The sequence below is a fragment of the Erpetoichthys calabaricus genome, chromosome 10, assembly GCF_900747795.2.
Source record: "Erpetoichthys calabaricus chromosome 10, fErpCal1.3, whole genome shotgun sequence".
Taxonomy (NCBI): domain Eukaryota; kingdom Metazoa; phylum Chordata; class Cladistia; order Polypteriformes; family Polypteridae; genus Erpetoichthys; species Erpetoichthys calabaricus.
This window is the reverse complement of record NC_041403.2, coordinates 125354072-125498250: the sequence shown is the minus strand read 5'-3', so window position 1 is coordinate 125498250 and position 144179 is coordinate 125354072. Positions and strand designations below refer to the sequence as shown.

Genomic DNA, 144179 nt, shown 5'->3' with positions numbered 1-144179 from the left:
GTCATTTTTGTTGGCCCCCAAATCAGACATGTTATGAGTGACAAGCGGTTTGAAGATCTGTTAGTTGGACCGGAAAAAATTGCCTGGAAAGCCTTCAAAGACGTTTTTGACAATTTTCTGGGCAATTACAGAGCCCCAAACTACATTCAGCTGGTAGACAAACTTCTCAAAGCATACAAGACAATGAAGTGCAACATGTCACTCAAGATTCATTTCCTCCACTCACACTTGGACTTCTTTCCCGCAAATCTCGGTGCTGTCAGTGACAAACACAGTGAAAGGTTTCACCAGGACATTGCTACGATGGAGAAACGATACCAGGGCAACTGGAATCCGTCAGTGCTTGCTGACTACTGTTGGACACTGCAATGTGATGCACCAGACAAAGTTACTTCTTCACAAATATGGTATGTATGCAAAATTGTGTCTAAAGTTAAGCGCTTTCTATAAATTTAAAAACATAGAGGGCCTTCCATAATGCTTGGCACAAAGATAAATTTTTCTTTGATTTATCTCTCTGCTCCACAGTTTAAAATTACAAATCAAACAATTCAGATATGATTAAAGTGTATTTTACAGATTTTTGCTTTGCCATCTTCAGCTCCTACTTGTTTCAGGGGCTTGTCCCCTTAAGTTTTCACTTCAGCATTTGGAAGGCATGCTGAATTAGATTTATATCAGGTGACAGAATTAACCATTGAAGAATGTTCAATTTTTTAGCTTTGTAAAACTTGCATATTGCCTTAGGAATATGTTTGGGATCATTATCTTGCTGTAGGATGAAGCGCCGTCCAGTTAGTCCGGAGCCATTCACTGGAACTTGAGAAGATAAGATGTTTCTATACGCCTCAGAATTCAGTATGTAACTGCCTTCAGTAACTACATCATCAGTGAAGAGAAGTGTGCCAGTACCTGAGGCAGTCATATACACTGTATGCCCAAGCCATAACACCCCCACCACCGTGTTTAACAGATGGGATGGTATGCTTTGGATCTTGGGCAGTTCCTTTTTGTCTCCACAGTTTGCTCTTGCATTCATTCTGATACAGGTTCATCTTTGTCTCACCTCTTCACAAGACCTTTTTCCAGAATTCTGCAGGTTCTTTTAAGTGCTTTTTCACAAACTGACCATCCTGTTTTTGTGGTTAACTAGTGGTGTTGCCTCTGTATTTCTGTTCATGAAGTCTTCTGCAGATAGTATTCTATGCCAAACACAGTCAGAAAGGTGTTTGAGGCTTTTTCTTTCCCATAGTGAGTATTCTTCTGTTATTAGCAGCTTCTTTGACTTTCATTGGCACAGCCCTTGTCTTCATGTTGAACAATGGCAACTGGAAACATCAAAGGGTAGAAGCAGGCCTAGGTATCCTATGAAACACACCTGAGACATTACAAACACCTGTGACACCAATTGTCCTAAACCTTATGGTACTCTGAAATGTGGGAACCATATATAAAAGTATGATTTCTACATAGGAGTGACTGAAATATATAAAAATACCCTTAAATGAAAGTCTGCAATGTGTACTTTAATGATGCTTGAATTTCTTGTTTTGTAATTTTAAACTGTGGAACAGAGGGGTAAAACAAGGAGAAGATTTATCTTTGTCCCAAACATTATCAAATGCTTTGTATATCGCCTGTCCTATCAATTTTTTATTAAAAGCCATTAGACACGGAGCACCACCAGAAAATAAAAGTTAGAAAACTCACCGAATATCTGCATTTCTCCATTTAAAAAACTTTTAAAAAGAGATTGTTATTTTCATTTCATTCATTTTTTATTTCTTGATATTTAACAGTAATACAGCTGTAGTGAATGAGTTATTCCCCCTCCCCCCCGGGGTGCGCTACACACCAGCCACTTCGTGTCTCTGCCTCTCGTGTTGTGAAGAGGGGGCCTGAATGCATGCTAAGGAGATGTGGTCGCTCCTCCGAAACTCCCTCTTAAACGGTGATACAATGGGAAACAAATAAATTTTTTTTACCTCCTCTATGCGCGATCAGCTGGCTTGCTGCTTGTGCTGTGCTGCGTGATCTGCATGTCGCGCTGCGTGTCGATCATTTAAAAGCCTGTACAGCAGCTGTCCTTTTGTCTCACTTCCTTGTCTCGCGGGACATTAAAGTGTCTCAGAGAAAATCACGTCTCGACCCAAGATTTTTTTTATTATAATAGAGAGATGTGAGAATGCCTCCCTCGAAGGCAACTGCTATCATATAGGTAAATAGAAAATGTATCCTTACTTCAAGAAAAATACTACCAGGATTATGCGAAAAAATGATTATTTCCTTATTCCTTTTGTTGTTTGAAACAAGCATCGGAAACACAGGCATGTTTTCTTATATCGAAAGGTTTGCCACTACAAATTGGACATATTTGGTCAATTTTTAAGTTTTTATTTTTCAGAGGTGCTCTGCCCATAGCTTCAATTCTAAAATGCTGAGGATGGCAAGTTCAGAGAAAACACTTAACTTTAGAACACAATTTCATGTGGTAAATGCATATATACATTTTTGCGAAGGAATAATTTTACCTTGAAAAATACCAAATTTGTGCTTAATGTGGACTAAAATGTGAGATATTATAAGCTGTGGAATTGCATTGTTGAAATTGGAAGTATGATCACTCAGTTTATTAATCATTAGTTTTACATTTGGTAATACATGCAATTAATGAATACAATCAACAAGATGCCCTCTAAGGGATGTCAAGCTAACTGTAGGATGAATGAGGGATCCCTGTTTAACTTTCCACTTATACTTATATATAAACGTCTACGCGTGGAAGTGTGTGTGTCTGTTCAGCCCGGAAGAGAGAGGTGGAGTCGAGCTAAGGGTTCCACTTCTGAGGATATGCAAGTGAGGCCAGCATATCGGCAAAGTCACTTGCTTATTTACAATTACAGAAGCGTGGCGAGCACATCGGCAAAACGGCATCCCTTTTCCTCCCACCGCTAATACACAAGTGAGGCGAGCACTTCAGCAAAACGAAACCTCCGAAGAAAGAAAGTTGCTTAGGCGCTAATGCACAAACGATGCAAGCACGTCGGCAAAACGAAACCTCCTAGGAAAGAGATGCCCAGAGTACTTCCTTTCAATTACCTGACATCTCTACATTTGAATTCTTTTTTTCTGATGATTTCAATAGTTTCTAGGACCCCGTGCTTTTTACAGCATGGGCTTACACAGCTAGTATATATATATATATATATATATATATATATATATATATATATATATATATATATATTGTAATAAAGGCACTATATAAGTGCCCAACCTGACACAGATTCACACTGGAGGCACATATAAAATAAAAAGACTTTTATTTTTCTTTACCTGTGGGGCATGTCTTCCCCGTAATCCCCACAGGCACAACACAGTCCCAAGTGTGCAAGCACCACCAAACACACCACACACTTTCTTCTCCTTTCCCTTCCACCACCACTCCTCCAAGGTTTGTCCTCCTCCTCCACTCTGGCCAATGAAAGGTGGTTACTGGCTCCTTTTATTGGGCACCCGGAAGTGCTCCAGGTGATTGATTGCCAACATCCGGCTGCACCTCTGAGTGTGGTGAAACTAGTGCCCAAAAGGGGCTAGCAGCTCCTGCTGCAGCACCCCCTGGCAGCGCCTGCGGAACCCAAAAGGGATTCACCAAACTCCAACTTCCATGGAGCCCTGCGGGAGTCCAAGGCACCGCTGCAACCCAGGGAGGCTGCCGCCTAGCGTCCAGGGGGAGATACTGGGTTTCCCATCCTTGCTCCCCAGGAACATATGCTGTAGGTGCGTCCCATAGATGAGGCTGAATCTCAGTACTTTAGCAAAACCAGCTTTATTCAACTCGAAACAGGTACAGGTTGGTTATTTATTGTAATGAGATCTACCATTCCAATATGAACAGATTCAGCAAACAGGCATGGTTAGGGCTAGGTCAGTGGCCAAGTTGTAATGCTCCCTGCATCACCCATCAGGCGACCGGTGCTTTGTGCGTGGCAGTGGTCAGCTTGTAGTTGCTTCTGTGGCACTGCATATCTGCGGTTGCCTCGGCGACAGACAAACAACCAACAACAGGATAACATGCCGAAGCACGACTGCCGCATCTGTGGAGGGCTGCTTGTCCGTCGCCAAGGCAACCACAGGATCACAGCACAGCAGCATAGCACCGCAGAAACAAACACAAGCTGATCGCATTTGTGCTATAAGCGCCTGTCTCTGATGGGTGATGCAAGGAACATTATAAATGCAGGGAACAGTATAACTTGGCCACTGACCTGGCCCTGATCCTGTCCATTTGCTGTGTATGTGTATGGGAGAGTGGTAGATTCTGCTGCAATAAATGACCATGCTGTTCTTGTTTCAAGTAGAATATAGCTGGTTTTGCTAAAGTACTGAGACACAGCCTCATGTTTTGGGGTGCAAGACAGTGATTCACGCATCATAATATATATAGAAAAGACAATAATAAACAACACAAAACATAAAATTACAAAGGCTTAGTTGATCTTTTTCACTTCCATAAAAAAATTACTTATGAGTTCTGATCTTTTAATTTATGGGTTCAATATGAATAAGTTCTGTAGCTAGTAATTAAGCTTCTTGTGTTGTACTGTACCATTCATTTGCTCACAGCTAGTCTCTGTTCTGGTTTACAGTCCCTAGACAGAGTACTCTGTAAGTGTGTTTGTGAGTGCCTACATGTGTAACATGCTGGTTTTCACTTTTGTACTTGATTTAGTGAGAAACTTATAACAGTGCTAGAACTTATCTTTCACAGGGTTATTACCTTTCCATTACAGTGACACCAATACATTAATTCATTCATCAGCTGACTTTGTCCTATCTATTAAATTACAATTAAATAGCACAGAGACATTCTCAGTACGGAGTTCTCAGTTCTCAGAAATAGAACTGCCGAGGGTTTGCAAAAATGGCGGCTTTAAGGGATCAGACAGGAAGTGATGTAAGGGAACTGGAAGTGATGTTCTTCTGATGTCAGTTTGTGTGCCATAAGTGATGTTCTTCTGGGAGCCAGAACTGGAAGTGAAGTCATCCGCTCTGAATCAGACAGGTTTTCTTTCGATTGGTCTGCAGAGATAACAGGAGAAGGTTTAGTGCACCCTGCCACCCCCCGGCCTGGCATGGAATTAACTTTGCTTGGTCCATACAACGTCCCCCTATTCACACGTGTGTGACAACATACACACTCTATATCAGGTTGTTGTGAAACCTGGGGAGTCCTGAAAGCATAGGTACCAAAAAGCACTTTCCAAAGTTACCCACTAGAGAGGGGAAACATCATCAAAAACCCCAGCTAGAAACCCAAAGGGCAGAGAGAAATCTTTATAAAATAAAAAGGTTTATTTTAACAAAAGGCTTGTCAAGCCCCAACGATCTGAAGAGCAGAAAGGAATTGCCTGAAAGGCAAGGTAATACACAGCAAAGTACCATTGCAAAATCCAGTAGCTTAGTCAAAACAGAGCAGAGGTTCAGAAAATTTATAATCATAGTCCCAAAATGAAATTAAGTGAGAAAGTTGAGAAACAAAGCACAGTTTCAAAATATCCTGGAAATCCACACAAGGAAAGCAAAAGGCGTAGTAAACACAAGAAAACACTCCACTTCATAGTGTAGGAACCATTGGAGGCCCTCCCTTAAATGGGATGAAGAGCCATTCCTGGAGGGCCATTCCTGGCGGTGATTGGCAGGTGGCCCCAGTCCTAGGGAAGCCACCAAAAAAACACAAGGGTCATGACCTGGACCACACCCCTTTCCCAACGCACACATTGAAAAAAGTACATTATTAACGAAAGAAACATCAATACAAATAAATGATACAAAATTAAACACAACAGACTTGAAAAACAACTGTGAACCACTGCAAGGGGAAAAATGCAGACTGAAACATGACAATAATGGTAGATATTTTGCATAACCATATGGAAATGCATACTGGCATTTCATCAACCTCATCTACTACATTTTATAGTTATTCTGTAATCGACTTTCCTTAAATAGGCATGCAAGATCTTTCAGCAGATATGAATATTAATACTGTCTCATTTGAGAGCACTGTCAGGAAAAATGTTGTTTTCATAAGAACAGGATAAACAAGTTTATTCAAGTTTAAAAGCTGTCTGATGGGTGCTCAAAATTTGGATTTGGGTAATACATTTCAGCAGGCTAAGGTTTTTATTAATACTGTAACACCATCAAGGACAATACAAAATAATCAAAATCTTCTAAGCCTTTGGTGAAAACCTAACAAAATTTCACCAATGAATTTCATGAAACTTCTTCAATCAAAATAGAACTTAGATTTGCTATTTTTTTTTAATGGATATCCTGCATATTATTATATTTTTTATGTATACTGATTACATTTTTTTCATGTGAGTATAGAAGAAGGGACCGTACAGAATTTAAGTAATTTTGAACCATTATTAGAACCACATTTTAGGTGACACAGGGATTCACCGATTATACCAGGTGGCACTTAAAAACAAAATTCCACTTTCTTCTGGCTCTTAAAATGTTTCATATTATGTCATTACATCCTTGCTTTTGCAAAATAATCTTCTGAATTAGCCAGTACATGACTTTCTTCATTTGTATAACATGAGTACACCATACAGTATAAATACTGGGTGGCGCAGGACATGAATAAACACATTACAAAATACATTTATTGATGAAATGTATTGTACAGGATATGTAATTAATGATGGGAATCAATATTCATTCAATATTCATTTTATGTTTTTAAGAAAACATCATGAAGCCGTTGTCCATTTCCTCATATACATTCTGACAGCCTGTTGTGGATAGATAGAATAATGCCGGAGATTTCCTCTTCAATCCTCCTTTTTAGTTCAGCAATGATTGCAGGATGTTTGGGGTACACTTGGCTTTTAAGATGTCCCCACAGGAAAAATAATCATAAACAGTGAGATCTGGGGATCTCAGAGGCCATGGAATGCCACCGTTGCTTGTCTTGATGCGCCTTCCAAACAATCGTCGAATAGCTACCATCGATTGTCGCAGTATGCAAAGTGGATCCACATGAGGGCCTTTTTTTTAAGGCTGAACCTGTTTCTTCGAAACTATGCACCCATGTTGTAATCGCATGAGCAGATGGGACACAATCATGACGTCTTAACTGGTGAAGGCGCCAAAATTCCTTTTGCGCACCAGCCACTCTATCACCATTCTTATAAAAGGCTTTCACAGCGAATGCTTGTTGCGCTCCACTCCACTGCTCCATTATAACTAATGGCAATGGGTTCTAGGTTGCATTGGTCCCAAACAACTGCTCCAGGGTCGCTAACACCTAGTTCCAATCCCACTTCCCTGCGCCACCCTGTATATACAAAAAAACTGACAGATGATGTAGGACAGACTGACATTATGTATGTTTTGCTATGGCTAGAACAAAGATCCTGGCTTGAAAGCCAGGGACAGATGTTCCTAATGCCAGCTAAAAAGATTCAGTTTGTTTGGCAGGGCCCCTCTTCAGAAGCTTATGTGATAATATGGTTGGTTACAGACCCAAGAAACCAATGGCAAGACCTCTATTCCTTCCTTTAAAAATCTTTGAAAGAACCTAACTTATTTCTTCCTTTTCTTCCTACGTCAAGCTCACTGCTCAGCCTGGATGTAACATATGTTGTATAGCAGAGACCCCAGTACTAACAGGGTGGCCGTAACAGAGTTGGAGCAATCACTTCTCCTCCAAGAAATTAACCAGGGTTGAATTGGAAAAAAAATTTAATACCGTCCATGACAAGAGTTGGACCAGGTTTTTCATTAGTCTAAACCTTGCTAAGATAGTAAGTGCTTGAGCAGAATCAGGCCTAGCATTCTCTATTTTACTAAAAATTGGGGTTACCTGATCACCAGTTTGTTACCAACTGAGGACACTTTGTGTGTAAATACCTCACAGAGAAAACACAGTACCGCCCACAACCAGAAGGTGTGATTGAGGCGAAGAAGTAGACAAGCGTTAACATTATACATATAGTATGTGAATTTCCCCTTGGGATTAATAAAGTATCTATCTATCTATCTATCTATCTATCTATCTATCTATCTATCTATCTATCTATCTATCTATCTATCTATCTATCTATCTATCTATCTATCTATCTATCTATCTATCTATCTATCTATCTATCTATCTATCTATCTATCTATCTATCTAAGCTCCTGAAACAGAACAAAGAAAGCAGGCTAAAGATTCTTCCATGTGTCTGGAGAAAGGCGAAAAGGAAAAGAATAAAGCATCGCTTACCTTAAACCAGTGGTTCTCAACCTGTGGGGCGGGCCCCCCTATGGGGGCGCGAAGTAACAAAAAGGGGGTGCGAAGATGTGAGAAAAAGAAAACAAGAATCGAAAATGTGAAAAATACATCTATTGAAACCAAAACAAATTAACTTAAACTACATTCTGATACTAGAAAAATAAATATAGAGTTAGATAAAAGTCGATAAAAGTTAAATAGGTATAATAAAATATGCATCTATGATATATCATTAATTAAAAAATAACAAATTGGTATTAGTGGGCTCCTTTCAAAAAAAAACGTTAGGGGGGCGCGATTAAAACTGTTATGAAAATTCGGGTCGCAAATACTTAAAGGTTGAGAAACGCTGCCTTAAACTATAAGTATAAATCCAGTGGTGTCTCATATTTCAAACTTAATTTGTTTCAGCAGGCCATTTGAACTCTGAATTGTTCAAAGTCGTCATTAATTTTCGACATTAGAAATAATGGAAAGTGAAGTAATCCATTCCCAAACTCTAAATAATATCCATTTAGATACACTTAAACAGTAAATACATGTAATTTAAGGTCAAAACACCACAGTTAAATGCCCTACATAATAAATTAAAACATGAAAAAAATAAATAAAATACATAAATTCTGTATTAAACTTAAAATTACATTTAATCTAACTTAGTGAGGAGTGGTGATGTCCAGTGTGACTGGTGGACAGAAAGAGAAAGGTTACTGCTTGGAAGGTGAGTCACCTTCCATAAACATGCCAAATAACTGTACTTCGTGGTAAGTTCCTTTTTCACACCAATTGTCGATACTACAGTACTACCTTCCTCTTAGGCTTCGTTGCTTTCATACTTTGCATTAGTTAATAGATAGGGGTTATATATACAGGGTATAACCAAACACACCAAAAATAAAGCAAAAAAGTGTAACACAAGACATGCTTTCACAGCGAGAGCAAGAGATGACTTGGGCACACAAAAGATAATGTTTATGCTTGCTGTGTAAGCACCATCTGTTGCTGCATGTTTTTCACTGTGCACCCAGTTCGAACGTAGAGGCATAATTTAAACACTGGATCAAATTTATCTCAAATTTAGCATTCAGACTGTGAGGTGTTCGAAGTTAGAATCGTTCGAAGTACGAGGCACCACTGTACTTTGATTTTATGAACTATTAAGGATAATTTCTGATTGCATGGGTGATGGGCGAATCGAGCAGTTGGTAGTACCAAGTGAACATAGAGAGAAAGTTTTAAAAATCGCTCACAGTCACATTTTGGGGGGTCAACTCGGCGCGGAAAAGATGAGGGAATGCATTACGAAACGCTTTTATTGGGTGAATATGGGCCAGGATGTGGAGTGCTTTTGTAAGGCCTGTCCTGAGTGTCAAATAGTTTCCACTCACAGACCCACCAGGGCACCCCTTGTACTGATGCCTATTTTAGATGTCCCCTTTGAGAGGGTGGGATTAGATATTGTTGGCCAGCTTCACAGGAGTAAAAGTGGCTTTCAGTATATATATGCTCGTGTTAATTGATTACGTCACAAGATACCTAGAAGTAGCAGTGCTGTGATGGGCGGATGCCTGAACTATTGCAAAACTACTCTCAGATATTTTCACACATATTTGTATCCCTCGTGAACTTCTCACTGATCAGAGCACACCCTTTATGTCATCATTTATTATCATGAAGCAGCTATGCAAAAGCTTCGAATTAAGCAGTTACGCTCCACGGTCTATCATCCGCAGATGAAAGGCCTGACTGAACGATTTATTAAAACCCTAAAACAGATGATTTGGCAGATAGCCCATGTTGATCCAACTTACACATCACAATATATTGACATGATAAAAGTTTGCAGTTAGAAACAATTTAAAAGCCAAAGAAAAATAAGTAATACATTTAAAATTGCTTACTTGAATGCTAGGAGTATCAAAAATAAAACAAGTTCAATTTGTATGTAGCTTAGTATAATATTAAATTAATGCAATAACAAAAACTGGCCATGTAGCACACATGAGGATGAGTGTATCATTGCTGGTTATATATTTCTTAGGAAAGAGAGGCAAAACAGAAGAGGTGGGAGGAGGGAATATTTATGTAAAACAGAATTTAAATATATGTCTTCTTCAGTTGGATGATGAGCAACAACTTAGTGAGGACGTCTGGATTCAACTGGGCTTGAACAGAATACAAAAGCAGGTGTTTTTGTAATCAGTGACTGTGCAATAGTGCAATATTAGTGCAATATTTCACCATGTCAATGAGAGAGGAATCCTACAAGATTTAGTATTTTGAAATAACCAGAATAGAATTCAGGGGGGTAGAGGTGATTGAACCACTCGGATCAAGTGACCATAATATAACACAATTCTCAGCATTTTGGCAGAGTGCATGTGCTGTTAAATCGTTAATTTTGAGCAAATGTAGCAACATCTACAAAAGGATAAACTGGGATAAGCCTTTAATGTTGGACATTGTTGGGGGGTGTGGGGCAGTTTTAAAAATGTTTTACGTAAGATACAGTAAAGGTTCATCCCAAAATTAAGAAGCAGTCAGAAACTTAAGGAAACTCTGTAGAAGGAAAAAAAGAGGAAAATCCAGCAGTAATAAGGATGTATTGTAAGACTAGTAACTCTAATAACAGTAACGATCTTCTAAAGATGTACTTAGTAATTTGGAAATTGTAGAAAGAAAAGTGTGGCTTAACTCTTTCAGGGCTGATGTTGACTTTTGTCGAAGTTCAGGGATAGAGGACGGTAATCAGCTGTAAACTGCGACCAAAACTCGCCCTTACGTTTTAGTTTGACCCTCTTTGTTTGGAGGAAAGTTACGTAGCTTTGTTGATTTGACCTCGATTCCCTGCACGTGCGTGAGTAGTGAAGAGCAAACAGCCTCTAAAATGGCATCAACATTTGGTGAGACTAAAGCGAATGTGTAAAGCAAAATACTCCATGGACGTTTTATGTATATATCGCTGAATCAGACTCTGACTTTTCGGACTCTGAGTATGATGAAAGTGACCTGGAGATGGATATCAAAAACGAAAGTGAGGTACCAGCATCGGCCTATCGGCCCCCAGCTGATCGTGGTGCTGAACACGTTTGTCTAGCTGATACAACTACAGCAGCTTTCAACTAGAAGGACCACCACTTATCATGACAAGAGGTACAAACCATATTGCGTCACACTGCGACTGCCACCGCCGCCCACCTGCTGTGTGAAGACAGAGAGGTAGCTGGCCTGCCGTGCATTCCTGCTGACCATCGATCCACCCCTGCACAGGCACAAACAGCAGCCATAGCACGTAGCAACAGATGTTTTATATTGATTTATGTGTGAAACCGGTGCATTGTTTTTTGGAAAATCTATTCAGCCCTCAAAGAGTTAAATTAAATAAGTGGAAATCTAACAAATCACTAACATTTATTTTCAGATACTTACAAAGATTAGTGAGTGCATATACTCTACAAACTCAAAAGAAACCACATAGTATAAAAGTTCCAGAGGACTGGCAGCTAGCAAATATTAACCCATTTTATAGAAATGATAAATCTAATTAACTGTAGGCCTGTAAACTTAACGTGCATCACAGGTAAAGTAGTGGAAGCTATTGTTAAGGATAAGATTGAGCAATATGTGGGAAGAACAGGTGTATTAGCAAACAGTCAACATGGGTTTGGACCGGAATGGTTATATTTCGCTAACATGCTTGAATTCTTTGAAAAAGCAGTGAAAGGATATGATTGTGGTAGTGCATATGATATTTTATCTTGATTTTCAGGAGGCATTGAAAGAATGAAAGGTTAGTGAGCAAACTAAATTAAGTAGGAATTCAGGGAACTGTGGGTATATGTGTTAAAAGTGGTGTCATTCAAGGGCAGTATTTGGAAACATACTTTTAAAAGTGGCTTAGTTACATTACTCATTACTTACAAAAACAGTGCATTATTTTTGCTTCGCTTTTTCTTTTTTTGTATGAAACATTGCACCTTTCAGAGTCCAGCAGTTGTAATTAAATCCTTAGCCTATAACAAAAACAACTACATTTATTTGTATAGCACATTTTCATAAAAATGATGTAGCTCAAAGTGCTTTATATAATAAAGAAAGAGAAAAAAAGACAAAATAATAAATTTTATTATTATTATTATTATTTTATTCTTTAATTAAGAATAAAAGAAAGGTCCGATGGCCAGGGATGACAGATAAAACAAAAAAAAAACTCCATAAATAAATAAATTCTGCAGGGGTTCCAGGCCATGAGACCACCCAGCCCCCTCTAGCCATTCTACCTAACATCAATGATCTCAATCAGTCCTCATGGTTTTCAGGCTTCATGTGGAAGAATTAGATTATGATAGTCATGTGGACCTGTGGCCTTCAATCCAACAATGTAGGGACTGCATGGTGCCTTGTTTAGGTGGTGGAGGCACAGATCATCACCACAGAAAACCAGAAAAACAACAGCAGAGAAAGTAGGGGTTAGTATGGATTTTGGTTCCATGAAAAAAATGATAATTAAATGCATATGCAGAATATCAGAGTTACACAAAAATGAAGCTATGAGAAAGCCATGTTAAAGTAATGGGGTTTTAGCAGTTTTTTAAAATGCTTCACCGTATTAGCCTGGCAAAAAAACAAAAACACAGCCAAATCTGATAATTTCCAAGTGTTTTATAAATACTGTATGTTTAGTCCTTCATGTACTGTGGAGTAAATAACATCAATCCCCTTCATCCATCCTTAGTGCGATACCCTGATAGAACCCTGGCTGCTGCATAAACCAATGACACTGTTTTAATGTATCTATAGCAAATAGCTGGATGGAAACTAAATTGACACTTTATTTATAGGTTTCTGATACCCAAAAACACACAACAGACTCTGTTCTGCTTGGGTGTGTGATTAAGCCCTGCAAAGGGCCGGTGCACCAGTCCACCACTTTTACTTCTTGCCTTACACACAGTGGTGCTGCAATAATCTCTGGCTCCCTGTGATTCTAATCTGGGTCAGTTAAATTTACCCCTCAGTACATGCAATATTAAATGAATATTTGTAAATTTTGTTCAGTTCTTTTCACTTGATTTCATACTACAGATATGCTTAACCTCTTCTTCACTAGCTGCCACTAGACAGTGGGAGCACACAAATGTGCAATGTTACCAAATAAACATAATGCTTCTGCAAAATAACAGCTAATAATTATTTTATTTTTTTGGAGTGTTGGGAATAAACTTCAGTATTAACACTGTAATGCATATCTGCCAGCTGGCAACAAGATGGTAGAGTTTGCAGATGATACCAAGCAAGTCACATAATCTCAGATCCATTGAATCATTACAGAAAGACTTGGACAGCATACAGGCTTGGGCAGATTTATGCCAGATAAAATGTAATGAAAGCAAATACAAGGTATTATATGTAGGAAGTAGAAATGTTAGATATGAATACACAATAGATGGTCTAAAAATCATAAGTACATCTTTTGAGAAGCATCTCCTACTGGACTCATCATCATCAAACATTTACAGAAACAATTAAACAGATTAACAGGATGTTTAATTATATGTGAAGATGTGAAGAGTACAACTCAAGACAGATTATGCTAAAGTTATGTAAAGTGCTGGTGAGGCCACATCTGGAGTCCTGTGTGCTGATTTGGTCTCCAGGCTGCAAAAAAAGACATAACAGCACTAGAGAAAGTAAAGAGAAGGAGGATGTAGGATATGAATTCTGAGGAAAATTTTAAAATTTTCTGTCTGTCTGTCTGTCTGTCTGTCTGTCTGTCTGTCTGTCTGTCTGTCTGTCTGTCTGTCTGTCTACATAGTGCCTTTTCTATATATCTATCTACCTACTATATAGTGAATTTTCTATTTTATGTTCTGAGATGCTGCAGATGACAGACAGATGGAAGACAGAAATTTTGAGTTAAGACTGTTACAGTAAAATTTTAAACCATCTTAACATTTTAAAAATTAGCAGTAAATTATTGGTTCACAGCCAACCTCTATTACTGAAATGTATTACAAACAAGTCAGAAAGAAAGCCAACTCAGTTTTGTCAAAACAGTAGCCATCCTCTTTTCTCTAAATTTCAGTTGCTGTCATCAGGCTACAGATTTTGATTTCCAAAGGTAAAGAGCAACAGGTTTAAGAACTCTCTAATTCCTAAAGCTATTAGCATTTTAAATTGTTACTTGCTGCTAAATATTAAACTTTGAATTACTGTTTTGTGTAATTATCCTTCCTTGTATTGATCTTGAGTGTGTGTTTATGCAATAACATTGGTTGTCAAATGTTGTGTCTTTGCTTGTCTATTGGCTCTGTGTAACTGAGATGTTGCAGATGACAGACAGATGGAAGACACACTACTAACTGTGGAGCCAGAGAGTGTTCTCAAGTTGATTAGCACATACAAGTGAGAATTTCATTACTCATGACAATAATAATACTACATGTCTGCATGCTAGCCTATGAAAATGACTCAGATTGTTATTGTCTATTAAGACTTTGGTTGTTGCTTTGCCATATTTTGTATTTAAAACATATTGTTATTATTGTGTTTTCAATTATTTGTACATTATTTTAGTGACATCATAGCAGTCTTGTTTTCTCTACCATTTTCATGTTGGTTCTGTCATTTTGCATATTGCTTCTGTGGAAGTTATTTATGACAACACTACCCATTAATAGCCATCTGGTGCTGATGTTTTGTAGTATGCGGAGTCAGGAAGGGCATCCAGTGTAAAATTTTGCCAAATCAATATGTGGACAACAATACAATTTCCATACCGGATCGGTCGAGCCCCAGGTTAACAACGACCGCCACCAGTACTGTTAGCCAACAGGGTGCTAGCGGAAATTGGACTACTGTTGGCTGAAGAAGAAAAAGGAGAAGAAGAGGGGGGAGACTTGTCCGGAGGCAGGAGGAGAGGAGGAAGGTAAAGAGAGTGGAACTGAGGGTAGGAACTTTGAATATTGCCAGTAAGATTGGTAAGGGGAGAGAGTTAGTCAATATGATGGAGAGGAGGAAGGTTGATATATTGTGCGTGCAAGAAACTAAATGGAAGGGGAGTAAGGCCAGATGGATCAGACGTGGATTCATATTGTTCTATCATGGTGTGGATGGGAGGAGAAATTATGGAGTAGAGGTTATTCTGAAGGAACAGTATGTCAAGAGTGTTTTGGCGGTGAAAAGAGTGTCAGACAGAGTAATGATTTTGAAGCTGGAAATTGGAGGTGTGATGATGACTGTTGTTAGTGCATATGCCCTGCAAGTTGGGTGTGCGATGGATGAGAAAGAAGATGTTTGGAGTGAGTTGGATGAAGTGATGAACAGTGTACCCAAGGGATAGAAAGTGGTGATTGGAGTAGATTTCAATGGACATGTTGGTGAAGGGAACAGAGGAGACGAGGAGGTGATGGGTAGGTATGGTGTCAAGGAGAGGAATGAAGAAGGTCAGAGGATAGTGGATTTTAAGTATTTTAAGAAGAGGGAGGAACATAGGGTGACGTACAAGAGTGGAGGAAGATGCACACTGTAGATTACATCCTATGCAGAAGAGTCAATCTGAAGGAGATTGAAGACTGCAAAGTAGTGGCAGGGAAAAGTGTAGTTAAGCAGCATAGGATGGTGGTCTGTAGGATGACATTAGAGATCAAGAAGAGGAAGAGAGTGAGGGCACAGCCAAGGATCAAATGGTGGAAGTTGAAAAATGAAGACTGCAAGGTTGAGTTTAGGGAGAAGGTGAGACAGGCACTGGGTGGTAGTGAAGAATTACCAAACAGTTGGGAAACAACCACAGATGTAGTAAGGATGTCAGCAAGAAGGGTGCTTGGCATGACATCTGGACAGAGGAAGAAGGAAAAGGAAACCTGGTGGTGGAATGGGGAAGTACAGGAGAGTATACAGAGGAAGAGGATGGCAAAGAAGAAGTGGGATAGTCAGAGAGATGCAGAAAGTAGACAAGACTACAAGGAGATAAGGCGCAAGGTGAAGAGAGAGGTGGTGAAGGCTAAAGAAAAAGCGTATGATGAGATGTATGAGAGGTTGGACACTAAAGAGGGAGAAAAGGACCTGTATCAATTGGCTAGACAGAGGGACCGAGCTGGGAAAGATGTGCAGCAGGTTAGGGTAATAAAAGATAAAGATGGAAACGTACTCACAAGCGAGGAGAGTATGTTGAGCAGATGGAAAGAGTACTTTGAGAAGCTTATAAATGAAGAGAACGAGAGAGAGAAGAGGTTGGATAATGTGAAGATAGTAAATCAGGAAGTGCAACGGATTAGCAAAGAGGAAGTAAGGACAACTATGAAGAGGATGAAGAATGGAAAAGCCGTTGGTCCAAATGACATACCTGTGGAAGCATGGAGGTGTTTAGGAGAGATGGAAGTGGAGTTTTTAAGCAGATTGTTAAATAGAATCTTGGAAAGTGAGAGGATGCCTGAGAAGTGGAGAAGAAGTGTACTGGTGCCGATATTTAAAAATAAGGGGGATCTGCAGGACTGTAGTAATTACAGGGGGATAAAATTGATGAGCCACAGCATGAAGTTATGGGAAAGAGTAGTGGAAGCTAGGTTAGGAAGTGAGGTGATGATTAGTGAGCAGCAGTATGGTTTCACGCCAAGAAAGAGCACCACAGATGTGATGTTTGCTCTGAGGGTGTTAATGAAGAAGTATAGAGAAGGCCAGAAGAAGTTGTATTGTGTCTTTGTGGACTTGGAGAAAGCATATGACAGGGTGCCTTGAGAGGAGCTGTGGTATTGTATGAGGAAGTATGTAAGAGTTGCACAGGATATGTACGAGGGAAGTGTGACTGTGGTGAGGTCTGCAGTAGGAGTGACGAATGCATTTAAGGTGGAGGTAGTATTACATCAAGGATTGGCTCTGAGTCCTTTCTTATTTGCAATGGTGATGGACAGGTTGACAGATGAGATTAGGCAGGAGTCCCCATGGACTATGATGTTTGCTGATGACATTGTGATCTGTAGCGATAGTAGGGAGCAGGTTGAGGAGACCCGGGAGAGGTGGAGATATGCTGTAGAGAGGAGAGGAATGAAGGTCAGTAGGAACAAGACAGAATACATGTGTGTAAATGAGAGGGAGGTCAGTGGAATGGTGAGGATGCAAGGAGTAGAGTTGGCAAAGGTGGATGAGTTTAAATACTTGGGATCAACAGTAGAGAGTAATGGGGATTGTGGAAGAGATGTGATAAAGAGAGTGCAGGCAGGGTGGAATGGGTGGAGAAGAGTGTCAGGAGTAATTTGTGACAGACAGATATCAGCAAGAGTGAAAGGGAAGATCTACAGGATGGTAGAGAGACCAGCTTTGTTATATGGGTTGGAGACGGTGGCACTGACTAGAAATCAGGAGACAGAGCTGGAGGTGGCAGAGTTAAAGATGATAAGATTTTCATTGGGTGTGACGAGGATGGATAGGATTAGAAATAAGCACATTAGAGGGTCAGCTCAAGTTGGACGGTTGGGAGACAAAGTCAGAGAGGCGAGATTGCGTTGGTTTGGACATGTGCAGAGGAGAAATGCTGAGTATATTGGGAGAAGGATGCTAAGGATAGAGCTGCCAAGCAGGAGAAAAAGAGGAAGGCCTGAGAGAGGGTTTATGGATGTGGTGAGAGAAGACATGCCAGTGATGGGTGTAACAGAACAAGATGCAGAGGACAGAAAGATATGGAAGAAGATGATCCGCTGTGGCGACCCCTAATGGGAGCAGCCGAAAGAAGAAGAAGCTTAGCAAGAAATCTGAATTTTTAATGTTAAAGTAATGAATAACAAGAAGACAGATACTCTGAACTTTGCAATTGTCTGCTCTTTTTGTTTTTGAGTGTTCTGGCTAAACATTTTACAACATTTCAATGTTATTTATATTCACAGATGTACTGGTCTGGACTGAAGCTTCAGACTGATTGTGTTGTGTTGGGCCGTAGTCACAAGAGTAATACTGGTTCACTAATCGGTACTTATTTGTTTTTTTTGCCTTAAGTAGAATCATGCTGAAACAGAAGGTCTGATGCACAAAAGATAACTAAGTGTTAAGAACATCAAAAAAATAAAGGCATCGACAAAGAGCTCAGGCCTAAGCAATTATAGATGCCAATGCATTCACTTGTAATGTATGTGGGTGAAAATTAAAGAACTGGAAGTGATGAGGTGGCTGGCTGTTGCTAGGTGATAAACCATATGACATAGCCAGGGCATGACTGTAAATGCTGGGTAGAGCTTGTCATTTCCTACAAAATGCCCATGGCAGAATAGGATGCAATTTGTGGGAATGATGTAACCTAGAAGACCAAGAAGCTAACAAAAATTAACTTAGCTAATTGTTTTATGCAATTGACTATAGACTGTTTCTTAAACAGAAGGCCTAAATGATTCTTAGATACTTGTCTTCATTATTAATCAAAACAGTCTTAATCTGCTGAATTTCTCCATGTCTTGGACTCACCCCTTGTCCACTCACCTCTCTCTCTCTCTTTCACTCTTTGTGTCTCTGCATGCTAGAAAGTTGTGAATTTTTAAACACCCAGTGCACACACAGCCTTGGAGGAACATGAAAGATTAGAAACGTGAGAGCACTTCTCTCTTTCCAGTAAACCAACGCTGCTTAAACAAACTGATTAAGTCAAGTTGGTTAGACCAGGGGCAGCACGAAGGCGCAGTGGTAGCGCTGCTGCCTCACAGTAAGGAGACCTGGGTTTGCATCCCGGGTCCTCCCTGCATGGAGTTTGCATGTTCTCCCCGTGTCTGCATGGGTTTCCTCAGGGTGCTCCGGGTTCCTCCCACAGTCCAAAGACATGCAGGTTAGGTGCATTGCATCCTAAATTGTCTGTAGTGTGTGCTTGGTGTGTGTGTGTGTGTGTGCCCTGCAGTGGGTTGGTGCCCTGCCCGGGGTTTGTTTCCTGCCTTGCGCTCTGTGTTGGCTGGGATTGGCTCCAGCAGACACCTGTGACCTGCAATTAGGATACAGTGGGTTGGATGATGGATGGATGGATAGTTAGACCAGGGTCCTTGTGAAAAAAAGGTATCCTTTAATAAATATAAATATTTCATAAATATGTTTAACTCACAATCTTTTGGAGCCAAAGACAATCACAGCAGCTTTGAGTGCAAGGCAGGAGCCAGAACCAATCCATCAAGGAGAATTTTCACAATGTTCTAGAAAAATCTGTGTCCTCTTAAACTTGGTGTTTTTGTGACCAAATGCAAACTGTCAGTCCAGAACTCATATAATATTCCCATTCCTGTATACATGCTGCCATGGAGAAAGGACAGGCATCTAAGCTGGGATGGAGGATGATTACTTGCTTGGCCAGGTGGCCATAATGGAAGGACAGCAGGAGTGGAAACTTAACCCAGCAAGAACACCTTACATTCTTCGTCCCAGCAGGGAGAGAAGTGTAATGGATGGACGGGGCGAATGTGGATGCCTGGAACAACTCATTCCCCAACATGGCAGGTGGCAGCGTTCCTCTGAACTGAACACAGTTAGGATACTCACATAGTGGCATAGAGTCCGGAAGTGTAGTCCTGTCAGGTTCCTTGGGTGCCACCAGGTGGCACTGCTGGGGAAGGACTGCCCTAGTTTCCACATGACCTGGAAGTGATGAGGATGACCAATGCCATGACACAAGAAGTAGTCCTGGGTCCGATTTAAAAGACGTCTGCAGTCAGGAGACAGCAGACAGCACTCACCAGGAGGGTGGAAGAAGAGAAAAGAATCTTATGATGGTGTGTTTATTAGCTGGGTTCATTCCTGGAAGTTGTTGGCAAAAAATTAAAATCTTTTATTTAAAACCGGAACAGTGGTGAGTGACATGTTGTTTGGGGCTTGGAGGCGCCCCTTGTGGGAGCACCTACTAAATCCAATTCAGTGTTGCAGGGGACTGGAGTCTTTTGAGAGCATCAGATGCAATTCAAGAAGTGTCACTGAATGGAGTGCCAGTGCATTGCTGCAGCTCTAGGTAGACTGCCGGTCTAATGCCCACATGGAGCCAGCATAGAACTACTGGGTCTCAAGGAGTAGAAGATAATCCCAGCATCACTAGTTGTCCAGTCTGACTGAACATGTTTGGAATACAGTATTAATCCTCGAAGGAAAAATGTATATTTGCATGACATTTAGAGGTTAGAGCATCAAGGACCATCAATAAAAAGATGTATTTGTTTTCTTACCTCCTTCCTTATCCAATATGGAAATCTATTGGATACCCCATTGCAACTAACTTTTTGAAAAGCTTATCTTACATTTAATAAAGTAATATTCATATCTAACTTGCTGCTCATCCACTACCTTAACTTGTACTGTAGACGTTTACTCAGTTTTAATGCATTTTCACCATTTGCTTAATAAGTACCTTTTTAAAGCTACCATATATACTCGAGTATAAGCCGACCCGAATATAAGCCGAGGTACCTAATTTTACCTACAAAAACTGGAAAAACTTATTGACTCGAGTATAAGCCTAGGGTGGGAAATGCAGCAGCTACTGGTAAGTTTCAATAATAAAAATAAATACCAATAAAATGACCATACATTAATTTAAATCTTTAAAAACAAGCCAGGTGCATTCTTTAACTGCCTTCTCGTCCTTATGCAGCCAGCCCTCGATCCCTCTTTCGTGCGGTGTGTGTGTGTGTGTTTGTCTCTCTCGTGCGGCACGCGTGGCATGCGTGTGTGTGTCTCCCTCTCTCACGGCGCGGGTGTGTGTGTCTCTTTCTCTCTCGCGCAGCGAGCGCGTGTGTGTGTGGCTGTCTGTCTCTCTCTCTCACGCTCTCTCTTGCTCACAGCTGTACCTGACTCGAATATAAGCCGAAGGTGACGTTTTTCAGCACATTTTGGGTGCTGAAAAACTCGGCTTATATTCGAGTATATACGGTAAATATAATAGGTTTTTTTTCTAATTTGCATTTTCAAAAGATTCGAAAACAACTCATAATATGACTAAAAGTTCAATAACTTCTGTTTTATTAATTCTGATTTTTACAGCATAACATATAAGACAGGCCTTCCATTGCATGCTTTGACATGCAGAGCTAAAAAGAGCCAGTTATTATTTCTGTCTCCTCTTCCAGTGTCCCACTGTTTAGAGGGCTTTTCCACTTTGCATATGGCTATGTCGTCCCAATTTAATTTGTGTTATGACATACAATAAAAATTAAAATGAATAAGTGATGCTATTAATAGTTTTTAACATACTAGCACCCCAATTCCAAAAAAATGGGACAGTATGGAAAATGCTAATTAAAAACAAAAAGGAGCAATGTATAAATTGTCTTCACCCTGTGCTATATTGAAAACACTACAACAACACATTATTTAATGTTTTACCTTGTAAATTTATTTGCTTTCTTGAACATCTGTCAAATCTGATGCCTGCAAAATGCTCCAAAAAGTCTGCACAGTCGAGTGTTTACCACTGTGTAACATCACCATTTCTTTTAATAACAATTATTAAGCATTTGGACATGAAATACACCAGTTAGTTAGGTTTAACAAGGAGAATTTTACCCCATTCATCCATTAGGCAAGTCTTCTGCTGCACAATTGTACTTCATTGCTGTGTTTTGCGCTTCATAATGCACCATGCATTCTCAATTAGACACAGGTCAGGACTGCAGTCAGGCCAATCTTGTACCCCAACTCTCTGCTTACACAGCCATGCACTTGTAATTTGGAAAGAATGCGGTTTGGTGTTGACCTGCTGAAAATGCAAGGACATGCCTGGAAAAGACGGCATCTGGATGGCAGCATATGTTAGTTCAATATTTATTAATTAACATTAATTGTGCCCTCACAGATGTTCGCTTTACCCACACTCATTGGCAAAGTGGTGGCTCTGAGGCTAAGGATGGTATCTGGATGGTTGCCAGTTCAAGTCCTGTTCCTGCCTGAAGTGATCTTACTTCATTGGGTCCTTGAGCATGGCCCTTAACCTGTAAATTGCTCCAGGGGAGCTGTGGACATGAGATTGAAAAGTGGATTGCAGTAGAGATAGCTGTTCTGTGGGCGCCGTACCAGTCTGTGATGGTGAAGCAGGAGCTGAGTCTAAAGAAAAAGCTAATTTTACCAGTCAATCTACATCCCTGTCCTCAACTATGGTTATCAGCAGAGGGTAATGACTGACAGAATGATCATGAGTTGTAGAAATGAGTTTTTTTTGCAGGGTGTCTGGACTGACACTCCATGATATAGTGGGGAGCTCAGCGATTCTGGAGAGCCTTAGAGTAGAGTCATTGCTCCTTCAGATGAAGAGTAGCCAGTTTAGGTGGTTTGGGCATGTTGTAATAATGTCTCCTGGGTGACTACCCCTAGAGCTGCTCTGGGCATGTCCCACTGAACAAGGCCCTGTGGCAGACACAGAACACACCAGAATGGAAGGATATTTCTCTTGGTTGGCTTGGAAACTCTTGGGAATTCTCCAGGTAGAACTGGAATCTGTAACTGGGAACAGGGACATCTGGGTTGACCTGCTTGTTCAGCTTCTACCATAACTCACCAAGAAATGAGATGAGATGCAAGAATTTGTCTTTGTACTGTTTTTGTTTGAATACAAGTCAAAGTAAATTTACAAATCACTCCGTTTTTAGTTTTATTTGCATTTTATGTACTATTCCAACTCTATGTTTTGGCTGAGGCGTTTATGCTTTTTCTCCAGGAATCTGGTTTCCCCCCGTCCCAAAGATGTGCAATTTAGGGTGTTTCAAAATTGCCTCCATGTGAATATGACTATAGAGAAGTGTATAATGAGCCCTAGAGATGGACTGATGCCTTTTCAGGATGAGGTCCTGCATTGAACATAAAGCTGCCATGATAGTCTGAGGATATTATATGATGCATGTAATCCCCATCTTATATCATATTTAAATTCCTTAAATGCATATGGCCACTGTAGGGGGAGTGTGATTTTTAAATTTCTATATTAACAAAGAAAATTAAGAGACTTTAGGAAGGCTCTTACTGTATTTTTCCTAATCTTTTTTTGAGGCTTGGGTTCCTACCTGTTAGAGATACATAAAGGCAGCTAAACTACATTTGTTTAAAAAAAGTGGATAAACACAATTCAACAGAAATAGGATATTTATTTACATATAAACATGCAAGCTGGGACACAAGACAGGGAAGCATGCGTTTATCTAGAAGTTTCTAGCTTACCCAAAAAGCAGAGGATTAGCATATTGATTTCACAAGCTTTTTCATGGAGCTGTGTCCCCTTGTGACTTTCATGTGACATCCCAGTCACAAGCCTACTAGTGCTCTCTTCCTCTAATGCAGCACTCTGAGAGAGAGCAGCTAAATACTATGAGAAAGAATCTCGTCCTTTCTGCTCTGGCTGCTGGAATTCAAAAGTGTTTATAAAAGTAAAACTTTACCTCACCAACTTTTAATTGATAATTTTTTACACAGAAACTGGAAACAAGAGAAAAGAATGCAGCAAAACTGTGTCAGGCTGTTTACCAGCCATTTAAAGTTCTCGTTTATGTTGGCACAGATAAAGCAGTGCAAAGACCCCAAGGTTTCAATACAACATCCACTATTGTGTAAACTGCTGTTGTCTTTGATTTTGGTTATGCTGAAGAACTTTACCTGTACTGCAGCACTTGTGTTCTCCTTACCAAGTGGATCTTACTTTGTCCTGATGTCTGCTTTGTTAGGATGAATCTCTGGTGGGCTAGTGGCTGAAAGTGTTTTTCAAGAAGACACTGCTGTCATGGTCCTGTTGGAACTCTGCCCCATGTTTCGCCTTTTCTTCTTTCATGTGCATTTCACATGGGAGGCAGCTTAAGGGCTCTAGTGAAAATAATTACTGACCGAGCCAGAGGTTGGCACTTCTTTCTGATCATTTCTCAATTTCAACCTCTGCAGACAAGGTGACTGATGGTCCTCCCATCACTGATATCACCTCTGGTGCCCATCAATCTGAACACACCATATCCTGCTGACTATGTTATTGTAAAATAATACAAGGAACACAGATAAAGAGTTGGGGTACACCCGTGCTGACACCATGTAATTTGAAAGGTTTAAGGAAAATAAACATATAATTAATTGTAGAGATGATTTTGCAGACACTAGTCCAAAACAGAACTGAAGCAGGTAGGTGGTTTTCCGGGTTGTGAAAATAGATGGCAAGAATGGGTGGATCCAGGAAGACAGACACCAGAGATGACATCAGTGATTGGTCTGTAGAGGGAGAAAGAGAGAAGGGATTAGAAACCGGTGCCAGCCCCTGGCTCTGCGAGTAACTACATTCACATGAGCCCTTAAGCTGCTTCCCATGCACATGAAGCCTGGAAACAACGAAGAATGAATTCTGCAGTTTGAGTCCTGGAATGAGTTCTGCAATTCTGCAGAATTTGGGTAGTCTTTTGGCCTTGGAACCCCTGCTGATTTGGTTTCTTTTTTCTCCAGCTTAAGTGGCATTTTTTTGTTTTTTGTCCTCCCAGTCATCTGATCTTATCACTCATCTTTTGAAACTTACAATATGATACTGAACAGAAGAATGGCACTCTTCTATTAATTATATAAGATTGTATGGATTTATTTATTTTTATTCATGTATTTATTTTTTCTTTTTTATATATTCATCAATATTCTTATCTAATCTTATTTGTTTTTTTTTCTTGTAACATTCTCTTTTACATTTTGTAAAGAATTAAAAGCTACATTGTTTGTTTGGAAATGTGCTATATAAATAAATGTTATTGTTATTTTTCAATTGTTAAATACAAATCTCACTAAGGAGGTTTTTAGAGTTTGAAAAGTTTTTTTTTTGGAGAAAAAATGAGTAGTATTGCTTCCTAAACCCTTCCGTATTTGCCTGTGTCTTTTTCTGCAGCTGTGTAAGGCACGTAATCGGCACCATCCATAAAATCTATTTTATTTATGACTCTTGTTCATATGACTGTGGAGCAGAACATCACTTTTAAAAAATAAAACATGCTACATATTTTCCACATGAAGACACACTAAAATGCACCAGTTTACACAATACTGGGTTTTGTCCACAGAAAAACTCAGTACACAAGAAGTTGTCACTGCCCGCCTGCCTACTGTTAACTCGGAACTACCTTATCCTTACTGAGGATATGCATGCTTCCCGACTTTTATTGCAATACTAAATAGTTACAAGCAGATGCATTTGGAATTAATGTATAAAAATGCTTCCAGACAGGAACTAGACATAGTTATTGTTGTGTGAGTGACATAAATTTTACCAGAAACCAAACAAAGTTTTTGTTCACATTTTTTGTGAAGTAAAACACTGAGTTTCACTGCAAATTCAATTTTTTGTTAATCACTAGTTTTCATTTTCAGACTTTGATCTGACCTTGTCTACATGTTTGCTTATAAAGTCTCAGAATTCTTGTCTTTGACAGGATGGAAACATATGAAAACATATCCAGACCTCTTCACTTCACTTCACTATGTGCAGCGCACTCCTGTCTTAGCCACAACCAGCCTCCGATAAACGGGCTTTGGGAATCCAACCCTATATCTTTCTCTCATTGTTTACCATGCATCAGACAGGTGCCTTAGTCATGAGGCTTAAATTAGTACCTTGGAGGCCATCACATTTCAGCCTTTTTCAGATGCCTTATGTCAGTAGTAATGGCAATAAGAATTTTATGTTTCTTTGTTACTCAAGATGCTGGCACCATTCACTGAAACCAACTTTAGCAAATCCAGTCATCAGACAAAGCATAGAAAGCACTTCTTTCATTGTTAACATTAGTACTTTTGGAAACTTTAATCTTGAACAATTAATGACTATAAATTTGTGTTTGCAGCCGGAGACATCAATCCATTAGGTGACATAGGCGACCATCTTGGGCAGCGTCACCCAAGGGGCACCATTAATGAATATTAAAGGTAGTCTACTGAGGGATGCCATTTATATTACTAAAGCAGATTGAGCTACAGAATTCCCCCTCGCCACGCTATGGAAACTGAGAGGCACCATGTTAGTAACTCAAGGGACACATGCTGTGGACACTGAGGGGAAGCCAAACCCCACCATATAACATTAGATACAATCAAGTCAAAACTTAATAAAACTAAATTCGAATCATCCCCCACCTATGGAAAGAGAGGAAAGCCTACAGCCAAAGTAACACAATTGAGAGTAGTAAAGAGAGAAAGGAGTATTTTCCCCCAATATACAGGAAATGCTTATTCTAAAATATTATTGATTAGGTCCTGCCAGGTTTTAAAAAAGTTTTGAGCAGATCCTCTAAGTGAGAATTAGATTTTTTTCCAATTTTAAATAGTATATAACATCAGTTACCCACTGACTTAGAATAGGAGAGCTAGGATTCTTCCAGTTGAGCAAGATACAGTAAGTCTACATGCCAATAGTGTAGTAAAGACAATTACAGTTTGTTTGTCCTTCTCCACTTTAAGCCCATCAGGAGTACCCCAAACACAGCTGTTAGTGGATTAGGACGGTTTGTGACACCAAGGCTAACTGATAGGCCTTTAAAAATTTTTATCCAGAAAGATGTTAAATTGGTGCATGTCCAAAACATGTGGCCTAGTGAAGCTGGCACTTGATTGCAACGTTTGCAGGTTGGATCTCGCAGTGGAATCATTTTGGACAATTTTAAGCGAGACAGATGTGCTCGATAAAATATTTTGAGATTGAATAATTGAATGCTTTGCACATATGGAGATAGACTGAATTCCGTGCGTGGCTGCCTTCCACTCCATTTCTGAAATATTGAGTAAGAGATCCTTTTCCCAATGTACTCTAGGATCTTTAAAAGGAAGGGACTTTAAAATGTTTTTAAATATTATAGAAATGCTGTCTCAGTCCCCAAGACTGATCAATATCTCTTCTGGAATTTAAATAGGTGAGACATGAGGAAAATTGGGCAGATTTCACTTAGCAAAGTTTCTAATTTGGAGATAGTGGAAAAATTGTGTTGATGGAAGACTAAATTTGGAGCGTAATTGCCCATAGGTTGCGAAGACATTATTTATATACAAATCTCTAAATGATTTAATCCCATTCATTTTCCAAACATTATAAACAGTGTAAGTTTGAGAGGGTGGAAAAAGGAGGTTATCATAGAGATAGGTACCACAGATAAAATATTCTCTAACTTAACGTGCTTCCTGAGTGAATGAAGGACAATTGGGTTGTTAGTATATTGACAATACCTTGTATTTACGGGTGTACAAAGCAAGAAATTCTACAGGATTTCATTTCTATTGCAGACCAAGCTAATGTGTGTTCATCTATTTGTGTCAATGTCCAGGTTTTTATAGCTTGTATGTTTGCCGTTCAGTAATAAAATTGAAACTTAGGTAGAGCCATGCTGCCTTCTGATTTAGGTCATTGTAGGGTCGCCTTTTGAATGCGTGGGTGTTTCGAATTCCATAGAAATGAAGTTATGATTAAATCCAACTTCTTAAAAAAAAGATTTGCTAATGTAAATGGGGATGTCTTGAAATAGGACCAGAAGCTTAGGGAGGCTACTCATCTTGACAAAGTTAATTCTCCCTGCTAATGTAAGATGGAGGGTAGACCAACTATGCACATCTTGTTTAATTTTCTCTATGCAAACAGCACAATTTTGTTGAAAAATAGTTGGAGTTGGTCTCTTCCGTTATGGGAGATGGACGTCTGAAGCAGAGCTCCGTTACCAGCGGCTTTATTTTTTCTCTTATTTCTTATTATCCCGAGGTATCCTGTATTTACCCAACCCGAGGAGTTTCTACTACAGTATATAAACATGAGCAACAAGAAAGGGGGTCAGAAAGAAACGGAAAAGAAATCTAAAGCTACATCCAAGTCTAGACAGGCATTAAACCTTTCAGAGACTGACCTGGAACAGACAGGCGAAAGCACAGACTTCCCAGGACCCCGCTCCACTGCGTCATCTCCTGTCGAGAGCGAAACTGGGAGGGAAGGTGTAAGTGATGCAGGTCACGATAGCTCACTGATTCCAGAAGATCACTTGAAACTGGAAATGGCCTTGCAGTCCGTGCTTTCATCTACTCCTCGTGAGCCGGAAGCATCAGCTGTAATAGGGTTTGCCACTTCATCTGCGGAGCACGAAAGCCGAAACAATCTGTCCGAACTGAAGGTAATGATCGCAACAATGGCCATGGCCATAAATGAGCTCAAGAAAGACATTCAGAAAAATATAAAGAAAGAAATAAATGGCTTGCTCAAGACAAGCGAGAAGACAAATGAGAAGCTGCGGTTGGAGCTGCAAGAGCTGCGGCTAGAGATGCATGACCTGCGGCAGGATAATAAAGAATAAAGAAAACGTGTATATATTCGCTTTGATGCAGCCTTTAAAGGTATGCTGGGAAAAACTGAGGAACACATTCAGGAAAATACGTCTAAACTGAGAGCACTTGCCAATCAGCTGGAAGACGTGAAGCAGATATTCACGACTCAAATTGAAACAGCCGAACATTTGGCATCAACCTCTGATGGAAAAGCAACAGCTGCGAATTCCGAATGCAAAAAACTCAGAGACAGACTTGCTGCTCTGGAAGATGGATGCAGAAGGAATAATATTAGAATCAAAGGTCTACCTGAGGATCGTGAAAGTCCAAACCTAGTGAAATTCATTGCAGAACTAGTAACAAATTATAACTATCATGTTACTTATGTTTTAGTGCTAATGACTAACAACAGAGATGCAGTCTGTACAGTTAATCAGCAGCTCTAGTCAGGATATGCTAAACTGAAGTAGTGAGTCTTCAGCTGGGATTTAAAAGCTGAGACCGATGGGTCATCTCTTACAGTAGCAGGCAGACCATTCCACAGTTTAGGGGCCCTGTAACTAAAAGCTCAACCTCCCAATGTTATTTTATTAAAACTTGGAATCATAAGAAAACCAGCATCTTGAGATCTTAATGTACGTTCTGATTTGTAAGTCATGATAAGTTCAGACAAGTAAGCCGGACCTTGGCCATTTAATGCTTTATATTTTAAAAGGAGGACTTTGAAATCAGCCCTAAACTTAACTGGGAGCCAGTGTAAGGATTTAAGAACTGGAATTATGTGTTCGTACTTTCTTGATCTTGTAATAATTCTTGCAGCAGCATTTTGGATTAACTGGAGGCTATATAAAGAATAGTTTGAACATCCAGTGAACACCGCATTGCAGTAGTCAATCCTACTAGAAATAATGCATGAATTAATTTCTCAGAATCCTGTTTATTTAGAAAGCGCCTTAATTTCCCAACATTTTTAAGATGGAACAAACATGATTTGGACAACTTTGTAATATGTGCTTTAAATGACATGCTAGAGTCAAATATAACTCCTAGATTGTGGGCTGATTCAGTAAAATTAATGGTGATTCCAACTGAGTTAAATGATGACAAAATATTGTTGTGATCAGCATCATTCCCTCCAACAATTAATATCTCTGTTTTATCTGTGTTTAAAGACAAGAAGTTCTCATCCATCCACTCCTTTAATTCACTAACACAACTAATTAAAGACAACATCGGAGAAACGTCATTTGATCTAAGTGAAAAGTATAACTGGGTGTCATCTGCATACGAATGAAAATTAACATTATGTTTCCTAATGATAGATCCCATTGGAAGCATGTAAAGTGAAAACAGTAAAGGTCCCAATACTGAGCCCTGCGGGACACCATATCTCACTTCTGTGTATAATGATGGAGTGCTGTCAGCACACTTCTGTACATATTGGAATCAATTTGATAAATAAGAACTAAACCAAGCGAGCACAGTGTCTGTAAGCCCAATGTCATTTTCTAGCCTGTGCAGTAAAATAGAATGGTCAATGGTGTCAAATGCTGCGCTTAAGTCTAACAACATAATTACAGTGGAGTTTCCTTCATCAGAGGATATCAGAATGTCGTTTACAACCCGCATTAGTGCCGTTTCTGTACTATGACCAGTGCGGAAACCAGACTGGAATGTCTCAAATAAATTGTAATGCGTAAGGTGTGACTGAAGCTGATTGGCGACTACTTTTTCTAGTATTTTAGAGAGAAAGGGTAAATTTGAAATAGGCCTATAATTATTTAGTATGTGTGGGTTTAGGTCTGACTTTTTAAGTAATGGTTTAATGACTGATACTTTTAGTGCATCAGGTACTGTACCATGCAATAATGAACTACTGATAATGTTTAGAATAGGCGCTGCAAGAACATCCATTGCACTTTTTACTAGTTTTGTTTATCTAGGGAACAAGTAATGGGTTTCATTTTAGAAATTAAAGTTAAAACTTCCTGATCTGTTACAGGATTAAAATTACTAAAGTGCTGAATGCAATGTGAGGCAGGGTCTGCTAAGCTAGTATGCGGTTTGCACTGTGATGCTGACATCTGGGATCTTATATTGTTAATTTTCTCATTGAAGAAGTTCATAAAGTCTGTACTGCAAATATCTGTTGGTATTTTGCACTGTAGGTCTGAATTCCCATTTGTTAATTTAGCAACTGTTCTAAACAGTACCCAAGGATTTTTATTATTGCTATCTATTTTTGTAGAATAGTATTCTGAGCAAGCTTTAAAGAGAGCTTTTTAGTATTTTATAACACTCTCTGTCCATGCAGTTTGAAAGACATGTAACTTTGTTGTTTTCCACCTGCACTCCAGTTTTCGACACTCAAATTTAAGAGCTCGAGTTTTTTCATTAAACCAGTGAGAGTTTCTATGTGATATGATCACTTTTGTTTTAAGGGGAGTCACTGCATCCAAAGCATCTCTCAAGGTCACATTATAATGTGATGTTAGCTTCATACCCTTGGTTTATTGTTATTGTTACTATTGCATTAGGGTTTACTATGCTTATCCTTGGCCATTTTTTTAACAGCATTCCCTGGGTTTACTATCTTAATATTTCAAGACTGTTGAAGCTTATATTTTAAGCTTATAATATTTAGACTTTATCGGCAATAGATATCTCTATTTTTAATTCCTCAAATGCCGCTGCTGGGGGGCTTGTTTTGTTTTGGACGTGCTCTGTCTCTAGGTATGTCAGAGGACTGGGACTTTGTGAAGTGGGGTCCAGCCTCATGTGGAGAGGCAAAATGGATGGGTGGGGGGATAAGGGGGAGAGAAAGAGAACAAGCTATATCTAATCTAACCTTTTAATTCTTGTAATTATAATTACCAACGTAACAATAGGCTGCATGACAATAACTCCTGGAAAAATTGGAAATTATGGTCAAAGCAGTCTTACTTCCAGTTAAGACTACAAAATGACATCAAAAATTCAGAATCAATGTCTCCATGATGGGACAATTAGCATTGTGAGCTGGAATGTTAAAGGCCTGAATCATGAATTAAAGAGAAAGAAAGTATTCTCTCACCTAACAGGTTTAAACGCTAAAATAGTATTTTTACAGGAGACTCACTTATTAAGTAAGGATCAGTTCTGCCTGCAAAAAGACTGGATTGGCCAAATGTTCCATTCCAGCTTTACAATGAAAACAAGAGGTGTGGGAATTCTTATACATAGAACAGTCTCATTTTTAGCATCTGATCCTGAAGGGAGGTATGTGATTGTCATGGGCAACTTCTTTAACTGTAAAGTGATTTTGATAAATGTTTATGCACCAAATGTAGAATTCATGCAAAATGTATTTACATCCATTCCCAATGTGAACGCTCATAAAATTATAATGGCTGGGGACTTTAATTGTGTTTTAAATCCACTCTTAGATACAGTAAGTCTCCTGTTACAGGGGTGATGACATCTAACACTGCAAAGACAATTACACAGTTTTTAACTAACCACAACTTATCAGACCCCTGGAGGTTTCTAAACGCAAACTCAAGAACATATTCCTTCTACTCACCAGTGCATCATTGCTTCTCAAAAATTGATTATTTCTTTATAGATAATTAGTCAACCCTCGGCCACATAATTATTTATTGATGGGTGAACACTTCCTGAAAGACACAGTTGTCCAAATGGGGTGGGTTTGATGATACGACTGTGAGTGAATGAAAAGATTGAACTCTGGAGAGAGCAACATACAATTGTCCATGACTGAAAACTAGTTTTGGCAGATACAGGCATATCTTTTTGAAAGGTTGGCCCTATGCCTTATTAATTGTCAATGCAAAGGCCAATCTAACAGGAAACTGTCTGCGTGTAAAAGTAAAAGGCAAATTTGAATCTGATGGGGTCAGGGATATCTGGGGAATAAGGACAGTTTGTGTGATAGCAGCTGCGATAGTCTTACACTCCAGTACATTGCAGTGAATGCTGGTAACAGAAAGTCTAGTGCCATTACAGAGACCTTTTGCTGGCAGGAGGTTTCTGAGAAGCATGATGACTGAACCAATTTTAATTTTGAGTTTATGAGGAGGCATGCCAGTGGGAGTAAGACTATTAAGAAATTCTTCGGGGAGTGAAAGTTGATCTGCAGGATCGTCTGTGACGATGGAGTCAACGCTGGTGAAAGTCACTTCATTGGTAGGGATAAGTTTCAGCACTTGTTCATTAAGGTGTAGCGAGTCTTCGTTGGTGACGCTTAATATAGCTCGTGTGCTGAGTTATTCCAGAGAATAAGGACAGTTTGTGAGGTAGCAGCTGCGATAGCCTTACACTCCAGTACATTGTGGTGAATGCTGGTAACAGTCAGGCGGGCGGGCAAGACAACAAAAACACTATGCTCTTAGTATTGTATGAATCAGGATTTTGTAGACAAAGGTTTTCCCTGTTCCTGCAGGACCATCTAAGAAGAAGCATGTTTGTCGCGGATGGGAATCGCTGTATGCAGCGTGTATAACAGTTTGCGAGGGTGGACGTGGTTGTGCATATCCCATGATGCAGGAGGAGGGTTAGAGTTGGCAAGCAGGGCTCTGTCGTGCATATCCCATGGTCTTAGAGTTGGTGGGCGGGGCTCTGTGAGTTGGCGGGTGTGGCTCTGTCGTGCGTATCCCATGGTCTCTGTCTTGGGTGCCATGATCGACTGCTTAGTGAATTATATATATAAATAATTTCTTGCCTATGATTAAATCTTGCAAGTATGACTCTTATTGTTATTTCTGACCATGCCTCTTTGATCTTGGAACTAAAATCATTATGCCCCACATACTCATCTCGTCTTAACCCACTTTTATTATCAGATGAGAACTGTACAGAGTTTTTTTATCAAAACAAATCAGTATTTTTCTAGAGACAAATACATCCTCAGAGGTCTCTGCAGGAATACTCTGGGAAACCCTGAAGGCCTTCTTAAGAGGACAGATTATTTCATATCTTTCCCACAGAAATAAATTAGAAACCAAGAAGGTATCATAGCTAACCATCAAAATTACTAGAATAGATCAAGAACATGCCACGTGTCCAAGTGAGGCTTTTCAAAGGAAAAGGCAGGCTCTGCATTCAGAGCTCAACCTCTTAACAACTAAAGAAACTGAACAATTCATTTTTAAATCAAGACATCATTACTATGAACACGGAGAGAAAGCTAATAATCTCTTAGCTCAACAAATCCACAAGCAAGAAGTTCACAATGGAATCACCAACACGAACGGAGATAAAATCATTGACCATAAAAATATAATGCACACATTTAGAGACTACTATAAATCCTTATATTCTACTGAGTTTAAAGAAGACAACATACAATCTTATATATTTCTGGATGCATTACAGATACCACAAATAGATACTCTTTGTGCAGAGGAATTGGATAAACCTCTGGTGTTATCAGAATTACTAGATGCTATAAAGTCACTTCGGAGTGGGAAAGCAGTAGGCCCTGATGGCTACCCTGTCGAATTTTATAAGAAACTAGCAAAATACCCGCGCTTCACAGCGGAGAAGTAGTGTGTTAAAGAGGTTATGTAAACATATATATACATATACATATCTACATATACACATATCTACATATACATATATATACATATATATATACATATACAGCAGCTGCCAAAATATGTAGCTTTCTTATTAATTTTTCAACATTGTGTAAAATAACTTTATAAAGTAACATAAAAGGTTTAAATACTGGTTATCCTTTTACACTAAAATATTACTAAAGAGACACAAAAAAAGTAAAATGCATATGTTGTTTTTCTTTAAGGAGATTAAATATTACTGAAGAAAGAAAAAAAAAAATAAAACAGCTAAATGGGGCTATGCATACGAACTTAAAAAGTTTAAATTAAACAGAAATATATACCTTTATTTTTACTTCCTTAACTTGTGGAGGGTGTATCCTGTAGCAAAGCCGTAACTTTTTTCGTGAAAGCCCGTTTCAGTCAATAAGTCTTAAAAAGAGGTGTAAAGATATTGACAATGAGCTACGCAAACCCACCAAGACATGGAATCGTTTAAATCAAGGCGCAAGTCGAAAAACACCATCCCATACTATTTGTTAACGATTAACACATTTCTATATGTATTGTAAGCATACAATACAACTGATAATATGTTGCGCTTATTTATCTGGTGTACCGACATTTTTGCTTGTTTAACGGCTGAAATCCAACGTGGTTTGTGCCCTTCAGAATGAAAACAGTTTGCATTTATCTTTTTAATAAAAGGCGAGCTTTTAAGCCTGAGAAATCACCCCGTAAATGCACACGTTTAATTGCACATGTGTTAATATGTATGCTTACACAGTATTAAAAGACACTCAACAATTAACGTCATTTACCTTCGTTCCCGCGTTTGATAAAAGGCGAGCTTTTAAGCCTGAGAAATCATCCTGTAAATGCACACGTTTAATTGCACGTGTTAATATGTATGCTTACACAGTATTAAAAGACACTCAACAAGTAACGTCATTTACCTTCGTTCCCGCGTTTGACTCGTGCTGTAAATCTCTTCCTTGTTTTCAGTTCACGTGATTACGTAGGAGGCGTGATGACGCGATACGTGACTCCACCTCCTCCATTAGAGTATATGGACAAAAAACAGGTTCCAGTTATGACCATTATGCGTAGAATTTCGAAATGAAACCTGCCTAACTTTTGTAAGTAAGCTGTAAGGAATGAGCCTGCCAAATTTCAGCCTTCTACCTACACGGGAAGTTGGAGAATTAGTGATGAGTGAGTGAGTGAGTGAGTGAGTGAGTGAGTGAGTGAGTGAGTGAGTCAGTCAGTCAGTCAGTCAGTCAGTCAGTCAGTCAGTCAGTGAGGGCTTTGCCTTTTATTAGTATAGATTCTCCACTCAGCTAGCTCCCCTCTTATTAGCAACATTTACAGAAGCTAGAGACAATCAAATTATACCTCAAACTTTTCAAGAATTAATCACTATCTTTCCTAATCAAAATAAGGACTTATTACAATGTGCATCATACAGACCAATTTCACTTCTGAATAATGATTTTAAGATACTCTCCAAAGTCCTAGCTAGAAGGATGGAGAAAGTGCTGCCTTCAGTAATATCACAAGACCAAACGGGATTTATTAAAGGCCGACACTTAGCTTCCAGTCTTTAACGCCTGTTTGATTTTGAGGATGAATATATTACATTAAACACCCCAGAGATATTATTATTGTTGGATGCAGAAAAAGCATTTGATATGATTGAATGGAACTACCTTTTCACTACATTAGAGAAATTTGGGTTTGACCTGAACATTTGTGCATGGATCAAACTACTGTATACCTATCCAGAAGCATCTTTTGTATTAACAACATTTGCTCCGACTACTTTAAACTAGAACGTGGTACCAGAGAAGGATGCCCCTTGTCACCACTGCTTTTGCAATCACCATTGAGCCACTGGCAGTACACTGTCGAAATGCTTATCAGATAAAGGGGATTATCAGAGAAGGACTGGGACAGAAAATTTCTCTATATGCAGATGATATGGTACTGTATGTATCAGACCCACAAAATACTGTGCCTGCAGTCCTAACAGCACTTACAGAATTTTAATTTGAATAAATGTGTGCTCTTCCCAGTGAATTCTCAAGCATACAATATTAGATTGGACACCTTCCCTTTTATCATCGCAGATCAGTTTAAATACCTAGGGGTAAACATAACAAGTAAACATAAAGCTCTTTATCAACAAAATTTCGCCGTCTGTATGGAAAAAATTAAGCAAGACTTGCATAGATGGTCAACCCTTCATCTCACTCTAGCTGGAAGAATTAACGTTGTTAAGATGAATATCCTTCCTAAGCTTCTCTTTTTATTTCAAAACATTCCAGTATACATCAATAAATCATTTTTTAAGCAATTAGATTCACCCATAACCTCATTTATTTGGAACTTAAAACATCCACGTATCCAAAGAGCGACCCTACAAAGACCTAAGGCAGAAGGTGGCATTGTTCTACCTAACTTTCAGTTTTATTACTGGGAAGCAAACATACAAGCTATAAAAACCTGAACTCAAATAGATGAACATACACAGGCTTGGTGCGCAATAGAAATAAAATCCTGCAGTACTTCTTTATATTCCCTGCTTTGTGCCCCTATAAATGCAAGTTATCGCTAATATACTAACAACCCAATTGTACTTCACTCACTCAGAATATGGAACCAATATAGGAAGCATTTTAAGATAGAGAATCTTTCATCTGTGGCACCTCTGCATGAGAACCACCTTTTTCCATCCTTGCAAACATATGCAGTTTTAAATATGTGGAAAACATTTGGGATTAAATCACTTAGAGATCTTTACATAGACAACGCCCTTGCATCCCATGAACAATTACATTCCAAATTTAACTTTCCTTTCACTATCTTCAAATCAGAAACTTTGTTAAACAAAACCTGCCCGATCTTCCTCATCTCCCACCTTCCTCTATGCTGGAAACAATATTGCTCAGTTTCGAGGACTCAGACAGCATTCTGCAATATATAAAACCATTTTACAGTCCCTCCCTTTCAAAGATCAAAGAGGACAGTGGGAAATGGATCTCTCACTCAACCTATCAGAAAAGGAGTGGAAAGTAGCAAGACAGAGAATTCACTCGAGTTCCATATGCGCAAAGCATACAGTTATTCAACTCAAAATGATATATTGAGCACATCTGTTTCATTTAAAATTGTCCAAAATGTTTCCATGGCAAGATCAAACCTGCGAATACTGCAATCAAGTTCCAGCCTCACTGGGTCACATGTTTTGGGCCTGCACCAAATTAACATCATTCTGGACCAAAATCTTTAAATGCCTTTCAGACAGCCTTGGTGTCACAATACCTCCTAACCCATTAACAGGCATGTTTTGTGTACTTCCAGATGGGCTTAAAGTGGAGAAGGACAAACAAACTGTGATTTACTACACTATTGGCACGTAGACTTATTCAGCTCAACTGGAAGAATCATATCTCTCCTCCTTTAAGTCAGTGGGTATCTGATGTTTAATATTATTTGAAATTGGAAAAAATAAAATTCTCACTTAGAGGATCTGTGCAGAACTTTTACAAAACCTGGTAGGATCTAATCAATAACATTTTAGATTAAGCTCTTAAAGCACTGAGGAAGCAGATTCTCTTCCCATTTCTTTTTCTTCTCCATTTATCTTTATCTGCTTATTAAACTCATCAATTTACTTATTATTATTAGCTTAAGTCCTGGGTATGACGTTAAACTGCATCCGGCCCCACAAGCGGTCCTCCAACTTGCAGGGATATTATGGGAGTTGGTGGCAGGATTAGCACTCCGGCCACCGTAAAAAAACTTCACAAAGCTCAGAGACTACAGAAAGGACTCCTTTTTGCTCTCCACAGGAGTAGCTCTGCTGCAGCCGTCCATAGGAAGGCTGCTTGCATCATGATGGAGATGGGGGAAAGCCCTCGGGAGCCCCATCCCCGTAAGAGTCAAAACTGTTGGAGAGCCAATAGGTCAGGTCTGTTGGGGATCGGAACTGGTGTGGTGCTGAGGCATTGCCTACTGCATGGCAGCACTCAGGTCCCAATTTGAGGAGGCCCATACGGGTGGGCGCATGGAACGTCTTGCCTCTCCGGCAAGATGATCATCTTCCTCTGCTGTCGGAGGAGCTGCGTAAACTCCGCATTTCAGTGGCGGCACTCTCTGAGCTGCGCAGACCGGGGACTGGCCAGATCTCTGTATTTCGATACACCTTTTATTTGTCTGGTCGGTCTGATGGCTGTCATACTCAGGGAGTAGCTGTTGCTGTAGCGGATTGGCTTCTTCCAATGGTGTCCAATGTTACTCTTTTCAACGAGCGTATTATGGGACTCAGATTACGGCACTCCCTGGGTACCTTGTCTGTTGTCTCAGTGTATGCTCCGACCGCGGTGAGTGATGTCTCGGCGAGGGAGACATTTTATTCGCAGCTTCGCTTGGTGGTTGATGGGTGCCCATGGGGTGACACTCCTCTGGTCATGGGCGATTTCAATGCAGCCACTGGCACTGACAGGGCTGGCTATGAAGATTGTCTCGGTCCCCATAGGTCTGGTGACCGTGGTGAAAGTGGCTCCATGTTCCTTGACTTTGCAAAAGGTCAGGGGCTGCGAATCACTGGATCTTGGCTCCAGCGCCCTGAACCGCATCGTTAGACTTGGTACTCCAAAACTGGTGGTGCGGTGAAGGAGATTAATCACATCCTCGTGGGTAGACGCTGAAGGTTCTTGCAAAACTGCAGGGTCTACAGAAGTGCCCAGTTTGTGAAATCTGACCATAGACTTGTTGTTGCTACTCTTAGGATCCAGCTTAGGTCCAGTAGGTTACCACCTGCTAGGAAAATGAGCCTGGACTTGGCCAGACTCCAAGACCAGTCTGTTTCTAATGGGTTTTCATGCAGTTTGTGTGAGGAACTTTCAGATTTGGGTATGACTGCCGATCCTAATGTGATGTGGGAGACCTTCCATGACAAGACCCTGAAGGTTGCTGAGGGTTGTGTTGGTGTTACCGGTGTTCCCAGAAGGAGGTGTTTCATCTCGCAGGGCACCCTGGATATCATCGAGAGGAGTCACAGCACACGGCTCAATGGCAACTCTGGTCTGTACCGGGAACTGAGTGGGACGGCTGCGAGGGCTCTGAGGGCAGATAAAGAGGCGTTTGTTAGAGGAATCTGTGAGCAAGTGACACACCATCTGTGGTCTAGCGACCCATGTCCTGCTTACAGAGGAATTGAAACATTACGCACATCTGAATCTGCACCTCGGAGAGTCGCAGTCAGGGCAGCTGATGGAACGGTCCTTACGGATGACACTGCAGTTGTGACCTGCTAGGCTGGCTACTTTGAGCAGTTGTTCAAAGCTGATCCTCCGGCTAGGACGTTGGATATCTCTGTGTCCATGGTTCTTGAGGCTGATCCTCCAATTAGCTGTGAACCCCCCAATCTCACTGAGATTGCACAGGCGGTGAACCAGCTGAGGGGAGGTAAGTCTGCAGGGATCTGTGGTATCCGGGGTGAACTTTGCCAGGCTGGTGGTAAGGCTGTCCTCATGGCATTGCAAGCAATCTTTGCCTCCATTTGGGAGACAGTAGTATATGTCAGGTACATTTTGTCAAACTGTCAATCAAAATGATTTATGACCTTTTGGCCACGCCCCCTTTCCTCTGATTGGTGGGTTTGAATGATGCGTCCCGCTCCCTGACGGTGGATTGGTGAATGACAATCTGTCCCATCCCTAACCCTGCCTTAATCCCACCCCTTCACCTGATTGGTTAGGCAAAGTGTCAAGAGCAGTTTGATGGATGTCGGTCTCACCTTAATCCCGCCCCCAGCCCCCACCCTCCTGATTGGCTAGGCATTGTGTCAAGAGCAGTTTGATGAGTGTCGGTCCCCCGGCCTGTCAACATCTGTTTGTGGGCTGGCCTCCCAACTCCCTGATCCTTCTCCTGAGGACATGCCCAGACATGTTCCTGTCCATACCCTGCCAGGCCGATCGACATGTCCAGACATGAATTGCCTGCCTCTGACAGGTGAAAAGAACACGCTCAAATGAGTCCCCACCCTTCTGAAAGTGGGGTATAAAAGAGCGGTTCATCTTCTTCGGCTCTAAAGACTCTGTGAAGAAATGGAATCTATTTTTTTGACTATTTCAATACATGTCGTAAATGCTTGCTTAATGCTCTCAAGCTGAGCATCAAGTGCTCTAAATTTATATTCAGACTTACAGTACTTGCATTTTTTCTATTTTTTCCTCTTTTTTTTCTAGCATAGCTTTAAATGTTGCCTCAAAGCGATTACTTAAACATTTCTCAAAGTCTTTAATATCCTGAAATATAGATACAGGTTTGCTTAAAATTTCAAGAATAGTGACGAGCAAGATAATTGAGTTTTGTTTTGCATACAGTTTTGCAAAAGTGCCCTTAAAATTTTTAATGTAATTGTGAATAGGAGAAAATCACTAAAATGAGGTTTTTAAAGTGTTTTGGGATGGAAAGCAGGGAGTATTTCTCCCTGTGCCTAAAACCTTTGTCACCTTCCTCGATTGTCCTCCAGTACTGCTGGTTCTCTGACCTCTAGACGGCTCCATGTTGTCTCACCTGCCTCATATGCAGCCTGCACATTCACACTGCTGATTCTGCCTCGCACCACTCAGGTTTGAAGTAACATCATCTGCACTCCACTTTTCCTCACTCTGTAAGCCATGATCCATTTGGATACTGACCAGTGGCCACACACATCGGACAATGCATGTGCACCTGAAGGAAAAGGTTGCAGATATATTGACAATGGCATAAATGGCACTGGCTGGCAAATGCTATTTATTCTGCAATTGTTTTTGTGAAGCAAATCCCAAAGTTTTGCAAAAATTCTTTTCCTCTTCACTATTGAAAAATATGTAAATGTATGAGGCAAAACGTTTAGCTGCAGAACTATCAAACTTGGGCATGATCTGTCTTCTGATATTAATGAAATCTTATCGGTCTCACCTTAGAAGTCAAGGCTGGAGATGAATTATCTGGAGATAGTGTACTCTTAATCTTCACATTGCCTTTTAATAATGGTAGATATCATTGGGATTTCAAACTTTTGCTCTTCTCCTTTCTCTCCTGACCTTAGAATGAATGTGTTGTCACTCATGACGGGCCCATTGTCTGGTATATACTGTGTTCTGTCACAGGGGCCAGAGCATAGGGTGGGGTGACGAGGCAGGGTTTAGGGTGCCATTTTCTATACAAGAGAATTTTTTCTAGGTAATGAAATAATGATGTAAAACAATTAAGTTAGGTATCCTCTTTAATAAAATCCCTTTGTGCGTCCAGGTGTCCTTGTGTGTGTGTCTTCTGGTGAAGTGCGCATGCGCGGGGCACGGTGCGATGCACGATATTACTGTGAGAGAAAGTTAGAGGCGTTTTACAGAAATACAAACCAGTATTACTGCGAGAGGAAATAAAAGGCACACAATACAGTGACGCATATTACAGCCGCATACAAGCCAGTATTACTGTCAGAGAAAATTAAAGGCAAATTACCGACGCACGAGCCTGTATTACAGCCAGAGAAAATTAAAGGTATATTACGGACATACAAGCCAGCGGACGTACAAGACAGTATTACTGTCACGGAAAATTAAAGACACACAATACACGGCAGCAGGCCACGAAGAACAGTCAGCTCAGCAAGTAAACATCAACAAAAGAAAGGCTGAAAGACAAAGAGAAATACGACCAACAAAAAGAATGAGGTCAAAGTCCCTTGCCATTTAATATAGACTGTTCCTACTAATGTTTATGCACAACTGTTCTAGCGCCCGTTATTGTAACGGGCTTAATGACTAGTTAACCATAAGTTACACTACTGGTCAAAAGTTTTAGCACAAATCAGTTGTTTCAGTTTTTATGGAAGTGAATGCTGTTTAATGTCTTAGTGTTTCATGAAATCAAGGCATAGAACAAATAAACAATGGAAAATAAAAAAATAAATCAAGGAATTATTAAGTGTACAACATTTTATTCACATTTGTGATTCATCAAACCAGCCACATTTTGCTGATATAACAGCTAAACTTTGACTCAGAATGCCAGCCACCAACTCTGCCTCCAGAAAAGGAACGCCAAACCATCACACTTCCTCCTCCATGTTTAACAGGATCCATCCTTTCACCAACTCGATGGCATACAAAAACCCTGCGTGATGAAACAAAGATTACAAATTTTGATTCATCAGTCCACTTATCCAATACTCTTATATTTTTACTTGTCATGATGAGAGCAGTTTCAAACTGATTTACCCATGCAACTCATTTGGAGTATTGCGAAGCAGTGTTCATTGTCACACATTGTCACAAACATGGTCACTTGCATCTTTTATTTTTTCTGTCAAAGTTGAAGCCTTGGAGGTGGGTGAGCCAATACTGTTTACCAACACTAGGGGGCAGCGAACAGCCATCTTGCAGTTGTAGGTTTTTCTCTGCATGAACTTACCTAGTTATTCAAACTTTTTATTTGGACAATTTAATTTGCAATAAAAGAAAAGAAATGTTTACTAGTCAAATATGATGTATTATATATTTTTGTAAATTAATACATGTTCCAGTTGACACATGGATCAATGCTTAAGACTTTGGATGGATGTTGATTTTATGTCCTGTTTAATGGCAGACACTGAAGGTAATGCAGACAGTTCATTTTTATAATTTGTGTATCTGTCACTAACCTATCTTAATGTAGGTAAATTAGTCTGGTTTTCAATTTTACAAATGTCTGCATGCTATTTGTGTTTATCTCTTTCGAATGAGAGACATAATCACATGTGGACAGTCTGGTTTTGGCTTTAATAACTTAACCCTAGTTGGTAAGTGTTAAATCACAGATCTGGCGCAGTGCTCAGCACTGTGACCACACAGCTCTAGCAGAGTGGGTTCAGATCAGCCCACTCATTGTTGGTGTGGAGTTAGCAGGTTCTCCTTATGTCTTGTTTTCTTCAATTAATCAAGTGTCCTTTCACAGCCCCAAGACATAAAGGTTAAGTGGTGACTCTACTGGGCAATGTGGCTGTCAACTGATGCCATGTCCATGGTTGGCACCCTCCTCAAGGTGGAGGCTCCAGAATCAGAACAATGCAATATTTGAATAAGCAAATGAATTGACAGAAAGATAATCTCATGAAGTAGACGGAGAAAACCTATCATGATAATATATGTTCTCATATTATAAATTTTGGTGGCATATTTCATTATTCTTTTAGTTACATCCGGGATTTTGTGAAGAATAGTGATTGCATTTTGATGTGCTTTTATTTTTGTGTGATGTTCATTGCATCGAAAAACTATATGCATATGTGACAGTTGGCCACTGGCACATGTTTTATAATTTGGGATTTAACATTTCTTTATAATTTAAAACATAATTACTTTAAAACACAAAAACATCTCACCAAAAGAAAAATAAATGCATCATGCATTGGATCATCTTTTTTATGTAATTTCTTATAGGTTTAGCTGATAATAATCTATCCATCCATCCATCCATTTTCCAACCCACTGAATCCGAACACAGGGTCACGGGGGTCTGCTGGAGCCAATCCCAGCCAACACTGGGCACAAGGCAGGAAACAATCCTGGGCAGGGTGCCAACCCACCGCAGGACACACACAAACACACCCACACACCAAGCACACACTAGGGCCAATTTAGAATCGCCAGTCCACCTAACCAGCATGTCTTTGGACTGTGGGAGGAAACCGGAGTGCCCGGAGGAAACCCACGCAGACACAGGGAGAACATGCAAACTCCACGCAGGGAGGACCCGGGAAGCGAACCCAGGTCCCCAGATCTCCCAACTGCGAGGCAGCAGCGCTACCCACTGCTCCACCGTGCCGCCCGATAATAATCTAGCAGAAGATTATTAGACATAAGACCAGTGGCTCCACTAGCCAAACTGGGGCCCTAAGCGGAATCTTCTTCTTGGCAGCCCCATCCATCAGTCTCCCCTCTTCCTGAATCCACTACATTAGTATTTCTTATGACAGCTGCAATTTAAACAATAAATATATAATAAATAAACAAAGAAGAACTCACTACACACTTAATCATAACCTTTTAATGTCAAATAAACATACTTTTTTTAAAATAATCAAAACTTGAAATTTAATGTTTAGCAGTTTCTTCGGTCTCTTTGTTTCATAATCAAAGTCCTAAGTCATCATACAACACCTTCTGTGCAAGGTCTGTGGTGATGCTCATGGTAGCCAAGCTGCTCTTACGTTCTTGTGTGTCTGGATGAGCTTAAGTTTTAAAAATTCGCTCAGCAGATGCAACTGCAACTGGGAGGGTAACTGCAATTCAGAAGTCAATCCTTAGATCTGGACATCAGTTGTATTTAGATTAGATTAGATTAGATAAACTTTATTAATCCTGTGGGGAAATTTGAATGCACACAGCAGCAGAAACATAAAAAAACAAGGATACAGACTTGCAGGACAATAATTCAACCAATCAATAAATAAGTAAAGAAATAAAGAAATAAATATTGTGCAGATTTTTCAAAATGAACTTAAAGGATTCGTCAGGAGGAAGCATTGAACTGTCTGATAGGAGTAGGCAGAAAAGACCCCCAGGGGCTGTTCTTAGTACACCATGGTGGAATGAGTCTGTGGCTAAAAGTGCACCAAGAGAGCGCCTTCTGGAGGGGGCAGAGGGGATTTTTCTGGATGGCACCCAGTTTTGCCATCATCCAGTTTTCCACAGCAGCTTTCAGTGTGTTCAGGGTTCACCCTGTGGTGGAACAAGCTTTCCTTATAAGTTTGTTCAGGCATTGTGCTTCTTTTTGCTCAGGTTGCTTCCCCAGGAGACTGCAGCATTGAACACTTACTTTAAATTATGTTTATAATGTGCTTTTTGTTTATTGTTTGTTCGGTATCCTTGAGTGCATAGGAAGGTGTCTTTGTATAAATAAAATGTATTATTATTATTAACACCCCACTGGCTACCATGGGCTGGTAGAACATTTCCTGCAGCTTGCTGCACACATCAGAAGACCCGAGTCTCTTTAGGAAGTGCAGTTTGCTCTGGCCCTTCTTATACAATACCACTGTGTTTTCAGACCAGTCCAGTTTGCTGTTTAAGTGAAACCTCAGGTACTTCTGGCTCTGCACCACTTCCATGTCCTCACCCTGGATGGTGACTGGTCTCAGATGTTCCTTGGCACACCAGAAGTCCACCAACAGCTCTTTTGTCTTGTTGATGTTGAGTTGAAGATTTTTGTCCCAGTAGATAAAGTCCTCCACAACTTTTCTGCACTCTGTCTCTTCTCCATTATTAATGCAGGCTATGATGGAGGAGTCATCTGAAATTTTCTGTAGATGGCAAGTGCTGGTATTGTGCTGGAAGTCTGTTGTGCAGAAGGTAAACAGGAAGGAGGACAGGACAGTTCCCTGAGGTGTTCCAGTATTACACACCACCATTTCTGACTCACACAGTCCATCATCCTCACAAACTGACGGCTGTTGGTCAGGTAGTCCATGATCCAGGAAACTGTGGGTCATTGAGATTCAAAGTCTTCAGCTTTTTCCCCAATCAATATGGCAGAATGGTGCTAAAAGCACCAGAAAAGTCAAATAACATGATCCCCACTGTGGTGCCAGCTTTGTCTAAGTGGGAGTAGGCTTTGTGGAGTATGTAGATGAGAGCATCCTCAACATCTACATGTGTTTGATCAACATACTGCAGAGGATCCAGATATACTGAAACCAGGTGTCATAATCATTTTAGGACCAGCCTCTCAGGGGTCTTCATGATGTATGAAGTAAGAGCAACTGGTTTGGTTTTTTTGGGATCACTAGAAGGATCTTTCTTTGCCATTGGGACCACACAAAATGTTTTCCACAGCTGGGGAACCTTCTACAAACTCAGGGAATTTACACTAATGCTGACAGATTTATTTCCTTTATAAATTAAGGCATAATTAGTAATACTACTACTACTACTGCTGCTACTCCCTGTGTCTGTGTGGGATACCACTGGGTGCTCCAATTTCCTCCCACAGTCCAAAGACACACAGATTAGCTGAAATGATGAACCTAAATTGGCCCTAGTGTGTGGTTGGTGTGCTGTTTTAAGAATAATTTTAGGGTAGTACATCATTCATCTAAAAGAAATAACATAAAGTGTTAATACCTGCCAGAAACATTTTCAGACATATCAGGAAACCAGATGAAGGTCAAGGACAAGACAAAAATGTAATACACACAATGTACTGAAGGATGGCTAAGCAATCCTGTATTCAACAAGATCGAACAGTTGTTATATGCACAGAAATATTAAGGGTGGTGGCTCAACCCAAAGAGTATGAGTATAAGAAGAACCAGAATGTATCAAAATATACTTTTATTTTATATAGATCACTTGGGTATAAACCAACAAACCAACCAGAGTAAATGTAGGTACTGACTGACACTGTATGTTAATTCAGTTGCTTATTAAACAAACCTATATCTTTAATGTTTAACCATTCTGATCATGCTGCAGAAGAATGCTCCCTATTCAAACATTAGTTGAAGAGTAATAAATGACACAGATGGACAACCTTTTCTTCTGCCTGATTACTGATTTGTCCTGTTACAGAATAAGTTTCTTTCTTTAGATGTTGATTTTTACCACAGTGTGTGTGCGCGTGTGCGCGTGTGCATGTGTGTGTGTGTGCGTGTGCGTGTGTGTGTGCGTGTGTGTGTGTGTGTATTCACCCTGCGATGGACTGGCTTGTTTCTGACTTATGCCCTGTCTAAGCTGGGATAGGCTCTAGCAGCCCCTGTTGAGGACTAAGTGGGTTACAAATTCGCATGACATGAATACTACTACTACTACTACTACTACTACTACTAATAATAATAATAATAATAATAATAATAACAATGGTCCAGGTATCAATTAGGGAATCCATTCCTGGATGGGTTTATCCATTCCCGGGAATTAGGGAATCCCGCAGTTCATTCCCGGGAATCCCAGGCTCCCGGGGATGACACAGTGCACGGGCATCTCACATGTGAACGGTTTTAGAATGACCGACACTTATTTTTAATAAATCTACTGCAATATGTTGACACAAATAAAAGATTAACCTTATCTACAAGCAGTTCATGCTGTCATATAAGTACACGTATCTTTAGTTGTGGTAATAAGAGCATAGAAAGCACAGCGTCTTCACAGGTGGTGCAGTGGTAGTGCTGCTGCTTTGCAGTAAGGAGACTGTGGAAGATTGTGGGTTTGCTTCCCAGTTCCTCCCTGTGTGGATAGCGCTTTGAGTACTGAGAAAAGCACTATATAAATGTAATGAATTATTATTAACATGTCAAGTGTGCGGTCATCCAGGCAAGAGCACACCTTTGTGCAGAAGTATGCCAGCCGCTGAGAAAGCACGCTCTGCCTCCACTGAAGTAGGTGGCACAATTATCAGATACTGATACACTTGTTCTAAACAATGCCCGTGCTTGCTGTTGCTCTGAAACACCGTCATTTCAGCTTTTACTGATGCATCCAGTTTCTTGTCATCATTCTGTGATGGCAAGTTTCTTGGCACAGATAATGCGGATGCAACAGACTGACGCATTGCAATTTCAAGTTGCTGTTCAAATGGATTCCCTAGTATCAATGTGCGGTTACTCTTTGTTACTTCATATAGGCAATAGTATCGCCTATGACATGAGATACAATAACAAAAACAATTTTAATTTTACTAGTACTACTACTAATAATAATTATTATCTGCCTATCTACTATATAATAAAACACTCAGGTCTGTGTGTCCAGTCCCGCTGAGCAATCTAATTGGTCAGTTTGGCTTTGCTGTGATTGGTCAGATCGACTGGTGACACGATCAAAAGAGAAAGTGCGAGTGTGAGGCACACGAAGAGGAGTTAAAAGTGTATGAGGCACACTGAGAGAGTCTCCTTCAAAGAAGTCAAGTATAAAACCAGACAGGAGGTGTGAAGGACATCTTAAATATAATGAGAAAGTCTGAGAAGCAGGCTTTACGAGAACATGCTCAAGGGAGGGACCGGCGGTGAAGAGTTCACACACACATGAACTACTAATGACCCTTGGGAACAAAAAAATCAAAAAAGAGATCTCCTTAATATCTTTTGGGGTTTTTTTCTAGACAACAGAGATCAGAAAAAAATAAAATGGAGACATTTTCTTTTGTCCCCTGATTTTCAGATTTTTCTCCTGAGACAAAAAAAAATGTGTATTGTCACAATTGACTCCTCTAGAGTTCCATTAGAGATCTCAGCAAAGTCATAACATTGGCTCAGATTTTCCAAGTAGTGACTGAATGCTTTTTTTTTTCAGTTTGAAACTATTTGCATTATGTGCTCAGTAATAAACAGTGAAATGTATAAACAGATGTTTATTGTAAACACTTTACTATGACTATAAAACAATATTAATAGTATTAGTTGCTTCAATGTATATTGCTTTGATGCATTTTACTCATTTTAGTAGAAAAGGCAGGCAGTGTGGTGTAATGGTTAAGACTCTGGACTTCAAATCCTGAAGATGTGGGTTGAAATCTCACTACTTGACACCATTGTTTGACCATGAGCAAGTCTCTTCACCTGCCTGTGCTGCAATTGGAAAAACAAATGAAATGTAACCAATCATCTCTAAAATTGTGTAAGACACCCATTTAATAATAAGTAAAAATATAAAGTCTTAAAGGAGATTAAAACAAGACTAGAAAGAGATCTCACAGAACCGACTCCGTTTAAGTCAGTTATATCTCATGTCTCCCAAGTCTCATGAGCCATCAAAGATCAACCTTTGAGCAGAAAAATGATCATATGAGAATAATATGGTGTGTGGGTCACAGACTTGCATTAGAGAGAAGGAACTAAGTCTAGATTTCCGAGAAAATCAGCTTTTTTGTTGTGAAGACAGAAATAGTCTCAAGCATTTTTATTCAAATGGAAGCTGTCATTTTCCTCACTCAAACACACAGCAAGCAAAAAGGGATGCTGACAGTCTTTCTGCTTTAGCTCCCTTCTTCAGATTAAAAGAACAGAAAGCCTCCATCATCAATCGGGTTCACCGGTTGCTAGTCAGCGGCTGGAGCAAACGTTTTCTGGAGAAAAGATGACAGAAAGTGAGTATATGGCCAGGTTACTGGCTAGTTTTAAATGTTCACCAGCAATTACAAATTATCTAAACTTCATTTGTCCTTCCAATGACAGCAGATAGCAATAAAGCATTAACTAAATCAGTAACGTTTGCTATCAATAAAATGAGCCAACAATTGAAGTTAATCTGAGGTATTTGATCTTTTTTGTTGGTTGGACTGTGTTTTTCCATGATTAAGCCAATAACTAACTGGTAAGTAAGACAGCCTGTATGTTGGTGAAATTTAGAAACTTTCTCAAAGCAGCCACACTCCGAACACTTCATTTGTTGACTAACGTTAGCAGCCTTCAACAATGTGTGTATGTCTTGAGGTCTACATCATGGTAATAAATAATTGGCTATCCATCCATCCATCCATCCTCTTCTGCTTATCCGAGGTCGGGTCACGGGGGCAGCAGCTTGAGCAGAGATGCCTAGACTTCCCTTTCCCCGGCCACTTCTTCTAGCTCTTCCGGGGGAATCCCAAGGCATTCCCAGGCCAGCCAGGAGACATAGTCCCTCCAGCGTGTCCTGGGTCTTCCCCGGGGCCTCCTCCTGGTTGGACGCGCCCGGAACACCTCACCAGGGAGGCATCCAGGAGGCATCCTGATCAGATGCCCGAGCCACCTCATCTGACTCCTCTCGATGCGGAGGAGCAGCGGCTCTACTCTGAGCCCCTCCCAGATGATTGAGCTTTTCACCCTATCTTTAAGGGAGAGCCCAGACACCCTGCAGAGAAAACTCATTTCAGCCGCTTGTATTCGCGATCACGTTCTTTCGGTCACTACCCATAGCTCATGACCATAGGTGAGGGTAGGAACATAGATCGACTGGTAAATTGAGAGCTTTGCCTTATGGCTCAGCTCCTTTTTCACCACTGCGGACGCTGCACTGATCCGCCTGTCGATCTCACGCTCCATTCTTCCCTCACTCGTGAACAAGACCCCGAGATACTTAAACTCCTCCACTTGGGGCAGGATCTCGCTCCCAACCCTGAGAGGGCACTACACCCTTTTCCGGCTGAGGACCATGGTCTTGGATTTGGAGGTGCTGATCCCATCCCAGCCGCTTCACACTCAGCTGCGAACCGATCCAGAGAGAGCTGAAGATCACGGCCTGATGAAGCAAACAGGACAACATCATCTGCAAAAAGCAGTGACCCAATCCTGAGTCCACCAAGCCGGACCCCCTCAACACCCTGGCTGCGCCTAGAAATTCTGTCCATAAAAGTTATGAACAGAATCATTGACAAAGGGCAGCCCTGGCGGAGTCCAACTCTCACTGGAAATGGGTTCGACTTACTGCCGGCAATGTGGACCAAGCTCTGACACCGATCGTACAGGGACCGAACAGCTCTTATCAGGGGGTCCGGTACCCCATACTCTCAGAGCACCCCCCACAGGATTCCCCGAGGGACACGGTCGAACGCCTTTTCCAAGTCCACAAAACACATGTAGACTGGTTGGGCGAACTCCCATGCACCCTCCAGGACCCTGCTAAGGGTGTAGAGCTGGTCCACTGTTCCGTGACCAGGACGAAAACCACATTGTTCCTCCTGAATCCGAGGTTCGACTATCTGACGGACCCTCCTCTCCAGAACTCCCGAATAGACTTTTCCAGGGAGGCTGAGGAGTGTGATCCCTCTGTAGTTGGAACACACCCTCCGGTCCCCCTTCTTAAAGAGGGGGACCACCACCCCAGTCTGCCAATCCAGAGGCACTGTCCCTGATGTCCATGCGATGTTGCAGAGGTGTGTCAACCAAGACAGCCCTACAACATCCAGAGCCTTGAGGAACTCCGGGCGTATCTCATCCACCCCCAGGGCCCTGCCACCAAGGAGTTTTTTGACCACCTCGGTGACCTCAGTCCCAGAGATGGGGGAGCCCACCTCCGAGTCCCCAGGCTCTGCTTCCTCATTGGAAGGCATGTTAGTGGGATTGAGGAGGTCTTCGAAGTACTCCCCCCATACATCATACGTGACATGCATTTAGGAAGTGGTGGCTCTGCATATTATATTTAAATAAATGATTAACTCAAGCTCTGAATTCACCAATCAAAAGTCTGAAATCCTACAGCTAATCTGAGTTGATTGTCCCACACTAATTCTAACACAAGAGCATTTTTGTCAAAGAATGGATATCTCTGAGTATGACGTCACATAAATACATGTGGTTAGCAACAGGTATTTTCACTATTTTCCAACATGACACCATAGTGACATCACAACAACAATTAAAATAGTGAACAATGAAAAAACTATCCATAAATGGCATGAATTATCAATAATTCATAACACAAAAATTATACCAATGCTACTTAGATGATCTTCAGCTCTCAAAAAACAGGTAACTTAATAAGTGTTTCAGAAAATAGATGGAAGGATACATGAATGAGCTGAATTGTAACTATCTACTGGTACACAAAGGAAAAGGGGGTCTGCAGAGAGCTTAGCCTGTTTGTATTTGCAACTTCAGAGCTTATTCCTTATTTTGGAGTAATGTGTCTAAATTGTAATACCAAATAATCTGCTATGCTTTGGTATCGTCAATTTTAATAAAATTTCATGGCAGTTTTGTGCAGATGATGCCTGCCATTTCTAAACTGTTAAAAAACTTTCCTGCAATGGGCAGTGCACCATGTGCATCAGACTGACAGTCGTGATGTTCACAGAGCCTTTTCAATTTAATTGTGACATTTATATTTTTTCCTTTCAGTCAGCTTGCTACAAGAATATCTTCTGGAAATTGGATGTTAATGAAAAATCAGGTAAATTGCAAATACCCATTTCTTAAATTTGTAATTCACTTGTAGCGTTTGACTTTCACATGTATCTTTTTTCTTTCGTTCTTTTCCTAGGACATCCCCACTGGTTCGGTAGACTGTGGAATAGACATGTTGATGGTATTTGAATATTAACTGTAAATAAGCTTTATGTAACTTTTGTACATTTATGTACATTTGTGTTTAGATTGTAAATGATTTCAGTACTTTTTCTCTTATTCTCTCTCAGCATGCACTTTTATCTGACTATATAGGAACCCTTTGATTTTACTGACAGTCTTTTAAAGATGCTGATAATGTATTTTTTTTCTTCATGTGTGGCATACCTTTAACTGTGGCATTCATTTAACGTGCCCTCCACTATTAATGACACACCTTATAAAAATGTTAATTTTAAAAAATATTTATTTCTTGATGAGGGCTTTGTTTTTCTTTGAATTAAATTGTTTCAGTTAAAAGTCAGATGTTTCTAGTTTTTTCAGTGCAAGATGACATTCCTTCAGCAAACAGATTTTTTTTCTAACCCTAGTTACTAATTTTTACAAGGGGTGCCAATAATAGTGGAGAGCACTGTATTTACCTTTTTATCTTAGGATGACGTGTCAGTGACTTGCATATTACTTTAGGTTTTGTCCAGATTGGTGTATTCATAATACTATGAAATAATGGATGTACAGTATTCTAAAAAAACTACTGTATTGAGATTACCACCAATGAGAGTTTTTGTAGTGAACCACAGAGTAATTCTCACAGTTTGAACTTTATTCCAAAGTGTCCACTTTTATGAGAAAACAGAAGTGTTCAGACCAAAACCAGATAGCTTGCACAAGACAAATACTACATATGACAATTTGATGTATTAATTTGTGTGTGCCAACAGTGTAGGAGAGCAGGCTGGCTGTGTGGCTGCAGTGGGGCAGGTGACTTGGGAATGAGTGGCTTGGGTTTATAAGGCTGCAGAGATCAGTAGGGCCTCCAGGAGAACTCAACATGAAAAACTGTTGGAGATTATCATAAAGGGCCATGTAGCAGATGATCACTTGCTGGTAACTTGGTTCAGATAACAAGTAAAATTTTGTTATTGTAATCTATCTAGTAGCAAAAAGCTATGATGACTTTATAACACCAAATTCTTGTATTTGTTTGTCCAACAGGCTGTTGTATCTGAAAAGGTGTCATCCAAATGGTTTAAAAATTATTAAGATCCGAAAGGTCACCGGGTAATGACCTCTATACAGTAGAAGATGAGGAGCTGACAGATGACCTCTACAACTACCTGGATGAAGTGCTGTCAAGAGCTGTAGGTACCTTTGAAAAGATCGACGGAGTTCACATCATTTTGGATGTGCTGATGCCAGAGGGTCATTTGGATACAGTGAATCTGTAATGAGTACAGAAAGTGTCTGTGTGAGTAACGTCCTCTCTGCTTCTGTGTTTGTGATCGGCTCTTATTAAAGCTTGAGGAACAGTTGAGAGGATTTCTCTACCAGAGGTAGAAGGTCTGTTCACTGATGGACCAGCAGACAGTGAGTGGGATGTCATGTGGTGTTGTGGGGTAGAAGGTCCTTTCTTTTTATTTTCGGCACCATTATTCTGTTAATCAGAATACCATTTTACTTGTAGTAAATTTAGACAAGAATATAAACTAAATACATATACATGTAACTACTGTATATGTTTAAAGTGAAACTTAAAATACGAATTAATACACTTTTAGTACTGGTAAAAGGAATTTTTTTTTTTTTTTTTTTTAAAGTGAGCGAAGAGTTTGACAAACTTGTGCTTCCAACTGTTGCAGTAGGAGGACAGACAGCATCACTAAGGCATTTAAACTTGGGATTTCATCGCAACACCTCCTCTAATAAACATGTCACTTGCTTTGTTTGTCTTTTGCCTTTTTTATTTCTGACTGTTAAACTGACTGTGCATAATAGAGTTGTGTATATTTGATTTAACTATTGATGTAAATAATAAAGGACACTTTGTTGATTAAGTTCTGTATATTTGAAATTGTCTGTGTATCTGTTTTTAGCCAATTCATGCCATCTGCATTTTTTCTTTAATTTTTATAACAGCATTGTACAGTTTTATTACTTTTTTGAACATTACAAGCAAACATCTCTATCCCCATTACATTGTTCTTTTGTTTATATATAATATATAGAAGTGGGCATGCTTAAGTATATTCCCCGATCAGTCTGTTTGTTAGAATTAACAAAGAAGATTAATTTTTCTTTCAGTTCAACTGACCCATCGTTATTGTTAATTATAAATATTTCTTGAAATGGTTGAACAATTTGTACTGAATAATTATTGATAGGGCAGCACGGTGGTGCCTCGCAGTTAGGAGACCCGGGTTCACTTCCCGGGTCCTCCCTGCGTGGAGTTTGCATGTTCTCCCCGTGTCTGCGTGGGTTTCCTCCGGTTTCCTCCCACAGTCAAAAGGCATGCAGGTTAGGCGGATTGGTGATCCTAAATTGTCCGTAGTGTGTTCTTGGTGTGTGTGTGTGTGCGCTGTGTGTGGGCTGGCGCCCTTCCTAGGGTTTGTTTCCTGCCTTGCACCCTGTGTTGGCTGGGATTGGCTCCAGCGGACCCCCGTGACTCTGTGTTAGGATATAGCGGGTTGGATAATGGATGGATGGATAATTATTAATACAATTTTGTTTTTGGTACTGACAATACAGAGTGTTTTAATTTGTGCCGGCCCAATCAACTCATGTATTAACACAACTAGAATTGACAGATCTGAGCAGAGCCTCCTCTTGTATCAACGCAGTCTACAAATGGCACGCTAGACTTGCCGGTAATCCCACAGGATAAAACAGCTTAGAAACTGAGCATCCTGATCAAGACTTTGCTGTTCACTTACAAACATAGTCTACAACAATAAGGGTCTTACTTATCTTTATTTAGGAGTCACATTTTCAATAAAACTTGCATTGTGTTTAACTGAAAATGCAGCTTTTATATATAGGAACAAAATTAAAGGAAAAGGATTGTATACTCCTGATAAATGGAGAATCAAAACTTTTGAAGCTCAGTATTCTAAAACCATAACTCACAGCTAGAACCTTGTTATTCTTGACATTAAGTGAATGTCAATGTTTATATATACTGTATATTGTGGGAGATGGCCGGCTGTTCATCCCGGCCAATACCCCCAGGCCGCTAGATGCAGCCCTCCCTGTAGCATGGGTGTACCCCGAAGACCAGCAGGGAATCATGGACAATGGAGTTTTTATTCCCGACCCTGCTGGACACCGTGGGGCCCACCAGAGGACGCTGCAGGGAGGCTCAAGGACTTATATGTGCCCTATAACCCAGAAGTGCATCCTGATCACATGACCAGAAGGAACGACGTGCTTCCGGGATGAAGAAAAGGACTTTTAATCTGACCTGGAAGTGATAACAAGTCATGGACTGCAGGGTTGGAACCACTTCCGGGTCAGGGACTATAAAGGACTGTGGGAAACCCCAGACGAGTGAGCTGAGTTGGGAGGCAGGGTGGCTAAGCGTCTGGGAGAGTGGAGGATTGGTTATTGTTATTTGATTATTGATTTGTTATTGAGTATAGTGGAGTGGTGGTGCTTTGTGCACTTTATTATTATAATAAATATTCATCTTTGGACTTTTACCTGGTGTCTGACGTCTGGTCTGAGGGTTAAAGGGGTCGACAGTGCCTCTATCTGTTACTATAGGCCTATATACAGTGGGTACGGAAAGTATTCAGACCCCCTTCAATTTTTCACTCTTTGTCATATTGCAGCCATTTGCTAAAATCATTTAAATTAATTTTTTCCCTCATTAATGTACACACAGCACCCCATATTGACAGACAAAAAAAAAGAATTTTTGAAATTGTTGCAGATTTATTAAAAAAGAAAAACTGAAATATCACATGGTCCTAAGTATTCAGACCCTTTGCTCAGTATTTAGTAGAAGCACCCTTTTGAGCTAATACAGCCATGAGTCTTCTTGGGAAAGATGCAACAAGTTTTTCACACCTGGATTTGGGGATCCTCTGCCATTCCTCCTTTCAGATCCTCTCCAGTTCTGTCAGGTTGGATGGTAAACTTTGGTGGACAGCCATTTTTAGGTCTCTCCAGAGATGCTCAATTGGGTTTAAGTCAGGGCTCTGGCTGGGCCATTCAAGAACAGTCACAGAGTTGTTGTGAAGCCACTCCTTCGTTATTTTAGCTGTGTGCTTAGGGTCATTGTCTTGTTGGAAGGTAAACCTTCGACCCAGTCTGAGGTCCTTAGCACTCTGGAGAAGGTTTTTGTCCAGGATATCCCTGTACTTGGCCGCATTCATCTTTCCCTCGATTGCAACCAGTCGTCCTGTCCCTGTAGCTGAAAAACACCCCCACAGCATGATGCTGCCACCGCCATGCTTCACTGTGGGGACTGTATTGGACAAGTGATGAGCAGTGCCTGGTTGTCTCCACGCATACCACTTAGAATTAAGGCCAAAAAGTTCTATCTTGGTCTCATCAGACCAGAGAATCTTATTTCTCACCATCTCAGAGTCCTTCAGGTGTCTTTTAGCAAACTCCATGTGGGAGTTGGCCTTAATTATAAGCAGTATGTGTGGAGACAACCAGGCACTGCTCATCACTTGTCTAGTACAGCCCCCACAGTGAAGCATGGCGGTGGCAGCATCATGCTGTGGGGGTGTTTTTCAGCTGCAGGGACAGGACGACTGGTTGCAATCGAGGGAAAGATGAATGCGGCCAAGTACAGGGATATCCTGGACAAAAACCTTCTCCAGAGTGCTAAGGACCTCAGACTGGGCCGAAGGTTTACCTTCCAACAAGACAATGACCCTAAGCACACAGCTAAAATAACGAAGGAGTGGCTTCACAACAACTCTGTGACTGTTCTTGAATGGCCCAGCCAGAGCCCTGACTTAAACCCAATTGAGCATCTCTGGAGAGACCTAAAAATGGCTGTCCACCAACGTTTACCATCCAACCTGACAGAACTGGAGAGCATCTGCAAGGAGGAATGGCAGAGGATCCCCAAATCCAGGTGTGAAAAACTTGTTGCATCTTTCCCAAGAAGACTCATGGCTGTATTAGCTCAAAAGGGTGCTTCTACTAAATACTGAGCAAAGGGTCTGAATACTTAGGACCATGTGATATTTCAGTTTTTCTTTTTTAATAAATCTGCAACAATTTCAAAAATTATTTTTTTTTGTCTGTCAATATGGGGTACTGTGTGTACATTAATGAGGGAAAAAATTAATTTAAAATGATTTTAGCAAATGGCTGCAATATGACAAAGAGTGAAAAATTGAAGGGGGTCTGAATACTTTCCGTACCCACTGTATATATATATATATATATATATATATATGTATATATATATATATATTGTGACACTTGGGTCACAGATTTGCACAGAGACACAGGAGGTTGTAGAAAAAAAAGGAACTTTATTCAAAGCACTGCAAACAAACATTTGTCTCTTTTCAAAAGTTTAAACGTGCTCCATGACAAGTCAGAGATGACAGTTCCGCCAGGAGCAGAGAATGTCTGAGAGAGAGAGAGTCTGTGGCTCTGCAAGTGGATGCTACTCCTTCCTAGTGAAATTTGCCAGCACGCCGGAGCTGATCAGTCAGTGCCGTACATTTGTTGAGCAGCCAGCTCATGACCACTGCCACCCCCTGCAGCACTGTCCCTGGGATTCAGTCGCTGCATTAGACTAGCCTGCAAGCATCAGCATTTACCTCTGTGTGCTTGCTTGCAGCCAGTTCAACCGCAGTTGGCTCAGTGATTTACTGAATTTCATTAATGGCGTCATATTCCAGTAGTTTCTTTTAATAGTTTTTACAGTTCATTGGAAATGTGTAAAATGATCAGTGTTGCAGTAATTGTGATGCTCTTTGCATGGAAAAAAAAAAGTTAACCCCCAAGTATGTGGCAGTTTAAGGGTTAAAATTCTTTGTATTTATAGTGTCTTGCTGACTGTCCCTTTTCACACTCAAGGTTTGAGACAACTGATAACTTCCCATGGTCTGGTTAAATGTTGATCAAGTTACTTTTGACTAAATGTGTAAAATGCTCATCTTAAAGTCCCCAGTTTCCATTTCACATATTCTTACATGCGTAAACACGCTGGTCACATTATTCGAGCTTAAACATATACTGTACATTCTAATAAACAATGACACTCTAACAATTTATACTTATTTTTGTAGCATTCCTATTGTTTGGCTATTTTTGTATGCACCCCAGAGTTTTATCTACTTCCAAAATTTGACAGTCTTTAGGAACTACCTCATGAATTTTAATGACTAGCTGTTCCCTGTGGCTTCACCCACGTAGTAGGGAAACAGGAGAAACTTTAAAAATCAATAAAAAAAATGTAATTCTGGCCAAGTGGAAGGTAGGTACACTCCAACGTCAAACGTTGGCACTGTATCTGATCATGTTCAGCTCTGACGGGAGAGCTTCCCCCACGTGGGGAGAAGAGTACATCGCCATGATATCTCTGGCAATCATCAGCTACTCTCTAAAACACATGTAGCTCTGATCTCTCTCTCAAAAACATCAAACGTTACTCCTTAACAATGTGTAGATGATAATGTCTGTTGAACAAATAGGTATCGCTAGCTAAGCAGAAACAAGGTACGCTCTAACACATGGCAAGAGGCAGACTGACTCAAACGGAGGTTGGCGTGTGAGTGAGTAGGGCCCCGGCACCCTCCCCTTGGCCCACATCCTCCTCTCTCTCAGAAATAATGAGAGAAGTCGCAAAATCAACCAGAATGTTCAAGGAAATTATAGAAAAAACCCAATCTAAATCCGTTAAGTAGTTCTCTCGTGAAATGCGGGCAAACATTCAGATATATAGAATAATGTAAAAGCTGTTCTCCCAACAGCATTACAGTAACTTTGAAGGTGTTAAGACAGCGATACCACAAAGCAAATTCTTAGATGGAGACCCCCACTGTTCATATGAGTATGCAGTGTCTTCAGGAAGTATTCAGACCTTTACTTTTTTCACATTGTGCTGTGCTGCAGTCGTTTCAATTATTTTTTTCCCCCTCATCAAACAACACTTGAAACTTCAGAATGACAACATGAAAACAGGGTATTAGAAATTTTTGCAAATGTATTAAAAAAAGGTGACACACATGTTCAGACACTGTATTAAGTACTTAGCTGAAACACCTTTGGCAGTGCATACAACCTGGAGACTTCTTGGGTTTAATGCAACAACCTTCACACACCTGGATTTGGAGATCTTCTGCCGTTCTTCCTTGCAGATCCTCTCAAACTCTGTCAATCAGTTTAGAGACCATCAGTGGACAGCTATTTTCATGTCTTTTCAGAGATGTTAAAATGGGCTCATGTCTGGGCCATTTGTCTTTGTGCTTAGTGTAATTGTCCTGCTGTAAAGTAAACCTTCACTCCAATCCGATAACCTGCTCCAGAACTCACTGGACATTATTTAGAGTATTTTGCTCTATTTGGTTTTCCCTTGACCCTGATTAATCTCTCAATCCCTGCTATTAAAGAAAACAACCCCACACAGCATGATGTTGCCACCACATTTCACAGTTGGAATGGTACTGTGCAGGTGATGTTTGGTCTCCTCTAGAAATGATGCTTACAATTGAGGCCAAACAGTTTAATCTTGTTTATCATAGTCCAAGAGTCCTTTAGGTGCTTTTTTGTAAACTCTAAGCAGACTTTTATGTGTTGTCTGACCATGCTGCCATAACGCCCAGATTTGTGGAGTGTTGTAATGGTGATTGTCATTGTGGAAGTTTCATCTATCTCCAAACAGGTTGTCTGAAGCCCGGCCAGATGACCATTCTGTTCTTGGTCACCTCTCTTGCCATGCCCTTCTCCACCCTCCATATTGCTCAGTTTGCATCTGCAGCCAGGTTCAGAAAGAGTGGTGGTGGCTCCATTTTGATACCATTTTAAAATTATGGAGGCCATCGAACCCTTAGAAACCTGTGGGATCTTCGATGGACAAGTGTGTGCCTTTTCTAATCACATGCAATCAGTGGAATTAAACACAGGTGGACTCCTAACAAGGCACAGAAACATTTCAACAATGATCAATAGAATAGAATGCACCCAAGCCCTATTTCAAGTGTCATAACAAAGGGTCTTCGTACATAAATCTTACGCATATCATCAGTGATGTAGCTTGGGATTATTGGGTGCTTTGGGAATTTCATCATCACACACCCTCAACCTGGTTGACCCAGCCATGGCTGATCAGATCCCCACCTGAGCCTAAGTAGCATTAGACCATGGCTCACTTTTCCTAAACCACAGCTATCTTGAGGCCTTCTCCCCTGCCTCTCTCCTATTCCTGATGGGTTGATTCCTTGTGACAATTGATACCCACAAGATGGACTGTCTTGCAAAAGAACTGGCCAGCAAACCCTCTATTGTCTACCTCTATAGGAAAACACCATCCTCCACCATATCTGAATACCTGTCTCACTTCATCTCTGTGGCCTCCTCCATGCTGTCTTCCAAGGAGACTGCAAACTCTAACATGACCACCTGGTGGTGACTCTGATAGTAACAATATATCTGGCCTGAGCTTAATCAACATAATGAACTCTGAGAAGTAGGATTGCTTCTCCAAGTCGAATTCTCACTGCCTGGGACACTGGATCACAAATTTGTAAGTACAAGTAAAGATATTCCATAACACAGCTCTTAAACTGCAGGAGCAGGGGAAAAACAGAAATTCATTTCTTGGATGGCCCAAAATCACACAGGCAATGATACCTTAATGGTCTTGAAGGGGACCCGGTTTTTTAGACAGCCCTCCAGCCTTGACTCTCCAAGAAGATAAGGAAAAACTTCCGAAAAAACCTTGTAGAAAAAAAAAGAAGTCTTCAAAGGGCAATTGAGAGAAAGTGAGAGGCCTTTTAAGGTAGGGTGGGTGTACAATGGGTGTCACAAACAAAACAAACTCTGTTTGTGTACTGCAGTATAAATTGTGGTAATCCTGTAGTAAGAACTCTGCTGATTTGAAGCAATGGAGGACAAGGGACTGCATACTGCTGTACCCATGAATCGCTGCATATCCTTTACAGAGATAGCTTATGAAGCCCTCTTCATGCACAGGTAGGCAGATGATGGCACAGCATGTTCAAAAGTCAGTAAAGGACTACAGATATTTGGTAGGTTGAAGGCAAGTAGTAATGTCTGATGAGAAGGGAACTACAGTGATCCCTCGCTATATCATGCTTCGACTTTCACGGCTTCACTCTACCGCGATTTTTTCTCATAAACGCTTACGTCACTACGCATGCACTTTCTGAGAACTTTTATCTAAGCCCCACGATGGCTCCTAAATGTGCTGTTTTTTCTAAGCCTTCTGACAATAAAACTAAGCGCTACTATCCAGGAGAAGGTGAAACTCTTGGATATGATCAAAGATGGCAATACCCTACAAAAGCCTCCTCACGCATATGAAAAGACAGCTCCAGCAACTGCCTATCAAGATGTTCTTCAGCCGCGCACCCAGACACCCACTGCCTACTCCTAGTACTCCTTCAGCAGAAGAAGACAACAACGCACCTGCTGAAGATACTGCACCACCTGAAGACTCTCCTACTGAGGTCGTGCCTTCATAGGTTACTGGTTGTGTGTAAGAACTGTGTGTGTGTGTGTGTGTAATTAAATGTACAGTACAATAATCTATTATATAAAAGCGGTCGGGATTGTCCTTCCGTCCCGTGAGTGCAAAGCGTAGCGGTATTCCGCTTATCACAGACTTACTACTTGCGGCTTGCGGTACGAAGCGACGCGATGTGAGCAGAGTTCTGGTGCTCCTATCGTTCCCTTGCTTTTGTGAGCAATGCGCTGGAAAAACAGACAAAATTATGTCTCTGGAAATAATTAATGTTGATGGAGTACAAATGCCTCATCACTTAGTAAATATCAGGGGAGATGGTGCTTGCTTATTCTCATCTATAGCTTATTTAGTGCATGAAACTCCGTCTTTAGCGGTACAGGTTCGGGCTGACATTGTACGACTTTGGACAGGCACTCGAGGGGATAAAAAAAACTTAGGTTTTCGGGAGATGTTATGAATGGGCACTTTGATGTTCTCATTCCCTACACTTACATGCCTGATGTACACATGGAGCGCACACAAATTGAGGATAAAAGTCGCTCGCCTTAAAAGGCGGGTGAGCCTAGTAATAATATATTTGTAACGTCTAATATGTCTTATTTTCTCTAATATATTGGGTAATACGAGTGTAATGGTGACTAAAGGGTGTTATTTCATGTCTAGAGGGCTCTAATAATGTTAAAAAACGTATTTAGAAGGTCGTAAACAGGTTTTCTATACTCTAACTGCGAAAATATTCGATTTATAAATAAAGAATCCTACTTCGCGAAAATTCATTTATCACGGTAGAGTCGGGAACGGATTAACCGTGATAAACGAGGTTTCACTGTACTGCCATTTTTTGGCTTAGTCGAATGCATAGCAACAACATGTCTCAAACTTTATTATGTATATAAAACACCACAGTGAAGACTCTAAGAAGCTGTGACATTGCTCAGCTCCACTTACTATCTATTGACAGCAGATCAGGACGTGTTGGATGCATCTCATGCCTTTTTTAATACTATTTCTGCAACTAGATGCTTTTGTTTTTCACATTTTCTACACTTTTAGCAAATAAATCTGGTTTTATTTAATATCACTGCTCTATTATATGCCGTGGGTGCACAATGTTCCTAATAATGCTGTTTTGCTTAATTTTATTAAGCTGAGCAAGGGACAAAAAAGAAAACTACTCATAAGCAGTTCATGAAAATCATGGAATCTATGTACAATAATGGATATACAGTGCAAGAAAATTGTAAAAAAATATATACGTATTAATTGAAAAATACATGGAAAGAGCTGAAATTATATACACATTACTGGTTGTAAAAGTGAAAGAAAAATGCTGAAGCTATATACATTAATGGTCAGAACATTACAAACATATCCAGAATAGGGCTGGGCTGGAAAATATAAAAAATTACACATGTAAAACTTTGAAAATAAAAATTAGTCAAACTTTATGTCCTGCTGCTGGCGGCCTCTACTCAAAACCTGAACAAGCTGTCCAAGGACAGATATGAAGTTATTATTAAAAGACGCCGTCTCTGCTGCCTGAGCTGCCCGTGCCTCGGCCTCGGCTGCTCGAGCCTTGGCTTCATCTTCCCGGAGCAGCTGTAGATGTCTCTCCCGCTGATCCAGTAACTTCCCCAACATTTCCTGGTTCTTCTGATCCACTTCTCGCAAGACATCACAGATATCTGGCCAACCAGTATCCCTTCGCCTTTTTCCTAATGATCCAAAAATGAAGTGTTCATATAGAGCTTCTCTCAAAGCACAAATAAATTCACACTTCAATTGTATTACTCATTTAATCCAAAGCTGCTTTTATGTTTTCACTACTTGCATCACCTACACATGGCTGAATACTTACCTAAAATCGATTTATGTTTTTTTTGGCTGCTTGCTGGAGTGACCATTTTCTCCGGTGAACTTTCTGGTGTTTGTGGAATGCGGATGACAGTAACTTCGGAATCGCTTGGGTAATCAACTTCTAGACACTGAGTTAATTCTGAAGACTGCTCAGATGAACCTGAAAACAAGCACAATATAACTATAAATAAAACAGAAACACTTTCTGCAATTTTACCTAGGATGTAAACAAGAATATGTGAGAACTTTAAGAAAGTAATGAGAACTTTTTTCTTATCTGTCAGACACACAGTAAGCTTATAAAGTATACTTAAAGGTCCATTACCTTTCAGTATACTTTTTTAAAGTTCTGTATCATCCTGATTCTACTGTATAGAATGTTAATCTACTACCATGTAGGGTTGCGCGGTATACTAGTACTAGAAAAGTATAGAAAAAATGAAATTTAGAACATTAACGTTACCCCAGATACTTGGTGGCATAGCTGGGTAAAAAAATGCTTTAAATGTGCTGGAGACTGTACAAAACCCTGTGCTTTGACATGATCAAGACTTCCTGCCACAGTAGTGCCGTGCCACATCATATCATCCATGATAACACCAGTATAAATTTTTTATGTGATAAAAAGTGTCATCTCACGATATCAATGATATAGCAATACATTGCATTTACTGCATGTTCGCTAGCGTGCACAACAACAACACAAGCCCAAACATTTCTGAGAGCAAGAGCAGCATGTCAGCCTCCAATGATGATTTAGTACCTATAAAGGGACCTATTTTAGAACATTAGAACAATCTAGACAAGAACAGACCATTCAGCCCAACAAAGCTTGTCAGTCCTATCCACTTAATTCTTCTAAAAAAAAAAAAAAAATCAAGTCTAGCTTTGAAAGTCACTAAAATCTTACTGTCTACCACAGTGGTTGGTAGCTTATTCCAAGTGTCTTTGGTTCTCTGTGCAAAGAAAAATACATTCGCATGGGGTTTAGGTCAGGCAAGTTTGCTGGCCAATCAAGCATAGTGATACCACGGTCATTAAAATCAGGTATTGGTACTTCTAATAGCTTGTCAGCAGAGGGAAGCATGAAGTGCTCTACAATTTCCTGGTAGACGGCTGCGCTGACTTTGGACTTGATAAAACACAGTGAACCAACACCAGAAGATGACATGGCTCCCCAAATCATCAATGACTGTGGAAACTTCACACTGATTCTCAAGCAACTTGGATTCTGTACCTCTCCACTCTTCCTTCATACGGTGGGACCTTGATTTACAAATGAAACGCAAAATGTACTTTCATCTGAAAAAAAGGACTTTGGACCACTGAGCAACAGTCCAGTCCATTTTCACTTTAGCACAGGTAAGATGCTTCTGACATTGTCTCTGGTTCAGGAGTGGCCTGACACAAAGAATGTGACAGTTGTAGCCCATGTCCCGGATATGTCTGTGTGTGGTGGCTCTTGAAGCACTGACTCCAGCCTCAGGCCACTCCTTGTGAATCTCCCCCAAAATGTTTGAATGGGCTGTGCTTGTGCACCTTTTTCTGCCACATTTTTTCCTTCCACTCAACTTTATATTGCAATGCTTGGATACAACACTCTTTGAACAGCCAGTTTTTTTTAGCAATGACCTTTTGTGGCTTACCCTCCTTGCAGATGGTGTCAATGACTGTCTTCTGGACAACTGTCAAGTCAGCAGACGTCCCCATGATTGTGTGGCCTACTGAACCAGACTGAGAGACCATTTAAGGCTCAGGACACCTTTGCAGGTGTTTTAGGTTAATTAGCTGAGTGGAGTGTCACACCATGAGTCTACAATATTGAACTTGTTCTAATTTTCTGAGATACTGAATTTTGGGTTTTCATTAGCTATAAGCCATAATCAGCAAAATGAAAAGAAATAAACACTTGAAATATATCACTCTATGTGTAATGAATCTATACGAGTTTCACTTTTTGAAATTAATTACTGAAATTAATTAACTTTCAATGATATTCTAATTTATTGAGATGCATCTGTATATGACAGGAAAAGCAAATGGTGGATGGAAATTACTGATGCAGTTACATATTGTTTGGTAAGAGGGCTTTAAACTACTGGTTAAAAAGCTGGACCCAAGATACAACATCTGAAGTAGAAAGACATCCTTGCCTGCAGTGTATGAAGCATGCTGCGACAACCTAGCAACTACACTATTGTCGGTGGAGTTTTTTTGCCTGAGCCACGTATATGTGGTCGAGCTGAACAGTGGAACCATAGATCAGCCTGACAGTGCACTATATCAACAATGACTGGAAGCAACACAGTTTCTGCCTTGAGACAACTTTCTTTCCCGAGGATCATATGGGCTAATATATTAAAAGTGGTTTAAGGGAGTTTCTTAACTCGTGGCATCTAGAAGAGGACAAACAGGTGTTCGTGGGCCAATGTTGTTAAAGCCATCACTTTCAATAACTGTCATGCTTTGGCCATAGTCTGCACATAGTGGTGGCTCTGAGGCTAGGGATCTGCCCTGGCAATCGGAAGGTTGCCGGTTCGAATCCCATAAATGCCAATAGGGACTCTGTTCTGCTACGGTGGGTTGGCACCCTGCCCAGGATTGGTTCCTGCCTTGTGCCCTGTGTTGGCTGGGATTGGCTCCAGCAGACCCCCGTGACCCTGTGTTCGGATTCAGCGGGTTGGAAAATGGATGGGTGGATGGATGGACTCTGTTCTGTTGGGCCCTTGAGCAAGGCCCTTAAACTGCAATTGCTGAGCACTTTGAGTAGTAAGAAAAGCGCTATATAAATGCAAAGAATTATTATTATTATTATTGGTAATATTCATTTACCATCAGAGAGAGAATGAGAGGGTGTGTGTGTGTGAGAAAGAGAGAGAGAATTTTTGACAGTGTTTAAATTTGACTGAAAGTTTGTCTGGATTGCTGGTGTTTGTTTACATTGGTACATAAGATTTTAGGTCAATTTTATTAGGTGACAATGTTGTGCAGACTCCTGAGTTACAAGGTTGAGCTACTTTAGTTATTGTTAAATTAAAGTGTTAAGCAGTTATGTTATACTTTTACTTAAGATTTCCAGGGAAAACACTACTTAGACTACTTTTCTGCTTACATTTGACTAACGCTGTGTCACTGTATAGTACAGATGCACAATATATTGAGAACTGTATTGTTATTCGCCGATGTTCATTAAAAATGACGACAATGAAATTTGGTCAGATATGTACATTTTAACTAATACAGCCAATATAATTTGGGTTTATCAACTTTGTCAGATCACTAAATAATTAAATGTTGTTTTCATTGTTTGGTGAGGCAGACATTAAGCTGCAGAAAATCAAGCATTTAAGCATAGCCCCTTGCGCTCACAAAAAAAGAAAAAAAAAAAAAACCCACAGGGTTTCCTAGTTTTGCTGACAGAAGCACTATGAGCGTTGTTTATTCATTGGGCAGATATCGTTAGTAAAGCAGCCGTGTGGTCATATTTTTCTGTGAAAAAGGAAGACAACAGAGTTGCTATCTGCTCTACCTCCAAAAATGAGATAATGCGAGGAGGCTGCAGAATTAAATCTTTCAATACCCACAAATTTAATTACCCATCTGAAGAACCACCATAACAAATTACACGCAGAATTTCTAGAAGCTAATGCTACCAAAACAAAAGTTAAAAAAGACACTACTGGGCTCACTAGCAGTAGCCTACCCTTCAAAACATAAAGACGTTTACTCAAGACAGCGCTAAAGTTATGCTAAAGGCATAACTACTAAAATAATGGAAATAATCGCACTCGATGACCAACATTTTCCCATTAGTTTAGAACCTCAATACACTCTTCAAAGCCAGCGATACTTTACAGATGTCTCACTGCCTGCATTATATGATGTGATTGCTACACATATCCATGAGCTTTTAAGAAACAATGTCACCAGCATTAGCTTCAATACAGATATGTGGAGCTCAGCGGTTAGCCCCATAAGCATGTTGATGCTAACAGCACACTGGATTGACAAACATTTTGAGGCAAAAAGAATGGTGTTGCATGCTAATGAGTTCTCCGGTTCTCATTCTGCAACTTTCATTGCACAAGCTTCCAATTCCATGTTAATGAAGTGGAACATTTCAAAAAGTAATGTGCACGTTGTGCTTCACGACAACACTCTCAATATGGCAAAAGCTATGGAAGAAAGTGGCATTAAAAGTTTAAGCTATATGGCTCATACTTTGCAGCTTACCAGAAATGAAGGCTAATGGAGCCAGAGAAGCATCTCCAACTGTGTTGCCATTGGGAGGCAAATAGTTAATCATTTTAAGCACTCACAGCCGGCTATTTTGCGGCTGAGAAAAATAAAAACAGACCTTGATTCCCCAACAAGAATGCTTCAGCAGGACGTGACGACTCATTGGAACAGCAGCACGTATTATATGCTGAAAAGTCTGGTTGATCTGAAGCGCTCTTGCTGCTTGGGGTGCTGAATACAAGCTTCCTGCCTCTCTCATGGTGCATCGGTGGGGACTTGTGGAAAACATGATTACTCTATTCACACCATTCGGGCAACTTACTAAAGACATAAGCACGCATTCATCTACAATTGCAGATGTGATTCCGTCTGTTCAAGCTCTTAAAAGAGCGCTTAGAAAGTGTGGCAAGACAGATTCCAAAGTTCAGACGGCGAAAACCACACTTTTGAAGGGTGTCACAAAGCGCTTCAGTAGAGCATTCTCCAAGCCACCATACTATCTATCTACTGTCTTTGATCCATGGTACAAAGATCGATTTTTTGACAAATATACCAAAATACAAGCGCTGTCAGCTGGTGAAGGAGATGCATAAGAGCAACAGCGAACCACAAGAGAAAAAGATTTACACTCAGAAAATTGTTGCTGCTTTAATGCTGGAGATGTATAAAGAAATTTTTGAAGAAAATTTGTATCCGGGTGCAAAACCACAATGAACTGCTGCAGAGTTAAAATAATAGAATCATAAAATTACCAACAATAATCATACTAATTAGGATGACCAGACATCCCGAATGAAGAAAAAGGAAAAAAAAACTTTGTTACGGATTTAATAAAAAAAAAAACAAAAAAAAAAAACACAATCCATACACTGCAGCTTCCTAATATCCAATCAGTATCATCGTGAATTTGCCAGAAACTCACAGTCGGCACTGTGAGGCGGCTTGTTGGACCATGCATAACTTAAGAGTGCTGGCAAAACTGTTCTACAAACATTAGCGGAGAACAAAAGGACTATATCACGTCACCTTTTTGTCAGGTTTTAACAATTTATGTTTGCCAGATTGCCCACAAAACTGCTATTGCAGTGTCGCAGTTTGTGGGTTTTTCCATTTTAGACAGTGGAGTCACTCTGGAAAAATATTGGAGGAATTTAATTTAATGGGTACTTAACAAAAAGGAGGACAGGTTCTGCATGCTAGAATGCAGCTTCAAGTTTTGTACCTTGTGAAAGATGTGTCTCCTGTGTCTAAACTGAAAAGATTTTATGACAAGATCTACTCCAGTTTTAATGTAAGCATTACTTTAAAACAAAATCACCCTAAAATATACAGCAGTCTCTCAATATTTCAAAGCACACCTGTGTTACAAAGTGTTTCATTGTGGAACAGCTTGTGCCGTATCTCTTAAAAGTGCATCTGCATCACACTTTATAGAATGCCCTTTATATGACCCAAATCAATAAACTGTATGTCAAGCTTTCAAAATCACAAGTTTTTATTAATAGCGGAGGATGGTAAAGATGGTTGTCCTGTTTTTCTTAACCACAAATCTGGTCAACCTAATAACAATTTATTTTTTTCATTATAATATAGGTAAACATTTGTAAACTTGTTCTTTTTTTGAATTTTTTTTCAGCTGAATAACTATCTCAGTGAACCCCCTATCTCCAGAAATAACTGTGCCCTCCAGTATTGGAGAAGCAATGCAGCCCGTTTCCCAACCTTGGCCAAGGCAGCGGATCAAGTACCTATTTGCACCTTGTACCAGTGTAGACATTGAACGTCTTTTTTCAGCTGTGTCAAATATAGCATATGAAAAGAGAAACAGACTTGCTGGTGAAAAGGCAGAAATGCTTCTTTTAGTTAAGAAAAACCTACCATTTGTGCTTTTAAAGAAGCCAACTTAAGACCAAGGTTACTTTCCTCATTGTACTTTTTATTTTAGTTTTACTTAAAGTAATACAAGTCTGATTATGGCACAAAGAACAGGCATTAATTTTTTTGTTAATATACCCAATGCCATGCTCTGTAATGTCATGATGTCTTGATGTGCTTAAGTTACCCAGAATGTGTATGTTAAGCAGATTTTTGTACATGACCTCGTACCCTCCACAATGCTGGAAAAAATACTGCTCAGTTTCGAGGAATTAAACACCATTTCCGCATTATATAAAATCCTATTAGAGTCCCTACCTTTCAAAGATCCAAGAGGACATTGGGAAGAAGATCTCTTAATCAATATATCAGAAAAGGAGTGGAAGGTAGCAAAGCAGAGAATTCACTTGAGCTCCATATGCGCAAAGCATAGAATTATTCAACTAAAAATTATATATCGAGCTCATCTGTCTCGCTTAAAACTGTCCAAAATGTTTCTAGGGCAAGATCCAACCTGCGAATGCTGCAACCAAGCTCCTGCCTCACTGGGTCACATGTTCTGGGCCTGCACCAAACTAACATCATTTTGGACCAAAATTTTTAAGTGCCTTTCAGACAGCCTTGGTATCATAATTCCTCCTAACCCATTAACAGCTGTGTTCGGTGTTCTTCCAGACGGACCTGAAGTGGAGAAGGACAAGCAAACGGTGATTGCATTCACTACACTTTTGACATGCAGACTTATTCTGCTAAATTGGAAGAATCGTAACTCTCCTCTGATAAGTCAGTGGGAAACCGATGTTTTATATTATTTGAAATTGGAAAAAATCAAATTCTCAGTTAGAGGATCTGTACAAAATTTTTTTTACAGTGCATCCGGAAAGTATTCACAGCGCATCACTTTTTCCACATTTTGTTATGTTACAGCCTTATTCCAAAATGGATTAAATTCATTTTTTTCCTCAGAATTCTACACACAATACCCCATAATGACAACGTGAAAAAGGTTTACTTGAGATTTTTGCAGATTTATTAAAAATAAAAAAATTGAGAAAGCACATGTACTTTTTCATGAAGCTCAAAATTGAGCTCAGGTGCATCCCGTTTCCCTTGATCATCCTTGAGATGTTTCTGCAGCTTAACTGGAGTCCACCTGTGGTAAATTCAGTCGATTGGACATGATTTGGAAATGCACACACCTGTCTATATAAAGTTCCACAGTTGACAGTTCATGTCAGAGCACAAACCAAGAATGAAGTCAAAGGAACTGTCTGTAGACCTCCGAAACAGGATTGTCTCGAGGCACAAATGTGAGGAAGGTTACAGAATAAATTCTGCTGTTTTGAAGGTCCCAATGAGCATAGTGGCCTCCATCATCCGTAAGTGGAAGAAGTTCAAAACCACCAGGACTCTTCCTAGAGCTGGCCGGCCATCTAAACTGAGCGATCGGGGGAGAAGGGCCTTAGTCAGGGAGGTGACCAAGAACCCGATGGTCACTCTGTCAGAGCTCCAGAGGTCCTCTGTGGAGAGAGGAGAACCTTCCAGAAGGACAACCATCTCTGCAGTAATCCACCAATCAGGCCTGTATGATAGACTGGCCAGACGGAAGCCACTCCTTAGGAAAAGGCACATGGCAGCCCACCTGGAGTTTGCCAAAAGGCACCTGAAGGACTCTCAGACCATGAGAAAGAAAATTCTCTGGTTTGATGAGACAAAGATTGAACTCTTTGGTGTGAATGCCAGGCGTCACGTTTGGAGGAAACCAGGCACCGCTCATCACCAGGCCAATACCATCCCTACAGTGAAGCATGGTGGTGGCAGCATCATGCTGTGGGGATGTTTTTCAATGGCAGGGACTGGGAGACTAGTCAAGATAAAGGAAAAGATGACTGCAGCAATATACAGAGACATCCTGGATGAAAAACCTGCTCCAGAGCGCTCTTGACCTCAGACTGGGGTGGCGGTTCATCTTTTAGCAGGACAACGACCCTAAGCACACAGCCAAGATATCAAAGGAGTGGCTTCAGGACAACTCTGTGAATGTCCTTGAGTGGCCCAGCCAGAGCCCAGGATTGAATCCGATTGAATATCTCTGGAGAGATCTTAAAATGGCTGTGCACCAACGCTTCCCATCCAACCAGATGGAGTTTGAGAGGTGCTGAAAAGAGGAATGGGCGAAACTGGCCAAGGATAGGTATGCCAAGCTTGTGGCATCATATTCAGAAAGACCTGAGGCTGTAATTGCTGCCAAAGGTGCATCGACAAAGAATTGAGCAAAGGCTGTGAATACTTATGTACATGTGATTTCTCAGTTTTTTTTATTTTTAATAAATTTGCAAAAACCTCAAGTAAACTTTTTTTACATTGTCATTATGGGGTGTTGTGTGTAGAATTCTGAGGAAAAAATGAATTTAATCCATTTTGGAATAAGGAATAAGGCTGTAACATCTTTTTAGTAATATCAAAAAGGGAGATATTATAGTCATGGGGGACTTTAATTATCCAAATATTAACTGGGATAACCTTACAGATGGCGGAGTACAAGAGCAGGAGTTTTTAGAAGTAATCAATGACTGTTTTTTTAACACAGCATGTTAAAGCACCAACACGGGGTGAAGCCTGTCTGGATTTAGTATTTTGTAATAATCAGGATAGAATTGAGGGTGTAGAGGTGATTGAACCACTAGGGTCAAGTGACCACAATGTAATACAATTCTCAGTATTTTGTAAGAGTGCAGATGCAAAGACTAAAATTGTTAAGTTGAACTTTGGTAGGGCTAATTTTGAGCAGATGCGACAAAGTCTAAGTAGGATACACTGGGATAAGCTTTTAAGTGTGGAGACAGTTGAGGAGCAGTGGAACAGGTTTAAAAATGTTTTACATGTAATGCAGGACAGATACATCTCTAAACTTGGAATTAATAGGAAACGAAAAAAAACTCCACGGTGGATTAATAAAGATTTAAAAAAGAAGTCGCAAAGGAAAAAACTGCTTTATAAAGCATATAAGACTAATGACTGCAAAGTGAATTGTAGAGTGTATGAGAACATGAGGGCAACCATTAAGAAGGATATCAGGAAGGCTAAAAGACAGTTGGAGAGGAATATAGCAGATAAGGTGAAAGAAGACCCTAAGAGCTTCTTTCAGTATTTTAGTAGTAGAAGAACAGTCAAGGAGGAGGTCAAGTGCATCAGGAATAGTAAACGGGAATTAAAAAGATACAGACAGTGAAATAGCGGAGGCATTAAACTTACATTTTTCTGAGGTGTTTACAAGTGAGCAAGGGGATAACCTCCCAGAGGTAACAGGGACTACTAAGGAGGTACTGAGGGATTTAGAAATTGTAGAGGGAGAAGTACTGCTCAGATTAAATAAGTTGAAATCGAACAAATCACCAGGACCAGATAATATTTATCCTCATGTTCTTAAGGAGGCTAGTGAGTACATATATAAACCCTTGACGCATATTTTTAGGAAGTCACTGCGCACTGCAGAGATTCCGAAGGACTGGAAAATGGCAAATATCATCCCATTATATAAAAAGGGTGACAGGGCAGATCCAAGCAACTATAGGCCAGTAAGCTTAACATGCATCACAGGAAAATTAATGGAAGGAATTAAGGATAAGATCGAGCAACACCTGGCAAGGACAGGAGTTATTCTAAGCAGTCAGCATGGGTTCAGAAAAGGGAGGTCATGTTTTACTAACATGCTGGAATTCTATGAGGAGGCAACAAAAGGATATGATCAAAGTGGAGCTTATGATATTATTTATCTGGACTTTCAGAAAGCATTTGATAAGGTGCCACATGAGAGGTTGGGCATCAAATTAAAAGAGGTGGGAGTTCAGGGTGATGTTTGTAGATGGGTGCAGAATTGGCTCAGACACAGGAAGCAGAGGGTGATGGTGCGAGGAACCTCATCAGAACTGGCTGATGTTAAGAGTGGTGTTCCACAGGGGTCAGTGCTAGGGCCGCTGCTATTTTTAATATATATATAAATGATTTAGATAGTAATATAAGTAACAAGCTGGTTAAGTTTGCAGATGATACCAAGATAGGTGGATTAGCAGATAATTTGGAATCCATTATATCATTACAGAAGGACCTGGATAGCATACAGGCTTGGGCAGATTTGTGGCAGATGAAATTTAATGTCAGTAAAAGTAAAGTATTGCACATTGGAAGTAAAAATGTTAGGTTTGAATATACAATGGGCGGTCGGAAAATCGAGAGTACACCTTATGAGAAGGATTTAGGAGTCATAGTGGACTCTAAGCTGTCGACTTCCCGACAGTGTTCAGAAGCCATTAAGAAGGCTAACAGAATGTTAGGATATATAGCGCGATGTGTGGAGTACAAGTCCAAGGAGGTTATGCTCAACCTTTATAATGCACTGGCGAAGCCTCATCTTGAGTACTGTGTGCAGTTTTGGTCTCCAGGCTACAAAAAGGACATAGCAGCGCTAGAAAAGGTCCAGAGAAGAGCGACTAGGCTGATTCCAGGGCTACGGGGGTTGAATTATGAGGAAAGATTAAAAGAGCTGAGCCTTTACAGTTTAAGCAAAAGAAGATTAAGAGGTGACATGATTGAAGTGTTTAAAATTATGAAGGGAATTAGTGCAGTGGATCGAGACTGTTATTTTAAAATGAGTTCATCAAGAACACGGGGACACAATTGGAAACTTGTTAAGGGTAAATTTCGCACAAACATTAGCAAGTTTTTCTTTACACAAAGAACGATAGAAACTTGGAATAAGCTACCAAGTAGTGTGGTAGACAGTAAGATGTTAGGGTCTTTCAAAACTCGACTTGATGTTTTCTTGGAAGAAATAAGTGGATAGTACTGGCGCGCTTTGTTGGGCTGAATGGCCTGTTCTCGTCTAGAGTGTTCTAATGTTCTAATAACAAAATGTGGAAAAAGTGATGCGCTGTGAATACTTTCCGGATGCACTGTATATCTATATCAGAGAAGAGTGTAAAAGTCAGCAAGTTAATAAAAAAAGTTCACCTCTGTTTCACATGCTACTGTTGTTTCTTTGATAATGCATAATACATTTTAAGCAAAACTAAAACATTCAAACCTGAATTAAAAAAAAAAAAAAAAAATATTGCCCATTGGTTATCGGCACTGGCAAAGATAGACAAAAACATATCGGTATCGCCCAGAATTTCCATATCAGTGTATCACTCCTGTATAGTGTATACAATATTGTGTCACCAATATTGCACAATAATACTGCTGCTGCAGGCAACTTGTGGCAACAGATTCACAATTCGAATTAGTCAGTCATTAATGACAGTAGCTCATTGGAAAAGAAAGATGGAAAATTCCCTTAATTTTGTGTGCACTAACAAATGCTGTTGCCTACAAGCTGCAATCACCAATAAAACTTTACTCAGTATTTATTTTCTGTATCGCTGTAAATATCATTAGTGCAACTTTCCTTGAAACATCATGATTTAATTTTGAGGCTAGTTTGCTCACCCCTAAACAGCCCTATTGCTTCAACGCTCACTTTATGCTATCAAGAGATAAGCGGTGTGCATGGTGCTGCACGCAATTGTGCAGCGCACTGGGGAGGCTGGAGTATGTAGTTATCCGTTATTTGCTTCAAAGGTCTGAAAACTGGTATCAATAATGAAATCAAAATTTTAAAACTGATTCAAACTATTACCATGCGCTACTAGTCATTTCATGGCATCTAACTAGAGATATTGTGACAAGCGAGTCGTGTCTTGCACCCCAAAAATGAGGCTGAGTCTCAGTACTTCAGCAAAATCATCTATATTCAACTTAAAACAGGAACAGCAAGGTTATTTATTGTAGCGGATATATCATTCTACTGTACTATACACAGACACAGCAAACAGGCAGGGTTGGGGCAAGCTTGTAGTTGTTTCTGTGGCCTTGGCAATGGACAAGCAACCCTCAACAAACGCAGCAGTCACGCTTCTGCGTGTTGTCCCATTGGGAAGTGTCTCAAAAGAGGCAATTGTGCTTTCATGTTTTGTCCTGTTGGGGAAAGTCTCAAAAGAGTTCAGAAGTCTCACAATATAAAAAAATAAAAATGATTGCAATGCATGTTAAAAAGGGTGTTACGGTGATGCAGTAGTAGCGCTGCTGCCTCGCAGTAAGGAGACCTGAGTTCGCTTCCCGGGTCCTCCCTGCGTGGAGTTTGCATGTTCTCCCCGTTTCTGCGTGGGTTTCCCCCCGGGTGCTCCAGTTTCCTCCCACAGTCCAAAGACATGCAGGTTAGGTGCACTGGCGATCCTAAATTGTCCCTAGTGTGTGCTTGGTGTGTGTGCCCTGCGGTGGGCTGGCGCCCTGCCCGGGGGTTTGTTCCTGCCTTTTGCCCTGTATTGGCTGGGATTTGCTGCAGCAGATCCCCGTGACCCTGTACTTAGGATATAGCAGGTTGGAAAATGACTGAATGACTGACTGGCATGTTAAAAACTTAAAGGAACTACAGAGTACTGTATTAAAAAAAAAAAAAAAAAAAAAAACTGGTTGGGAGTTCTGGATAAACATTTTTACCATTGAGCTGAGTTTATACAGGGATGCTACAAAAAAAAAGACAAGAGGTTTGTGAGGTTATTTATTTTAACAATACTGACTCTCCCAGAAAAAGCAAGATGGTACAATGACCATCTGTTAACATCTTCTTTAATGTCCTCAATCATACTATGAACATTTTGTTTAAGGAGATCATTATGTTTCCTTCTTTAATGTCCTCAATCATACAATGAACATTTTGTGTAAGGAGATCATCATGTTTCTTTGCAATTATTATCTATTTATAATTAAACTGTTCTGATACAATCAGTGAAAAGTTACCCAGCTTTGTATGGCATGCATTAGAATTCTTACTATATCAAAGTGTGCTTTTATTGAAATTAATTTTAAATCAAGTGACCTTATGAAATTCTTTTAACAGATTTAATACAAATTGTATAGATGATAATGAGTCTGAAGTATATAGAACATCACAACACCAGTATAAATAGATATTTTCAATCCAAGCCCTTCTCTTATGATGTTCTTTATCTATGACTGCTTCTGGAGATGAATGGCTTATTGCTCAATGGAAATCACAAAAAGCATTACTGATAATGAACACTCTGGTCTTATTCTACATTCTAACTTGAAGTAATCTGAGTATATATCATTGAAACAGACTGAGCTTCTAGATTGGTATAAAATAATTTACTACATATAGCTATATAGGGGCAAAACAGAAGTTTATGCTCTGGTAAATTGATATCCCCATTTAACTTTATCAGAGGCTTTATCTGTCTCCAAGGATAGCAAGATTTTTGGAGAATCAGATTCTGTATGGGAGTGGATTATACTAAACAAGTATCAAAGATCAGATGCAAAGTACTTTTCATAAACTTAATCTGGTCTTGTAGTACTACTGAGAGAAGAATTTTTCTCTATTCTTCTACTTAAAACTTTTGTCAATAATTTAAAATAATAAAACATTTTATTTATATAGCACCTGTAATTATTATTGCCAGACAGATACTGGTCTGTATAATGCATGTATTTCTCTTGGAAAACAGTAATTGACGAATAGTGTAACATTTTTCCTTAGAATTGTCTCCTATAAATATTGCCAACAAAAATGGCACTAACTCAGTTGAAAATCTTTAATAAAATTTCAAAGGATGACCACCTGGGCCTGCAACTTTTTTGCTTTGTAGTGAGAGGTTTATGAAGCTCTTCTTCACTGAAGGCATCAATTTATGGTATTTATATTTTATCAAAAAAAAGGAAAAGAAAAAAAAATCCTTGGCATAAGCCTTCCCTTCTTTAGAATGTTAAGAATATAAGCAATTGCAGCATTCCTTAAATATGTGAGCGGTTTCTTTGTTCTCTATAATATTATTTCCTGCTACATTTCAGATCACTGCTATAGCATTGTGAACATCCTGTTTATGTATTTTTGAGGTAAAATCTTAACTGGTATTTTCTCCATGTTCATAATAATGATGATGTAACTTAAAATAGGCTGCTGTGTTTCTCTTTTAGATAGATAATTAGATTCTGAAGGAAAAGCCAACCTCTTCCTATACAGTGCCTAATTTGGTGAAATAGCATATTCTTGACCAATTGTGGAAATATACAAAATCAGTTTTGATGCCTTTCTAGCATGTAATTTACTTTCAGGTGAAACATTAAAGAAATGTGTCATCTTAAAACTGCCTTCAGTAGCAGTTTTCCTACAGTATTTCCTTATAAACATTTGGGGAAGGATAGGTCTCAAAAAAAAAAAAATAAAATAAAATAAACACCAAATATTTTGTGTGAATTAATTTTAGACCTCATCTGCTAGCAACAAAGGTTTAAATCACCAGATATAAGTTGAGTGTACTGTTTAGGGCATAATGATTTAAGCTCTAAAATAAGAGGAGCATGATGACATATGACAAAAAACACTGTACAGTATCTGCAAGATTCATTAGAGGGTACAACATTAATCATCAATAAATATGCTGCCATATGCTGCCTGATCTGGTATTTTATGGGAAATTTTTCTTTTCTTGGGGATTTTGCTAAAAAAAAACCAGTAGAAAATATGCAAAAACATTTACATATAAAATATAAAAGTAAAAGGAAACATAAAATGTGACTATGTGCTCGAATATTGTTTATTTTTATAATTTTATTGATTTTATTAAAATCAAACAACATTCCATACAAATAACTCAAGTTTTACAAAAAAAAAAAAAAGGTTCAAAACAAATCAACCCCCACTCCTGAGAAAGCCCGCAGGCCAGCAGAGTAAAACTTTAAGCTAATAAAAAATAAGTGAATAGATGAATAAAGATAAATGGAGTAAAAGATGGGAGAGAACCTGCTTCCTCAATAGAAATGCTTATTCTAAAATGTTATTGATTAGATCCTGCCTGGTTTTGAAAACGTTTTGTGCAAATTAGATTTTTTCCAGATTCAAATAATATATACAGTCTAGTGCTGGGCGGTATACCGGTTCATACCGAAAACCGTTTTTTATTTTTTTTATGATATGGATTTTTCTTATACCGCAACACCTGTTTAAATTGCCTAAACGATGTTCGGAACGTGGCGCAGCGGGAAACTGTTCAAGTGGGGACCTTTTTCACTGCTACACCGCTAAACACAGATTTGTTGCACTAGGGCTCTTTTTCACTGCTACACCACCAAATAGGTAGCGATAAAGTTGAACATGATGAACAGAAGAACTTTTGCCGAAAAAAAGGAGTCACGTCCGTCGCCTGGAGATACTTTAGTTTTAAAAGGTCAGATGTGTAAATACTGTTTCTATACTACTGGATAATATTGCAAGCCAAGTTGTACTTGTTTTATTTGTTTTCAATACAGTGTAATGTACCTGGTTACTGTGTAATAGTGTGACGACATGTTGACTTTATTCTCGACATTTCTACTTTATTCTCGCCGTTTATGTCAAGATTAAAGTCGACATGTTGACTTTATTCTCGTAATTTGTCATTAAAGTAGAACATTGTAAACTAAACTTCATCGTAAAATTAATATTTAATTTACTAGATTTTCTCAAACCCCGTCATAAGTTATATAGCACATTAAATGCTTCTTCTTGCACTAAGAGGAGGCGCCGGCAGCGATCGCCGCACAGAAGACATTCACTTCATGATCTTCCTGCTCTCTGAACATTTAGAATGCTAAGATAAATACTTATTATAATTTTCATGGTGAAATGCATTAAAGCATGCATTAATCATACGGGGGCACGGCGGCGTGCCTGCCTTGCATTTCCATGTTTTTCTGGTGGGTTTACTCGGCATGCTTCAGTTTCCTTTCAAAGTCATGTAGGATGTGGAGTTTTGTTGTGCTATATTGACCCTGCTAGTGTATGTTTTGCTTGTATTCATCCTGCGATGTCCTGGCAACTCGTTCAGAGATGGGCGCAACTCTGAATGGATGGCATAATTAAACATGTATAACGAAGATATTTTTAAAGTTCTGAACACTCCGTGGGCTAAGTTTATAACTAGTTTTAATTTCACAAAGACGTTTATCGTGTGGTGATTGGTTATGTGGTGAAAGAAAAAGAAAGGATAGGAACTGGGGTTTTGGTATGTCAGATAGAGACAGCATGCATGCAATAAAGATAGCCCGCTCAGAAGAACATGCATTGAATTCTGTGTTCGTGTCTCCGACCAGCAGATCACAAACCCAACATTTACACAATATTTAAGTTAAACCTGTGCGATAGCTATTCATACATCCAGTTTTTTGGAGCCTCATCACACCTGCCATAAAGTTCTCTACACTGAACATACACCTGGGGACCCCTTACTGCGAGGGAGCAGCACTACCGCCTCACTACCGTGCATGTGTAATACCTGCTTTAATGCATTTCATCATGAAAATGATATCAAGTATTTATCTTAGCATTCTAAATTTTCAGAAAGCAGGAATATCATGAAGTGAATGGATTCTGTATGGTGATCGCTGTCTTCTCTTAGTGCGGAGGAAGTCCATTTAAGAAGCGTAGTGATTAACCACTGGGTCGGGGAACGTAACACAAAGCATTTAATGTGCTGCATTAATTTATGACGGGGTAATTTAAGCAATTGATTAAACATTGATTTTAGGAAGAAGTTTAGTTTACGATATTCTACTTTAATTATGAAGTAAACTATGAGAATAAAGTGGAAATGTCGACTTTAATCTCGACATAAACGGCGAGAATAAAGTGGAAATATTGACTTTGTTCTCGACATATAGTTTGTTTTTTTCTTCCCAGTATAGCTTAGCTAGAAGCAAGGTCCATATTAATGCAGTTTGCCCAAATGATGGTTCAGTTGGTAAAGATGTCATCACCAAGTTGCACTTGTTTTATTTTATTTTAATTTGGTGAATACTGTGTAATGCACCTGGGCTTGAAGTCTTGAAGTAATAGCGCAACTATCAGTAATAATACTATTATTTATTTTATTGTTATTATTTATTAGTTTAAATATTATGCAGTTTAATGATGATAAAGTTGTTTAAAAAGTCACTTTAACGTGTCAGTGGACAGAGATTGTTAACATTAACAAAGTGTAGTTGGTTTACAAAAAATATTTACTATTTATTCCTTTTCTAAGACATATTCGGTGCAATACAATTTTTGACAAGCACTTCTGGATATTTTACTAAGTCTAAATGCCTCTATGTATGGTTGAAAATATGTTGTCAAAATTATAGTTTGTTTTTGCAAAATTTGTTCAATAAAAAGGTTCTATATTTTGACTGCATCTGTCATGCAATGTGATACCTTCTCCATTAGTGCCACCCCCTTGAAAACTATCACTTTATGGGGCAATGCAAAACTGTATTAATACTTGTGTGCACATTAAAATGTTTTTTTTGTACAATGTACAATACTCTTGACAGTGGAATAGGTTATTCTTAGCCAGTAATTGCATTGGAAAATGTGGTTAACATCCACTCATGCATGGGGAAAAAAATACCGCCGAATACCGTGAAACCGGGATAACTTAGAAAAATACCGTGATATAGAATTTTGGTCATACCACCCACCCCTAATACAGTCATATGAAAAAGTTTGGTAACCCCTCTTAATTCTTTGGATTTTTGTTTATCATTGGCTGAGCTTTCAAAGTAGCAACTTCCTTTTAATATATGACATGCCTTATGGAAACAGTAGGATTTCAGCAGTGACATTAAGTTTATTGGATTAACAGAAAATATGCAATATGCATCATAACAAAATGAGTCAGGTGCATAAATTTGGGCACCCCAACAGAGATATTATATCAATACTTAGTTGAGCCTCCTTTTGCAAATATAACGGCTTCTAGATGCCTCTGATAGCCTTTGTGGAGTGTCTGGATTCTGGACGGTGGTATTTTTGACTATTCTTCCATACAAACTCTCTCCAGTTCAATTAAATTTGATGGCTGTTGAGCATGGACAGCCTGCTTCAAATCATCCCATAGATTTTCAATGATATTCAAGTCAGGGGACTGTGACGGCCATTCCAGAACATTGTACTTCTCCCTCTGCATGAATGCCTTTACAGATTTCAAACTATGTTTTGGGTCATTGTCTTGTTAGAATATCCAACCCCTGCATAACTTCAACTTTGTGACTGATGCTTGAACATTATCCTGAAGAATTTGTTGATATTGGGTTGAATTCATCTGACCCCGGACTTTAACAAGGGCCCCAAGTCCCTGAACTAGCCACACAGCCCCACACCATGATGGAACCTCCACCAAATTTGACAGTAGGTAGCAGATGTTTTTCTTGGAATATGGTGTTCTACTTCCGCCATGCAAAGCGCTTTTTGCTATGACCAAATAACTCAATTTTTGTCTCATCAGTCCAAAGCACTTTGTTCCAAAATGAATCTGGCTTGTCTAAATGAACATTTGCACATAACAAGTGACTCTGTTTGAGGCATGAGTACAGAAAGGGCTTCTTTCTCATCACCCTGCCATACAGATGTTCTTTGTGCAAATTGAGCTGAATTGTAGAACGATGTACAGATACACCATCTGCAGCAAGATGTTCTTACAGGTCTTTGGAGGTGATCTGTGGGTTGTCTGTAACCATTCTCACAATCCTGCACATATGCCGCTCCTGTATTTTTCTTGGCCTGCCAGACCTGGGTTTAACAGCAACTGTGCCTGTGGCCTTCCATTTCCTGATTCCATTCCTTACAGTTGAAACTGACAGTTTAAACCTCTGAGATAGCCTTTTGTAGCCTTCCCCTAAACCATGATACTGAACAATCTTTGTTTTCAGATCTTTTGAGAGTTGCTTTGAGGATCCCATGCTGTCACTCTTCAGAGGAGAGTCAAAGGAAAGCACAACTTGCAATTGACCACTTTAAATACCTTTTCTCATGATTGGACACACCTGTCCATGAAGTTCAAGGCTTAATGAGCTAATCCAACCAATTTGGTGTTGCAAGTAATCAGTACTGAGCAGTTACATGCATTGAAATCAGCAAAATTACAAGGGTACACATATTTTTGCACAGCCAGTTTTTCACATTTGATTTGGTTTCAAACAACTAAATACTGCTTCACTAAAAATCTTTGTTCAGAAAACACCCCAGTACTCAGATGTTCCTAAGAAATGGAAGACATACCACTTATCTCTTTTGTTGAAAGTAGAGTAAATTATTATGCAGGCTAAGAGGGGTTCCTAAACTTTTTCATATGACTGTAACATCAGTTACCCACTGACTTAGAATAGAAGAGTTAGGATTCTTCCAGTTGAGCAAGATAAGTCTACATGCCAATAGTGTAGTAAAGGTAATTACAATTTGTTAGTCCTTCTTCACTTTAAGCCCATCTGGAAGTACCCCAAATACAGCTGTTAGTGGATTAGGAGGGACTGTGAGACCAAGGCTGTCTGAAAGGCATTTAACAATTCTGGTCCAAAATGAAAATTTGGTGCACGCCCACAACACGTGGCCCAGTGAGGCAGGAACTTGATTGCAGCGTTCGCAGGTTGGATCTTGCCCTGGAAAGATTTTGGACAATTTTAAACGAGAGAGATGCGCTCAATACATAATTTTGAGTTGAATAATTCTATGCTTTGCACATCTGGAGCACAAGTGAATTCTGCACATTGCTACTTTCCACTCCGTTTCTGAGATGTTGAGTGAGAGATCCTTTTCCCACTGTACTCTGTGATCTTTGAAAAGGAGGGACTATAAAAAGATTTTATATATTACGGAAATGCTGTCTGAGTCCTCGGAGTCCTGAGACTGATCAATATTTTTCCAGCGTAGAGGTAGGTGGGAGGTGAAGAAAATTCGGAAAGTTCTAATTTGAAGGTAGTGAAAGCAATGTGTTGCTGGAAAGTTAAATTTTGAGTGTAGTTGTTTGTAAGATGCAAAAACATTGTCTATGTACAGATCTCTAAGTGATTTAATCCTGAATATTTTCCAGACATTAATAACTGTATACGTCTGAGAGGGTTGAAAAAGGTGGTTCTCAAGCAGAGGTGCCACAGATAAAAGCTTCTCTATCTTAAAATACTTCCTACATTGGTTCCATATTCTGAGTGAGTGAAGCACAATTGGGTTGTTAGTATATTGGCGATAACTTATATTAACTGTAGTGCAAACAAAGAAGTACTGCAGGATTTTATTTCTATTGTGGACCAAACCCGAATATGTTCATCTATTTGCGTCCATGCCCATATTTTTATAGCTTGTATATTTGCTGCTCAGTAATAAAACTGAAAGTTAGGTAGAGCCATGCTGCCTGCCGCCTTAGGTCTCTGTAGGTGGATGTTTTTAATTCCAGATAAATGAGATTATGGTTGAATCTACTTTCTTAAAAAAAGATCTATTAATGTATATTGAAATGTTTTGAAATAAAAAGAGAAGCTTAGGAAGGATATTCATCTTAACAATGCTAATTCTTCCAGCTAAGGTGAGATGAAGGGTTGGCCATCTATGCAAGTCTTGCTTAATTTTTTCCATATACATGGCAAACTTTTGTTGATAAAGAGCTTTATGTTTACTCCTAGGTAATCAAACTGATCTGCGATGATAAAAGGGAAGGTGTCCAATCTAATATTGTATGCTTGAGAACTCACTGGGAAGCGCATACTTTTATTCAAATTGATTCTGAGACCAGAAATCTTTTGAAACTCTATTAGTGCTGTTAGGACCGCATGCACAGTATTTTGTGCATCTGATATATACAGTATCATATCATCTGCATATAGAGAAACTTTCTGTTCCAGTCCATCCATCCATCCATTCTCTTCCGCTTATCTGAGGTCGGGTCGCAGGGGTAGCAGCTTGAGCAAAGATGCCCAGACTTCCCTCTCCCTGGCCACTTCTTCTAGCTCTTCCGGGAGAATCCCGAGGCGTTCCCAGGCCAGCCGGGAGACACAGTCCCTCCAGCGTCTCCTGGGTCTTCCCCGGGGCCTCCTCCCGGTTGGACGTGCCCGGAACACCTCACCAGGGAGGCGTCCAGGAGGCATCCTAATCAGATGCCCGAGCCACCTCATCTGACTCCTCTCGATGCGGAGGAGCAGCGGCTCTACTCTGAGCCCCTCCCGGATGACTGAGCTTCTTACCCTATCTTTAAGGGAGAGCCCAGACACCCTGCGGAGGAAACTCATTTCAGCTGCTTGTATTCGCGATCTCGTTCTTTCGGTCACTACCCATAGCTCATGACCATAGGTGAGGGTAGGAACATAGATTGACCGGTAAATTGAGAGCTTTGCCTTATGGCTCAGCTCCTTTTTCACCACGACAGACCGATGCAGAGCCCGCATCACTGCGGACGCCGCACCGATCCGCCTGTCGATCTCACACTCCATTCTTCCCTCACTCGTGAACAAGACCCTTTGTCACCGATTCTGTTCATAACTTTTATGGACAGAATTTCTAGGCGCAGCCAGGGTGTTGAGGGGGACCGGTTTGGTGGACTCAGGATTGGGTCACTGCTTTTTGCAGATGATGATGTCCTGTTTGCTTCATCAGGCCGTGATCTTCAGCTCTCTCTGGATCGGTTTGCAGCTGAGTGTGAAGCGGCTGGGATGGGAATCAGCACCTCCAAATCCGAGACCATGGTCCTCAGCCAGAAAAGGGTGGAGTGCCCTCTCAGGGTTGGGAGCGAGATCCTGCCTCAAGTGGAGGAGTTCAAGTATCTTGGGGTCTTGTTCTGTTCCAGTCCTTCACTGATAATCCCCTTTACCTCATAAGCATTTTGACAATGAAATGCCAGTGGCTCAATAGCAATTGCAAAAAGCAGTGGAGACAAGGGGCATCTTTGTCTGGTACCACGTTCTAGTTTAAAGTATTCTGAATTAATGATGTTAATACAAACTGAAGCTTCTGGATTGGTATACAGTAGTTTGATCCATGCACAAATGTTTCGGGCCAAACCCAAATTTCTCCAATGTAGTGAAGTGGTAGTTCCATTCGACATTATCAAATGCGTTTTCTGTATCCAACAATATCATCATCTCCGGGGTGGTTGACTTTGTGGGTGAATATATTACATTAAACAGGCGTCGAAGACTGGAAGCTAAGTGACTGCCTTTAATAGATCCAGTTTGGTCTTGTGATATTACTGAAGGCAGCACTTTCTCCATGCTTCCAGCTAGGACTTTGGAGAGTATCTTAACATCAGTATTCAGAAGTTAAATTGGTCTATACGATGCACATTGTAATAAGTCCTTATTTTGTTTAGGAAAGACGGTAATTGGCGAAAATGTTGGAGGTAGAATTTTATTTTCTTTAGCTTCAGTAAATGTTGCTAATAGAAGGGAAGCTAGTTGAAAAAGAATTTCTTCTAAAATTCAGTAGGGTAGCCATCGGGGCCTGCTGCTTCCCCACTCTGAAGTGAGCTTATAGCATCTAGTAATTCTGATAGTGCCAAAGGTTTATGCAATTCCTCTGCACCAATAGTATCTATTTGTGGTATCTGTTATGCATCCAGAAATTCATTAGATTGTGTCTTGTCTTCTTTAAACTCAGTAGAATATAAGGATTTATAGTAGTCTCTAAATGTGTGCATTAAATTTTTATGGTCAATGATTTTGTCTCCATTTGTTTTGGTGATTGCTTGGATTTCATTGCAAACTTTTTTACTTGTCAATTTATTAAGCTAAGATCTTAATAATGACGTCTCGATTTAAATACGAGTTGTTCAGTTTCTTTAGTTGTTAAGAGGTTGAGTTCTGAATGCAGAGCCTGCCTTTTCCTATGAAGTGCCTCACTTGGACACCTGGCATGTTCTTGGTCTATTTTAGTAATTACGCTGATTAGCTCTGACACCTTCATTGTTTCCAATTGATTTCTGTGGCAAAGATATGAGATATTCTGTCCTCTTAAGACGGCCTTCAGGGTTTCCCAGAGTATTCCTGCAAAAGCCTCTGAGGATGTATTTGTCTAAAAAAAATATCGATTTACTTGTATAAAAATTCTGGACAGTTCTCGTCAGCTAATAAAAGTGGATTAAGACGATCAGTAATCGTTTGGAGCGCTATATCGAGATGATAAACAACTTTTTTACACCTGAATTACGATAAAAATGTATTCCCACCCGGCGTGTGTGGTTTCAACAGGATGGGGCGACAGCCCACACAGCTAGAGCGTCAATGGATGTTATTCACCCTCTCTTCCCTGGTCACCTCATTTCCAGGTTTGGTGACATTCATTGGCCTCCTCGGTCCCCTGACTTATCCAGTGCGATTATTTCTTGTGGGGTCACCTCAAGGCACATGTATACAAGCATAAACCCCGTATAGTGGAGGAACTGAAGAAAGCCATTAGCGTGGAAGTCGCCCTAATCGACAGAACGATGTTGAAAAGAGTGGAGGCCAACTTCCATGAACGCCTTCAGAAATGCATCGGACACCACATGGGAGATGTTGTTTTCCACACTTGATTTTGTCAAATGCTATTTCAATATGAACTCAAATCTTTCAATAAATTTCTTTGTAAGAAAAAATTAACAATTGTGTGATTTTGTAAATGAATTTTGCATGAATTCCCTATAATCGACATTGGATGCATAAATATTTATCAAAATCACTTTACAGTTATAAAAATTACCTATGACAATTACATATCTCCAATTAGAAACAGATACTACATCTGATACTACAAATAAGACTGTTCTATGTATAAGAATTTCCACACCTCTAGTTTTCTTTGTAAAGCTGGAATGGAACATTTGGCCAGTCCAGTCTTTGTGCAGTCGAAACTGATCCTTGCTTAATAAGTGAGTCTCCCATAAAAATACCATTTTAGCGTTTACACCTATTAGGTGAGAAAATACTTTCTTTTTAATTTGTGATTCAGGCCTTTAACATTCCAGCTCACAAAGTTAACTGTCCAGTCTCGGAGACATTGCTTCTGAACTTTTGTTGCCATTTGTAGTCTTAACTGAAAATGACAGCTTTGACCTTAATTTCTAATTTTCCCAGGAGTTATTGCCATGAAGGCTATTGTTACATTGTTGGCACTTATAATTGTAAGGATTAAAAGGATATATTAGAAATAGCTTGCTCTTTCTCTACCCCCACCCAGAATACTAGAATATTAGTTTCTTAAAGGTAACATCTTTGAGTATGAACTTTTGTTTGAACTGTGCGTGATAACTGAGCCTAGCCTTTTAAGAATATTACCCAGAATGCTATAAGGTTTATCCCGATTGGCGAGTCAATGAAAATTATGTACTTTTATTGGTCCAAGAGAGATAAATACTTGCACACTAATCTATTTGAGCAGCACAGCACTAATAAGCATTTCAACAAATAAGAGATGAGCCTGTCAATTATATTAATCATTATATTAATAACACTAATTTACTACAGATTAGTTATTTGTTAAAATAAGTTTCAGCCTAAAAAGCATATACTAATGCATTTTACCAGTACCTCTCACAACCATCAGAAATGTAAGTCATACTATGATTTGGACTTTTTGTTATATAGCCCACTCCTTATAGCAGATACACTGCTTCTGCTTTCTAGGAAACATTTTTAGAAATTGGATGAAGTAAGAGGTTTTAAACTGGGAGCAGACGAAAGTGTAATGAAACACCTTTTAAAAAACAAGTGGAAGTGGGTTTAAAAAGATCAGCCCATTATTTGAAGATGTGTGTGAATAATCGACGACAGGAATACTGTGATCTGTTTAGAAATGTTTGGGAGACATGTTTAATCAAAACAGATGTTTTCAAGGTTTAGTTAAACTCACCCACATTGTTGACATTCTCCGCTGAATTCACTGTAATGTCCACTATTGACTTCAAACAGTGGCTTTGCAACCTTTGCCCATCAAAAGTATGACCTATTTGCAGTTTAACACTAGAATTACCAGAGTCTGCGAAAAAACTTGTGTATCCCGTCCACTTTAAAACCATTCACACCTCTCCGCCAGCGTCCTTTGTCCTCTAAATGTGCCGATAAAAACAAGCTGCAAGCAGCCGGCTATTCCATCCCCCCACCGACTTAGAACGTGCATGAGCATCTCCCAGCTCATGCCTTGATTGATTATCTGGGAGTGAAGTGGAGATTTAGAGTGGAAATAATAGATCGTTATTTGGAACACATGCATTTCATGTGTGTTCCGTTTCTACAGTAATCTGTGTAAACACATTTTTAAAACAGAAACTTTTTCATATTTTAGTAATAAATGTTACAAAATGTAGGCATAAACTATAGAATGTGTGAAGCATGAAGTCCAAACATCAAATAAACACTTTCACAAAAGGTTCAAGAACAATACAACAGCTTCTGTGGCACAGCGGTAAGATTTGCTGTCTCAGAGCTTACTGTCCCTCAGAGACCTGAGTTCGATTCCCCGTTGAGGAGAAAGTGTTCTTTTTTTTTTTTTTCTTTTTAACCTCAAACAGATATAAAATTTATAAATTGGTATGCACTATCAGTTAATGAGATTGTTATATATTCATGTGAGATGCTCCTTTTAAAATATTTTTTAACAATAGAGACTGCAATTAACATGAACAAGTGTCCTTATAACTGTTATTTTTAAGATCCATAACACATAGACAGACAGAGCACTACGTAACAGAGAGACAGACAGGCAGAAAAATGACTAGATATATAAATAAACAGGGAAGGCGCATGTACTGAAAGAAAAAAAAGATCAACATGTGCGTTGATCATGCTGCACTGAATAAGCTCACGCGCTCTAACATTACACCCCCCCCCCCGATCTGACTCTAAGTAACAGCGCAAGTACAGACGCAAACCAAGTGTATGTGTGTACTGTATAATATTAACAAAAAGAGCAGCTTACTACTGAAAACAGCAAATATAGGAGTGAGTGGGGATTGAACTGGGGAATCTTGATCACACTTGGTTTGCGTCTGTACTTGCGCTGTTCCTTAGAGTCTGATCGGAGGGCGGGGTTGTTGGGGTGGGCAGATGTTAGAGCGTCTGATCTTATTCAGTGCTGCAGGATCAACGCACATTTTGATCTTACTTTTCTTTCAGTAATAGCGCTAGCATAAATCCACATCCGATCTGACGCTGTTCGTTTTCAAATAATATTGCATTAGTGCGATGATGTTTTCACATATATTGTCTCTTTCATTCAGGTGTGTAATAGAAACCACAGCATAGAGAGAAGCGTGTACACAGTAACAAGTACACACGTAGTAAATGTAGGAAAGACGATCCTTGCGTGTGTGTGAACAGTTAACATTTGAATCTGATGATTGCATATTGCGCTGAACTTACTGCTCTGTAACATTCTATCCTCTGCATGTCCTGGAGTACAAAAGAAACAGCATACAGCAACATGTGGGGACTGGCAAGATCGGGGAAAAAAAATACGCAGTCACTGATTACAAACCACAAGATGTTATGCGAATGAATATGCATAATATGAATAATGTTGCATCCATGCCACAAAGTTTTCCGAAATGCACTATACAGGTCATAAAATTAATAATTCCAAATATCATATATACCTACGTCTGTGGTTTTTTTTTTGACATCATACACCATAAAGTGCACACTAATTCAGCATGAGCAGGAACACTCAATAAAACTGAATAAAAACAAATCAAGTGACGATGAGATACGAAGAAGGCAGATTTGCCAGCATTTGTGTGTCAGCTTTAATCCCTCCAGATGAAAGAATGTCCAGTTCCATCGTCTCAAAACACCACTCACATCTCCAGTTATTCCGTTTCAAATGAAAAATTACAGCTCAGATTTCCAGGGTGACAATAATCAGTTACAATTTCTACTTTTTTTTTTTTTTAGAAAGAAAATTCTTCTGCAGATTTAATTGGATTAGTGTATTCTAGCATTTTCAGTAGTCCAGTGGTTCTCAAAGTCAGTACTGGGAGCCTGCTATGGATGCAGATTTTTCTTCTAACCAGATTCACAATCACTAAATCATTTTACAATGATTCTAACTGATCTAGTTTATTTACTGTAGTTGGACTGTCTACTCTTCTTTTATTCTGCATTCACAAAAGCACAACAATGTGATTTTTGTACTATTAAGAAGTTTAAAAATATCTGTGTTTTGCTGTAGCTTTAAATACTTAACTCTCTTTTGTTGATTTCCTATTCATTTGTCTTTTTCTGTGTAGTTTGCACCTTTATTATATCTGTACTAGTCATTTAGCCCGTTACAATAACGGGCGCTAGAACAGTAGTGCATAAACATTAGCAGGAACAGTCTATATTAAATGGCAAGGGACTTTGACCTCATTCTTTTTGTTGGTCGTATTTTTCTTTCTTTCAGCCTTTCTTTTGTTGATGTTTACTTGCTGAGCTGACCGTTCTTCATGGGCTGCCGCCGTGTATTGTGTGTCTTTAATTTTCTGTGACCGTAATACTGTCTTGTACGGCTCTATTCAATAAGGGCGCGTAGAAAATTTAGTTCAAATGGCTCTGGAATATGTGAAGAGCAACAGGTGCAGATCTTTATTTACGCGCGCCTTTATTCGTTGCGCCCAATTGAGGTTGTCCTTTTGAGGCTCGCCTTTTTGTGCGTGCCCTTATTGAAGGATACCGTCTTGTACGTCCGCTGGCTTGTACTTCCGTAATATACGTCCGTAATATACCTTTAATTTTCTCTGGCGGTAATACAGGCGTGCCCGTCGGTAATATGCCTTTAATCTCCTCTGACAGTAATACTGGCTTGTATGTGGCTGTAATATGCGTCACTGTATTGTGTACCTTTAATTTCCTCTCGCAGTAATACTGGTTTGTATTTCTGTAAAACGCCTCTAAATTTCTCTGACAGTAATATCGCGCATTGCACCGTGCCCCGCGCATGCGCACTTCACCAGAAGACACCCACACACGGACACCTGGACGCACATAAGGATTTTATATATATATATACTAGCAAAATACCCGCGCTTCGCAGCGGAGAAGTAATGTGTTAAAGAGGTTATGAAAAAAAAAGGAAACATTTTAAAAATAACGTAACATGATTGTCAATGTAATTGTGTTGTCATTGTTATGAGTGTTGCTGTCTTTTATATATATATAATATGCACACACACACACATAAACATATATATACATAAACATATATATATACATATCTACATATACACATATCTACATATACATACGTATATACACATCCACATAAACATATATATACATATACAAATGTACATATCTACATATATATATATATATATATAGACATAGACATATACATACATACATTCACATATATATATATATATATATATATATATATATATATATATATATATATATATATATATATATATATATATTACTGAAGAAAGAAAGAAAAAATTAAACAGCCAAATGGGGCTATGCATATGAACTTAAAAGGTTTAAATAAAACAGAAATATGTATTTTATTTTTACTTGGTTAACTTGTGGAGGGTGTATCCTGTAGCAAAGCCCTAACTGTTTTCGTGAAAGCCCGTTTCAGTCAATAAGTCTTATGTGTGTGTTTATATATATGTAGATATGTGTATATGTAGATATGTATATATATGTATATAAATGTTTGTGTGTGTATATTATATATATATATATATATATATATATAAAAGACAGCAACACTTATAACAATGACAACACAATTACATTGACAATCATGTTACGTTATTTTTAAAATGTTTCCTTTTTTTTTCATAACCTCTTTAACACACTACTTCTCTGCTGCGAAGCGCGGGTATTTTGCTAGTATATATATATATATATATATATATATATACATATACACACATACATGCAGTTTCAATAACATAGAAATCAATATAAATATTAACATCATTATCATATGAGAATATGAAGTAATATATAAGAAGCACATTTTATATAAATATAAATTATGAAACAGTAAAATCTTCTTCTGTAATTTGCTACCGTGGCAATTTGTGTGTCTGTCCAGGATTTTAAATCACCTGTAGCTCGCAAACCGTTTCACCTATTGACTTGAAATCTGGTACACATATAGTACGTCACGTCTACTATCCGCTTTATGGGTGATGATTGTATTACTCTTTTTATGTTTATTTTATTTTATTGTAGAATCAACTCGTATCTGCGCACACCAGGGCGGCCGTGGGCGGATGCGTATGGTGTATTCACTCCATGTTATCGTGCATTGCGCTGTCACTGGTATTTTGATAAAAGAATTTGAACAACATATAAGAAGCGTATAAATTATTAAACAGTAAAACATTAACATTTAAGAAGTAAAGTTAGATTAAGTACTACTGCAGTGCCCTCGGGTATACCTCATTTTTTGTTTGTCCATTACATGCTTAAATGTATACATTTTTTGGTGTACCTACCCGAGAACACGCGACATATAACCGAGCGTGGGAGAAGCATGGATTTTAAACACGCGTTGAGTTCATCTGCTGGTCTCCCTCGTGGAATAACTGGTAATGTTTGAATAAAATCTACAGCGAGTAAAACGACATTACCTCCTATTTTTTTTTTTACGATCTCTGAGATGTTGCTTTTTTCGGTTCAAGGCTTCATAAGCTCTTTTATGTTGTATGGTGTACTTATCCCAAACCATCATCTTTGAATGTTGCAAGACTTTCGCCTTGTATGTAGATCGGGGTAATTACATTCATTGCATTCCTAGTCTGAATCACAATCTGATTGTATGGGTGGTTACCTGGCACTGTAGGGTTGCCACCCGTCCTTTAAAATACGGAATCGTGCCGCATTTGAGAATGAAATTGCGCGTCCCGTTTTGAATCAATACTGGACGGGATTTGTCCCGTATTTTTTTTATCATTTTTTTTAAAGCAGCGTCTCATGCAAATCATCCCACACGCATTTTATGAAGATGCCTCCTTTCCTACTTTTGATTGGGTAATACTTGATGTCATCGTTAGTTTGATTGGTCTTTTTAACTGTCCAGTGAGGAGGGCATGTCTTTTAAGTAGAGTGTGGAAAGTGTTGGCACTGAGATGTGGCGTCAGCGCCAGAGTTGAAGCCCCTAATGTTGCGGTCAGCAAGTCGGCTAACATCCGCCATGTGCCGTCTTTCAGTTGCGAGAAGCAGATCATAGAATGGTTGAAACTGTTGCCCCTAACGTTGCGCCACGGCGTGTGGTTCGTTTATACCTCGTGTCTTCTCATTAAACTTTTATCTCGCGAATATGTTATTGCAATCCGCAGGGGGAGCGTTTCTATAAACTTAATTTAAACTTACGTTTTACACCGTGCTTTGTTTCCCTTATGAACTTGCTTGAATGCTTTACTCGCTCCCTTCTCAATTGTTTAATTAGTTTTTTGCTCTTCGCTGTTTGCGGCTCTTACGTCATTTCCCCCTACTTCGTTGTTTTATCTCGCAAATATGTTATTGCAATCCTTAACGGGAGCGTTTCATTAAACTGATTGAAAATAGTTTAGCATTTACCTTTTTAGTAAAAGGCGAGCTTTTAAGCCTGAGAAATCACCCCGTAAATGCACACGTTTAATTGCACGTGTTAATATGTATGGTTACACAGTATTAAAAGACAGTGAACAACGTCAGTTACCTTTGTTCCCGCGTTTGATAAAAGGCGAGCTTTTAAGCCTGAGAAATCACCCCGTAAATGCACACGTTTAATTGCACATGTGTTAATATGTATGCTTACACAGTATTAAAAGACAGTCAAAAATTAACGTCATTTACCTTCGTAAAATTAACGTCACTTACCTTCGTTCCCGCGTGTGACTCGTGCTGTAAATCTCTTCCTTGTTTTTAGTTCACGTCATTACGTAGGAGGCGTGATGACGCGATACGTGACTCCGCCTCCTCCATTACAGTGTATGGACAAAAAATATGTTCCAGTTATGACCATTACACGTATAATTTCGAAATGAAACCTGCCTAACTTTTGTAAGTAAGCTGTAAGGAATGAGCCTGCCAAATTTCAGCCTTCCACCTACACGGGAAGTTGGGAGAATTAGTGATGAGTGAGTCAGTCAGTCAGTGAGTGAGTCAGTGAGGGCTTTGCCTTTTATTATTATAGATATATATATATAGATAATGCCAATTAACACCAAGCAGAGTGGGTACCTGGAAAAACAAAACGTATTGCTGAAAGGCTGCAAAACCTTCAGTACCAGGTTGTCGAACATACTCATTAGTACATTAGTAAATAATGGATTAAATAATCAGAACCCCTGTAAAAGCATGATATAAATCATGATGATGTTGAAAATTAAAACAATAAGTTATCCCATTGTAACACACATAAATGCCTGGTATTATAATCCATATTACTAACCGAGAATGGTAAACCAGATTGCATGGACGCAGGTACACGGCGATGGGACCATGAGACGTACTGCGCAGGTGCGTACAGCGCACGTCTCATAAACTGCAAGCGAAGTCGTATCCACCGCGCACGAAGGAGTCACGGCCCAAAAACGAAAGAGCTCAACTGACGTGAATGAGAAATGAAGCAACAACGCGCCCATAGCTAACGACTACCGACACAGCCACACAAAAAAGAGGATTCTGCGCTGCAGCCCAGATTCAAACGGAAGAGGCTACGGAGGCCCCACAGGTCCACAAAGATGGTACGGAAGGCGCGGGAAAGTACGAAAGGCGCCTACACAGCACAGTGAAACCTGACATAGTACGGAAGGCGCAGGCGTCACCGCCATATTGTGAGTGGCACTACTGCGGAGTGAAGGCGCAGGCATCACCGCCATATTGTGAGTGGCACTACTGCGGAGTGAAGTTAGGAATAATGTGCTGCTTGGGATTGTACAAACCGCTGAACGCTTTACACCAAATTCAAACACAATACAGCTCAACGATACAAACACGAGCCCACCTGGATAAGATCAATGAACGCAGGCGCCTACAACGCGCGTCTGAAACTGCAGAAGCACAGCAGGCACGGGTTCAAAACGAACAAGCTCGACTGACGGATATACAAACACGAGCCCGCCTGGATAAAATCAATGAACGCAGGCGTCTACAACGCGCGTCTGAAATGCCGCGGGCAAAGCGGGCACGGCTCCAAAACGAACGAGCTCGAGTAATGTATTTCAGGATGCTCAACGCCGGGGGTAGGCGAGCGAAGCGAGCATGGGGCAGAGCCCCCTTGTAAATATTTACAAAACCTAGTTTTGTAAATCCTAAATTGAACCCAAAACAAAGAAACTGGGAAATAAGAGCTTGCTTACTTAGTTAGGCTAAGTGTCCAGTTAAAAACAGAAGTTGGTTGGAACTAGTGTTGGGCGGTGTACCGATTCATACCGAAAACCGTTTTTTATTTTTTTTAATGATATGGATTTTTTCTTATACCGCAACACCGGTTTAAATTGCCTAAACGACGTTCGGAACGTGGTGCAGCGGGAAACTGTTCAAGTGGGGTCCTTTTTCACTGCTACACCACTAAATAGGTAGTGGTAGTGTAGGTATTGCGCGGTGAAAATGGACAGAGAACATTCCGAAACTGAAGCTGTAGCTGACGATAAAGTTGAACTTGATGACACAGAAGAACGTTTGCCGAAAAAAAGGAGTCATGTCCGTTGCCTGGAGATACTTTGGTTTTAAAAGGTCAGATGTGGACCATTATGTTCAAATGTGTAAATGCTGTTTCTATACTACTGGATAATACTGCAAGCCAAGTTGTACTTGTTTTATTTGTTTTCTATACAGTGTAATGTACCTGGGTACTGTGTAATAGTGTGACGACATGTTGACTTTATTCTCGACATCTCCACTTTAATCTCGACTCTTATGACGAGAAAAAAGTCGACAAGTTGACTTTATTCTCGTAATTTGTCAATAAAGTAAAACATCGTAAACTAAACTTCACTGTAAAATGAATATTTAATTTACTAGATTTTCTCAAACCCCATCATAAGTTATATAGCACATTAAATGCTTTGTGTTAAGTGTTCCCCGAGGTTGGGGGTTAAACGGTTACATTATACAATGTTATTGGCTGTTATACCTGCCTCGCACTCTCCACCTTGCACTTTTTAACTTGCACTGTGTTTTTATCACTCTTTAATTAATGTTTTTATCAGTATGCTGCTACTGGAGTATGTGAATTTCCCCTTGGGGTTTAATAAAGTATCTGTCTATCTCTTTTATAAGTATATTCTTAACTCAAAAAACAGTGTAATATTAATATGACAATGTTATTATTAACTAACCATCAAACTTGAATGGAGCTTAATACTGTATTTATATGTAAAAAATATGCTTACTTATGCAGACTTTACAAATGTTAATTTTGTTGTGTACTTAATCTTGCTCTGTTTTCAATACTTTGAACTGTAATTGCTGTGGTCAAATATCCCCCGGGTACAAATAAAATTTTACATATCCAGCTATCTATCTATCTACAAAGAGTGATTCATATAAAATCAGACTATTGCCTTTCATGTACAGAATAAAGGGAGATAAAGCTACCCAATTGACAAACATTCAAAAATGTAAATATCTGTTGTAAATAAATGACTGGGGATAAAATAATATTTACAAACAGCACCTTATACTTACACTACCAGTCAAAAGTATGGAGACACCCATACATTTTCATGATTTTGATAGAGTTTGATATTGTTCAGTTAATTTGGGTTGCAAGGTACTGGCATCCCTAAATTTCAGTTCTCGGTTCAGAAATGGCCACAATGTAACAGCTTTCTCTAGAAATGTGTCAGTCTGTTGTTGTTTTTTAAAGCAAAGTGGGTTATTCCTTGTGACAGACTGAAACCGAATTTTTTTTATATAGATGCCTATTATTACCTTGACAGAAGTTGGCAAAGTGGATTTAACAAGGATGGAAAAAGAAGGGGATGGACCTCAGATGCACAACTACATAAGAGGATAAGTTTGTAGTCTGAGAAACAAACACATTACAGGTGTTTAAATCATATGTGAATAAAAAATAAAAAATCTGTAATTTCAAGCAGAAATAGCAATCGGCAACACTAGTAATGCACTGGCTGTAACTTTAAATCAGTTCGATGGATTCTTCATAAAGTATCAATTTCTATCAACAGCATGAACATTTCTGGGTGTGTCCAAAATTTTAAGTGGTAGTGTACATATAGATACACACATACAGTAGGGTGCAGGATTGCTTTCTAAATATTGATGGATTTCAGCTGGTTTCTTGGCTTTTTATGCCTTTTTGCACATCTTTTTCTTCATGTGTTCAATACTTTTCCCCTGTGACTTTCCACCATATTACACATAACGCAATTTATGGAGTGATTTGTTTTGATTTCATTATATGCGTGGATTACTTGGGTTGTTGCCGACATCTGGTGTAAATTTCCTGCCAATAGCCCCATTAGAAATTAGAAATATTTACTGAGAAAAACGACGCGTTCAATACTTCTTTTCCCCGCTGTAAATATACACACATTGAAAACAAACACGATGTCTATTACGCAAGTAAAATGATAGTTAAGATTGTTTTTACGACAGGTCGGTTTTTCAATCACTGTAAGTGTTCTTGGAAAAGATCTGTCCACACCACATGACCCAATCGATCTGATCTTTTGGAGTCAGGTTTCGTGACAGGTGGGCGGCACGGTGGCGCAGTGGGTAGCGCTGCTGCCTCGCAGTTGGGAGATCTGGGGACCTGGGTTCGTTTCCCGGGTCCTCCCTGCGTGGAGTTTGCGTGTTCTCCCCTGTCTGCGTGGGTTTCCTCCGGGCGCTCCGGTTTCCTCCCACAGTCCAAAGACATGCAGGTTAGGTGGATTGGCGATTCTAACTTGACCCTAGTGTGTGCTTGGTGTGTGGGTGTGTTTGTGTGTGTCCTGCGGTGGGTTGGCACCCTGCCCAGGATTGTTTCCTGCCTTGTGCCCTGTGTTGGCTGGGATTGGCTCCAGCAGACCCCCGTGACCCTGTGTTCGGATTCAGCGGGTTGGGAAATGGATGGATGGATGGATGGATGGTTTCGTGACAGACCTCAAATACGCCCACACTTGTGAATACGCATACGTTAAATACAAAAATAGAACATACACACTGTATCTACATAAACATGTCAGAAAGTACATTAGTTTTATCAGCAAACTTACATGTTTCCGTATCCCCACTGATCGACTCAAACACTGTAGTCGAATCCAGTGTGCTCCCGTTTGAACTTACTTGCCTTTGCCCTAAAACGGAGTCCATGGCGCTGTACCAGCTGGCAGACTTGCGTTCAGTGCCACTTCTTCTGTTATACTCTTTAATTTTTTTATACTCTTGTTTCAGCTTTTTAATTTTTTCTCGACACTGCTTTACAGTTCGCACAATGCCCATGTCTTCCAACTTCTTTGCTATTTCTCTGTATACTTTCTCGTTGCGAACGTTAGTTTCCAAATCGCGCTGGACATTGTCATCGGCCCAAACTGCAAGAAGTGCCTGGACTTCGTCTGCTGTCCAATGTACCTGTGACTGCATTTTGCACAGAAACGTAAACTTGCAGCTGTCCGCGTCCCCACTCATTGCTTCCAAAACTGTAGCCGAATCCAGCAGGCTGCCGCCTGAACTTCCTGATCTTTGTCGGAGAACAGCGTCCATAGCGTTGTACCAGCTGGCGGATTTGCGTTCAGAGCTGTTCCCGTTGTTATTATTATTATTGCTGTTGTTGTTATTATTACTGTCTTTTATCTTTCTGTACTCTTGTTTCAGTTTCTTTATTTTCTCTCGACACTGCTTGACGCTGCGCACAACGCCCATCTCCTGCAGCTTCTTGGAGATTTCTCTATACACTTTCTCATTGCGGACGGACGTTTCTAAGTCACGCTGTACGTTGTCGTCGGCCCAAACTGTAATAAGCGCTTGCACTTCTTCTGGACTCCAGTGAACCTGTGATTCCATACTGTAGGAAATAACATCAAAATTGATCAGCACAGCTGACGTAAGTGTTTAAAAATGGCGCCGACATCAACACTACTTCGACTACATTCGTGTCGCGCGTGTGACGACACACACAGGAACCAATCAATAGCCACGACGTCACCATGACCCTCTGGAGGCGTTGCCAAATTGAAACAGATTACCAAAATAGTAGGACATTGGAAAGACGTGGGGGGTATTTTTTTGTTCGTGGATTACTCGTCATCCGGGAGGGGCTCAGAATAGAGCCGCTGCTCCTCCGCATCGAGAGGAGTCAGATGAGGTGGCTCGGGCATCTGATCAGGATGCCTCCTGGACGCCTCCCTGGTGAGGTGTTCTGGGCACGTCCAACCAGGAGGAGGCCCCGGGGAAGACCCAGGACACGCTGGAGGGACTATGTCTCCCGGCTGGCCTGGGAACGCCTCGGGATTCTCCCGTAAGAGCTAGAAGAAGTGGCCGGGGAGAGGGAAGTCTGGGCATCTCTGCTCAAGCTGCTGCCCCCGCGACCCGACCTCGGATAAGCGGAAGAGGATGGATGGATGGATGGATGGATTACTCATGTAGCCGGATCTAATTGTTGACGATTTGGCATGATCCTGGATCTGTCGGTTTTTACTCTTGCTTTATGTGTTGTCATAGCAGCACATCCAAATGGTTTGTTCTATGTAAACAAGGATTAGCTCACACACTTAATCAGTGTCCGTGCATGGAATTAATTTAGTCATGGCATCGCCGTTCATGAATGAGCGACCAATTGATATCGGTGCGCAAATTATAAGAAGAGAATTTCATAGAGATGGTTTTGCGTGATCGGCAAGATCCTTTATTACTCCCAGAGGAATTTCTTTTCGAAAGATACCGCTTTAGCCGAGGGGGAATATTGTACCTCAAAGATTTATTAGCACCTTATATTCGAAGTTGAAGTCGGGATCTCACAACCACACATAACGTATGCATTGCTTTGAGGTTTTTTGCGGGCGGCACTTTTTTATATACTGTAGGCGATGCGGAAAATCTATCTAAAAAGTGCAGTTTGCCAGGCAATTCGTAAAGTCTGTTTGGCACTGAAATATTTCCTTCGGGTTTTCATAGTGTTTCCTGGACACCTGCGTGTGTAGACAATAAAAGAGGCGTTTCATGCCATTGCAGGTAGGTAATACACCGGCAAAAACACCCACAGTTCCATAAGCAGCGGTTCCCAAACTGTGGAGCCTTTTCAGGTGGTACGCATCGCGGTCCCTGAAATTTAATTTGTCTGTGCAAAACCTTTTATGACAAGCCTGTTGTGAGCAAAAACCAATGAAACTGTTTAAATACAATAATACGTGGATTTCCAAATTTAGTGTGGTGTGAAATTTCGTCATCTGAATAAATAAAACCTATTATTCGAATCAGTATTTAGTTCATTTAACGCTACCATAATTCCGTTTCGCGGAAGTCAACTTCTTCACTGTTTGAGCTTTTGGTCATTAGATGAAAGCACAACGCCGACACTATTTAGTCTTCGGTAACTCTGCCTCACAGAAACCGCTCGTGTTTGTTATACATGCACTGCCGCCAGGGCCGGATTTATATGAAAAGAGGCCCTAGGCTATTCCACTTATGAGGCCCTTTCACCTTCCATTTTTAAGTTTGTAAATTACATGAGAGAGAATAAAATTTTGCTAACAATTTGAATGTAGGCCCCTCTTGATCTTGAGGCCCTAGGCTGAAGCCTAGTTAGCCTATAGGAAAATCCGGCCCTGAGTCTGCCGCTGTATCGCATCGAAGTCACTAGATCTAAGCACAAAGCCGATACCATTTTGTCTTTGGTAACTGCGTCACATACAGGCCGAAGGCAGGATTTAGTTTCGGGGCGGAATTTATCAATTTATGTACATGTGCAATTTTTTTCATTAATTTTATGCATAGGTGTTCGGATTCAGCGGGTTGGAAAATGGATGGATGGATAATTTCTTCCAATTCTTTTAATTTTTATTCAGATTTCGGGGCGGTTGTAGTCAGTGTCGTGAATTTGCTGTATATTACCTAATTAAGAATTAATCATTCATTGCAGTACTTGCTTTTTAATTTTTTGTTAAAAATTCGGGTGGTATGCAACGCAACTCAATTAACCTCAGGTGGTACTTGACGTCTAAAAGTTTGGGAACCTCTGCCATAAAGAATCTCACAATCAGCCTAACATTCTCATTACCCAGGATTTCCAAATGTGATTGGGGCACTGGATTGTACGCAGATTGGAATAAAGGCCATATCAGGTCCAAATGAGCCAGATTACATAAACAGAAAAGGCTTCCACAGTATTAACGTGCAGGTAATGTAACTTTCTGTAAGCTGAAAATAGCCAATAGGCATATTGACATACAGTAAAATTGTTTGATCTACATGCTATAACTTCTCAGATGATATGTGATGCATCCTACCTTGTAACAAATGTGGAGGCTAAATGGCCAGGGTCTGTTCATGACTCAAGAATTTTTAAGGAGTCACACCTGTATCAGACATTTGAACAAGGTAATAATCTAATTATAAATCATGGTGATGTGTGTATTGTATTCACAATTTTTACATATTCCACAGGTCATCATGATGGAATCCTGCTTGAAGACAGGGGACATGCCTGTAGGCATTTTCTAATGACCCCATTTCCTAACCTCAACCCTGGGCCACAAACTCAATATAATGCAGCTCTGTCTAGGACAAGGGCACAAATTGAAATGACCCTTGGCCACCTTAAGTAGAGATTTCCATTTCAAGAGGGTTGCACCTGACAGAGCATGTGATATAATTGTTGCGTGCTCTATCTTACACAACATAGTGACCATCAGAAAAGAGAGTCGCTGAGGTTTTGGTGCAGCCTGATGATGACCTTGACCCAGTGCACCTTGAGCAAACCAGTGGCAGAGCTGCCAGAGACAGAATTGTGGCCCAATATTTTCAATGAAAAAAAGACAACAGTGGTTTCACACAAAAGTTTATTGCATATTACGGTCCTTCAGCCTGTAAGGAGGAGAACATGATTAAGGATACACTTATGCATACTTATATACATATGGGAAACAGATAAGAGAATTTTGTTACCAATTGTTTTTGTAGTATTTTTATATCTGCAGCTTCATTTTGATTGTCCTCAGTTCATGAAGTTCCATGTCCTGCTGTATTTTTCTCATTTTTAGTTTTCTGTATGCGATTTTCTGTTAAAGATATCTCTTGTATAGAGCCCTCACATTTTCCTACAAATAAATACACAATTACAAATGCATTTTTTCCTCTATATTGTATACACAATATATCATTTTGAATCATTTTGTATTAAGTACAACAAATGGCTCAACCAACCGCACCATCTCCTTGTTTTGATGTGGACTTTGTTCAAAAAGGGACATACATGTGTGCTAGCTACAGGCTCCTGCAAAACAGTTATATCACATGTGAAATAGTATGGCCCGGACACAGACAGGCAGACACATTTACATCCATCACCACATGTTTATTTACACTATATTATATACAAAAGTCTTAAGTGCACCGCCACACACAAACCCCAACAGTCTCCCAAAAGTCCAGGCTTCACTTAGCCACCTCTCTCTCTTTCTCTTCACTCTTTGTCTCTCCAGGCCTCTCCTTGCCTCCGCCTCCGCCTCCGCCGCCGCCGCCTCCTCCTCCTCCTCCTCCTCCTCCTCCTCCTCCTCACCCGACTCCAGCCTTGATTGAAGGGAGGCGGCTCGTTAAATAGGCAGGCGGCTGATGACCACACCCGGCCACCTGCCACACACAATTAGCACATGGGACTGATCAGAGTGGAGTTTGTTCAAACATTATTTGGAAAATTTACCTCTCCTCCTGATGAATAATTAGACACAGTGTCTTCATCAAATATTTGACCTTCATCAATGTCTCGTTGGTCAGACACAGGTTCTAGGGATATGACATTCCCTGCAACTGACCCAACAAAAAAAAGAGGGCTATATGGAACATACCTATGGCACACATTGAGGACAAATATATGCAATGACCATCCTTTACCTGAAATGAAGTGACCATTGCATCCTGCCACTGGTTCTGAGGAGGAACTTCCCCCTGGAATGCCCTCAGAAACAGGGCGATGAGCATTTTGCTGGAGAGCCAACTCTTCTGCAGGTGTTAGGTCTGGACCGCGTGGACCTTCACCTGTTTTTTGCTTGTCTGCCTTCTTATTAGCTTTAAAATTAATGTTTTTTATATTATATATGATTCTTTATGTCAACAATTCTTTAAATAGTTATATACCAATATTTACCAGCTTGAAGTATATTCTTGTACTTCACTTTAACCTGTTCCCATGTTCTCCTTGTGCTCACGTTTGATCTGGAATCATGACATATTAAATAATAATTAATGTGACACATTGGAAATGAAACGCTGCATTCAGTAAGTACAATGCACACTACTTACGCGTTTAATTTGTCGGCCACTTTTTGCCAGCCGTCTTTTCTGGTTTGGGATGCTTTTGCAGTGTTACCCCTTGTGCATATTAAATCTTGAAATTCTTCATATCCTTCGAGTAAAAGGTCCTGCTCCGCTTGTGTGAAAAAATACGACCGTTCTTTCGTCATTTTGTTGCAGCCTATCAAAGACTTGCTGATCATGTTTTCTAGACTCAATATATATGGGCTTTTCAATCAGTGCAGGCGCACGCAATCATCTCGGATGATTGGATCCAGCTAGACTAATCTACTACACAGCTGCATTTGAAAAACCAACTTATGCCAGATGAGTTTCACTGGCATTAACTCATCCAAGAAGAGGCATCTGATCTCGGATGATTTAAGCGTCGTACGGAAAATACCCCCATGGTTTGTGGCTGGCTCCTTGAGCATATTTATACGAATATAACATCGACAGGATAGAGGGAGGATAAATATTCATTAGCAGACCTGTTAATTTCATCATGGATATTTTTACAAGTATTTTCCATCCATCCATCCATTTTCCAACTCGCTATATTCCTAACTACAGGGTCACGGGGGTCTGCTGGAGCCAATCCCAGCCAACACAGGGCACAAGGCAGGAACCAATCCCGGGCAGGGTGCCAACCCACCGCAGGACACACACACAAACACACCCACACACCAAGCACACACTAGGGCCAATTTTAGAATCGCCAATCCACCTAACCTGCATGTCTTTGGACTGTGGGAGGAAACCGGAGCACCCGGAGGAAACCCACACAGACACGGGGAGAACATGCAAACTCCACGCAGGGAGGACCCAGGAAGCGAACCCAGGTCCCCAGGTCTCCCAACTGCGAGGCAGCAGCGCTACTCACTGTGCCACCGTGCCGCCTACAAGTATTTTCCCCTTGTTAATTTAATGTAGAAATAAAACTTCCTGGATTCACTGTATTGTGAATAATGAAGTTAAAAATACTCGACAAACTGATACGTCACAGGTATGCTACTGCTGATTCTTACATTTCCCAGTTAGTTGGGGTCTTTGATTTAAATCGTAAGTTTCTTGTCTGAACATGCTAATAATAATATTTTGTTTCTTGCACATTTTGTGATGGAAGTTAATAATATTTGCTTTGCGCTATGTTTTTCTTGTTGACATAAACTTCATCCATCCATCCATCTATTCCATTCCGCTTATCCGAGATCGGGTCGCGGGGGCAGCAGATTAATCGGTGACGAAGGGCAGCCCTGATGGAGTCCAACTCTCACCGGAAATGGGTTTGACTTACTGCCAGCAATGCAGACCAAGCTCTGACACTGGTTGTACAGGGACCGAACAGCCCTTATCAGAGGGTCCGGTACCCCATACTCCTGGAGCACCCCCCACAGGATTCCCAGAGGGACACTGTCGAATGCCTTTTCCAAATCCATGTATGATTCACACTCAGATACAGTGATATAAATACTCCGAGTGGTGCAGTGAGAGTAATATGGAAAAAGATAATCCGATGTGGCAACCCCTAATGAGAGCAGCTGAAAGAAGAAGAACGCTAAAGCAGTTATGGTATTTGGAATAGTTTGACCATTCTGTTTCCCACAGTCCAAAGACATGCAGGTCAGGTGGATTGGCGATTCTAAATTGTCCCTAGTGTGTGCTTGGTGTGTGTGTGTGTGCCCTGCAGTGTGCTGGCGCCCTGCCCAGGGTTTGTTTCCTGCCTTGCACCCTGTGTTGGCTGGGTTAGCTCCAGCAGGCCCCTGTGACTCTGGATGGATGGATTAATCATCCTTGAGGAACTAGACTACCTGTGCAACCTGAATCGGCTGTAGGAACTTCCTCATACTAAAAGTAATGACAAGGGGCCCCATATATAAAGCCGTTCATGGAATTCACATTAAAACACGGCATACACACAAAAAAATCCACGCAATTCCCCTTTATAAATCCCAATGAACATGAAATGTAACGCACGTGCACATGCCTACAGCCATACCCCGACTCCTCCCAGAATTACGCATATTTTAATATGCAAATAGACATACATATCCTACTTCCATTCGGTTTATTGTTAAAAGACGATGGTAAAATCAAGTGGAAAATAGAATTTCAGCAAATGTGAAGTGGAGGCAAGGAAAAATGTGCCATTTGTTGGTTTAAGCAGCAGTATAAGCAAGAAAAGGAAGTTATGGAGTGAAACAGCGTGGTGGAAATGCACGAAAGTTCAAGTTCGGAAAGTCGCACAGTTCCCGAAATAAAAAAGAAGCGGTCAGATATCAAAGTCGACGTGAAAAAGCGAGTCGCAGCCCACGGTCTGTTTATTCTGTTTTATATAATATTATAAACGTCAACCCCCGTGCCGATGACGTGACTCCATGCGTTGATGGTACTTCAGTGCCTAGCACTTCAGACGCTGGCTGCACGCACACCTCAGCCCCGGAAATCCCCGGGCGACCATCTGGCTGTGTGCGGACGCTTTTCTGGGGTCACAAAATGTAATAGTGGATGTTGTAAGAGATGTGGCCAATAGCCTAAGGAATATAAGGGCTGTACTAAGTGATATTGACCACAATTTGAATGAATCGATTGAAAAATAAATGCTGCATCTGATTACCTTTTTTTACAATCTACAAATTACATTCAAACGAAGTTGTAACGCAGTCTGATTTTGGCTGATCATTTGGCAAGTAAGGGTCAGGTTCATCATACCACATATCTTCAGGTACAGGCAAGCTACGATTGTGTGGCACATTATGTAGGACGTTACAGAAGCACATTAATAGAGTGGAAATGCCTTCTATTTACATCAACAAATTCATTCTCTGAAGGCGCCTTTATCGTGTAGCTTCGGCGCCAAGCGACACAACACATCGATTCTCTTCATGGATATTTGAGATGATTAACCTGTCTTTTAAAGAACTGCTTGCCTTTGTCCGCACTAGTTGGAAAAAATGACCTGCAATGTCTTCTAATAACGCTAAAGCAGCTATGGTAGTTGGAATAGCCATTACATGACCATTATATTGTTACAGAATGATTACAATAAAGTGATTTAAATTTATAAACAATATTCAATTAATTTCGGTGTATTTGTTAAATCCCACGTCATTGATGCAAATATGAAAAAGAGAGGTAAATGACACAAAAACAGCAGTGCTTTGATGCTGACTGCTGCCAGTTTGCAAAACTGAACAGAAATGTGTGTATACAAGGAACGGGGCTACCGTGAAAATGTGCGTGACTTTAAGCCAGGTGTAGTTTTTATACATCTCGAAGTGAACAAGCCTAACGTAACATTTTTGGGCATATGCACCGTTTATACATGAGGCCCAAGGACATTAGCAAAACAAGAGAAGGATAAGGAGAGAAAAAGTGTCTGTGGCCACCACCTTTAAATCCATTCCTGTTTCGGGGTTGTCTTGCTGTTGCCTCTCCAGTGCACCTTGTTGTCACTTTCATTTGCACCAAAGTAGGAGAAGTCAATTCACTATTGCTTATGCTTCCTAACTGGACAGACTAATGATATCTGTGAAGCTTAATTGACTTGGTGTTAGACTGTGATGATTAAGTGTTCCCTTTATTTATTTATTTGAGCAGTATATTTAATAATTGTTCTTTCTTTCTTTCTTGAATGTTATGACAGTCTCTGTAGTGCCAGTTGCTTTTACTTCACCATAATTTGGAACAAATTAACATTAGCAGAAGAGTAAATAATAACTATTGACTATATTAAGTAGTGAATGAATTAACTGAACCTCATTACCACTCATCTTAGTTGTTGGAATTTGTATTTGTATTATTGCCATAGATATTACAGTAACACACAAATTGCCTCAAGATGTGTAAATGTCCCAAAGTGCAGCTTACTTAGAATCCATTCAGTTGGCCAAACATGTTATAGTTTATATTTTGACTAAACAGATATGCTGTAAAACTAGTCCATAGCAGTTAGCATGCTTTCAATGAATGCCATAAAAAATTGGTATGGAATGGTCAATAGAGTGCTTTCATGTAAATTGCACTTTAGTGAGAGTTACAGTGCATCTGGAAAGTATTCACAGCGCATCACTTTTTCCACATTTTGTTATGTTACAGCCTTATTCCAAAATGGTTTCAATTAATTTTTTTCCTCAGAATTCTACACACAACACCCCATAATGACAATGTGAAAAAAGTTTACTTGAGGTTTTTGCAAATTTATTAAAAATAAAAAAACTGAGAAATCACATGTACATAAGTATTCACAGCCTTTGCTCAATACTTTGTCGATGCACCTTTGGCAGCAATTACAGCCTCAGGTCTTTTTGAATATGATGCCACAAGCTTGGCACACCTATCCTTGGCCAGTTTCGCCCATTCCTCTTTGCAGCACCACTCAAGCTCCATCAGGTTGGATAGGAAGCGTCGGTGCACAGCCATTTTAAGATATCTCCAGAGATGTTCAATCGGATTCAAGTCTGGGCTCTGGCTGGGCCACTCAAGGACATTCACAGAGTTGTCCTGAAGCCACTCCTTTGATATCTTGGCTGTGTGCTTAGGGTCGTTGTCCTGCTGAAAGATGACCCGTCGCCCCAGTCTGAGGTTAAAAGCGCTCTGGAGCAGGTTTTCATCCAGGATGTCTCTGTACATTGCTGCAGTCATCTTTCCCTTTATCCTGACTAGTCTCCCAGTCCCTGCCGCTGAAAAACATCCGCACAGCATGATGCTGCCACCACCATGCTTCACTGTAGGGATGGTATTGGCCTGGTGATGAGCGGTGCCTGATTTCCTCCAAACGTGACGCCTGGCATTCACACCAAAGAGTTCAATCTTTGTCTCATCAAACCAGAGAATTTTCTTTCTCATGGTCTGAGAGTCCTTCAGGTGCCTTTTGGCAAACTCCTGGCAGGCTGCCATGTGCCTTTTACTAAGGAGTGGCTTCCGTCTGGCCACTCTACCATACAGGCCTGATTGGTGGATTGCTGCAGAGATGGTTGTCCTTCTGGAAGGTTCTCCTCTCTCCACAGAGGACCTCTGGAGCTCTGACAGAGTGACCGTCGGGTTCTTGGTCACCTCCCTGACTAAGGCCCTACTCCCCCGATCGCTCAGTTTAGATGGCCGGCCAGCTCTAGGAAGAGTCCTGGTGGTTTCGAACTTCTTCCACTTACGGATGATGGAGGCCACTGTGCTCATTGGGACCTTCAAAGCAGCAGAAATTTTTCTGTAACCTTCCCCAGATTTGTGCCTCGAGACAATCCTGTCTCGGAGGTCTACAGACAATTCCTTTGACTTCATGCTTGGTTTGTGCTCTGACATGAACTGTCAACTGTGGGACCTTATATAGACAGGTGTGTGCCTTTCCAAATCATGTCCAATCAACTGAATTTACCACAGATGGACTCCAATTAAGCTGCAGAAACATCTCAAGGATGATCAGGGGAAACAGGATGCACCTGAGCTCGATTTTGAGCTTCATGGCAAAGGCTGAGAATACTTATGTACATGTGCTTTCTCAATTTTTTTATTTTTAATAAATTTGCAAAAATCTCAAGTAAACTTTTTTCACATTGTCATTATGGGGTGTTGTGTGTAGAGTTCTGAGGAATAAAATGAATTTAATCCATTTTGGAATAAGGCTGTAACATAACAAAATGTGGAAAAAGTGATGCGCTGTGAATACTTTCCAGATGCACTGTAGATATACTTGGCGAAAAAAGCAACAGTATTTGATGAAAAGTACACCTTGCCAACTGATAAGTACAGGGGTGGGTCTATTTTGCTTTGGTGATGTGTACAGGGGTGGGTCTATTTTGCTTTGGTGATGTGTAGCAGCTAGTGGCACAGGAAACATTGTATGAGTACAGAAAAGAATGATTTCCACCAGCTATTAATAACTCCTTGAAGAGAATGTCAATTAGTCAGGAAGACTGGTGCTGAAAAAGGATGGCAACAATCTAAAACACACATTAAAATTTAATAGGAAGTACCTCAAGAAGCACAAGTGAAAGGTGGATTTGGAATGGCTCACCCTTGCAGTCCCCTGACCTGAACATTATTGAAAAATCTGTGGGTGGATCTTAAATATGTTGTGCATACAAAACAGCCCAAGAATACTTTATGTCACAGCTGGAAGTGATCAGCAAGAAAGAGATAGGTCAGGAGCATGCACTAAAGAAAGAATGGGGGAAAAATCTAAAATAAGAATTAAAAAACTCCTAGCTGGCTACAAAACATATTTGCAAGCTCTGAACTTCCCAAAGGAGGCGTTAGTTAGATGTGACTTAACAGGGTGCCCAAATGTCTGCAAATACAACTTTTACTCTTACTTTTTCATTGTGAAAGTGGCCCGGATTACAGATAATGGTGTTTTGTGATTCAAATCAAAGATTACAAAATGCTTTTACCCCTTCTTCAATAATTCCACCCACTACTTCTAAAAAAAAGTGGTGCACTACTAGTTCTGTTAACAAAGAATTAAAACAAAGAAACTCTTCTGTCTGTACACAGAGGTTGGAGCTAACTTTGTGGGAATTGAGAAACAAAGTCCTCCTGAGTCCGTGCAGCAGTTATCACAACTGATAGGTTTGTCATAAAGGTCATGTCAACAACCTACTTTTTTGTGTACCACTTGATAAAAGGTGCTTTACCTCTATGCAACCACCTCTTCCAGTTAATTTTGTCCACAAATCTCCTTGCCATTTTCTATTCATCATTTTGGCTTAACATCAACACTGGGCTTTCTTCTTGGCACAAGGCACTTTACCTGTGTTTCAATGTGGCTTTTTTGGTACAAACAAATACTTTGTTGACTCATATGCCTCTTTTAATAATTCTCTTTCAGCTCTCTTGTGACAAGAATCCACTAACTGTTGACTTTCAACAAATGCTCTTAAGTGACATAAAGCTTTAAAATAAACAAAAATTCTAGTGACACTCCATTCAGCTTCTCTGTGAAATTTCCTGTATCAATATTCATAGTAAATTAAATATAATTAAATTGTGGAGTACTGTATACAGTCTATCAGGCAATGCATGTTAACGCACCCTTTACCGGTATAACACATTTTAACTACATGGACACGATACACAGCTTTTAAATGAACAATGGGCTAAAATGACATCCACTGGAAATTTGCAAGGTGAAAGCCACTGCTAAATAAGAGGAAGATAAATGCTCATCTAACATTTAAAAAAAAAAAGATTAACCCCAAAAACGTTTTGTTCTGTGGACAGATTGGAAGACATGGATCCCATTACATCTAGTGTAAAGGTAACAAAGCTTTATGCAGAAAAAACACCGTGCCCACATGATGGTGGTAGTGTGATGGTATCAGGATTCTTGGCAGCTTCAGGGCCTGTGCAACCTGTCCTAAATGAAGGAAGCATGAATTCAGCTTTCTGCTACAAAGTACAGAAGAAGAATGTCTAGTCATCAGTCCATGATCTGAAGTTCAGGTGCAATTGGGTTATACAGAAAGACAACAATCCACAGCATAAGTGTAAGTCTGCCTCTGAATGGCTGATAATGAAAAAAACAATTAAAACGGAGGTGTTGGAGTGGCTAAGTCAAATGTCCTGACATAAACCATATTTAGGGGTCAGGTTGAGACCTTAAAAGTTCAGTTTATTGTCAAAAACCCTACAACGTGTCTGAATTAAAACTATTTTGTAGAGAAGAGTGGGCAAAGCTGATTCCACAGCGATGCAAAATGCGGATCTCCTGTTTCTGGAAGCATTTGATTGTAGTTGTTGCTGGTACAAGTGGCACAACCAAGTAATATGTTTAGGGGAGCCATTCCTTTTTTAACAGGGGTGATAGAGGAGTTAATAAACTTTCTCCTTCAATAAATCAAATGATCATTTAAAGATTGTATATTGTGTTTATTCAGGTTGTCATTCTATTATGCTAAATTTGTTTGCAGATCAGAAACAATTAAGTGCTATGAATGAGCTAAAATAGAAGAAATCAGGAATGGGTTAAATACTTAGAACTTTGTGTGTTATACATTAATAAGTGAATCTAAATTAGCCTACTGAGACTGAATGTGCAGATAAGTAACAATCATAGCAAACATTTCCAAAAGTTTCCATAAACCAAAGGTGCATATCTGATATTTAATGATGGAAATAAATTTTATTTAGGAGACTGAGATTGAATTCAGGTAAGGTCACCTTCTTATACATGTTTTCCACCATGTTTCACTGTTCACTAAACCTCTGCTGGGTTTAGATGGATTAACAAGTTTATGCACCATAAACTGGCTGTTGTGTTTGTGTTCACAACCTCCTGTTTCCACATTAGATCATCATTTGTACTTGAATGATCCACAATTGTTTGTCCATTTTTCCTTTAACATCCAATCAGTTCACAGATGTAAAAATAATGGACTTTATATTTTAACCATGGTCACCCCTGCATGGTAATGTCAATATAACCACAGTCACTCCTATACTGTACAGTATGTCCAACTTGTATGCTAAAATCTTCCTTCTGAAACAACAGCAATGTGAAATTTTCAGAACTTGCCTCCACAATCACCTCTTACGGAGATCTCTAATGTTAGGAGTGGCAGCCAACATCATAAGCAACAGGATCTGCCCAGCATTGTCTTTGCTGGCTGAGATGCAAGAGTCTTATCCATTAACTGCACTACTTTAATGATAACCATCAATGGCTCTGCTCTCAAGTTGAGAATCAGTTTTTTGTGTATGATTGGATTCCACAATCACAGCAACTCCTTACCGGACTGGAACCATAAATGCTACTCCTTTGTATTTCCTTGTTTACTGTGCTTTAATGAATGGATATTTAATCTCACCTTAATAAGATGGATGCGTTGTTGAATAATTGCAGTGATACAGTATGTAAGCTGGCCAAAACTACAATTTTTTGTGTTGTTTCCTTTGTTGAACCACTGTTCACTAACTCTGTGTGTAAATATACAGTGCATCCGGAAAGTATTCACAGCACATCACTTTTTCCACATTTTATGTTACAGCCTTATTCCAAAATGGATTAAATTCATTTTTTTCCTCAGAATTCTACACACAACATCCCATAATGGCAACGTGAAAAAAGTTTGAGGTTTTTGCAAATTTATTAAAAATAAAAAAATTGAGAAATCACATGTACATAAGTATTCACAGCCTTTGCTCAATACTTTGTCGATAATAATACATTTTATTTATACAGCACCTTTCCCATGCTCAAGGCACTTACAGAATATAATAAAGAACGGCAGCGTATACAGTATATAGCATTGTACAAACCAGATAAATAAATAAAGAAGATTAAGAGAGTGAATTCTGAAAAAAAAAAAAAAACAGACAACATAATTGATGGATGCACCTTTGGCAGCAATTACAGCCTCAAGTCTTTTTGAATATGATGCCACAAGCTTGGCACACCTATCCTTGGCCAGGTTCGCCCATTCCTCTTTGCAGCACCTCTCAAGCTCCATCAGGTTGGATGGGAAGCGTCGGTGCACAGCCATTTTAAGATCTCTCGAGAGATGTTCAATCGGATTCAAGTCTGGGCCACTCAAGGACATTCAGAGAGTTGTCCTGAAGCCACTCCTTTGATATCCTGGCTGTGTGCTTAGGGTCGTTGTCCTTCTGAAAGATGAACCGTCGCCCCCGTCTGAGGTCAAGAGCGCTCTGGAACAGGTTTTCATCCAGGATGTTTTCGTACATTGCTGCAGTCATCTTTCCCTTTATCCTGACTAGTCTCCCAGTTCCTGCCGCTGAAAAACATCCCTACAGCATGATGCTGCCACCACCATGCTTCACTGTAGGGATGGTGCCAGGTTTCCTCCAAACGTGACGCCTGGCATTCACACCAAAGAGTTCAATCTTTGTCTCATCAGACCAGATGTTCCTTCTCATGGTCTGAGAATCCTTCAGGTGCCTTTTGGCAAACTCCAGGCGCGCTGCCATGTGCCTTTTACTAAAGAGTGGCTTCCGTCTGGCCACTCTACCATACAGGCCTGATTGGTGGATTGCTGCAGAGATGGTTGTCCTTCTGGAAGGTTCTCCTCTCTCCACAGAGGACCTCTGGAGCTCTGACAGAGTGACCATTGGGTTCTTGGTCACCTACCTGACTAAGGCCCTTCTCCCCCGATCGCTCAGTTTAGATGGCCGGGCAGCTCTAGAAAAAGTCCTGGTGGTTTCGAACTTCTTCTACTTATGGATGATGGAGGCCGCTGTGCTCATTGGGACCTTCAAAGCAGCAGAAATTTTTCTGTAACCGTACCCAGATTTGTGCCTCGAGATAATCCTGTCTCGGAGGTCTACAGACAATTCCTTTGACTTCATGCTTGGTTTGTGCTCTGACATGAACTGTCAACTGTGGGACCTTATATAGACAGGTGTGTGCCTTTCCAAATCATGTCCAATCAACTGAATTTACCACAGGTGGACTCCACTTAAGCTGCAAAAACATCTCAAGGATGATCAGGGGAAACAGGATGCACCTGAGTTCGATTTTGAGCTTCATGGCAAAGGCTGTGAATACTTATGTACATGTGCTTTCTCAATTTTTTTATTTTTAATAAATTTGCAAAAATCTCAAGTAAACTTTTTTCACGTTGTCATTATGGGGTGTTGTATGTAGAATTCTGAGGAAAAAAATGAATTTAATCCATTTTGGAATAAGGCTGTAACATAACAAAATGTGGAATAAGTGATGCACTGTGAATACTTTCCTGATGCACTGTACATTCAAAATTTTGTGAACATCCAGTTGGCCTTTTTGGAGTACTGTACGGCTTTCGTGGCATTGAACCTCCTATTACAACTCCCCAGTAAGAATACATTTTTTGTTGTCCCGAAACCATTGCAACCATCCTTCCTGGTGAAACTTTTGAAATGCCATATTGCCTATATTTTAAGATGAACTAACAACCACCTATTTGCAAAATTTTGTGAACCTGCATTCACCTGTTTTTAGTGATGGGCAAACAAACAGACAAGATGTGATCTAAGGGTTGAAGTGGAATCTTTAGAATGCAAAACAAACAACATCAAAGCTGAAAAATTCAAAAGAGAGACAGAGGGATATGATGGTTTTATTTACACAGATAGTGGTTGCTACAGACTAGATAAATCCCTAAAATCTCATAAATGGGTATACTCATTCTTTCCTAGACTGTAAAGCATTGTTTGAACTTTTGAAGTAAGAATAGACACATCACAAACAGTAGGAATTATGCCCATCTTTATCGAAATAAAATGTTTTATAACATTGCATAAAATAGACACTCATACCAACATACACACCCAGTACAAATAAAGCAATCATTTGGCAGAAAAGCAGAATAAAAGATTGAAATGCAGGTCTGTCAATTAGCTTTCCTGTTTTGAGTAAGACAGACACTAGGAACACGCTTGCTGGTCACATATGTGACTTTCTATACACTGATACATAAACACTTTAAAAAAAAAAAAAATAAACTGAAAGAAAGGGTGTTAAATCTGCTACTGCCAAAAAATGTCTTTTGATCCCATACATTTTAAACATTAGTGTGACTAGCAAGGTCACTGCTTCAACACATCTGGAAAACAGGTACAAAAAAAAATGATCAAGCAATATTTGGGGGGAGGAAATGGAATTTGCATTTTCAATATAACTTATCTAAATATATACCCCATCTGTCACTTAATAATATTCAGGGAGTAAGTTGTTTGTTCAAAAGGTATCTATATTAACTGGGTTAAGTTGGTGAAAAAGGTATATATTATATATATTTATATTAAAAAAAAAAAACAAAAAAAAAAAACTGAGCAAGTCTCACATTTTTCGATGAGTTATTCTGTATAAAAATTCTTGCTCTTCACTCCATCCTTTAATGTCTCCGGTTTTACCACTGTGCTCATGTTCTCAGGTATTAACCCCAGCATACACACACCAGAACTCCTTTGCCACCCCAACCTACTGTTTTTGTACATAACTGGTTTTCTCTGGTTTTCAAAATGAAGCCATGCGTCAGACAAATTCACCCTTCCAATTTCCTTTAACAATGAGAACAATGTTTGTGTTAGGTTTGTGTTTGTTATTAAGAAAAAAAAAAAAAAAAAAAAACAAGCACTACACATGACAGCTGAGAGGTAATATCTTAACAGCTCAATGGCATTGTCTTTCTTGCTCGTCTTTTCCCTCAGTCTTGGTGAAACCTTTCTGATAGCACCAAAGGAAGTAAAACTTCATCCTTCATCTGCTAAAAAGTTTTCACCTACTAGAGCTCTTGCAAGGCATCACCAGTATCTTAGCGAACATGCTTATTCAGTGTCTACCTGCAGACCCCTTTCTCCCATCTGTTTAGGGAGAGGATGGGGAGCTGGTTTTCACTTTTAAATGTTCGGCACACTCCTAAAAGCAATCACCTGGCTTTAGATCCCCAAAGAACTCTCAGAGCTTGCTTCATTAGAGGTGCGGACCTCTAATGGACACCTTCGTTTTTGGAGGGCACTGGCAATTGCAATCGCCCCACCCTTCAGGAAGCGGACAAAGTTATCCCCCACCAGGGGACCCATGGCAAAAAGACTAGGTTCCTGGGTTGACTCATAAGTGATTGGGTCAATGTCCACTGGATTGTGCCGACAGGAGATAGGCTGCTGGCTGTTCACAGCAAGGTACTGACCATCATCTGGCAAGAAAGAGAGGTTGGGGTTGGCGCCTATTAGAACCACTGCCATAGAAATGCGAAGCACTTGTCTACTTCTGTCTCCCTCCAGAATACACTTTTTGTCTTTAGTGAAGGCAACCACCTGGTGTTTAGGGTAGCTAGTATAACCTGGGTAAGAAGTGGCATCACTGTTGCCCTGCACCTGCAATTGCATCATCTGGTGTACCTTATGGTATTCTGGGTAAAGAACCTTTGGTAGCTGGTTAAAGATCAAGGCAGGGTCACTAACATACCGGCGGAAGGCATGATAAACAGGAATGTTCAAGTGATGCGCAGCAAGTACTGCATCAGCCGCTGTCAGTCCTGCTCCAATGATCAAGATGGGCTCAGAAATCTCATCCACCATGCGTCTGGAAATGGCCTCTTCAAATTGCCTAAAGTCGTGACAGACATAAGGAAGATCTTCTCCTTTTACTCCTAGCCAGGCTGGTTTGTCTTGTGTTCCTGTGGCCAAGACCACATTCTCTGCACACACAGCAAAGGGAACCTCCAGATTCTCATTCACTTTTTGTACACCCCGCACTTCCCACAAGCCCTTTGAAACACCATGCTCTGAATATGCATAGCAGTTTTTATGGTGTCCAGGCAAGCAATACGTTTGATCTTCTCTTTCACCAGTTTCTTGATCGCATGTCATTCTTCTTACTGATAAAATGTGAGTGTTTCTTACAAAGTTGTCCTGAAGGCCCATTATGGACACATAATGCTTGTAATAGGAGGCAATCTCTCCTGGAGTCACTCTGTCATTGCGCAAATTCCTAGGCAAAACAAGTCAGAAGAGGTAATAATTAAAATATCTATAAAGACCTCATTACTGAGCTTAAATTATAAAGAATGAAAGCCAGTGGGGGAAAAAAATGAGAAAAATAAATTGGAAGGAAAAAAAATGAGAGTGAGATGATTAGCACAGTTTCCTCACATCTTTATAGAGTCCTCAGTTCAGGCCCCATCCTGTTCACTTGATGAACGGAGTTTGCACATTTTACCCATAAGTCTTCTCTACCTACACCAGCTCCCATCTACAGTATGTCTGAAAGACATCCTGCCAACATCAAGCATAAGATCTAGTCTCTTGAGTGTTTGAACAACAGGTTTAGTGGAGTGGGTGGTTTGCACCACTACACAAACCATTTCTCCACATCTTAGATAAGTGTTTTAAGGAAAATAACTGATTGTGCCCACCCACCCAGTGATTATTGTTTTTTTTTTGTTTGGTTTTTTTTTTTTTTTACACATTTTCAGTGGATGCATACGGTGCACAAACTCAACTCTCATTCCACAATATAATCAGTAAAAAAAAGAAAATCGAGCTGCATGGAACATAAATTCCAACCAGTAGCCTACTGATCTGTGCTTCTCCAGAAGAAACCCTCATCATCATGGTGAACACATGCTAACATAATACAGAATGTATGGATTCAAGACTTAAAGGCTGTGACATAGCTAGGGTACATTTTTTTTCCCCCCAGAAAATCAGTTCAACCATTCATTTTCAAAACCTGCTGAACCCAGTTCAAGATTACAAATATTGGAGCCTATCCTGTTAGCAACAAAGTCTAGGCAGAGGACAACTCTGTGCCACATATTTCATTCACACCTGGCCACTTTACAGTTGGCAATTAATTTAATGAGCACATGTTTGGGAATAAAACTGGAGTACTTCGAGAAGAACAAAAATAGTTAACAGGAGAACAAGAAAGCTCTGTGCAGGTGGAGAGGGTCCACCTCATAGAAGGTTCACAACAGACACTGACAGATAGTAAACAGAGGGGTCTATCTTCATAGATCAGAACCCTGCACAGTTGTGCACTCACCTGCGTTTTTCTCTCACCCAGTCCTTTAGCCGCAGCCCTGGCAGTTCCATCCACTTTGCCAAACTCAGGGTTAGCATTGAACCTTCCATGGCCTGATGATAAAAAGCCCAGTTGTTAGACCACCAAAAAACATGCTAGTGCATACTAGTGCTGTGAAAAAATAGAAATGACTTCTTGTTATTGAACAGTTTTGAGAAACAGAATTTGACTATACAAATGAAGGAAATATTTTAGGTTTTCCCTTCAATTAGATTTAGGAATATCTCTTTTAAATCACCTATATAGCAGTACAGAAGATGCATCTCCAGGGAAAGTAAAGAGAGACCTTTCAAAGTGCCAGATGTCAGAATCATTCTCCTCTCTTCTCGTGCAGGAATACAAATAGCAAGTGGAGCATCCATCCCAGGTATAAGCAGGGAGAAGACAGCATTGAATGGCAACATACATACAGGTTTTACAACAATTTGCATGTCCCAAATGTGTTGCCACTTCACTGTGTTCACAGGCTTACCAGAAGGTAAAAAAAGTTGTATATATCAGACTATTAGACAGCTGAAATTCACGATTGCAAGAAACTAGGTGGGAATCAGTTGATCAAGGCTTACTACAAATCCTGAAGAAATCCCAAGGCTGATAAATATTTTAAAAAGACATTTTTTAGAATGGTTGCAACTCACTGTGAGACAACAAATACGGTTTTCTATTACTTACTTTTCTGGGTACAGAGTGGCAGGGGCCCAGTGCCAATTCAAGATTAGTAGGTACAGGACAGCCATTGGCACACTCAGAGTGGAGTAAACTAATTAAGAATCAATCTAAGAATATATCTTTGGAATCTAGGAGTAAACCCACAAAAAAGTGGAAGAACTCGGGTAACAAGACCAGTCTAAAATAGTAAGCAGTAAAGAATTGAACCAACATGTCTTTTAGATGTGGGTGTGTGCAATATGGGTAGCACAGAGGTTACTGCTACAGCCTCAACTCCAGGAGACTGGCTTAAATCCTTGCCCAGCCACCATGTTGAGTGTTACTCTTTGTGATTGTATAGCTTTTCTCGGACATCACGAATGTGCTTCGTGTTAGGTTGAATTGACTATAAATTGGCAAGTATGAATGAGTCTGGATAAGTTTGTGCATGTATCCCCTGACCAAAGAATAGTAGTTCAATACTCCTAGGATAGACACTGGCTCTCCAACATCCAGAAATCAGATTAAGTGTGTTTAGCAAATGGATATTTAGATAATATGCAACAGTGGAAAAAGACAAAACAAAAAAAAAAAAAATTACATCATCTTGGAGTGACTCTCTAAAGATAATACTCACATGCCAGACCCCACCAGGTGGTCCCTTGCCAAACACCAGGTGAGAAATGGCCTGCTCAGGCTTGTGATGCCACTGAAGAGGAGAGGTACAGTCTGAGCCAAAATCACTGTCTGGCAAAATCAGGGAATCAAAGAGAACTGCAACTGGGTTGTTTGAACGCCCTTCTAGCCCTTCACACAAATATTCCAGATCCTGAAGGAAGAGACAATGAAAAATTCACATGTAACAAAGAAAAATAAAAAAAGAAAACATTCTGAAGAGCAGGCTATTGAATCGAAAGGTAGGTCACTCCTTTGTTTCTCCAGTTTCACTCTTGCTCTATCAAATAACTATTTTTACCAGCTGACCTTCTCCAGAAAGGGAGTTAGCAGTGAGACCATCTTACTTAACGATGGCAGGTTCTCATGATATTACATGCAATCTTCCCAATGAGAAACTTTTATAGAAGAGGTCCACCCTCATACCTGATCCAGAAAAGAAAGCTCTGGTCTCTCTTGAAGTTTTCCAAGGAGCAGAGGATTTGGATGTGTGGCTCCAGAAGCTAGATATGGAGTGTAACCAGACAGCAAGTAGGAAAGACAGATTCCTGAGGGTCCATTACCTAAAAAGGAGATAAAAATAAGTATAGCTAAAAGAAACCTTTATGGTCATTAAGACAGATGCTATAAGATAAAAAAAACACCAAGAAATCACAGTATATGATAATACTGTTGGACTTTGGGAATGGGCATAGTTCCCATCTTTCATTAATTAGGGTTACCCCATTAAAGATGAAGCTCATTGCTCCAAAGGACACTTACACTATTCTGTAGCTGGCTCCATGGTTACAGAAAAGTGAATGGATGCCATAACAAACTAATTACACACACACACACACACTCAAAGTCATAAAATTGGGGTCTCCAATTAAACCAGCATGTGGGATATGAGAATAAAACAGAGGAGTATTTGGCGAGAAACTTAGTCACCACACAGACTTTACCCATTCTGGGTTTTGAACACAGTACTCTTGAAACCAAGACCACTGAGCATATATGCTACCTAGATGTAATCATTAAATTAATCTACTTCTGCTGTTTCACTTCTTTACAAGTATGCACATTTTAACTGAATCTTTGTATCGCTTGCCACTAAAGTCACTTAATTCACATGTCTTTGCTGTCATGCTAGGCACAACCCTGTACACCAGAGTACAGTGGCAGCCAGAAGCATTGACTAGGCATAAGTGTGGGAAACTTTTCTGCCAGATCTCGTCATTTCAGCCTTATAAAATTGAAAACCATTAGACATATATAAACAAAAGACCTGTGTGAAAGGAGCAGTCTGTTCTTCTCACGCTCAACCATGCATGCACTTCAAATTTAATCAGTGTTTGTGCTAAAGACACAGATGAAGAGGCACAATGTCCATATGAAGCAATTGCTGCAGCTTAATAATGGGCAAGTGAAACACCTCAGCAAAGGAGGGCAAGGCTTGAAGTTTTCACTAAAAAAAAGCCAGTGGGGCAGCAAGCACAAGGTGGGTCCACGTCCTTTGCACTGAGTAATTCTTAAGAGTTAGCTGACACCTCTCTTAGTTCACGAATATAGTAAAACTTCTACGACGTCTTTGGATTGTTTTCTGTCCCGAAGACCACATGCAGCTAGTTAATTGATAATCAAATAACTTGAACAGTAATAGTAGTACAGTAGTATAGTCACCACTATCTGGTCCCACAAAAATGATCAAAACACAGAACTTCATTTTTATTTAATAGTATATCATGATTTTTCCATCACAACAGTATATGGCACAGGGGTACAAACCAGTTCTGGACAGGATTTCACTCCATCAATGGCCAGGGTATGCCCATGCATACACACTCAAATTCAATCATACGGGGTAGGTTTATTGTAAAGCAACATCAACATCATTAAGGAAATGGGAGGAAACTGGAATTGCTGTAGAAAGCCAAGAAAAGTGGAGGAGGAGCATGCAAACTTCACACAGATACTGACCATCTGGGAACTGCACTTGGGTCCCTGCAGTTGCAATGATCAGCACATACATTTCATACCATTGTGCTGCCCTTGCAGAATACTAAAAAAACACAAACATCCAGATTGGACAAGTAATATAAAAATAAATGCTTGCTTACAGGAAACGTCCTCTTAAAAGCTAATGATGGCCTTTAGTCTATGTATGTACCAGTATATACTTCAGCCTGACAGGCAAGCACAAACTCCAGAAGAAAAATCCTTTGATCTAAAAGGCTGTTACTCCGGAAAGTCTCAGGCTGACTAACACATTTGTGTGAGCACAAAAGTGTCTGCATGTGTGGACTCTTCTGGAATACATCAGCCAAATGCAACTGTGCAGCAGGGTTGGGCGTCCAAGTCCTGCACCCGTGGCCCTCAAAGGAACCAGGGCGGCCGCCCCCTCGTGGTCCGGAGGAGGAATGAGCCCTCCTCCTGTCCTCCTGGGCGTCCCGGCTGGGCACTAACCCCAGCCGCGTGCCACAGTACCCCACCGCAAGCTGAGACCCCTGGGCCTAGCGCCCAATCCCGCGAGGGCAGGTTTTCCTCGGCGGGAAGCCGACACACTTCGTTCCAGGGCCCGGTCCTATAAAAAAGAAGACAGAACAAGGGGCGGAGACGCTGCCCTGATGCCGCCACTCGGCGTCTCTCTGACGTCTATACGGGCAACGCTCCCCCTTTTGACCGGCACCCCGGTGCTTGCCAGCTCGGCCCCCCTTTTGTGGCACCCTTGCCCCTCGTGGTGGGACACCGGACGGGAGCGCACGCGCGCCCGTCTCCTCAGCCTTCCGTGGGTTTGCCCTCTGCAGCCGCAGAGGGTGGCCCTTCTCCAAACGTGAGCATCCTGCCTCACGTTTGCCCTTATCGGAGGAACCGGCATTCTTCCCTCGGCTCCCCCTTTTACTCTTGGACGCGGTGACGGACTGAGTCTCCTTATAGTGTAAAAAGAGACCCTGTCGCGTCTGCGTCCCTTTAACTCGCGTCGAGGCTGCGGCCGGCTTAGGGCAGAGGGCGTTAGGACCCAGGGCACTTAACAGCCCACGTCCTGCTATCCCCCTCACCCTGCACGGAGCACTTACCATATCTCCTGTAGGAGATACCCCTTTTGGACTCCGATTACGGGGTACACGGATCCTGTCGGTAGGACCTCCAACATGCTGTACGGGATCGAGTAAACTTACCGTTCCCGCCGTACCTCTCCGGCCGAAGGTTAGCTCGCCGCGCCGTTTCGTCCGCTCTTCCAGCGCCTCCTCTGACGCGACTGGCTTCCCCTCCAGCATCTGCTCCCCAGCACGGAGGGCACCTAGCATTTGTGGATGCGACTCCACAGAACACTGATCAATCGCCAGCGCCTGTAGAGCCGCAGACATGGACGAAAGTACAGCCAGCAGTGAGCCTTCCTTATTGTCAGCTACAGCTGCTGGCTGCTCTTTAGGGCTCTTTGAAGAACGCACGCACCCAGCTGCACGTTCTCCCTTATCGGAGGAACTGGCTTCCTCAAGCCGCTTCCTCCGTTTACTGTGGGACGCCGCGACAGTTCGGATCTGCCCATTGTAAGAGGGCAGACCCAGCTCCGCAGGCGTCCGGAGCTTCACGGGGTCGGTCTCCCTTACCTTCCCCGCTGTGCCTCTCCGTCCAGGAGCTCCTGCAGCGCGCCGATCCCCTCCTGCCTGCGGCTCTCGATCTGACGCCACTGCCATCCCTCCTGAGTCCAGCGTCTCCGCCCGGAGGGCACATCGCTCGTCCGGCAGCGACAGCACGAGCTGGATCTCGCTCTGCAGCTCCTGCAGTATCGCTGCCAAAGAGGAAGAGACAGTCGGCGGTGTGCTTACCTTCCAGGCGGCGCCACTCGCCGACTGCTCTCCGTGGGCTCTTTCCTGCAGCCCACTCGGGTTACTTTGAAGCACGGGACAGACATTCCCTGCTCTCGCCTCCGACCAATCGCTGGCGAGAGGACAGGACACGCTGTCCCATCCCGTGCCTGTTATGAGGAGAGACTCCTGGTCCGCCGCCATTTTGGCTCTACTGCCCCTGGTGCGGCGCCATTCTGGCTCTTGGAGTTGCAGCTCCATACTTTCTGCAGCTCTCTCGACTGCCGCCTCCGCGCTGCCGACGGTCCGTGGACCGGCACGCCTCTGCCATAGACGCGGATCCGGGCATACCCTGCCAGTAACAAAAGAGGGAAGTCCTACCCCGCAGGGCAGACCGCTGTTATGCAGGACACTCACCTCCCGGATCCCGTCATCCAGCCGTATCTGCTGCATACTGGCCTTTCCTTCAGCGATACCGTCCTGGCCGCCGTTTCCGACAGCACGTCGGTCGGAGTCTGCTGCACTCCAGCCACGCCCATTGGTGCTCCTCCGCACCCAGGGGTAAGAGCCGTTTTGCGGACTACTGGTAGTCCCAGGGGAGAGTCGCTCCCGCGGAGTTGTGCATACGTCGCTCCCGCGGCGCGTGTGGGGGTTCCGCTGCTGCGCCGGGCTGCTCACAGAACATTTTTTCTCTACAGGTTCCTGCCTTGAACCAGGCAGACCATCCTGCCGACTACGCCACTGTGATAAGCTGCCCGGACACAGACAGACGGACACCATATTCAAGTCCACCACACGTTTATTGTACATTATATACAGTTCAATAAAGTGCACAAACCCAGTGCCAAAGCACCAATCTCCCCAAAGTCCAGGCTCTCACTCAGTCTCTGCCTGCTCGTCAGGCCGCCTCCTCTCCTGCCTCCAAAACCTTGTCCACTCCTCACCCGACTCCAGTCCTTCTCTGCAGGGAGGCGGCCCCTTTTATAAGTGCCTGGATGGGCTCCAGGTGATCCCCGACACTCCCTAGACACTCCCTTGTGTGGCGGAAGTGCCGGCTGTATTCCCGGAAGCCCTCCGGGTGTTCCCAAACTTCTTCCCCCCAGTACTTCCTGGTGTGGCGGAAGTGTTGGGGTTCCGGGTCCTTCAGGCATGGGGGCGCCCCCTGGCGGAGACCACGGGCCCCTACAGGGTTGGGCGTCCAAGTCCTGCACCCGTGGCCCTCAAAGGAACCAGGGCGGCCGCCCCCTCGTGGTCCGGAGGAGGAATGAGCCCTCCTCCTGTCCTCCTGGGCGTCCCGGCTGGGCACTAACCCCAGCCGCGTGCCACAACATCTATAAATTGTCTATGGAAACCCTCAAAATTTTTAATTATACAATGACATGGATGGCTATGTCACCCACTCCTGGTTGGATAAATCTGCATCTCTAAATTTGAAAATGTGGAGAATCTGCTTTAATTGCAATAGTTCAAGTACAACAGGAGCTCATTCATATAGAAGGATGATGTGAAATGGACCAAGGGGATCTGGCTGCAGTGACCACAATACTATCTGTGTGCTCTAGATAGATAGGATAGATACTTTATTAATCCCAAGGGGAAATTCACATACTCCAGCAGCAGCATACTGATAAAGAAACAATATTAAAGAGTGATAAAAATGCAGGTAAAACAGACAATAACTTTGTATAATGTTAACATTTACCCCCCGGGGTAGAATTGAAGAGTCACATAGTGTAGGGGAGGAATGATCTCCTCAGTCTATCAGTGGAGCAGGACATTGACAGCAGTCGGTCACTGCAGCTGCTCCTCTATCTGGAGATAATACTGTTCAGTGGATGTAGTGGATTCTCCATGATTGACAGGAGCCTGCTCAGCACCTGTCGCTCTGCCACAGATGTCAAACTGTCCAGCTCCATGCCTACAATAGAGCCTGCCTTTGTCACCAGTTTGTCCAGACATGAGGCGTCCATCCTTTATGCTGTCTCTCCAGCACACCACTGCGTTGAAGAGGGCACTCGCCACAACCGTCTGATAGAACATCTGTAGCATCTTATTGCAGATGTTGATGGACGCCAGTCTTCTAAAGAAGTATAGTCGGCTCTGTCCTCTCTTGCACAGAGCATCAGTATTGGCAGTCCAGTCCAATTTATCATCCAGCTGCACTCCCAGGTATTTATAGGTCTGCACCCTCTGTACACAGTCACCTCTGATGATCACAGGGTCCAGGAGGGGCCTGGGTCTCCTAAAATCCACCACCAGCTCCTTGGTTTTGCTGGTGTTCAGGTGTAGGTGGTTTGAGTTGTACCATTTAACAAAGTCCTTGATTAGGTTCCTATACTCCTCCTCCTTCCCACTCCTGATGCAGCCCACGATAGCAGTGTCATCAGCGAACTTTTGCACGTGGCAGGTCTCCGAGTTGTGTTGGAAGTCCGATGTATATAGGCTGAAATGGACCGGAGAAGGTACAGTCCCCTGCGGCGCTCCTGTATTGCTGACCACAATGTCAGACTTGCAGTTCCCGAGACACACATACAGTGGAACCTCGGTTCACGAATGTCTCGGTACACGTACAAATCGGTTTACGCCCAAAAAGTTCGCCAAACTTTTGCCTCGGTTCACGACCACACACTCGGTATATGAACAAACCAGTTTCCCTTTTGGTTTGTACACGTTCAGTCTCTCCCTGTGCAGCGAGCGAGCGAGCGAGAGAGAGACACACACACACACGAGAGAGAGAGAGAGACACACACACAGGCACGCGAGAGAGAGAGACACACACACATACACACACAGGCAGTGCGAGAGAGAGAGAGCTGGACACATAAGGTAGGAAGGCAGTTAAAGAATACACTGTGCTTGATTTTGTTTTCACTTCTGTTTACAGCGATCGGTTCGTAGCGTGCATTGTTGCAATGTTACTTTTCTTAGTGGTTTATTAAATTATGGATTTTTTCAAATGTTCATTTTTTACCCTGTGCTTAAAACTCATTTAAAAAAAAAAAAAAAAAAAAAAAAAAAACAGTGTTTTTAGCCAGCGGTTGGTAGCGCTATAGCACAAACTATTGCAGTATTAGTTTTCTCTGTTGTTCAAGGTTTTCTCAGTGTTATTCAATGTTTTTACATTTAGTTTACTATTACGCTGTGCATTCTATGGTTTATTTAACTATATTTGTGCTTAAAAAACTTAAAATATATATTTACATACAGTTCGTATGGTCTGGAATGGATTAATTGTATTTACATACAATCCTATGGGGGAAATTGCTTCGGTTCACGACCAAATCGGTTTACGACCAGAGTTTTGGAACGAATTATGGACGATCCATGCCACCAGGTATGAGTCTACTCCCATCTCTGTCAGCTTGTCCCTAAGGAGCAGAGGTTGGATGATGTTGAAGGCGCTAGAAAAGTCCAGAAGCATAATTCTTACAGCACCACTGCCTCTGTCCAAGTGGGAAAGGGATCAACGTAGCATGTAGATGATGGCATCCTCCGCTCCCACCTTCTCCTGGTATGCGAACTGCAGGGGGTCGAGGGCGTGGTGGACCTGTGGCCTCAGGTGGTGAAGCAGCAGCCGCTCCATGGTCTTCATCACATGTGACGTCAGAGCGACAGGCCGGAAGTCATTCAGCTCCCTAGGACGCGATACCTTTGCGACTAGGGTGCTGCAAGATCTTTTCCAAAGCCTTGGGACTCTCCCCTGTTTCAGGCTCAGGTTGAAGATGCGCTGTAGAGGACTCCCCAGCTCCAATGCACAGGCCTTCAGCAGTTGTGGCGATACTCCATCTGGACCCACTGCTTTGCTGGCACGAAGTCTCCTCAGCTCTCTGCTTACTTGGGCTGCTGTAATTATTAGTGGGGGGAAACTCTCTCCTATGCTGGTATCAGCAGAAGGATGGGTGGAGGGTGCAGTACTCTGAGGTGAGAGTGGGTTAGGGTGGTCAAACCTGTTAAAGTTGTTCATCTGGTTTGCTCTCTCCACGTCTCTCTCGTTGGTGGCACCCCGCTTCGAGCTGCAGCCTGTGATGATCTTCATCCCATCCCATCCCACACTTCCTTCATGCTGTTATTCTGCAACTTCTGCTCCAGCTTTCTCCTGTACTGCTCCTTTGCCACCCTGAGCTGGACTGTGATGATGCAGGTTCGGCTCCATGCTCCCATCTTCTGTTAGGGAGCCCTTGAACCCAACACCGTCGGTAATGTCACCGATGAGCTAGACAGTGAGGCAATAAACAATTGAGCAAGGGGATGATGTATAAGTGCAAAAGTGCTTTTATTAACATAGAACAAAACAGTGTTCATAATAAAGTGTTGTGCAGTTGTTGTGCAGTTCAAATGTCTTCATTAAATAAATAATCCATAAAAATCAAGTGAAAAACCAAACGAACAAACGTGGAGGTTAAAATCCATTAGGAAAAACTCTTCTAAAAACCACGAGGTACAATAGTACAGGAAGCAACAATGTTAAAACCAAAAAGCTCGGTGTCTTCTGTTTAGCCTGGCGGCTCCCCTGCTACACCCATCTGGGCTGTTCTACAGGAGAGTCGCCCTACATGCAGCTGACCTTCTCTCTGCCTGCTTGAGCTGTTTGGATCTCCTCACCGACCCCTGGCTCCGGTAGGCTCCTTCAGACAGCGACTTGGGTTCCACAGCGACCGGGGCACCCACGCTGGGGAATACACACCCTAAGTCCCAACTACCGCTGCCTTCCGTGGCCTTATGCGGAGAGTCATCCACCTTCTGGTCACTCCCGCCCTTCAGAATCAACTCTGCGGGAGCGACCACTACTGCTACTCCTCGGGTGTCGGCCTAACACCCAAGCTACCTGTACAGCTGCACGCGAGCCTGTACTTGCTCACTCTCCCGCACCGACTTTCTCTCTCTCTCTCTCCACTGCTTCCTGCCTCCTCCTGCAACCTCTGTTTCTTTCTGTCTTTCCTTTTATTTCTTCTTTCCCTTTAACCTGCTCGCGCTTCTCTATATATACGGAGAGGACATGGCAGCTGCAGCCCATTAGCCACAGGAACGATCACGGATGTGGGCAGTCTCTCACCTGTGCACTTAGGTGAGAAACGCCCACACCGCAGATCGCCCTGCAGCTCACTACAGTTACCACGCCTCAAGCGCGGCGATTATTTATTTAAAACAAAACGGCCTTTGCTGGAAGAGCTGTGGACCCATAACACCACATGGACTCAGAGTTCCTTCTGCATGCGCTTGAGCTCATGCTGATCACCACCTGTAAAAGCCCTTTTCTTCTGGTTCAAAAGGCTCTTGATGTCACTTGTAATCCATGGCTTGTTGTTAGCATAGCAGTGTACTGTTCTTACTGGAACTACAATGTCCATACAGAAGTTGATGTAGTCAGTAGTGCAGTCAACAACCTCCTCAATGTTCTCACTATATGATCTCTGCAGGATGTAGGTAGCTCCCTGACCCTCGGTTTATGGCGAGGCTGAAGCAGAACCAGGTTATGATCTGCTTTCCCAAGCGCAGGCAGCGGAGTGGCGCGGTATGCGTCTTTAACGTTTGCATACAGTAGGTCAATAGTCCTATTTCCCCGGGTGTTACAATCCACATACTGGGAGAAGGCAGGTACTGTTTTGTCCAGTGTCACATGGTTAAAGTCTCCAGCAATTAGCACAAGCGCCTCGGGGTGCTGCGTTTGCAGTTTAGCAACATCAGAATGGATGATGTGACCCACTATCTCCATGTCCGCTCGAGGAGGGATGTGAATTTCCCATTGGGATTAATAAAGTATCGATCTATCTATCTATCTACAATAACAACAATGACGTGTCCAAACTCTCTGGGCAAGTAATAGGGACACAAACTTATGGCCAACGGTTCGATCTCCCTGCAGCAAATGGAGATTTTTACGTTTACATGTCCAGAGTTGCACCACCTGGTATTCACATATAGAGTGAGTCCTCCTCCTTTCTGCTTTCCACAGGTATTTGCGTCTCTGTCCGCTCTAACTGTGCTAAACCCGAGTAGCTCCATGTTAGCATCTGGGATGGTAGTTGTTAGCCACGTTTCACAAAAGCACAACAAACTGCATTCTCTGTAGGTCCTGACATTTTTCACCAGCGTGGCCAGTTCATCGATCTTATTTGGTAGTGAGTTCACATTTCCCAGGATCATAGAAGTCACCGAAGGCTTGTAACGCCACTTTCTCGCAAGCCACCTCGCCTTTAGCTTAGCACCGGCTCTGCTGGCACGATATGGCCTTCTTACCTCATCAGGTAAATAGGGAACCACACCGTCACGGGCATTTGTTCTCAGCGCTAGAAGTTGACTACCTGAATAGACGAGTCTCAGCGTGTAAAAATCCATGTCCAAGTAGTAAAAAGTGTGCAGGGAATGAGTCCACATAAAAGAAAGTAGTAGGAGTGAACAGTGAAATAGATAAAATAGATTAAAAGGTAGAAAGATAAAGTCGTACATGGAGATGCTGGAAAGGCTGCCACTTGCGGCGGCGCCTGAGTCCATACACCTATCAGTCAGCTTACTTAGTATCTAAATCGTTTGTAACTGACCAAAAGGAGGAGGTTATGGGTACAACTATACAATATTACAGGGCATTCATAACATCCCTGTATATAGGAAAGAGAGAGAGAGAGAGATCCATATCTATAAAGAGATATCCATCCGCACACATAGAAACAAACATACACAACAGCACACATGCAGTATTTGTCATTAAGTATAAGAATTTCAGAGGCTAAAACTGAATTACTTCACATTAATAGACACATTTCCTGCTACAGGATAATCTTCATAACTCTAGAGTAGGACCACAGGACATTGGAATTGAGACCCCAAGCACACTAGAGAGATCAGAGATCTTAGGCAACCTAGAAGTTTACTAGAATGTTTACAGCCACCCTTTTCCTATTATTTCTTATAAATACAATGTGCCTTCCAAGAACATCACAAAAGCAGTGCCACTCCTTTAGTATAAAAATCAAGCAGCTCTAAATGGATACCACTATATGGATTAAACTGCAAGGATGGCTAGGTTATAAGCACGGACTGATACAGCGCATTGCCACACCCACCACACGACAAACCAACTCAGGATCCAGATTAGGACCCGAGTGCAGACATGTAACGGGTGACACCTCAGCACCACACTAGCTCAGATGGAGTGGAATAGTGTGAGGTTTTTGTTATGGTGGCTGGAGTGCCAATTCTGCCACCAACCCCCAAGTTTTTCCCTGCAGGTTGGAATTGGGCCTACATGTAGGGATGGATGCAGATTAATGTCATACCCAGGACGGAGCAATTGCAGTTTAAGGGCCTTGCTCAAGGACCCAACAGAGCAGAGTCCCTTTTGGCATTTAGGGGGTCCGAACCGGCAACCTTCCGATTACCAGTGCCGAGCCCTAGCCTCAGAGCCACCAGTTCGCTTGCATTCTACAAAATCTTAACTAGCCAAAGCACTGTTTATGAATGAATAGGATCACTTGGGGGCTGGGCAGAGCAACCACAAAATGTACATTTTCCGCTATATTTGCATTCTCAGATTTAAAGAAAAAAACACAATGATTCACACTGACACATGTATAAGGGAAACAAATTCAAGTATGAATAATTATGAAATTATCAGCTAATCAAAAAAAAAAAAAAAAACCCCTTTCAGTTAGCTGAAACAAACAATCCCTATTTATTTAGTTAGCGGACATCTGCCTGGGTTGCTACCACTGCCACTTGCTTAATCATTAAATATAAATCTTAAGGTTGCCGATTCAACAGGCATAGTTTGATACACTTTGATTCACTCTATAAAGTTGTTCTGTAGAAAAAAAAAAAAAAAAAGACTGTTTATTAGTTTAGCAATTCTGTCAAATACTACATCATAACCATCTATTTTTACTTCATAATCCAATCAGCCCATCATTGCCTTTGCTAATACTCAACAATCTATAGCCTCCCCTTCTCCTCAGCCAGAACAATTTTACCATCCTTCCCAATATTTTCTGAATCCACTTGATCCAATTTTAGGATTATAGGGGTGGCACACCTTATTAATGCAGCATCAGGCATACTGCAGAAAGTACCCAGCATAGGCCATCAGTCCACTGCAGGTCAAACTCTCCTGTGCACATACATAGTCACAAATGAACCTAACCTACATACCCTTAGGGTTGTCTCGTACAGATATGAGAAAAATGTACAAAATTCATACAGACAGCCCCTGGGCTGGACCTCAAACTAGCACTCCTGGAATGATAAGGCAGCAGTGCCGGCCACTGCAACTCTGCAAACCAGCAGCATTAAAACACACCAGCTAACGATAAAGCTTTACTGACTCAAAGTGCAAAACAGGAGCAACTTGCAATTGTGACTTACCCACTACCACAACAGGAACAGTCAAAGAGAAGTCATCAGGGAGTACGTTTTCATTTAAAATAGGCATGTCTGAAGCAGTTTCTGTAGGAGGAAAAGAAAAGGGAATTTATAATAAGTCTGAACATTTTATTACGCTGAATTATTTCACACCATATTTGTGTCTTGCAATTTTTATTTGATTGAATGACCCCTTCCCATGCATGTTTAGTCAGCAATCTAAAAAAACAAATGGTTTTCTGTCAACTTAAAATATCCACTTCTGCCTAAGTATAAAACTAAAACACTTAATGCAGAAGAGTGAAACAACACTTTCTTTACTCCATTCTCTTTCCTGGTGGGTTTCAGAGACTGCCAGGGAATATTACAGCTCTGCTCAATAGAAGGTGTATCCTAAACCTGATGTCCCTCAGCCAAAATCTGAAAGTTAATCTGATAAAACACCCACACATTAAAACATATGGCCCTCAGACCAACATTATACTTCAGAGACTGGTGACTGCCACTTCCTGCGGCTGACAAGACTGCGGTAAGGGCCCATCATCCTTTAAGTATTTAACACAAAAGAAATACTAGGAGAGTCAAATTTAAGATCTCCAACAAAACAACACTAGCCTCAAGCTGAGAACATGCTGTCATCTAAGATGTCACTTCAAATGTGCCATACAGACTAATATTTAGGAATGTGGCCAGGTTTTCAATCAATCACAATCAAGTACACCAATCCATCTACTGGAAGAATTTACTCCAGTAATGGATTACTGCCAGCTAGAAAATACCTTGGAAACACCAGGGGCAAAGCAGGCTGCAATTCACACTTAAGCACAAAGTTTTACTTTAGTGTAGGTAACACACCCTTATATTCATGGCTTTTTAATTTAAAGGCAAACTAGAGCAAAAGGAGAAAACCATAGAGGCGGTCTGAGTCACCAGTTAGCCTAAAAGTGTTACAGTACTTTTAAAATGCTGGAAGAAGCTGGAGCACTTGTCTGAATAGACTGAAGAGAAAAGGTAATGTAGAGTAGGATTCCCAAAGTAAGTTCTAGGTATGGCCATCTATGGATGGGTTTTTAAATCAGGGTCCAATTCCTGTCCTTAATTCATGCCTGCTTTCAGTGTGTACTATCAGAAGGAGTTCAATATATAGACTGTTAACTGACCATCACATCTTTTAGGTTATATGGCTTACTGTGACCTCTTTATTTTCTTTCCCATGCAATACTTGTTCTTCTTGTAAAAACGTTTTCTCCTTCAATTGATTCTTATTAGTGTTCTTTAAAAACAGCAATGTCAGGCAGTGCAAGTAACTATTTGAACAGAGGTGCAATTAATCCAGGAGACATGTACAAGATGTACAAGTGTTTAATAGTAGACAAAGTAAACCCTGAATAAAATGACTGGAATTAAGACCAGTACCCATAATGAACTGTGGTTTACTCAAATGTACTAACTGTACAACATATGCAAATAACACCAATAAATCATTTTTGAAGTCTTTAAGAATAATTAATCCATCATGTAACACACTAAATTAAAAGTTCTAAACTGTCAAGACTATGCCAATTTATTATCAGGTGCCAGGCAAAAACAAAACGTTACAGGATGCCAATTGAAGGCAAGACACACTCAAGCAAACACCCATACTTGAGCATACAGAAACAAAACACACAAAAAGTCTTGACATTGTCAGTTGTTTGCAATGACATCCCAAAAACAGTTTTGCTGTCTCAAATTCGTATGCTGTAGGGCCAGAGAGAGTGACAGTAACATAGTTAGGATGTTCCCATCCCTACATCTGTCTGGAATAACAAGTGTATTTGGTTGAAAACAAATTTATCATACCTGCATAAACAAAGGTTTCACCTGAATGACACAGTAGGTGATGCTGCTACCTCACAGGTTTTATGTCCACATTATGTTTTTTTTTCAGGCAGTCCAGGTTTCTTATGGTATCCTGAAGACATGACTGCTAGGTTAACTGGAGACTTCAAATTAGCCCAGCATGAGTAACTGAATAGCTCCCTGACTTGCACCCAGTGATGCCGGGGTATACTATGACTCACCCTGAACAGAATTATGCGGTTATGTTGATAAATGGATAGTTTTATGTTGATTTGTCAGGAATTGCATAACCGATGCAGCAAAAGTCTTATTTCTCTGGGGTGCCTATTGTTAAAATGAGTTAATTGGCAGAAATCCTGAATAAAATTATACTCAATGCCACCCAAACTTTTTGAAATTCATCATAAAATTCTTCACAGGATTTATCTGCTTAACTCATTTATGCCAAAACTTCACTCTGGTATAGCCAATGTACTTTTATTTTTTAAATAAAAAAAGGCAAGTTGGACTAGAGATACTGTAGAACTGGTTGTTTAACCACTCATTCACTCAAAGATACAGTTTTCTTTTATGAGCAGATAAGAGCATTTTTACCTGTTTTAAGTAAACACTGGAACAGAGACAGAAGAAGAAGTAAACACTTTATCCATAAATCATCCTTATTCTAATAGAAAATCCCATCAATGTATATTTCACATGTCTAGGAACTTTACATTTTTTCAAAATCTCATCCATCATTTATCATGGTAGGATGCTGCTCTCAGACGCAAGACAGGAAGAAAGTCTGGATAGGATGTCATTCGACAGGAAGAAAGTCTGGATAGGATGTCATTCCAATACATAGCACACTCAAGACATAATTCCATTGACTTGTGCTGTTTAAATTTTGTCTTCAATTCTGTCTTCATATTGCCAATGACCAGACCAGGAATGAAGCTAATATACTGTATGGGATGGTTGAAATAAATTAATTTTATACATTACTATCAGCATCATTTTCACACCACTTATCATGAAGATTACTAATCTATAAAGCTTAATCTCTGTTTGTTTGTTCTTTATGCACATTTTGTTTTTCAATCCATGGAAGTGCAATTTGGTTCACAGGTAGTTTGCACTGTAAATTATATTTATAAAATATGCTTTCAGGCTTGGTCACCACAGTGTAACAGCTTAGGGTCAGAGAGAGTGGCATGAGGTACTAAAATGTGATCTATAAGCAAGGAAAACAACAAGAAATCCACGTTCAATTCTTTCCTGCTACAGTATATTTAACTTTTTCTGTAATCAGGCATTTCCCATTCACTGCTTTGGTCATAATCCAAATCATGGCAGATGGGGATATATTGCCAATGGGGTTATTAGCAACAGGAGGGAAGAAAAGTATGTTGTATAGATAAGAAGCATTCCAATACTAACAATAGACATGTATTAAATGCAAAATCTCAGCAGGCAAAATTGCATAGTAATATGTAATTAATGCTGACGTGGCATGGTGGGGACTGCCGACTCACAGTAAGAAGACCAGGGTTCATGTTCATGTCCCGAGTCCTCCGTATGTACAGCACACTTACTCCAGTGTCCTCACACAGTCCAAAGACATGCAGGTTAGGTGGATTCATGTCACTAAATTGGCCCTTGTGTGTGTTCAACCTGTGGAAAAACTGGCACCCTGTCCAGGGACTGATCCTGCCTTGCACCCTGTGCTTGTTGGGACTGGCTCCAGCCCCTTGTGACCCTGCTTAGAACTGATTAAGTGGGTTTAGAATCCTACAACACTGGGCCCTTGAGCAAGACCTGCATTCTGACCTCCAAAAGGTCATGCAAAAAAGACAATTTCCCCTCAGGGATTAATAAAGTATATAAATTAAAAAAAAAAAAAAAAAAAAAGTATAATGATGATTGCTCCTGATGTCGTCTGTTACTGTATGACTCAGTACTGGAATAGATTTAGCCAGAACTTTATTTTGACCCCATGAAGTCAATTTCAGTAATTTGTCTTAGTAGAGACTGGAGCCAAGTCCATGGTTGATTCATTCCTTGCCTCTAATTATCTCTAATATATCCTGAATATATTATACCACACCATGACCCTATACTGTATTGATATTACGTGGTCTCCATTTGACTCTTGATTAGTTGCATCAAACAGAGGCGATTTAGCATTTATTGTGTTAATAAACACGAGAAAGGGTGAAAGAAATAAATTAATCGATTTGCTGATTGTTTACTAACAGTAAAAAGATGTCTGAAGATGCACTGCCTCCCAACCTCTTTCCCAGGGGTAGATTCTTTCTTGGGTCACGGGTTGTGGAAATGTATAGGTAGGTATATTGAAAATGGACTTGCCGTTAATGTATGCCTACAATGCATGTAGGATGTGTACTATAACATTTTATTACTATTGTCAATGGAGAGATTACATTTATATTAAAGCCTTTCAGTACCGCAGAAACTAAAACGCCGTTATCCTTTGCTCAAAAATCGTTTCAGTTTCACTCTGCATTTTCAGTGCATTCCTCGTCTGCGGTTTGGTATTGCACGTCATAAATAATAAGGTGCGTATGAATAATACCGTTATATATACACACACGGCATATTTTACCGAAAACGAGAAAATTCCCGGTGGAGATCTAAATCATCGATATATTCCTTGAGCTGGACGCCTGTTGTTTAGTACAAGTGACGACGCAGATCTCCACACATCCACGCTCAGAATACACTGAGCTCCCATACGTCAGAGATTAGTGGCAAATGTGATGTCATTCAACTATCATAATCCCATTTTTCAAGGCCAGTGTTTGGCGGACACAGTGCGATTTTGACCCAAATTTATATCAGAACAACTTTCAAGGTGTTAATAAAAACTGCAAGACTGTTATTTCGTAGGTTGCGAATTCATACATTTCCTTACGACAATCCCTGACGCGTTTGCTGTTTTTCCAAACAAAAACTTCTCAATTATTTTTAAAAAATTTTTGTCGTGATGTTCTCCTGGTGTAACCTGTAACGCATTAGCCAGCATTAACGAAGAAACCGCAAGGTCAGTTTCTGCATGATTAAGTTTACACACGCATCCTGCGTTTATATGCACTACGCATTTCTATATCTGTTGATCTTTTAATTGAGTTATACAAGCAAAAGGTTGTCTTTATGGTATAGCATTAAATGAAAAATGCAGCGAAATAGCACTAGACCTTGTTGGCGGGCAGCCGACATTAGCCTGCTTTAGAATTAAAAATCTGTTAATGCTCGCACAGACATAAAAAAAAAAAAAGAAACTACATTCTTCACCTGCAAAGCTTCACCCTCTCGCGCATCTGCCGGTCCAGATAAAACAGTGTAACACTATGGAATGGTATCCAGGAGAAGGCACTGGGGTAAAGACTTATGAGACGCGCACGCGCAGTATAGAAAAAGACACCTCTTATTCGCTTGAAACAACGGAATGTCGAAGCACTTGCACAGAAAACAAAATAAGCGGTACTCACAACTGAATACGCTTATAAGATTTAGCAACTGATTAAACACACATTTTTTTTATTCTGGAGATATGCAATAAAAGAGCTTTATTCATTGTAATATGGCTTCCCGTTCTTCTGTAATTCGGACAGTATGTCTAAATACAAAAGATAATGTACTTACACTGACTTGCTAGGTGCAATAGCCAATTAATTCTTCAACGCAACCCATTCGTGATCCTCTTCTCCATTCAACTAACACGCCCAGTGGCAGATACTAAGTGACCACCTTGTGCATACGTGATCCGGCCACTCGGTTTTCCTAGCAGAAAACTGCAGCCCTCTCTCCGCCCCGTCTGTCAAGTGACACGCCCTCTATTCACCCTTAGTCATAGTTGATTGGCCCTCTAAGCGGCAGCCACGTGCTCTACGTCACAAATGGCGTCTGCCGACCGCCGGTTTTCAAGTTCATTGTGTGAGGTAAATGAGAGGTCACGTGTAACTCGCCGGCCATCTGCGCTTCAATGAAGTTGAAGTAGAGTGACAGTCGACGTGGTTATCTTATTAGGTAAATAAATATAATTGTAGTAATACAGAAATAGTATCGGACCCAACTAGAATAGCGTGAGGCAAATAAATAGTGAGTAAACTGGAATTTTAAAAAGGGAAAATCGCTTATTACATTTGTACATTTGAATTGAATAGTAAATTCAGCCTACAGTCACGATTTAATGATTACATTTAAGGTTTCATTTACGATGATTTCATGCAAAATTGTAGTTCATTTGTTTAAATATTCAGACGTAAAGCTTTAAGAGACTAGCTCTGTATCCAGGTCACTGCCTATACAGTCATTCAATACTAGAAACATAATCCCTTAACATTTTAAAATTGTATATGTTTTGTCTAAGATCAGGTTTGCACCACTGCTGTTCCTTCCTCACTTTGGAACAGACTCAGCTATAGACAGCACGCAGGAGTGGACTAAGAACTGCCACTATGGTTATTAGCAAGGCAGTTCAGCACTGCTAACATTGATTTAAATTGAGGAGAGCATGGTGGCACAGCGGATGTTGTTGTTGCCTTGCACCTGTTCAGTTCCTATTTAATTAAAGATTGCAATTTTCTCCATTAGTCTGTTTTTTTTTTTTTTTGGTAAGAATTCTTCAGTTTTTCTCCCAAATGTGTAAGCTAGGCTCTTGTAAATTTCCTTGGTTAAGACAATGGTTCTGCGAATCATTGTGTTGTGTAAAACACTGATGTCCCAATATACCTATTTTACACTGATTGTTACTGGGATGGGTTCCATAACACTGAATTTTATAAGCAGATTCTGCGTATGAAGTGGATGGTGGATAGAGAACAGGCAGCATGTGAATGTGTCTTGTGATAATTTAGTGTTCCACCCAAGGTTGGCTACAGTTTTGTATCCAGTTGTGCCAGGATGGGGTGTGGACCCTCATGACTGTGTACTGTTGATGGATGGCGTTAATAATACACATAGTATGTAGTGGTTATATATCTGAGGAGGACTGAAGATCCAAAGGCTAACTATTAGTCACGGATGCAAGGCCATGTGGGATATGATGCAATATGGCACTGACCTCATCTCAGATGAAGTTTACCATGTTGTCACATCAGGAAATCAAATTTTATTTGTCACATACAATTCACAGTACAATATACTGTATAGTGAAATACTTAGTTGCTAAAATTCAAAACTGTGCATTAAGTAAAAAAAATAATAAAATAAAAGGACAGTAAACAATAATACACAAATTTTTAAAGTATCAACAAAAGTCATGTTAAATGACAGGAATATTATGCATTACATTAAAATTATAAGTAAATATTTAAAAGAAGTAAGTGGTCATGCCTTCCTCATCTAAGTCTTGATGTGCCTGGGGCAGGTTAGGTCTTCTGTCTTGTGGAGAAGACTGTTGTCCTGACACCAGGATGATAGACTGTTTGTTTTGTTCCAGATAAACCTGTTAATTTTTGTTAGAGATCATACCCACCACAGCTGGAGCCAATCCCTGCCAACACAGGGAGCAAGGCAGGAAACAAACCCTGGGCAGGGCACCAGCCCACCTCAGGGCGCACACACCCACACCCACACACCAAGCACACACTAAGGACAATTTAGAATTGCCAATGCACCTAACCTGCATGTCTTTGGACTGTGGGAGGAAACCGGAGTACCCGGAGGAAACCCACGCAGACACGAGGAGAACATGCAAACTCCACGCAGGGAGGACATGGGAAGCGAACCTGGGTCTCCTAACTGCGAGGCAGCAGCGCTACCCACTGTGCTGCCGTGCCGGCTGTGCCATCAGCAAATATGAAAATGATGTTAGAATCATTGCAGCCATGCAGTCATATGCATAGAGGAAGTACACAGCACAGGACTCGGAACACAGTCCCGTGGAGCAATTGTGTTGTTAGGCTCAGTGAACTACAGGAGTATTCCTTCTGCTCACTGGCAATTACTGAAAAGATCTGGGGAGAAAACAGTGACTAGATTGGGATTCACACAATTTCCTGCCTTTCACTTGATCCATCTGGGGAAGTGTTGAGCCCCATGCCTGTCTGAATTCAATATGTGAGTACAGGGATCTTTTACATACAGGCATGGAGAGAATATGAAAACACCACACAGACAGTAGCCAGGATATGATCTCAGTCTTCTGAAGCAATGAGAGGGTAGAGGGTAGCACTTGCCATATTCCATTCTTCCAAAATAACTCAAAATCAGAGGTTAATCAAGTTAATTTCGGTGAACTCAAACCTTGAAATATTTTCTGAACTGTCTTTATTTTTATAGGATTGTGGAGAATCAGACACCATTCCAGCAGGGCTGGATGTAAGGTAGGACTCAACTCTGGATTGCACTATTGTCATCCTCAAATCATTCCATCTATTCATTTTCTATACCAAGTTTTTTTTTATTATAAGCTCACATGGTGCTAGAGACATTCCACAACTTAAAAGACATGCCAACAGACTTAAGTCTTTTGTTTAGTCATTAGAAGGTTACAGGGAACAAGAGCCTTTCCCAGTAGCACCACACACAAATCAAAAATCAATCCTGGATGATTTATCCCCAACAAATATCTATTCATTCCAACCCAATATTGGAGTCAAATGATGTCCTAGTCTTCTGAATTCTACCTAGAATATATCTACTGTTTGCTTTTATAATAAAAAAAAAATCACCAAGTGAAATTGTGGAATATAACCAACACACCTTTAATGGAGTTATTTTTTTATATTCTGGTTAATTGGATGGTTTAAAATGCCAATATTATAAAAAAATTGTACCAGCTCCTGAAAATACAAAACTGATGAATGTTGCTTAAGGGAACTATTGTAGTGACTGACAGTATGGAATGAAGTGTGTGGTAAACTTTCACCCATCTGTTGGTCATCAATAGGTAGCCAACCAGTCAGTCAGTCAATCAATCAATAAATATTCTATACAGCCCTAATGACATCAATGCAAGGCTTTTTACAGAAAAAAAATACAATTATACAATTACCAAAAATTCTTAACTTTCCCATTGGTTAAATGTTCTTTTGCGTATTGTGACAAGCTGACAAAGCAGAGTCAGAATAAAAAGGGAAAGGCAGCAAATGGGAAACAGAGCATGTATTTGGAATGGTCTCTATTCAAGGAGAGGTGCCAGCAATGCAGATGAGGATCCATCAGATGGTGGTCATCCCCCCAAATGTGAAAGGATACAGGATCCCCTTTAATTGTAATATGTAACCACTAGAGGACTGTGTATCTAGAAGTTCTTTGGGCAGGCATGCGTGCCAAAATAAATTGAGGTGATTCTTCATTAGAGAGCTCCACAGGTTTAGACAATTCTTCATAGAAAGTATGCCAGTGACCTGTATTGCCACAATTCCAAAATCTTGCAGAGGAATGGTCAATGCAGTCTGTTCTCACTGTAGGACATGAAAAGCCCATACACATTCTAGTTTAAATGGTAATAATGTGTAATTTTGGGAAGATAATCTTGTCTGCAACTACTAGACTTTTTTATAATAGGTGCTCTATCAAATAAGGGCTATCAACAGCCATTCAGGGTCAACGCTTTAAACAAAAGTTTTCATTATTTACCCTGTTAATCTTCTGGTTTTTAATATATGGGAGGAATACAATAGTAATTATAAAGGTAAGAGTTGAGTGTTGCAAGGATGAAAGAGAGATAAAGATCATGTTGCTATTCAATAGTCACCCACCCACTTACAAGGTTCAAATGGCTGGGGTGCCAAAAGGAGTTCTGCTGTAACTCAGTTGACTGAAAGAGTTGTGCTGGTGTTGCCCACACCAAAGTTTGTCAGCAGAGGCAAGCACATAAAGGCAGTCTGTCTCTAAAGAAGATATTGCATATGAATAGAGTGATTAGGATTTACCAGACCATTATGACAACCCCTGTGGGCACTGTATCCTTCGAAAAGGTTGAAGTACAGTATACCATGAATTCACAAAAATTGCTTTAAGTGTCTGGAAAGTTCCAATATAAATGACTTGATTCCTCCAGTTATTTTATGCTAATTTGGGTGGTTTGAATATTATAAAATTGCCTTCACTTGCTTATCAAAGAATCAAGACATATTTGTATGAAGAGCCCTCAGGTCACAAGTACTCCCATGTGTTCCCTATGTTTATTTTTTTATGGTAGTACTTCAGGCGGATATGCCGTCTTACAGAACCTGGACCCACCCCAGCCTTAGCTCTTGATTGTAGAATTTGAATGTTATTCTTGTGTAAATGTGTTTCACCCACAATCCATGGATAAGCCATTAAATTGACTTGAGACCCTAAACTGCACTTTAGAATATTTATAATAATTGTATGAACTAGATTGATAAAGCACTACTGTATATGTGGAAGGCATCACATTTACCATATATTGATGCCCTCTGGATGAACATAACAGTCACTGCAGTAATAGCAAGGTGTAAAAATAGATTTTCTTTAAATTATTTTCATAGTAGAAAGGCATACAAGAACCTGAGACCCAAAGAAATGTTGCAGGAAGCCAATCTGCTCATTGTGATTCATGAGGCGGAGTGAGGGGGGGTCTAGCTGATACGTGCAGCTGCACCACAAGTCCTGTACAGCTCTTTGACACTGAGAGCTTGAAAGACATCTTGCAGGTCAGCTTCATGGCTTTGCCCCTCCTTTTTTTCAAAACTTTCAAAAATCAGGAACACTCTCAAGTGGCTTGGAAAACAAGTTACTGCCTGCTGTGTCTCAGGAAAATGAGATTAAGTACAGGACGTACACAGAAGCACAAAGTCTTAATTATTCAGTGGAGTGGATTATCACACTTTAACCCCTGCTGAATGGTGACAGCAAGATGGCAGTCTGATAGGCTTAAAATTAAGACAGACTTTCAAACTCTCCCAATATATAGGACTGAGTTGCTCCTGGTCTCACAGGTCTTTCAAGCTTTGACCATTTTCAAAGAACTCAATCTGCCATCTGCAATATTTAGGTGATGTCAGTGTCACTGAGTACCACCTTGGTGCAGTTACTGAAACCAGGGAGCAGTGCAAGTCAAAGCCTGTCTGGAGTCCTATTTGGGGTTGACGGAAGTCGCCCCTCATTGTCCATAGTGGGTAGCCAGTATTGTTGGACTTTAACAACCTGTGTGGAGGGAGTTTTCCCTCAGTGCCTAGAGTGTGTGCCCCTTCTATAGCACAGACAACTGCCCTTTGTGCGTGTGCAATGGACTTTAAGGAGCACATGCCCCTTGGTGGGCAAAGTGTGCAGACTTTTATTTTCATAAATGTCATCTAGTGGGTAATGCCACCCATTCAGTTTCATAATAGTTAGACTATGGGTGGTCAGGTTTACTTTCATTAACAGTGCCCACTCATTGTAATAATAGTTTGATGACTGTATGTGTTCTGGTTCTAATTGTTTTTGCAAACCTTTGTAATCCTAATATAAAAATCCTAATGCTACTGCTGCAAGCAGGAAGCCATGTGACAGGAGGCAGGAAGTAGGAAGTGAGTGCAGCAGCAGTAAGCATGGTGTGTTTATTACCTCTGTGTTTGTACTCTCAAACAATCCTTCGCCATCCTGCTTAGTTAGCCCTTGTGAAGGCATTCCCTGTAAGTTCTCTTTTTTCTAGTTTTATAGTCTTTGTTTAAGTAACTTTGGTTAAGGAGTGTCAAAGTAAATGTTGTATTTCATTACATAAATTTACTGAGCCTTTGGCTGTTAAGCTCTTAGTTATAAATGCTGCTGTATTTACTCTATGTTACTTATACAAGTACTTATTAGTGTTTGTTTGTATTTGTATTTACAGTTTCACACCATTTTTGTAATTAAACATTCTCTACATCACTTCGTGGTTCCGGGAATTATTGCATGAAGGTGTTTAGCTTGCTGGATAATTGAACAGGAGATTCAGTGAGGCCAGTACAGTGAAAAGGGAGACCTACAAGCAAGATTGCTCAGTGGCTGTGACTCCATTGTCTTATAAGGCAGGGGTAGGCAACGTCGGTCCTGGAGTGCCACAGTATGTGCAGGTTTTTGTTCCAACCCAGTTCCTTAATGAGAACTCAATTATTGCTGATGAAGCACATATTGCTTAAGTGACATTTTAATGCTTCATTTTAGTGGTCTCGCTTGTTAAGGTTCTCCAACCTTAATTGCTTATTTCAATCTTAAACTGCTGCATTCAGTGTTTTAATTGCTCCTTATTAGCAATAAGATGTAAAACAGGGGTAGGCAATGTCGGTCCTGGTGAGCCGCAGTGGCTACAGGTTTTCATTCCAACCCAATTGCTTAATTAGAAACCAATCATTGCCAATCTCAGACCTTATTTAATTTTATGGCTTGTTAGTCTGTGCAATGTAAGGCTTTTATAGCGTAGATTTTTTTCCTTTCCAAGGATATCATCCAAATGATTTGAAGCCTAAAACAGATCATTTTCAGTCTGTCACATTTTTCTATTAAGTGTTTTATTAAATCAAACCGTGCATGATGAACACACACACAGATGTAAATGGAAAAAAGCTAGCT

At 40.6% G+C, this 144179-nt stretch overlaps 2 protein-coding genes across 3 annotated transcripts; both read right to left on the bottom strand.

The window, feature by feature from the left end:
• Positions 1-62868: 62868 nt before the first annotated feature.
• On the bottom strand, positions 62869-99486 carry LOC114659413 (zinc finger and SCAN domain-containing protein 29-like). The gene is made up of 3 exons (XM_028811888.2): positions 98618-99486; positions 63493-63651; positions 62869-63349 (listed from the first exon to the last, which is right to left on the bottom strand). The coding sequence occupies exons 1-3, from the start codon at positions 99402-99404 to the stop codon at positions 63069-63071; spliced, it is 1227 nt and encodes a 408-aa protein (XP_028667721.1). The 5' UTR covers positions 99405-99486; the 3' UTR covers positions 62869-63068.
• Positions 99487-115022: 15536 nt separating this feature from the next.
• Positions 115023-137492, bottom strand: osgn1 (oxidative stress induced growth inhibitor 1). Of its 2 annotated transcripts, none has more exons than XM_028811886.2 (6): positions 137316-137492; positions 131832-131912; positions 120115-120251; positions 119651-119842; positions 118327-118418; positions 115023-117270 (listed from the first exon to the last, which is right to left on the bottom strand). In XM_028811886.2, exons 2-6 carry the CDS (start codon positions 131896-131898, stop codon positions 116217-116219), a joined length of 1542 nt encoding a protein of 513 aa, XP_028667719.1. In that variant the 5' UTR covers positions 131899-131912; positions 137316-137492; the 3' UTR covers positions 115023-116216. The 2 variants fall into 2 exon arrangements, with proteins under 2 accessions (XP_028667719.1, XP_028667720.1); XM_028811887.2 differs by having other exon boundaries at positions 137322-137492.
• Between the last annotated feature and the right edge of the window lie 6687 nt (positions 137493-144179).

Excerpts from the sequence above, each read along its gene's own strand:
- LOC114659413 (XM_028811888.2), bottom strand. The coding sequence starts at position 99,404 with ATGGAATCACAGGTTCACTGGAGTCCAGAAGAAGTGCAAGCGCTTATT. Across the intron at positions 63,652-98,617 it reads CAGTGGGGATACGGAAACAT|GTTCATCTGAGCAGTCTTCA; the intron begins GTAAGTTTGCTG and ends GCTTGTTTTCAG. Across the intron at positions 63,350-63,492 it reads AAAACATAAATCGATTTTAG|GAAAAAGGCGAAGGGATACT; the intron begins GTAAGTATTCAG and ends TTGGATCATTAG.
- osgn1 (XM_028811886.2), bottom strand. The coding sequence starts at position 131,898 with ATGCCTATTTTAAATGAAAACGTACTCCCTGATGACTTCTCTTTGACT. Across the intron at positions 118,419-119,650 it reads CACCTGGTGGGGTCTGGCAT|GCCATGGAAGGTTCAATGCT; the intron begins GTGAGTATTATC and ends TTTTATCATCAG. Across the intron at positions 117,271-118,326 it reads TGGGTGAGAGAAAAACGCAG|GAATTTGCGCAATGACAGAG; the intron begins GTGAGTGCACAA and ends TGTTTTGCCTAG.